Here is a 144,179-nt window from a genome sequence, read left to right on the forward strand (position 1 = left end):
AAGGAAGTAAGTAATAAAGCTCCATCACAATCAGAAACTGAGCAGTCTTGGTTTATAAGATAGATCTCTGAGTCCTTTCTAGCCCATTCACCTCTATTTCCACAGAAATCAGAACCTTCTTTTCTAGAACTTTTCAGTCTCCAGACACTGGGACAATACAATGGCAGTACCTGAGCAGAAGACTCCTACAATATCCCTGCCTGCTGTTGCGGTTCTGCTGCTCCCAGCCCTGGGAAGGGCACTTCCACAAGTGGGACTCATCTCCTGTGCAGTTCAGGTTATTCGGCCAAAAGCACCTTCATCCATGCCTAAAGTGCTTAGGATGGAAGGTCACTCCACAACCCAGATGAAATTAAACCTCTATCTCCCACCCTGCTGGAAACTCAACTCAAAGTGGATCAAAGACTTGGCACCTAGAACAGAGACCCTGTGACTACTAGAATAAAAAGTAAGGCCCACATCTTTACCATTTCAGCCTAGGATATGATCTCCTTAACAATACTCCTAAAGCACAAGAAATGATATTGAGAATCAGTAAGTGGGATGGATTCAAACTAAAAAGTTTCTTCTCAGCAAAAGAAACAATCAATAACTTGGAGAGTCTACAGAGTGGGAGAAAATCTTTACACATGCACTTCAGATAGAGGACTAATCTTTCAGGATACATAAAGAACTCAAAAACTTAACACCAAATAAACAAATAACCCAATCAGTAATTGGGCTAAAGATCTGAATAGACACTTCACAGAAGAAGAAATACAATTGATCAACAAATCTATGAAAAAATGTACAACATCTAGCAATTAGGGAAATGCAAATCAAAACTAAGATTTCATCTCATCCAGTCAAAATAGCAATTATCAAGAATACAACTAACAATAAATGTTGGTGAGGATGTGGGGGAAGACGTCCATTCATACATTTTTGGTGGGAATGCAAGTTGTTATATCCATTATGGAAAGAAGTATGAGATTGCTCAGAAAACTTGAAATGAACCCCATTTTGATCCAGCTATCCCACTCCTTGGTTTATACCCAAAGGACTTAAATCAGCATACAAGAATGACATAGCCACATCAAAGTTTATAGCATATCAACTCACAATAGCTAAACTATGAAACCAACTTAGGTGCCCTTCAACAGATAAGTGGATAAAGAAAATGTGGAGATATATAGCTATATCTATCTATCTATCTATCTATCTATCTATATATATATATAAAACAGGAGTATTACTTAGTCTTAAAGAAGAATGAAATTCTGGCATTTGCAGGTAAATGGATGGAGTGGAGAATATCATGCTAACTAAAATAAGCCAATCTCAAAAAACTAAAGGCCGAATGTTTTCTCTGATATGCAGATGCAAATTCATAGTAAGGTGGGAGGGACTAGGGAAGAATAGAGTTATTTTAGATAGGTAAGGGGAGGTGAACGGAGGGGAGGGGATATGAAGTAGGAAGGATAGTATAATGAATATAATGAAATAGATCTTATTACTGTATGTAATGTACATATATGACGTTATTACCATATGTAATGTACATATATGAAATAGACCTTATTACCGTATGTAATATACATATATGACTGCATGGACTGATGTGATTCTACAACATGTTCAATCGGAAAAATGAGAAATTGTATTCTATTTATGTATATCGAAGTGAATAAATGTATTCTACTGTCATAGGTAACTAGAACAAAATTTTAAAATTTTTTAAAAAGAACTACAGCAGAATACTACATGGTATTTCAAGATCTGCTATAAATCTACCATATTAAAACAGTGTAGTATTGACCTAAGGATAGACATATGGGTCACTGAAACCTAACAGGAGCCTGGAATCAAACTCACATATTGCCTCCCCTTCCTGAGTGAACAATAAGAATGACCAATGGACACATGAAAGGTACCCCAAACCATTAGTAACTAGTGTAAGACAAGTTAGATCTAGAGTGAATTAAACTTGTTCAGTAGAATTTCTAAAAGAGTAAATGGCAAGTGTTAGGATTTGTAGTCATGGGAATGATAGTACTAACTTTGAAAACCTCTAGCAGTTACTAAAAAAAAAAATATATATGTATATATACATATATATATAATTTACCCTAACATCATGATGTGACAATTTCTATAGTACTCCAAAGCAATGTAAAATTATGTGCTCAGGGAGAAATAGACATGAATGTTCTGAATGTTTTATTTATAATAAGAAAACTAGGATGTCACCCATCTGTTCTGTAACAGGTGAATGGATAAACATATTGAGATCTACCCATATGAGGAAAGTTAATCTGCAATAAAAGGAATAAATATCTTAAATAAATTTTGTTGAGTATATTTAAAGTATGTAACATGATGTTAGGGTAAATTATATATATATGTATATATACATATTATATATGTATATGTATATGTATACACATATATATATGATATGTATACACAAACATATATATAATATGTATACACAAACATATATATTTACTACGGTGTGAAACAAAATATCATAACCAACAAACCACATTCCTGAATTTTGCTTTTCATTTTTTGCTCTTTGGCAAGACCAGCTAAAATCTATGCTCTTAGCATGAATCCCCCAAGCAGCACAATTTTATTATCTACAGTCCTCACCACTGCATGTTATAACTCTAGACTTGTTCATATTATGTATGTGGTCATTTGCATACTCTACGTACATTTCAACATTCTCCCATCTCCCAGCCCTCTAGCAACTATATTGGTCCTTATCTATGCATATTTGATTTTTGTAGATTCCACACTTAGAGAGATCATGCAATATTTTTCTTTCCATATCTGGCTTATTTCATTTACTATAATGTCCTTGAGGCTCATCCATGTTGTGACAACTAGCAATACTTGATTCACCTTTTTTAGAGCTTGAATAATATAAGACAGAAAATAAAATATTGACACATGCAACGGACAGATAAATCTCTAAAACATGTTGAGAAACAGACATTAGGGGTACCTATTGTTTAGTTCTACTTATATGAAATTTTACATAGTAGTTAGTCTATAATAAACAGAAATCTAGTAAGTATTATGTTAGATGTTGGAGGCTAAAGAGAGGGGAATTAGTTGTAAAATGGCATGAAGAAGACCTTTTGATAATAGAAATGTTCTAGACTTTCTTTGTAGCATTACAATGTGTCCAATTCTACTTAAAGTGTATGCTTACGATCAACTCAATGTATTGTTTTGTAATTGTAGCTAATAAATTGATTGTCAAAATTAATAAATTATATGCACATAAAGTAATGCCACTTACAATTGCATCAAAATCCTCAAACATTGTAGGAATAAATCAAAGGAAAACATGCATGACAATCACTACTGGGGGAAATAAAGAGAATGAAAAACAGGAGACATAAACTCCTGAATTGGAAGATTCAGAGTATAAGTTGTTATAAACTAACCCAGACTGATGTAGGGAAGTAGTTAACATTGTTGAACAGAACCCCAAGTAAAAAGTTACATTTTTGGAGGAAAAATTATCAAACTTATTCTAAAGAGCACTTGAAAAGATCAAGAATATCCAAAACATTTCTAATGAACAGGAACAAAAGTAGACGACTTATGAGATAATTGTTTAATTATTATAAAGTTACAGTGACTAAGTTGGTCAATGGTTGGGCACAAGGACGAAGGTACATAATGTTATCACATAGAAACAGACGTTGGAATCTGACCCACAGGTGTATGAACATCTAATTTATGACTGTGGCTTTCACGCCATTTCATGTAAGGGAAAAATAGCCTTTTCAATTAATGGAGTTAATTCTAAGTTATGTGGAAGAGACTTAATTCAACCACAATCAATTCTAATATGGACTGCCAACTATAAATATGAAAAGCAGAATAATAAAGTTTTGAAAATAAAGCATATTTTCATGATTTCATATTGTTGAATATTTTCCAAAGAGTTTATATAGATGTCTGACTGTGGTGGATTAAAGCAATGTCAGATAATAATAAGGATCACAGCATCTATTTATCAAAAGACATCATTAAGGAGTGCAAAATCCCATATGCTGCAGAAAAAATTGTATACAGATGTCTGACAACTAATGAATGACTTTAGGTTGTGTTTTACATATAAGATCCCTGTAAATTTATAAGGAAAGATACCTCAATAGAAAATTTGATCAAAGTGTACAAAATGTTGTTATGTAGGATGGATAATTCCAGAGATGGACTGCACATCATGACTTTAGTTAATAACATTACACTGTGGACTGATATTTGCTTACAGAGTAGATTTTACGAGTTGTTGCGATACAGAAACACAGATGCACACCCACAAGCTAACAATGAGGTGATAGATGTAGGTTGCTTAATTGTAGCAGTCATTTCTTTATGTACAGATGTATAAAAACATCAGATTGTATTCCTTAAATATGTACAAAAGAACAACAAAAGAAACCAAACCAAAATAAAACAAAACTCTTCATGAAACTAATGTGTATTCTGAAAACATTGGAGAGTGTTTCATATATAGCAATTAAATTAAAATACTAATATAACTGTCCGAATTCCATCTTTCTAAATTGATATTCTATTAGTTACTACATAAGTGTATTAAATTCTACTTCTATGATTGTGAATTAAGAAAGAAAAATGGGCAAAAGATATCAGGCATTTCACAAGAAAACAATCAATATTACCATTAAATAAATCAAATTTAGTGCCTTAGCCATTAGGGATACACAAATTAAAATAGGAAACAGTACATTATACCACCAGCTAGTTTAAAATGAAAAAAAAAAAAAAAAAAAAAACCACTGGCAATATTAAGTGTTGGTGTGCAGTAACTAGAGTTCTCAGGTTTACTGAGAGCTCTTATTTGGTAGTATTTACTACAGTTTAATATAATCAGATGTTGTGACCCACAAATAGTACTATGTACACAACAGATCTGTATCCTCATGTTCATCAGAAAACCTGTAAAGAATGTCCACAACAGCATCACTTGTAATAGCTTCTAACTGGGAACAGCTGAGGGGAGAATGGACAGATATACTGTGGCATGTTACATCATGGAATATTATATAGTGATGATAATCAATGAAGTACAACTTTCAATAATATAGATATTTTTCACACTTACACAATGTTGAACAAACAAAATAAGGAACAAAGCATCACATATTATATGATTATAGACGCAGGCCAAATAATGTGTGATTTTGGAAGTCAGGGAACTGGTTAACCTCCTGAAAGGAGACATAAAGTTATCTTCTTGTTGTTAATATTCTATTTCTGGATTTCTGTGTTGTTTACATGTATTCATTTCATGAAAATTCCTAGAGCTTGAGACTTGAGCTCTTCCACATTTCAAACTTCAATAAAAATTTAAAATAAAGTTTCGAAGTCTGGCCACCTAATTTCAAAGATCAAGTCCTTTGTTCTTATGCTAGATCATCTCAGTAATATAAATTTCATAAGACTTACTGGCCACACTACTGTTTAAGGATAAAAATTATAAAATTTGAATCTAGGAGAAGTTAACAGAGTTCTAAGAGCACTGGAATATTATAGTTATTATAATACTATTATAATATAATATATATAATTATATTATATATGATATACATATGGAATAAGTTGAATATACATAATTCTATTATATATAATATATAAGTATATATACCAGCTTATTATTAGCATTTGCCCAAAATAGAACAATTAATAAGGATTTGAAAGTTATGATTTCTATTAAGAAATGTGTAATGTGGAGACTTCTGTTATACTATTATAGAGATGCTGTAGGTGTGTATATACAGTTTTATATCTAAAAACAATTCAATTCTAAAAACCATTATGTCCCTTTACATTTCTGTTTTAGGAAGCAGTCCCTGCTCACTTTTGATTAGATTAGCTACCTTCCTACTGTGTTCCTACAAAGCCTTTACTTTCTTAATTACCATATATTTCATAGTTCCTCAGTGTGTGACTGGTTTAGTCGTCCACCTCCCCCACTGTGCTGTGTCACTGAGAGGTACATTCATTCTGTAGCACTGATGCCTATTAAAGTAAGACAGAGAATGATCACCTCCAGCAGTGCAGTGCACTAGGTACTCTAGGGAACCCTCCAGTATGCAAAGAAAATACTCCACAGAACACAACCAGGTCATGAGACCAGCCTGGCCTCGATGAGATATAAGCCTGTGGGAAGAAACTGGGTGGCACTAGGATGAATTTTGAGGGGAACCCCTTCTGAGGATGCTGTGCCCTTGGATCTGTATTGAGGGGTGATGTCGGAGCTCTAATGGATACACCCAGTAAATCTGTGCCACAGAAAGGATCAACTGTGATCTGGCAGGCTGCTGTGGTCACCTGGACTACTGGCAGTAAAGGCTCTTGTGTCATGTTCCAGGGTTTGAAGAATTTTTGATGCTCTGGCAGCATAATACCAGGGTTGAAATTAGACAAGAAGGTGGGGCGACCTCATCTCAACCAAGTGTTTTAATATGTGAACATGTGTTTGATAATTCAATCCTGTAAAATGTTCTGAGGAAAAATTAAGCTTGTTTGAATTAGTATAATTTCTTCTCAACCTGATGAGAAAATTAATTCCCTGATCTTGCTGAGGCAGAGACCAAAATGGAATCAGAACATCAATTTTACATTTCATTTTGAGAATCTACCTCCTAAAAGCTAGCACAGCTTGCAAACAGGAAACCACAATGAGCATACAGTCAAAACCCAAGGAACTGGACATTCCTAGGACAAGGGAGTAAGGAGTAAGGGAGTGGAGGAGCAGAACCTCTTGCTCTTGCTGGGAGGGGTGGAATTTTCCAAAGAGGGGACAGAGGCTTCGGAAACAGAGCCATGGAAATAGAGAAGAGACTGAGAAGTGAGGAACACTGTTGAAGCAGGCAGGACCAACACCTGCAACCAGAAGAGCAGGATTTCCAGGGAGGTGGCTAGATCACTCCCATTTCAGGAGCTCAGACACTGGCAACCTGAACTCATGTAGATTTCATGTAGGGCCTGAGAGAACCACAAGGGGGAAAATTCACCATGAACTGTCACGAGCACAGGGTTCTTCTAAGCAGCCGATACTTGGTGTGTGAGGGAATAAGTGTGTGTGCTCACAGGTAAGGGAAAATTGGACCAGGAGAGGCTCATCCTGAAGTCTCTAAACTGAATCCCTGTTCTGCCAACAGTGCTAACATCAATTCATCTATGACCTTCTACATCTGGTAGAGATTTTTTTTTTTTTTTTATCTGCACAATGGGATCAGAAGACCATCAATCCAAGTGGTAGGAAGAGAAAAACACCTGCAGAAAGACAAGTTCTGCTAAGAACCCAGCGCTGGGGAGAAACATTATAGTGAGGCAAAAAACGTCTGAGCTGTGGGTTTGTGAGGAAGAAAGAGAATCTCAATGACCGACTCAGACTGCAGGTGCAGGGTTTCTGTGGTTATAATTACAGTTCATGTTGTGGGGGTGCTTTTCTTTATAGGCACCAAGGTTTACATCTGTCCTCATCATGTACACAAGCACGCATACCATCACCCACCATGACTGTCCTCACCATCAATCCAGCAGCCTGGCTCAGTGATTTCCTATGGACTCTTTGTCTAAGCAGTTGACTTCCAGTGGGCAGGCATGCTTCTGCTCACACTTTTTACCTTCAAAATTCCTTCACCCATTACCTTCCTTCTGTATCTTTCTGTTTCCCTTTGTCAGTCTTTCCCCCCCTTCTCCCCTCAATCTTTCTCTCTCTGCTTCTCTCTCCGTGTATTTCTCTTTCTCGGTTTCTTGCCTCCCACTTTTCTCTTTCTGTACTTCATCTCTCTAAGGCCTTTTCTATCTCCTCCTTACCTTCCCTCCCCTCCCTCTTTTGTCTCTGTCCCTCTGTATTGTAGACACAAACACACCAGTTCACTAGCTGAAAAGGGCAGAAAACACCAATATGGAGGGTAAGTATATGTAGAGTACAGAAGGAACAGATAAGAGACCCAGCCTGAGGCCATCCTTCAGCCTCTAACGGTTATGGGAAACCTGGGAAGTGAGATTTTAGGTATCATTGTGGAAGTCTAAAATGTAGTTTCTGGTCCCTCTGGGAATAGATTTTATATCTTATCGCCACATCCCACTGGCTGTATTTGAATAACTGACATCCCACAGAAGAAAAATCAGCATTCACTGTCACTTGGGATCATATTAGGTCTAAACGAAATGATCTATAAAGAGGCATTGTCTTTAGGGATCCTAGGGACCATTTCCCAGAACCTTGGAACTAGTCCAGCATCTTCCTGGTCTTAAAAAGGGGGGCTACGCTTACCTTGAGCACCTGCTATGACAGTTAGGAGGAGAAAAGCAAGTCCCTGGAGAAGGCAGTGTCCCTGCATGGTCCTTCTGCTCCTTGTGTCCTCTGGTCACAGCGTTGGTCTCCCCAGACAATCTGGGGAGCCCTCCCAGCCCTTCCTGTGGTTCCAACAGCAGGAAGGGGATTATATAGTGCCATTCACTGACATGGCCATTTCCTGGGAGCCAATAGAAACTCTGTTTAACATCTTCCCTGCCCTCAGAGACTGTAGGTAAAGGAAACTATCTGAAGTGAAACGTCAATTAGCTGCTGAATCTCAATTATCTCCTTATATAAAGTAAGAAACTTTTTGATATTGGATTTTGTCTGTTTTCAAGGTTAATACAGAAAAGCAATGTTTTACCTCAGGGGTTTGGGTGAACGGCAGGTTCCACCCAGTTGTTGAGATTAGTCAGGTGCAAGGCTTTGGGTCAGTTCCATTACCCAGTAGAACCAAGAAAAGATGACCTTTGTTGAATGACACCTAGGATTCCAATGTCACAGGACCAGCATGCAGTAACTGCAAAGAATCAAGATGTCCCAAACAGTATGATGAAAAAGGAAGCAGTTGTGAGTGAATTTAGAAAGATGAAAAGACTGGGCAATGAACCAAAGTGAGTTGGACATCGCATGGATATGAGTGCTGACCTAAAGGCCAAACCTTTGTCCCCTTTCATTTCTAGGTCGTAAGTGAAGCCTGTCCAAAACTCCACTGATGACAGTCTAAATTTACAAGGACTGTCTTCCTCTCCTTTGGTCGTACCTCAGACAATTTTACTGATTTCACATGGAAATAAATTGTACTTCCCTGGGACATGGTGGGATCACAGATTAGTAATGAGTTACAAGGTCACTTCCCATTTTACAATTCAGCTCTCCTCCCCTTGACACTCCAGTCCTTATGGGATTGATTGGGTGCCCACCTGCTCCTGGGTCCTCCTTTTTCAGCATTTCTTTCTATACCTTCTCTTCTTTCCTTCATTCTCATATAAAGTGGTTAGTTCACTTTCACATTCTCTTCTGACCTCTGAACAATCTCTAAACAGTGTGGCATACCTCCTGATGTGTTGTCTCCTTGCTGGATCAGTTTGATGATATTAGATACAGGATATTAAACATCCCACTTCAGAGAGTAGCTTTGTCTATTTCTCTCTCTTGCTTATATATCATCAGGCTTCATGAATTTGTTGCTCTTCCATTATTTGCATGCGTATATGTGGTGGTTTTGTTTTCCTCTCAAACTTTTTATTTATATCATGAAATGTCCTTCTTTATTTTTATCATATCCTTTGTCTTGGAACCTACTTTTCTTATATGAATACAGTTATACCAATTTTATTACAAGTAATATTTTCAGGTTAGATCTCTTTCCATCCTTTCATTTTGCATTTTTTGGTGATTATATTTACCACTAACCTTAGAAGACATAAAGATCTCTCATGTTCATGGATAGTCAGAATTAACATTCTCAAATGGCCAAACTACCAATACCACTATACAGATTTAATGCAATTCCTATTAAATTCCACTGACATTCTTCACATAAATGGAAAAAGCAGTCATGAAATTTATTTCATGACTAGAATAGCCAAAGCAATTGTTAGCAAGAAAAACAAAGCAGGAGGCATCACACAAGACCAGACCTTAAATTACACTATAGTAACAAAAGCATATATTGGCACCAAAACAGACATATAGACCAAGGGTACAGAATAGAAGACAAACAGACAAACCCACATATACATAGAGTTATATCATACTAGACACATGTGCCAAAACATACTTGCAGAAAAGTTGGCTTCTTCAACAAATGGAGCTGGGAAAATTGGAAATCCAAATGTAGCAAAATTAAATTGAATCCCTATCTCTCACCCTGCACAAAAACCAACTCAATGTGAATCAAGGATTTAGGCACTGGACTAGAGACCCTGTGCCTAATAGAAGAAAAACCCAAATCTCTACCACGTCAGCCAAAAAACTGAATTTCTCCATAAGACTCCTAAAGTGCAAGAAGTAAAATCAAGAATCAATAAATGGGATGGATTCAAACTAGAGAACTTTTTCATAGCAAAGGAAACCATCAAAAACTGGAAGAGAGAGCTCACAGAATGGGAGAAAATCTTTGCCACCTGCACCTTAGATAGAGCATTACTCTCCAAGATAGATAAATAACTCAAAACCACTCTAGGATTTCAAATCACAACCACTCTAGGATTTCATCTCATTCCAGACAGAATGGCAATTATTCAAGAATACAAGTAACCCAATGACATTCTTCATAGAAGAGAAAAATTAATCTTGAAATTCATTTAGAAAAACAAGAGACCCAGAATAACCAAAGCAATCCTTAGTAAGAAAAGTGAAGCAGGAGGCATCACAATACAGACCTCAAACTGTACTACAGAGCTATAGTATAAGAAACAGCATGGTATAGGCACCAAAACAGACACATAGAAAGATGGTACAGAATGGAAGATACATGGACAACACCACAGAAACACAGTTATCTCATAATAGACCAAGGTGCCAAAAACATTCACTGGATTGAAAATAGCCTACTCAACAAATGGTGCAGAGAAAAATGGAAAACCACATGTAACATACTGAAATTAAACCTTTATCTTTCACCCTGCAAAAACTCATCTCAAAGTGGTAAAAGACTTAGGTACTAGAACAGAGACCCTGAGGCTACTAGAAGAAAAAGTAGGCCCAAATCTTCCTCAAGTCGGCCTGAGAACTGACTTCTTTAAAAAGACCCCTAGAGTCCAAGAAGTTAAATCAAGAATCAATCAATGGGATGGATTCAAGCTAAACAGCTTCTTCTCAGCAAAAGAAACAATCAATAATGTGAAGAGAGAGCCTACAGAGTGGGAGAAAATCTTTACCACATGCACTAATAGGATATGAAAAGAACTCAAAAAACTTAACATCAAAGAAACAAATAACCCAATCAGTAAATGGGCTAAAGAACTGAAGAAGCATTTCACAGAAGTAACAATACAACAATCAACAAATATATGAAAAAATTGTCAACATCTCCAGCATTTGAGAAATGCAAATCAAAACTACTCCAAGATTTCAGCTCACTCCAATCAGAATGGCAGTTATCAAGAATCCACGCAACAATAAACGTTGGCAAAGATGTTGGGGAAATGGTCCACTCACACATTGCTGGTGGGAATGCAAAATGGTGCAACAATTGTGGAAAGCAGTTTAGGGATTCTTCAGAAAACTTAGAAAGGAACCACCATTTGACCCAGTTACCCCACTCCTCGTTTTATACCCAAAGGACATAAAATTAGCATACTATAGTGACACAGCTACACAATGTTTATAGCAGCTCAACTCACAATAGCTAAACTATGGAACCCACCTAGGTGCCCTTCAGAAGATGAATAGATAAAGAAAAGGTGATATATATGCACAAGTGAATATTTCTCAGTCCTGAAGAAGAATGAAATTATGGCATTTGCCAGTAAATGCATGGAGCTGGATATAATTATGCTAAGCAAAATAAGCCAATCCCCTGAAACCAAAAGCTGAATGTTTTCTCTGTTATGTGGATGCTGACTCAAATAAGGGAGGATAGGGAAGAATAGAAGAACTTTGGATTAGACAAAGAGGAATAAGGGATGAAGGGGAAATGGGAATAGGAAAGATAGTAGCATTAGTTGGATATTATTTCTTATGTGTATATATCATTACATGACCAATGTAATTCTATATCATGTGGAACCAGAAGAATGAGAATTTATACTCCTTATAGGTGTAATATGTCACAATACATTATATGATCATGTATACCTAATAAGAACAAATGAAAATATATAATAAAAAGTCTGAAGGACACAGCTTTAAAGAAAAAATGAAATTTTGGCATTTGCTGGTAAATGGATGGAGTTAGAGGATATTATGCTAAGTGAAATAAGCCAAACCCCCAAAAACCAAAGGCTGGATGTTTTATCTGATATGTGGAAGCTAATTCACAATGGTGTGGGGTGTACACAAGAATATAGTTAGTTTAGATTAGGCAGAGGGTTGTGAAGGAAGGGAAGGGGTAAAGGGGAAGGAATGACAGTAGAGTGAAACAGACATTATTACTTCATGTACATGTCTGACTGCATGACTGATATAATCCTGCAATATGTATAATCAGAAAAATGAAAGATTACACCCTATTTTTGTATGATCTATCAAAATATATAAATGCATTCTACTCTTCTGTACAACTAATTAGAAAAAACAAAAAAATGTAAAAAAAGATTTGAGGAAACTTTGCAGAAGGTATTTGTGTGTTCCTTATCTTACTCTTTTTCTCTATGGTTAAACTATATAGGTAATAATAAACCTCTAGCCTTTGTCAGTAAAAAATATTCTTCTGAATAACCCTTAAAGGACCTGAAAGATGTATGGTTATTGAGAAGAATCATATTTCACCACAGAATATTTCTATTTGGAAGTCAGTCCTCCACACCGTCTGCTCTCACAATCATGTCACTCAATGAGCAACTGAGTACCAGTCAGCCCTGACCTCCCTTACCTAAGCACACCACAGAGGCTGTGTCTCCATGGGCACAGGCAGGAACACCCAGGGCGTCACAGGACAATTCCACAAGAAGGACTCAGACCCCGAGCAGTGAAATCGGTCTCTCCAGATCTCATCATGTCTTCCACAAAGTATGCTCCTTTTGGGGTGGAGAGGGCGACCCCACAACCCAGCTGACGGCAAACAACATTGGCATTGGCCATATTCCAGTGGGAGGCACAGAGTGTTCTCCAGCCTCCAGACGTCTTCATCTCCACTTGACCCTCACACTGAGAGCTGCCATTTTTCGTGAGCCTGACCTCTGTGTACTCTGGAAGGAGAAACACGATTTCACATTTTGTTGCCACAGAAGAGTGTGCAGAAAGGTTAAAATATTACTGTAAGTCTCACCTGAGCAGACAATTTGCACAGCCCCACTGTGTTGGCAGCTGCCTCCAGGACAGGCCCTTCTGGGGCAGAACCAGAGCCCAGGCTCATGTCCCTCACACTGGAACTCTTCAGCCCAGACCTGCTCACTGTCCTCTCTGAAGGGCAGTTTGCCCAGGACAGATGCTGCCTTGCCACATCCTAGCTCTGCACAGATGACCTGGGCTGTGGGGAAGGTGAAGTTCCCATCAGATACTGGAATCCACTCTCCTCCAGAATTCACTTCTACTCGCCCAGAGCAGGGTCCATGTCCTCCAACCAGATGCACAAATCCTAAAGGGAAAAAAAGAAATCGAACAAAACAAAACAAAACAAATACAACGAGTATCTTGGGTTGGAGTTGAGAGCTACATGTCACAGGCAATGCTGTGAAATCTTTTCTTTCTCTGGGTTTGGGGTTGGGGAGTGGGTTCAACATTTGGTGTCAGAAAGGGAATTCCATGAATAAGTGACTGAAGTCAAATTTAGAAGGAGGAATTTATAAGGTCTGTAATGAATGAATGACTTAAGAAATGAATGTATATACAAACACACACCCACACATATACATATACACACATGCATATGTATGTGTCTAAGAAATGAATGTATACTGTGTGTAAATGTACATATGTGTATATATATTCTTCCAGTTTGGACACATTATCCTTTGTATTAAAAAGGTATCCATGTCTTTGTCTACAAATATGTCTGTGTCAGTCTACCTCCTTTTTTGATAGGATCTGTATTTATCCATTGTATGTGAACAGAAGTGGAAAAATTAGGCTTAATTTTTCACCATTTTATTCCCCCAAACTTTCAGCTCACAGATAATAATTTCAACTAAGTTAACATTTGTTAAAGAATGAGAAACTCAATATATAAAAAAACTAATACTTTATATTTATTTCTTATTGAGGGATATAAAAAGAGCCCATGATATAGTGTGAGACTGAGTTGGAAATTAGGTTATTTTAACTAAATAATCACAGTTCCTTACATCAAACTTCCCATTACAAGATATAAGACAATTTAGAAGAAAGATCAGATGTTATCAAGAGATTTGAGCATGCTTATTTGCCTTTATGTTTTGTTTTGAGAGATTATTCTGTCAGTAATGAAGAGTTTAAAAAGCCATTAGACATCTATTGAAGCTGATCAGGAAGCCATTTCAGGTATGGGTTCAGACCTGTGGCCAGGCATCTGGTTATGGATATGGAATTGTAATATGATAGCAAGTTTATGTAATACAGGAGTTTAGCATGGACCCATTCCAAGAGAATGTAATGTTCATTAATTTTTTCCAAGAAGACCATGAAAATGAAATGAACATAAAAAGCATTAGTCTACCTTATTAAAATTGCTACTTTAAAGCCAGGTGCGGTGGCTCACGCCTGTAATTCCAGTGTCTCTGGAGGCTGAAGCAGAAAGATCTCGAGTTCAAAACCAGCCTCAGCAATAGCAAGGCACTAAGCAATGCAGTGAGACACTGTCTCTAAATAAAATACAAAACAGTCTGTTGATGTGACTCAGTGGTTGAGTGTCTCTGAATTCCATTCCTCAAAACTGCCACCACCACAAAAGTTGCTATTTAAAGCATTATCATTAGAATATTCCTGTTTTTCTCTGAAGCTGGTAATAACAAGAAGTGTGGATTCCCAAAGTGTTACTACAAGGACATTTCAATTTATATCATTATAAAAGAGGAGTGATGACAAGATACCTCACTTGGAAAGTCACAATGAAAATGCAAAATATTTTAAACTGAGTAAATAATCTTTAGGAAGTTATGACTGTAAAGAGTGTGAGAGTGACAGGGGCATCATAAAACTCAGCCATCAATATTGCTGCCCATGGACAGGAACAATAATGATCAGTCGCCAGAACAGAAACCCTGACTTAGGCTGTGCCTGTGGGTGCAGCCAGGTCTCCTTCCCTGTGGAATCAGGTTTCCCCTCAGTTCTAGCTCCACACTAGGGTCAACACCAGCACCGCCTGTGAGGGCCACCAGTTGTGCCTCATTGATCATAGCTCTGGCTTCATTAGAGACACAAGCTTGTCTGCACTGGCACTATTTCCTTTTTTCCCATTGTTTATAGTACATTTCTAGCTCTCAAGAGCTAGAATGTCTCAGTGTAGATAAAACAACAGTACATTCAAATCCTGAGAGAATCCACTGGAATATCTGATTACAGTCATACCCTGAAGTTAAAATATCATGAGGGTATGTTTGTCTTAGGCACTGAATTCTATTGCAATATCAAACCTTTGCAAGAAACTTGTGTAATTTCCACTGAAGAAAATCTGAAGCATTTTGGGTGAAGAAATAGATCATGCAGTGCAAGTTTCATCTTCACTCTTCTACTCTTCACAGACCAAAGAAGCCTAATCCAGCAATAGGCTGAGAGGTCCCAGAGTCACATTCACACAGTACATGTACTCTGAGCATCAACTGAGTCTTTCATTTTGCTGAACAGAGTATCCAAGAGTGTTGTTGCAAACTCAGCAACACTTTTATTTATCTTAAAAATACATTGAGGATTTAGTATGTTCTAGGCATTGCATTATGAAATCACATACATCCAAATCCCTTGAAACACTTTTTTTTTAAAGACATGATTAGAAATAGAGCCAGCTATCATCCACACAGAGATGGTCTTCACTTGCTATCTCAGGGGTTTGAATTACTCTGTTGGATTTAATGAAATATAAACAAAACAAAGTGTATCTTCAGATGGTAGGTATGCATTGTTCTATAAACCCAGATCACCTGATTCCAGACGGTGTACGGAAAACCGCTGCATCTTAGCCTGGATTGCTTCAAGCGGCTCGCGCAGCTTCTTGCTCTTTCGGCCTGACCAACGGGACAAAAGACACGTACTCTTCAGAAGTTCATGAAGCAGCTTCCCGTTTATTCAGATAACACACCCTCAATATATAAACAGTCTCATGCATAAGCAATTGTAACCAGATATGTCCATCCAATCCTGTTTAAGGTCAAGCGATCACCTCGCTCAAGCATACATGTAAAGTATATCTGTCCACACACTAGGCAGCTGAACTGATTATCATACAGCCAATTGAAAACGTTTTCTCTGCCTTTCTCCAGGCATATTAGGATGCCGTTTGCTCTCGGCCAGTCACCATCTTTAGATGCACAAGGCGTAACCGTGGGTCCTGGGTCTCTCCCGCCACAAGATGGATATTACTATGGTTTATACAGTCTTTCAGCTAAATAGGCATTTCTTATATGGTAGTGATTTTAAAATCATAACTATTTCTATTTCAAAGCATATTCTGCTTTTGATGCCAGTGGTCTAAAGGAAAGTGGAGAAAAACAAGATTCCCCTTCCTCATCTGCATTACCAAAGGATAGGGGGGAAATAATACCACCATTTTAAAATCCATCCTTCTTTATACCTGTCTTAATTAAAAAGAATATATTCTCAGTTAAAGTAAGGTGCCATATTGAACATATACTCAGTCTGCTCAAGCTACAGTCACAAAATCTCAGAGGTTTGAGTGTTGTGGTTGATTTATCTGGGCCTCTAGTGTGTAGACACATGATTATCTATTTCTTGAGAGTAGCTTTTCTTAAATCATGGGAAATGGAATATATCAAGGCTTGGGCATTATTTAAGAGGCCTAAAGTGGTAAAATTGACCTGAAATATCTGTTTTTCATGTCACTTGAAAGAATTGGCATGCCTCTCTCCCTCAGTTGTAACAGCATTTGTATTGGATGCTTTTTCTTTGAGTTTTGGAGCATATTATGAAGAAAATCTACTACCTGAGGCTTTTTTGAGACATAAAAATTTAATATACTATTCAATGTTGGGGCTCTTGGGATTCTTATAACAAATGGTTCTGCCCCATTTGTCTCTCTCACCTGTGAGGTTTTCATCTTGAGGTTAGATTTCTTTGTGTACGAGCTACGCAAGTTCAACTCAGTCCTCTGAATAATGACAGTAAAACTGAATTTTAAAAATGGTGGTGTATGTATATATGATGGATAAAACGATATGTTCAGTCTTCAGTCTGAATTAAATTACACAAACACAAAATTATAAAGGAAAACATAACAAAGCAAAACCACAAATTACAGAAACCAATTGAAGAGGTTTGATGCATGAAGTTAGCAGAAAAAATGAGCTTCTAGAGGGGAAAGTGTGGGGAACAGGGACCTCATGCTTCCAAGACATTCCCACCCCCACAGTCCTTCCCAATCCCTGTTTTCTCTCTCTTTTTCTTTTGCTCTTCAGCAAGACTTTTCTACACAGTTGAGGGTGTGGGCCCTGGTGTGCTGCTAGATTCACAAGAGGGTAAATTGAGGGCAAAATTTTAACTGACTGTACCTGTGTTATCACTCCCCCACTATGAGCAGGGAGAGGGGAATAGCATGAATGAGTGCGTCAAGTACCCAGTGATGATCATGAGGACTGGCTTCCCAAAGGAAGAGATGCTTATATTTTAACAGTGTTAGAAGATTAGGGACAGGTTTTTAAAAAAACAAATCTAGATCTGTACTTCTATGGTGTAAAATTTTGTACAGGTCTAATGTGTAGATATCAGAGTCATGACACACTGAGAAAAAATATATGCTTTTAGAAAATATCAGAGTAGATTATAGAGAAGACCCATCCTAGGGCTTTTCTATTAACATAAACTTTTCAGTATGTCCTCTAACATGGTCCAACTTTTTCAAATTGACTAAAGTCCTTCAATCATATGGTAGAACATAAATCCCTACATTGGTTTAGAATTTGGTAAGAAATTATTATTACTGATGATTAATTTTTAAAAAGAGAATTTCCCTACCTCACAGCTGTGGAGGATAGAAGTGGGGACTGAGAGTATCAGCAGGGGTTGCCTCCTTCCCTCAAGACTGTAGGAGGGGACTCTTCCTCACCCTTACTTCTACTGGCCAATGACAGTCCTCGGTGTGCCTTGGCTCAGAGATTCATTGCTTTAGTTGAGCTTCTGTGTTCCCCTGTCCCTCTTCCCTGTGTCTGTCTCTGTCTCTACCCTCTTCTGAGGACACCAGTCAGGTTAAGAGGGTTAAGAGGATCAGTGAGAAACTTTAGAAAATGATTGAATAATTCAATGCAAAACAGCAGAATGAAAATGTCCCTCTTTCTTTCTGCTATAGGCAATTGGCTCTTCTTCAAATATGTGATGTTTTAGTGAATATTTTTGAATTTCCTTCTCTGAGATGTCACACTTAGAGGACAGAGGCACATCCCAGTCTGATCAACTACTCTTGTAGCAGTAAGATTGATAGGAAGAGGCACACTTGCCTTAGTCCATTGAGACTAAGCAGTTATTGACAATAATCACATGAAAGAAAAAGAAAAAAAGCATGGGATCTTTATATTCCCCAAAAAGGTTGTCTATTTTTGCAGTTATGACAATTACTGGGTATTAGATAAGGTATGGTAAGGCATTTCAAGAATGGGAGAGAAAAATCTTTACCACATTCACTTCAGATAGAGCATTAATCTCCAGGATATATAAAGAACTGAAAAACTGAAAACCAAAAAAACCAGATAACCCAGTCAATAAAAGACTAAGGAATTGAACACACTCACAAAAAAAGAAAAACCATTAATCAACAAATATGTGAAAAAATGGTCCTCATCTGTAGCAATTAGAGAAATGCAAATAAAAAGTACTCTAAGATATCATCTCACTTCAGTCAGAATGACAATTATCAAGAATAGAAGTGATGATAAATGTTGTCAAGGATGTGGGGGAAAAAGGTCCACTCATACATTGCTGGTGGGACTGCAAATTGGTGCAACCATTATGGAAAGCAGTATGCAGATACCTCAGAAAACTTGGAATGGAACTACCATTTGACCCAGCTATCCCACTCCTTGTTTAATACCCAAAGGATTTAAAATCAGTTACTACTGTGTTGCAGTCACATTGACATTTATAGCAGCTCAATTTACAATGGCCAAACTATGGAACCAACCTAGATGCCCTTCAACAGATGAATGGATAATGAAAATGTGGTATAGACACACAATGGAATATTACTCAGCCTTAAAGAAGAAGGAAAACATGGCATATGGAGATAAATGGATGGAGCTGGAGATTACCATGGTAAGCAAAATAAGGCAATCCCAAAAAACCAAACACTGAATGTTTTGTCTGATATGCAGATACTAATTCATAGAAAGGGGAGCCAGGGAAAAATAGAGGTACTTTGAATTGTGAGGGTCCGTTCCAACTAATCTCCGGAGAGTCAAAGTGAACACGCGGTAATGCAAATCACACATTAAGGTTTTATTAAAGCAAGCTCGAGCCTGGACCGCAACCAGCCCCTCAGACCGATACAATGGCTGGGGGGAAGCGGCCCCGAGTGTCGAGAAAGCACTCTATTTAAGAGCTTTTTCAGCATTCGTATACACAAGGACCTGTACATTATTAGTTAAAATTCACACAGCTAAATATTTGTCCTCTTTTGGTTTGGTCCCTCCACCTTATTTGAATCTTTTTTGGTCCCGCCAAAACTGAATGGTCCTGGAGGGAGCAGGGAGGAGGGAAGGAGTGAATTATGAGGGAGAGGGGTCAGGGCTAGGTTCCCCTGTCCTTGATAGATGGGGTCTCCGGACAGCTGCACATTCCTCAGATAGATATCTCTGAACAGCCTTGATAAGCCCGGGGCCCAGCGCATCCCATTTGACCTGTATTGGCGCTGGAAGGCGCCGCTGTGGCTGCCGGCATCCTCAGTGCTTGCACGCCCTTTCCTAGGGGCTCAGTTCACAAAATAGCTTGTTTATACAAGAGGGTTGCACAGATGGCACCCCGTTCTCAACAGAATTAGGCAGAGATGAGTGATGGGAGAGGAGGGGAAGGGGAGTAGGAAGGATAGAAGAATGAATCAGACATTATTACCCTATATACATATATGATTACATGGCCAATGTGATTCTACATCAGGTACAGCCAGAATAATGAGAAGTTATGCTCCATTTATGTTTGATATGTCAAAGTGCATTCTACTGTCATGTATAACTAATTAGAACAAATAAAAAAAAAAAAAAAAACACACACACACACACCAAGACTGGTATTCTAAGTGAGATGGGTAGTTTTAATAATGTAATAATTCCTTAGGAATTATCAAGTGGGGTAAATAGATTTGGAGTTCACCATAAGCAATCAATATGTTTGCTGGAAATATTATCAATATATTTATCTGTGTCTTGTGCCTTCTATATTTTTATAGAAGATCATAAAGTAACATTTCTCCACATGAGGGCTGTGGCAGAGCCCAACTGACTTGAGCTTCTCCCCGACTTGTGCCTGAGTCATGTGAGGAGAGGGGGTGAATTTTCAGAGTGAAGACTGGGGTGACACTGAAGGTTACTCTCTAGCTCCTTGTCCTTTTAAAGGAAATTGATCTTCTTAATCTGACCTGAAAAGTGTCTAGTCGTTTTTAAGCAGGAGGAAGAGCAGAGGAACAACAATTTTACCAAGGGTCACTGAGTGCAGAATTAATATACTCAACCAAAGGACCAACACAGCAAAAATTAAAAGTACTAATACCTTAAAGTTTGACATCTACATTTTGCACATTAGGGAGCAGATTCTCCTTTGTGTCATAAATCAGAATAGATAGAGACGTTCTTGCTTCAGTCCAAAAGAAGGAATTACCCAGGCCCACACTAACCAAACAAAATAGTTCTTCCCTGTGGCCTAAGGGATTTGGGAGATTGCAAGTAAAAAGAACTGAGCGTGCCAAGTGTGTGTTCAGCACATGATAGCACATGGACTCTTTTGGTGACTTTTAAGGTAGAGACAGACAGAAGGGCAGTTTGCAGGCAAGGTCTGGATATTGGTTGATTTCTGTGTAAGTAAATAAAGTACTATGTTATTTATCCTAAATCCACTCTCGGTCTCAATTTCCTTACTTACAACTTTCTGACTGAATTCTCCAACATCTTAAAGACCTCTTCATAGTGGCCATTTTCATGGCTAAGTGTAAAGATCCATAATGATAAAAGCTGTTAGAAGTGTTAAATGTGTTAACAGGTGTTAGAAAATCATAATAGTGAGGATGCTCAAGTGCTGTGTCCTTATGTTGTGACCTAGAGACACAATTTGGGTGGAGTAAGTGAGTCACCTGAGGTTAGAGATATGGTGACATCCAGACCTGTCCTCTGTGTCCTCATTCACGCCTCTCAGTGACAGCTCCTCAGCCCAGTTGATGACAGAATCTCTCCTCTCCCTTGAGCCCACGTGTCCCATTCTCCTTGGTGCCTCACCTCTACTCTTCTCTCAAAGAGGGAAATTCCACCTTCCAAAATGGGTCCATTTGCAAAACCAATTCAGTGTAGTCCCATTAGGATTTGTAGTGGCCTGGTCTTAGGAAAATACTCTTTCTATGCTGTACTGGCACCTGGCAGATCCCCAATTTGCCACATTCCAGATTTTAACCTGGGCTCTTACAGTTTGGGGAAGTGGCTTCTTAACTCCTCTCACTATTAGAACTTCTAGGCTCAAATTTATCCAGCTAAACAAAAGGGGTAGAATTACCAGGTTGATTTTCAACAGCTTTCATCAAGATCACACTTGCATTTCTTCCACTAAGACCTAGATTGCTTCCTCCATCTTGCCTGTAGCTGGAAATCATCTGCATTCAGCCAACTCATAGGGACTTTTACCCTCAGTCTTGTTTCTGTATCTACCTGTCTACTCATGCATCACTCCACAATCCTACAATTCTCTTTAGGCCACAGAACTGTGTCACCTGAGTAGATGGGAATGTCTGCGTCAGATGTGATATTTGGCTAGCCAGAGGGTCACACAGATCCCAGTATTTTTCTCGAAGACCAAATTTTCCCTGTAGTCTTGGGTTTCCCAGTTGCCTTTGAAAACCAAAGGTGGCAGCATGACCTTTCCTTCAAAGCACAGCAGGGGACAAGGACAGTGGTCAACAGAGACCCAGACATGGGCAAATAACACTTGATGGAAAAAGGATAAAAATGTGCAGAGTGGTCTTCAGAGAAGACACCATCTAAACTTTCTACCCAGGTCTGATATAGGAGAGAGGTATTTGAAGGTAATATTGAGAGACTGCTTCTGTGTTTTCTTATTCACAATACTAATATATTTCCAGAATTTGTCATGTTCCAAAAATGATTTTGGGTGTTGAGTATATTTCAAGGAAATAATGTCCTCATCTTTGTGGAGCTTTACATCTACTGGGGAGGGGTAAAACACATTTGAAATCATTTGAAAAGTTTGAAAAGTTTATGAGAGACCTGGATGGAAAAAGAAAGAAAAATTTCATCTGAAGAAACCTAAGGACTCACATGAATCATTCTCACTAAATTAAAAATTGCAGGATGACAATTACCAAGAATACAAGTAACACTACATGTTGCCGAGAACATGGGGCAAAAGAAATTTTCATACAGTGTTGGTGGGATTGCCAATTGGTGCAAGCCCTCTGAAAAGCAGTATGGAGATTCTTCAAAAATTTGGAATGGAGCTACCTTTTGACCCAGTTATCCCACTCCTCAGCACACATCCACAGGATTTTAAATCAGCATACTACAGAGACACAACCACACCAATGTTTACAGCAGCAGAGTTCACAGCAGCAAAGCTATGAAACCAACCTAGACATCCATCAACAAATGAATAAAGAAATTCTCTATATATACACATACAATTGAATAGTACTCAGTTATAAAGAAGAATGACTTTATGACATTTGTCAGTAAGTGACATTTGTCAGTAATTTGGAGACTTTCATGCTAACTGAAATAGGCCAATACCCCTCCCCCAAATAAACAATGGTTTCATGGATACATGGAAGCTAAACCACAAATAAAGGGAGGGATGTGAAGAATAGAAGTTGAGTAGATTATACAAAGGGGAACAAAAGGAAAGGAGGGGGCATAGGAATAGGAATGACAGTCAAATAAATCTAACATATTTGTCATATGTACACAATTGAAAATACCTAAGTGAATCCCACAATCAAGAATGGGGTCCTTATTAGAATAAGATATATTTCATGCTTGTATAATTCCATCAAAATGGATTCTACTGCCACTGTATAATTAAAAAGAACCAATAAAAATATATAAAACTTACAATCAGATATATCCTTGTCTGATCTTTTGCTGCATAGATACAATAGATACATTGCTTCTTTGGTCAAGTTTCAAGTTTCTTAAAAAATGTCATCCATTGGACCTATTCGTCCCCCATTCTGACCTTCTCAATATCTAACTCTTAGTCACTCTTGCAACTCATTTTTGTGTGTGTATGTGCAGCAAAGGTGTACAGAATTCACACAAATGCACACAGATTTCTACACCATAAACACAGGGTCTTATGTGCTGCTCAGGTGATCCTTACGTGCTATTAGTCAAACTTTGTTGCTTCCCCCAGGTACTGTAAGCTTCCTCAATCTTCTTCAAAAAATTCCATTTCCTCTTGTTTCCATTGTTATCAAATGTACCTTGCAATGCACTTCTCTTGTATCATTGAATCCATGAGATATAAACCACACAATCTTCTTCCCTAATTTATGTCACCTGTAACATTTTTCCTTTTTTCATTTCAATTAAATTTATTTTAACTGGTACTTAAAAAAACATAAAGATTGTACATATTGGGGCAATCCAAGATGGCAGACTAGAGGGTGACTGCATCTCCTGTCGCTCCAGAACCCAGGATTCAAGAAGGGGAGGCATTGAGTGAATGGACTAACATAGAGCCAGGGGGTGAGTATACCCCACTGGGTGAAGCTCTGCCTGGGTGGCAGGCCTGGACAGGGGCAGCTTCTTAGAGCAGGGCAGGGCAGCTAGTGTCTTCCCTAGGCAGCCCTGCTCCCTCTGGCGGTGAGCTCCTTCCATGGCCAGCTTCTCGGAGCAGGCTGCCCAGTGAGATCCTTTTTGCACAGGGCAAGCTCCAAGTCCCGGACCCAGCAGCGAGCTCTGGCCTGCAGGCAGCTTCTGGGACCAGGGCGGGGTAGCCAGAGACTTCTCCAAGATGCCCTGCTCCCTCCAGCGGCAGGCTCCTTCCACAGCCAGCTTCTAAGAGCAGGCCACCCAGTGAGAGCCTTTCCGCACAGTCAGCTCCAAGCCCTGGACCCTGGAGTGGGCTAGGGGTAGCTTTCTTCAGAAGCACTACATTATCAAGTTCCTCAAAGACTTCAGGCTACTGAAGGCTGGGAGGTGATATACTGGAAATCTACAGGGACACTATAAGCCAATAGAGGAAAACTGCAATATCTCAGAGTCCCACTGATATCTGACCAATATGAGAAAACAAGGGAAGAAAATGTCCCAAACAAACATAGATACTATATCAATAAAAGCCAATGACAGCACAGCAGGAGAAATGTCAGAAAGGGAGTTCAGAATGTACATAATTAAAACAATCAGGGAAGCAAACGAGGAGATGAAAGACCAAATGCAGGCATTGAAGGAGGAGATGAAAGAGCAAATGCAGGCATTAAATGATTACACCGCTCAACAGTTAAAAGAGCAAATATGGGAAGCAAGAGATCATTTCAATAAAGAGTTAGAGATACTGAAAAAAAAGCAAACAGAAATCCTTGAAATGAAGGAAACAATAAACCAAGTTAAAAACTCCATAGAAAGCATAACCAATAGGACAGGACACCTGGAAGACAGAACCTCAGACATTGAAGACAAAATATTTAATCTTGAAAACAAACTTGACCAAACAGAGAAGATGGTAAGAAATCATGAACAGAATCTACAAGAATTATGAGATATCATGGAAAGGTCAAATAAAAGAATTATTGGGATTGAGGAAGGCTTAGAGAAACAAACCAAAGGAATGAACAATCTATTCAATGAAATAATATCAGAAAATTTCTCAAATCTGAAGATTGAAATGGAAAACCAAGTACAAGAGGCTTATAGGACTCCAAATATACAAAATTACAACAGACCCATACCAAGGCACATTATTATGAAAATACCTAACATACAACATAAAGAGAGAATTTTAAAGGCCGCAAGAGAAAAGGATCAAATTACATTCAGGGTCAAACCAATAATAATATCAGCAGATTTTTCAATCCAGACCCTAAAATCTAGAAGGGCCTGTACAAACATTTACCAAGCCCTGCAAGAAAATGGATGCCAATCAAGAATCTTATACCCAGCAAAAATTACTTTCAGATTTGATGACAAAATAAGATCCTTCCATGATAAACAAAAGCTAAAGGCATTTACAAAAAGAAAGCCGGCATTACAGAACATTCTCAGCAAAATATTCCATGAGGAAGAGATGAAAAACAACTATGCAAATCAGAAACAGGAGGAACTATCCTAATGGAACAGACAAATAAAGGAGAAACCAAATCATGTCAAAAAACAAAAATAAGTCAAATGACTGGGAATACAAATCATATCACAATAATAACCCTGAATGTTAATGGCCTGAACTCATCAATCAAAAGACATAGACTGGCACATTGGATTAAAAAGAAAAATCCAACAATATGCTACCTGTAGGAGACTCATCTCATAGAAAGAGATACCCATAGACTACTGGTGAATGGATGGGAAAAAATATACCATGCTCATGGACTCAGCAAAAAAGCTGGAGTATCCATCCTCATTTCAGATAATGTGGACTTCAAGTCAAAACTAGTCAGAAGGGATAAAGAAAGACATTACATACTGCTTAAGGGAAACATAAATCAGCAAGACATAATGATCATAAATATCTATGCCCTGAACATTGGATGATCCATGTATGTCAAATAAATCCTTCTCAATTCCAGAAATCAAATAGACCATAACAGAATAATACTAGGTGATTTTAACACACCTCTCTCACCACTGGATAGATCTTCCAAACAAAAATTGAATAAAGAAAACATAGATCTCAATAACACAATCAACAATTTAGACTTAACGGACACATATAAAATATACCATCCAACAAAGAATGAATACACTTTCTTCTCAGCAACACATGAATTCCTTCTCTAAAACAGACCATATTTTATGCCACAAAGCTACTGTTAGCAAATACAAGAAGATAGAGATACTACCGTGTATTCTATCAGATCATAATGGATTGAAATTAGAAATAGATGACAGAATAAACAACAGAAACTTCTCCAATAACTGGAGATTAAATAATACACTATTATATGATGAAAGGATAACAAGACATCAGGAGGGAAACTAAAAAAATTCTTAGAAGTAATCGAGAACAAAGACACATCATCAAAATCTCTGGGACACTATGAAAGCAGTACTTTGAGGAAGATTTATTTCATGGGGTGCATTCAACAAAGAAGTAGAAATCAACAAATAAACGACTTAACACTACAGCTCAAAGCCCTAGAAAAAGAAGAGCAGACAAACACCAAAAGTAGTAGAAGACAGGAAATAGTTAAAATCAGAACTGAAATCAACAAAATAGAAACAAAAGAAACAATTGGAAAAATTAACAAAATAAATAGTTGGTTCTTTGAAAAAATAAACTTGATAAACCCTTCACCACACTAACAAAGGGAAAGAGGGAAAAAACTCAAATTACTACAATTTGTGTTGAACAAGAAATATCACAACAGTCATGAGTGAAATACAAAACATAATTAGAAGCTATTATGAAAATCTGTACTCCAACAAAACAGAAAACCTCGAGACTTCACCAAGTTTCCAGAGACATATGAATTACCTAAACTGAACAAGGAGGATATACACAACTTAAATAGATCTATTTCAAACAATGAAATAGAAGAGGTCATTAAAAGCCTACCAACAAAGAAATGTGCGGGACCAGATGGGTTCTCAGCCGAGTTCTACAAATCCTTTAAAGAACAGCTCATTCCAATTCTCCTCCAAGTATTCCATGAAATAGAAGAGGAGGGAACCCTCCCAAACTCATTCTATGAAACCCGTATCACCCTGATACCTAAGCCTGATGGAGACACATTGAGGAAAGAAAATTTCAGACCAATATCCTTAATGAACATCGACGCAAAAATTCTCAACAGAATTTTAGCAAATCGCATACAAAAATATATTTAAAAAGATAGTGCACCATGATCAAGGATCAAGTGGGTTTTATCCCAGGGATGCAAGGTTGGTTCAACATCTGGAATTCAATAAATGTCATTCACCATATCAACAGACTTAAAGTTAAGAATCATATGATTATTTCAATAGATGCAGAAAAAGCAGTCGTAAAAATACAGCATACCTTCATGCTCAAAACACTAGAAAAAAATGGGGTAGTGGGAACATTCCTTAACATTGCAAAGGCCATCTATGCTAAGCCCATAGCCAAAATCATTCAAAATTGTGAAAAACTGAAAGCATTCCCCCTAAAAACTGGAACAAGGCAGGGATGCCCTCTTTCACTACTTTTATTCAATATCGTCCTTGAAACTCTAACCAGAGCAATTAGACAAACCAAAGAAATTAAAGAGATACGAATAGGAAAAGAAGAACTCAAACTATCCCTGTTCACTGATGACATGATTATATATTTAGAGGAACCTGGAAATTTCACCAGATAACTTTTAGAACTCATAAGTGAATTCAGTAAAGTAGCAGATTACAAGATCAATGCTCATAAATCCAATGCATTTTTATACATAAGTGATGAATCTTCAGAAAGAGAAATTAGGAAAACTACCCCATTCACAATCCCATCAAAAAAAATAAAATACTTGGGAATCAATCTCACAAAAGAGGTGAAAGACCTCTACAATGAGAACTACAGAACACTAAAGAAAGAAATTACAGAAAACCTTAGAAGATGGAAAGATCTCCCATGTTCTTGGATAGACAGAATTAATATTGTCAAAATGGCCATACTAGCAAAAGTGCTATACAGATTCAATGCAATTCCAATTAAAATCCCAATGATGTTTCACACAGAAGTAGAGAAAGCAATTATGAAATTCATCTGGAAGAATAAGAAACCCAGAATAGCTAAAGCAATCCTCAGTAGAAAGAGCGAAGCAGGGGGTATCGCAATACCAGATCTTCAACTCTATTACAAAGCAATAGTAATAAAAATGGCATGGTATTGCTACCAAAATAGACAGGTAGATCAATGGTATAGAATAGAGGACACGGACACAAACCCAAATAAATACAATTTTCTCATATTAGACAAAGAGGCCAAATATATGCAATGGAGAAAAGATAGCCTCTTCAACGAATGGTGCTGGGAAAACTGGAAATCCATATGCAACAGAATGAAATTAAACCCCTATCTCTCACCCTGCACAAAAATCAACTCAAAATGGATCAAGGATCTCGGAATCAGATCAGAGACCCTGCATCTTATAGAAGAAAATATAGGTCCAAATCTTCAACTTTTTGGCTTAGGATCAGACTTCCTTAACAGGACTCCTGTAGCACAAGAAATAAAAGCAAGAATCAACAACTGGAATAGATTCAAACTAAAAACTTTGCTTTCTTTCAGCAAAGGAAACTATCAGTAATGTGAAGAGAGAGCCTACAGAGTGGGAGAATATCTTTGCCACTCATACTTCAGATAGAGTGCTATTTTCCAGAGCATATACAGAACTCAAAAAACTCTACACTAAGAATACAAATAATCCAGTCAACAAATGGGCTAAGGCAATGAGCAGACACTTCACTGAAGAAGATCTACAAGCAATCAACATATATATGAAAAAATGTTCAACATCTCTAGTAATAAGAGAAATGCAAATCAAAACTACCCTAAGATTTCATCTCACCCCAATTAGAATGGTGATTATCATGAACACAAGCAACAATAGGTGTTGGCGAGGATGTGAGGAAAAAGGTACACTCATACACTGCTGGTGGGACTGCAAATTAGTGCAGCCACTCTGGAAAGCAGTATGGAGATTCCTCAGAAAGCTTGGATTGAAACAACCATTTGACCCAGCTATCCCACTCTTTGGCCTATACCCAAAGGACTTAAAATCAGCCATACTACAGAGATACAGCCCACATCAATGTTCATTGCTGCTCAATTCACCATAGCCAGATTGTGGAACCAACCTAGATGTCCTTCAATTGATGAATGGATAAAGAAACTGTGGCATATATATACAATGGAATATTACTGTGCCATAAAGAATGATAAAATTGTGGCATTTGGAGGCAAATGGATGAAATTGGAGAATATCATGCTAAGTGAGATAAGCCAATCTCAAAAAACCAAAGGACGAATGATCTTGCTGATAAGCAGATGATGACATATAATGGGGGGTGGGAGGTGTAGCATTAGGTTTAGGGTTAGGGTTAAGGAGGGTGGCAAGAATGGAGGAAGGAAGGACTGTATACAAGGAAAAGAGGGGTGGGAGCGGTTGGGGGAAGGATAAAGAAAACCGAATGAATCAAACAGCATTACCCTATGTACTTTTATGATTACACAAATGGTATGCCTTGACACCATGTACAAACAGAGAAACAACATGTATCCCATTTGTTTACAATAATAAAATATAATTGTACATTTTAATGGGGTAAATTAATGCATTGATGCATATATACATTGTGTTATCTTTTTCTCCTCAAATACTTTTCATTTATTTTTGGCAAAAACTTCCTATATGTTTTCTTCTGTCTTTTTAAATGTAGTTCATTTTGGTTTTCTATAGTGACCCTACTGTGCAATTTTGCATCAGAACTTCTTGCTCCTATAGAAGTAAAACCTATTTTTAATTGATTAGTCTGTCACGATTGAGTCCTATCTATTATACTCTCCAATCATGGTAACTACAATTCCACTCTCAACTTCTGAAAGTTCTTTCAGATTGGACATATGAGTGAGATTATAATGTGCTTGTCTTTCTTTGTCTGACTTCTTCTACTTAACCTAATAATCTCCAGGTCCATGCATGCTGTAGAAAATGAAAGGATTTGTTGATGCATGAAAGTTTTCATCTCTCATCTTTGAGAGCTGTATTATAATATGTAGAGATAAGAACCTGAGGCTTCCAGTTACAACTGCCCAACTAACTTTTTACCCTCAAGCAGAGACTTAGCTGTCTCCATATTCTGCTGCCTGGCTTCAAGGAGGAATGAGGTGGGTAGTCCTGTGGCCACCAGTGCTGCAGTGCTATGTCACACCCTGAAGACACAGCCTGCCAAGGCAACACAGGACTGAGGAGGGACGAAGCCCCTCAGTTCTCTGAGCTGCCTACTGCTGAGGTGGACTTTAAGATCCAAATCTCCTGCAACCAGCCACAGGTGATGCAGGCTCCTCTTGAGTCTGTCCCACCAGCACACAGGTCTTGCTTTATTATTTCTGTTCTACATTTGAGGCCTCTAATTCCTACTCAGTGCTGTTCATGATCATGGTGGACCTGGAACTGAGCTCTAAGGCAAAGTCCTGTGCCTGCTCTGTGCCCCTGATCCTTAGAGAGTCTTGATTTCCCCTCTTCTGCTAGAGATTGGAGGAGTGGTGGTACAAAAAGTATCTTTGCTGCCCAACTAAACACAGTTCCATGGTGTCAGTATGAGGTCACTGGCATAGGAATAGAGTTGTTGGGCTCTGTCAAGCACCAGGTTTCCCTGTGGCACACCTCATCCTGAGTTTCAAGTCTAAGTTCTGGGCTTAATTCACTTTCCCTTGTCCAAGAAAGATGCATCTCTCTTCATGCTGGGCTGCTTGAGGTTGGGGAAAGGGCAACTCTTATCTTCCTTCCTCCTTCAATGTGTCTTTTCTTCATCACAGTACAAGCAGGCACTCACAGGTTCATTGTCTCTTAACAGACCAGCCTGGTGTGTGAATACTGTTAATGTTGTGTATTTGTGGGGGAATAACGAATAATCACCTTGATCTGAGTCTTAAACTACATAATCTCTTACCATAATAAATATGCATTAATATTTTATGGCTTCCAAATTGATCTGCCAGCACAGTTCATCTCCCTAGCATGATTTTATACAGATGTTGCTTTGAAAATGAAATGTGTCTGGAAGAATAAGAAACTTCAAATAGCCAAAACAATCCTGAGCAGGAATCGTGATGCAGGAGGTAGCACAATACCAGACCTTAAACTATACTACAGAGCAATAGTAACAAAAATAGCATGGTATTGTCACCAAGATAGACAGTCAGACCAATTGTACAGAATAGAGAACACAGAGACAAACACACATAAATACAGTTATCTCATACTAGACAAAGGAGCCAAAAACTTATAATGGAGAAAATATAGCCTCAAGAAATGGTGCTGGGAAAACTGGAAATCCATATGTAGTAAAGTGAAATTAAACCTCTCTCACCCTGCACAAAACTCAACTCAAAAATGGATCAAGAACTTAGAAATTAGACCAGAGACTCTGCACCAAATACAAGCAAAAGTAGACCTGAATTGTCATCAAGTAGGCTTAGGACAGACTTCCTTAACAAGACTTCCAAAGCTCAAGAAATCAAAGTAAGAATCAATGAATGGAATGGATTCAAACAAAAAGCTTTTTCTCCGCAAAGGATACAATCAATAATGTGAAAAGAGAGCCTACAGAGTGGGAGAAAATCTTTTCCACATGCACTTCAGATACAGCACTAATCTCCAAAATTTATAAAGAATTTAAAAAACTTTACACCAAGAATACAAAGAACCTAATCTATAAATGGGCCAAGGAACTTGATCGACACTTTACAGAAGATATATGGGTGATTAATAAATACATGAAAATGTGCTCAACACCTCTAGTACTTAGATAAATGCAAATTAAAACAACTGTAAGATTTCATCTTACTCCAATTAGAATGACTATTATTAAGAACACAAGCAATAATAGGTGTTGACATGGATATGGGAAAAAGGTATACTTGTACATTGCTGGTGGAGTTGCAAATTGGTGCAGTCACTCTGGAAACCAAGCAGTATGGAGATTCCTCAGAAAACTTGGAATGAAACCACCTTTTGACCTAGTTTATAACCAAAATACTGAAAATTATCATACTGTAGTAACGCAGCCACATCAATGTTTATAGTAGCTCGATTCACAATAGCTAGATTGTGGAACCAACCTAGACACCCTTTAACAGATGAGTGGATAAAGAAACTGTGGTATATATACACAATGGAATATTACTCAACCATAAGGAAGAATCAAATTATGGCATTTGCAGGTAAATGGATGGAATTGGAGAATATCATGCTAAGTGAAATAAGCCAAGCCCCAAAAACCAAAGACTGAATGTTTTCCCTGAAAAGTGGATGATGATACATAATGGGGGTGAGGGGATAGGGAGTAAGAGAAGAATGGAGGAACTTTAGATTATGCAGAGGGAAATGAGAGGGAGGAGGGCGCAGGGGTATGAAAGATTGTGGAATGAGACAGAAATCATTTCCCTATGTACATGTATGATTACATGAATGGTATGAATCTACATCGTGTACAACCATAGAAATTAAAAGTTGTAAGCCATTTGTATACAATGCATCAAAATGCGTCTATAAAAATAATAATAAAAAAAGATGTAGTTCACTATGAAGAATTCAGCGTTCTCTAAGTTTATGTCATCAAGAAGTTTATTTTTTTGGAAAGTGTCAAACAAAAAAAATCATGGAGCAGTTTTTCATGCCATATGTCTTTCAAATTAAATCCATACCAAAAAAATACACAAATGCCATAAAATTTTCAATATATCTAGCCTACGTCCACAAATAAAATTTGTTATTTCCTTAAAAAAACTGAAATGCCAGAAAAAAATTTTTAAGAATAAAATCTGTAAGGATACAATATAAGTTTGTAACACTAGTTACATATGGGAATTAATAATGAAGGAATTTTATTATTAATTTTTTCTGTGTTTTATTTACCTTCAGTAAACCTGATTTCCTTTTAGATAAAAACATAACAGAAGTTTTTAATTTAAAAAAGGATACTTGATGACATCTATCTTTTCTAATTCATGTGTAAATTTTCAGAAGGAGCTTATGAATGACAATGCTGATAGACTTGTTAAAAATTTAAATACCTCTACCATAAAATCCAAGTTCAAATGATGGGGAAAAAAGAAAAAGAAATGTAGAGAGAATCTATTGTATTAATGATGGAAGGAAAACCTGTGATTCAGAGCATTTCATTCACAGTTCTCTGGCCATTCCTGCCAAAGAACTAAGAATTCTGATGTCTGAACCTGGAAAGGAGATTTGCAACTTTGCAGAAATCCTTAAATTCCCCTGTGATATGTTTAATTCCACGCCCTGTGCACATACAGTTACTAAACCAGTGCAAAAGTATATGGCTATGCACATAAAAACACTCAATTCAACTGAAAAAGGCAAGTGTCATTCTTGTCTGTTTTTGAAAAGGGTTGCAAAAGGAGTGAAGTAATTCAAATTTCCTATAAATACTGTAAATTCTTGTCTGTCTTTTGAAAATGGTTGCAAAAGGAGTGAGGTAATTCAAATGTCCTATAAATACTAAATTATAGAAACAAATTTATAAAGATCGATTTTATGTGGAATGAGCTTACGAAAAAACTGTCTTGTCCAATGAGATTACTGAGAAAGAAAAGGACAGTGTTTGAGACATACAAGAAGGAAACAAATTAATCCCATCATCTGCTGCTACTTTGAGCACTCAGGTTCTATGAAAGGACCTTTCAGCTTTCTCTGGCTCATCCATCTCCTGTTACCCCAGGGATCAGGCATTCAGTTCTTTCAAACTTTTCATTCTTCAACCCAGGGGGGAATGCAGTATCCATACCTGAGCAGATGACACCTGCATCCAAGTAGTGATTACAGTCGTGCTGTCCCCAGTCCAGAGAAGGGCACTTCCACACTTGGTCCTCCTCTCCTGTGCAGTTCAGCGCATCCAGCCAGATGGGTCCTGACCCCTCTCCAAACTGTGCACAGCAAACGGCATTAAGGGCCACTCCACAGCCCAACTGTCTGCACACCACATGGACCTCCTTCAGGTCCCACCTGTGATGACACACAGTTCCCCAGGAATGCTGGTGAAGGATCTCCACTCTGCCTGCACAGCGACTGCCCCCGTCCACCAGGCGGAGCTGTGGGGTCTCTGAGGAGAGAAAATCGTGTCAGTGGTTATATTTATACAGAGTGAGTTTTCTTATCCCATGGTTCTCCCTCCCCCAGTTAAGCATCCACTTTCAGAGTGCAGAACTTTTTGGGTAAGATGTGGAGTCACTATACTAGGGCAGTAACTCAGTCTCTAATCCTCCCAAAACAAGTAGGAATAATTGTATTTTAATAAACCATAAAATGGAATTAAACTCAACATAAGTTAGTGAGTAATCTGAGATAGGAGTTATTATGTAGGTCCTACTAGAGTTAATCCCGTTGCTGGTAGAGATCTGCATGGGAGGTGACAAAACATTTCTAGAAAGGTCAGGTTTTCTACCTTGAGTAGTTAAAAGTGTCTTTTTCTGAATGATTTCTAAAAGTCTAATGTAGTGGGCCAGCATCTGTGTTGATTTTGTGTAAAGCACACACACACTTGAGTGCCAATGACCTGAGATTTGGAAGGATCAGCACACAGGGGATAGAGTAAGGAACTGGGATGAGACCATCAGAAGACTAAGGTGACAGCCATGAATCCAGGAGAAATCATAATCATATGTCATTAAGACTGAAAAATGAATGAACCATGGTTTACCTCAAAACATTTCACTAGTGACTCTAGGCTTCAGAGTTCAGATTGGATATATCATGTCAAAACTTGACCCACTTTAGGTAGATTGAGTAACCTCCCCAAAAGGGTGATGGTCAACTACACTAGGAATCATAGAATGTTACTTCCCCCTGCCAAACAAACTGAATCTGTGCTTAGGCTTCCTTTAAGGAGTTTAAATTATTCAAAGATAGGAGTTTTTGGTGAAGAGGTAAATAGCAAAAAGGAAGTATCTTTGTTATGACCGTATGAGTGAAAAGAAGGAAAAAAGGGAAACTATATTCAGACAAGAGAAAGAGGAACTTTGAAAACTAATTAAGAAGTCATGAGGAATCTAAATGACAGGGAGAAGCAGAAAGGCAACTCAGAGAAAAGTATAAGGCAGTTTAAAATGTGAATTCCAGCTCTCCTGGTGAGGGAGGCAACCTGCAAACATAAGGGAGGCTGGAGAGCTCAGACTACCCACGTGGTGTCAGCAGACAGCAGTCTTACCTGTGGGAGAAACACATGGTTCTTACAAGCAATAGCTCAAGTTCAGGGAAATGTTCTGAGGGGGACTCCTCCTGCACAAGGGAGCTTTAGGGAACAAATTCACCACAGTGTTCAGCAAGCTCTGAGCTCTCTTAAGAAGTGACCATTGTTAGGGACTAAACTGCCCTGGGGTTTAGATAATATAGAAAAATCACAATTTGAGATTCCTGGGTCGCCCACCAGAGTTCTTGGGTGGATGAAATTAGTCTCAGACAGGGAGAGTGTCTGTCACTAACAAGATGAGAGGTTTGAGTGGCAGGGAATGATCTGGAGGTCTCATTGCTAAGTGGTCCCAGCCTTTGTGAAGAAGAGCAATTCCAGTCGCATGTGATTGCACAATGGGACCAGGTCTGAGAGTTCAGAGACAAGGTCTGGCAATTCACAGAATTCCCATGTTACTTCTCCTGGGTGGAACTCAGTGGTTTGATTGTTTACACCATTTTCCACGACATTCCAGGGATTCATCATGACTGGGACATTTGGATTGCCTCCATGAACAACAGCTAGAGGCCTTTGGAGCAAGTGTATGTCTACCAGTAGTTTGTTCCGCAAACGCTAAAGGAAGAGTTGGTGAGGTCTTGACTTTTGTTGTGCCTCCAGGTTTACAAAGGAACTCCTCCAGTGTGATTGTGACCTATCTTATAAACATCTCCTTAATCTCCTTGGCAGGAAATAAGTGGGGGAATGGTGCAGTCAACTTATTGCTCCCAATCCCAGCCCATTTTGTGGAAAGAGAGAGGAACTACAATTGGTTTCTTTTGCTGCCTACTAACCTTCATATACCTGGTTATTCAAACGTTGGATGACCTGGAAAGAGTGATCTCCAAAGAAAATACTTCAGCAGGGAGTAATTTTCATGACATTTAAAAAATTTTATATCTTATATTTTTTATTCAATTATTTTAAAAATTTTAAATGGATTTTTTTCTTTTCCTTTCTTTTCTTTTTTCTTTCTCATCTCCCCCCTCCCCACACCTTCATTTTTATGGTGTTGGAGATTGAACCCACGGCCTCAAGAATGCCAGGGGAGCACTCCACCAGTGGGCCACTCACGACCCCCCATTTTTCTTTTGTTTCTTCCTCCCTTCGCATTTTCCACCTGCAATATTCACTTTTGAATTAATTTTTGTTTCATTTATTTTTGACATTTTATTTCATTCTATATTTTCTCTTCCCCTTATTTATTGTTACTGTTATTTTAGTTGTTGTTGAGTGTAATTGATTTCTACAGCTGGTTTATTTTTATGTTGTTACTGCTGCTGGTGATCAAGCCAAGATCCTGCAACATGTTGGGTGTGTGCTTTGACAATTTGTTACATGTTCAGCAAGTTGAGAGAAGCTGCACCTTACTGTAACCATGACCTGGCCCTGCTCAAGCCTCCGTGGATCTTTCAACTTAATAAAATGGGAAAAGTCCACAACTGATAATCCAAGTAGGCATAATTCCTGCTCCTGGACATTCTCCACTTTAGGAACACCAGAGAGAAATTATTTATTTGTGCAAAAAGTATCTTGGACTTCAGCACAGGTTGCTGCCATAACTCCTCAGACCAAACATTGAAGGAAATATTAGAAGAGTAAGCAAAGAGCAGTTGCCCTATATACTGTATCTGCCACAACTTGTCTCAACTACCAGAAGAACCCCATTCATGTAAAACCTACAGAAAAAGAACGCCCCTAATGTTCTGATGCATGGAGTATCAAAACCCACAATTACCAGCCAAGGAAGTCACAGAGAAATGACCTACAAAGTCCTAGGAATTACTGTCAACACTAAACAGGACACCTACATCCCAGGGCATATCATGAAGAGAAGAGTGCATACTAAGAAGACCTCCATATTTTTGGCATTTTAATGAACCATAATATAATGAAAATGGAAGTCAACAGCAAAAGAAACTACATAAAATACCTACATATTGAACAATACACTTTTGAATGAACAATAGGACATTGAAAATATCAGAGACTGAATTTAAAAAGTTCCTAGAATCAAGTAAAAATGGAAATACAAAAATCAGAACTTGTGGGATACAGTGAAAGCAGTATGAAAAGATAGTTTTTAACTCTAAATGAGTATATTAAAAAATAGATCTTAAATAAATAACCTAATATTCCACATCAAGGTCCTAGAAAAACAAGACCAAATGAAATCTATATTGGATACAAGGAAAGAAATAATAAAGACCAGAACTGAAATATACAAGTAAAACTAAAAAGGAACAATACAAAGAATCAATGAAATAGTTTGTTCTTTCAAAAGATAAATAAAATTGGAATAGCCTTAGAAAAATTAGCCAAAAGAGTGAAAAAACTCAAGCATATATAATTAGAGATGGAAAATGTGATATTGAAACAGACAGCACTGACATTCAGAAGATTCCTAGAAAATATTTTGAAAAGCAGTGTTCCAAATAATTGTGAAATGTACAAAAGTAGGCAAATTCCTAGACACATACATCCTTACCAAAATTGAGTCATTATGACATAGAAAATCTAAACAGATCAATAAAAAGCAATGAGATTAAAGGAAAATTTACTTTCCATCAATTCCTTGAGAACAGAATTAAAATTGGGAAGATTGCTACTCAGTGAGGTTGATAAGTAAGGGCATTCACCAACTAAACAGTAAAAGAAACCCTAGAGACACAAAGTCTAAAACTTTGAACATAATATAAGAAATAATATATCAGAGAAGCACCAGCTTGACTGGCAGTGGCTGTCGCCATGGCTGCTGAGGGGAGTGTGAAACACAGGCAGAGAGAAGAAACCATGGTGGTTTAAAAAAATTTAAAAAAATTGTCCTGGGGAAAACTGTGGAATAAAGAAGGAGGCTAATCTTAAAGAACCCAGAGTCAGTGGGGGAAGTGGTTGAGTGAAAACCAAGTGAAATCACCCCAACCATGGGCATGTAGTTTGGTGGGAACTGCAGTCACTGGCACGTGGGAACCATTTGTAAGTACTCTGAAGCAGTGAGCAGGGATAAAAGATCAGAACTCAAAAGGAAGATTGCCAGAGAACCCAGAGGTTACTATTATGATACCCAGAGTGTTCCTGAACCAGAGTGACTGAAATAGGTGGGAAGAAAATTATGCCTGGAACATACAGGCTCCAGAAATGAATCAATTAAAAAATACTTTAAAATATCACCAACAGATTAGATTTCACAGAAAATGGAACTTCAGACTTGGAAGACAGCACTTTAGGCTTTGAAGATGGAGTATATGAACTTAAATATTTGGTGTGCAATAAATAAAAAAGACTATCATCTGATTATACAAGAAATGTGGGAGAGAATTAAGAGAACAAACCTGAAAGTCACTGAGATAGAGGAGGTACAGGCTAGAGCCATTCTGAATATTTTCAATGAGGGAATCACAGAAAAATTTCCCATAACACATATGAAGTAGACATCCACATATAGAAGACGTATAGGACCCAAATAGACAAGCTCAGAACAGAACCTCTCCAAGATAATAATCATAATCATAATGATTTTGATCATAATCAAAATGTCTAAACATGGCAATGAAGGAAAGAATATTAAATGCTGCAAGAGAAAAGTCAGATCACATTTAGAAGCAAACCAACAAGACTCACTTCTGAATTCTCAACTGAAACCCTAAAATAGAGGAGGGGCAGGAATGAGATATTTCAAACTCTAAAAGAAAACATTTGCCAGCCATGATTGCTATTTTTAGCAAAGATCAATTTCAAAATCAATTGGGAAATAAAAACTTTTCATGACAAGAATAAACTAGAATTCATGACCAATAAGGCAACACTAAAAATATTTCCCAAAGGGAAACTGCATACAGAGGAACCCCAAAACAAATCTAAAAGCTCCCCAAAGATTCTCAACAAAAGCAACCAAATAAATGAAAATCAAGACAGATTTAAATAAGGTAAACAATTCAAAATGGCAGGAAACCACAAACACATATTCATAATAACACTGAATGTAAATGGATTCTATTCCCCCAATTAAAATATAGAAATTAGATGAATGGATTTAAAAACATGGTCCACATATATGCTGTTTACAAGAGACTCATCATAGGCAAAGACACCCACAAGCTGAGGTAAAATGATGGAACATATTTCTTATAAATGGAGTTCAAAACCAAGCAGCAATAATTATTGCATTGGGATAAGAGGGATTCTAAAAGAATGTGGAAAGGAGGGAAATGGAAAGGGGAAGCTGGCCTCTTTCCTCATCCTCTGTCTTTAATTGATGCTTTAAACAGCATGACTCTGAGGGCAAGGAATGTACTAATATAAGGTCAGAGGAAATTCACCTGTGCAGTGGGCATGCAACCTATCCTATACACTTCCCCTGATGGTAGGCATGGTGTGGCCCTCCATTGTATCCCAGCTCACCTCCACAGAGGAATGGGTAAGTAATAAAATACCCAAATCTCTCCTTTAAATCCTTTGAGTTTTTTCTTTGGGATTGGTAAAAAATAAAAGTATGCTTAGAGCCTTTACAGCCCTGGGGTTGAAGAATTATTACTCTCTTTATTTTGTACACATGAATATAGATGTAAAGAGAGTGTTATGTTTGGAACTTAAATGTCCCCCAGAGACCCATATGCTGAAGGCTAGTTCACCAGCCATTGGCACTTTTGGGAGGTAGAGGACTTTTAGCAGGTAGAGCCCAGTGGAAATAAGTCAGTCATTGAGGGTGTGTACTTGGAGGGGATTTGGGACCATGGACCTTTCCTTTGCTTCCTGACAACCATGTGGTGAGCAGTTTCCTGTACTGCAGGCTCTTGTGTACTGCCTTGCCACAAGCCCCAAGGCAACAAGGACAAGCAACCATGGGGTGAAACCTCTATATCCATGATTCATAAAAACTTCTCCTCTTTTAAAGTTGATTATTTCAGATATTTTATCACCACAATGGAAACATAACACGGAAGGTTAGGTAGCATCCATGAATTGAACTTTAAGCAAATGATAAAACAGAGGATAGAAGTTAGAATTTCTGCTTTCATGAAGAATGAAGGAAACTTCAAAGAAGGCCATTGCACTTACTAGGTAAAACTAAAAAAATTTGAAAATTGTAAAAGAGTCTTTAAAGACAGACATTCGTGGATACAACATGGTCTAAATATAGTAAAAAATCCAAAGACTACAGATCATTTCAGCATATTCCCAAGACTTTATAGCATTTTTCACTTTAAAATAATTTCTCAGAATCTGATCTTAGCAGCAGGGACTACCATTGGGCTAGAGCAGCCAGGCAAATTCTGGCAATTACATGGAGCTAGACTGATGAAATTACAGACTTAGAGCCACTGTCACATTACAGGTTTTCTCCTGAAATGTTTGCCCAGTATGGAAGCTGTGAAGAACAGGAGGCCAAAACAACTACATCAAACACCTTGGAAAGCAGACTGGATATTCCCTTATTCTCTTGAATGCTGAGCAACCAGACCATTACAACTTTCCACTGAAGTCCCTGAGACCCTGTGTCACAGGCACAGAGACAAATTAGAGGCTGAATGATCTCTGCAACCTATAACCAAGATGTACTCCAGCTCAGCTCCAGGTTGCATTTGGGTGTTTTGGTAATCAGCATTGTCTTCATTTTCTAGTAGATGAATCTTTTTAGGTACAGAAAATATGCCTGGAGTAACTCATTATTTCATATAAAATTTCTAGAATTCAGTAAAAATTTTCATGGTATGTAACTAGGGGGAGGGAAGAAGGGAAGGAAAGGGGAAATACTGGGAAATGATATTGGACATATTAAATTTTTAAATTTTATTCATGTACATATATGTAATGACAAATCCCACCATTATACACAATTATAATGAACCAATAAAAATATGGAAAAAAATTACATGGTATGTAAATACATGGTATGTAAAGAGGAGGAAACACATGACAAATTAATGAAATGAAAAAAATAAGATCAGAAAGTGCAGAAGCTTCCATGATAAGGATGTTACTGTCATGAATATATAAAAAGAATAAATAAAAAATGATGTTAGAATTGGCAGATGAAGACTTTAACTATGATCAATGTATTTAGGAAAAAAAGGAAAGGGGAGAATAAGTAGGAAAAAGAAGAACAATTTTAGCAGAGAATTGTAAATATATAAAAAAATCAAAGGAACTTTTGCCAATTGAAAATAAAATATCTATAATAATTAAATGAAAAGGTTTTTAAAAAGTTAAGGCAGAAAAAAGAATTAGAGATTTTTGAACCAAAGACTATAGAAAATTCCAGAACTAAAATGCAGAATGAAAGATATTGGTATAAAGAAATAGAGCATAAAAGCTAATTGTGACATGCTGACATTGTCTAACATACAGAATCAGAGTCCGAGAGAGAAGAGAAGAGGCAAAGGAGAGGCAAAAGGGAGAGAAGGAGGAAGAAAGAAAAGTTGGAGGAAAGGAGGAGAGGGGAAAGAGGAGAAGGGGGGACATAGGAAGAGGAGGAAAGAAAGCAGAGCTGCTGAAGAAATGTTTGAGGGTGTTCAGGGAAGTTAAAATACTTTGCTGAGTCTCACCTGAGCAGACAACTTCAACAGTCCCACTGGGGGGGCAACTGCCTCCAGGACAGGGCACCCTGGGGCAGGACCAGAGCTCAGGCTCCTGGCCTGCACACTGGAACTCTTCAGCCCAGATCTGTCCATTAGCTGTGTTTGACATATTGCCTTGGAAGGACACTGCTTTGCCACATCCCAGCTCTGCACAGATGACCTGGGCTGTGGGGAATGTGAAGTTCACATCAGACACAGGAGTCCATCCTTCTCCAGAATTTACTTCCACAAGACCTGAGCAGGGTCCATCTACTCCAACCAAGCGCACAAATCCTAAGGGAGAAAAATATGAGCACAATGAGTGTTCTTGATTGTGCCTTGAATCTTGATGTGCCATGTCACAGGCAAAGGTATGAAAGACTCCCCCCCCCCCCCAGTTTGGGGTATGTGGATGGTTTGACAGCTGGTGTTAGAATGGAACTTCCATGAGTTGCTGGAATCAAATTTTGGAGCAATTTGCAGGGTCAGTTTATACTGACTGAATCTAATGAATGGAAAGTTAAATGAATTATCTTTCATTGAAACATTCTTTCATGTATTAAAAGGCTATATATCTATGAATCTATCATTTATCTAACTATCATCCATCCATTTATGTATCTATCCACCTGCCAGTGTGTCTGTTATCCTATATATCATTCTACTCACGTACATTCCTCCTTTACAAGATCTGTATTTATTCACTAAATATTAACTCAATCACCTCAAAGAACTATGCTTATTTGTTTCACCATTTAATCCTTAGATACTTTCAGCTCCTGGATAGTAATTCCAACTAAATTAATATTTGTTTATGACCACAAAGATTTCAGTACTTATCAGAATCTTACTATTTTTAGTTACTTACTTTTAAACATGAGAAACACACAGTAAGTAATGCAAGACTGAGGGAAAACCCAATTTTATAACTAAAATAATCAATGTTTTTCCCATTGTAGAAGTCCGAAAGAATATTTCAGGGCTTAATCAAAAGTGATAATTATTCAAGTACGTTTTCTGGCTTTTTTGTTTTTGTTTTAAGGATTATTTAGTTACTGATGAGTAGAATTTGAAGAAACTATGAGACATCTATAGAAGATGGTCCAAAAGGGAATTCAATTATGGGTTCAGAACCTTGGGGATTCATTTGACTACAGATATGGACCCACTATTGAATAATATTTGTTATGAAGAAGTGCAACAAAACCTTTTTAAAGAGAAAAACATGATTATTATTGTTTTCTTTTCAAAGCAAGCCATAAAATGGGATAAACAGGAAAAGCATTAAACAACATTCTTAAAATTATTTCTTCAGACATTCTAATTAGTTGTGTTCCTATTTCTTACTGATACTGATGTATTACAATGAGTTCTGGATACATGAAGTGTTTCTGCAAGGTTATTTCAATCTAGATGAAGTTAGGATGCCTAGTTATTTGATAAAAAATCATAAACTGAAATGTCTAATCTTCAGAGCATTATAGCTTTTAAGAGCATGAGAAATGCAGTGGTATGAAAACCAGTCATAAATATTGTTGTCCAGGGTCAGGTACAATAATGATTACTCTCCCTATCTTGGGTCAGAACAGAAATGCTGAAAGTCTGTGGTCTCTGCCTGGGGACACTGCCATGTCTTCTCCCCTGTGCACTCTGGTTTCCACTCAGTTCCACCTCCATATTAGAGGTTACTACCAGCATCAACAGTGAGGGCCACATTTGTGCATGGCTGAATATGGTGTCAGGCTTGATTTGATATTCAAATTTGTCTTTGATATTTCCTTTTCCTTTTCATTGTTAAAAGTTCATTACTAGTTCCCAAGAAGACTTGTGGAATAGACGATTGAGGTGAAGTAGTACTACCACTTTGCTAAAGTCTACCTGAGACAACCCACTGGGATAAGCCATTATGGTTCTTTTTAGATAGACTGTTGATGGTATCTGTATCTTAGATGCTGTTTTCTAGTATACCATACAATTCTTCAATGAATTTTTACATAATTTGCATTGATAAAAATTGGAGTCATTTCAGATAAAGAAATATCATTCATAGCAGCACTCAGCTTCAGAGTTCTACTCTTCACAGATCAACTAGACCTAATCTTCCTATAGTCTTATTAGTCATGAAAAGAGTAAAATTAATTCATTGAACATTCTCAGGGCTTTGGCTGACTATCAGGCACTGCTGTAGGAAGAGATCTTAGAGCGACCCCAGCAGCAGCATGTGAAAACTGACTACTTTTTTTCTCATTATTGAACATTTATTATATTCTAGGCATTATATTATGAAATTACATTCATCCAGATGTTTCGAATAATGTATGACTTAGAAATCTTAGCCTGTTATCAACTATCCACAGATAGGTGATCCTCACTTGTAGTTCTCAGGCATTGATGGACTCTTGCAAATAATGAGGTATAAACAACTCACAGTCAGGGTGTGGCTCAGATGTAAGTTTGCTCTGCTCTATGAACCAAGATCACCTGATTCCAAAAAATGGCTATCACTATGGTCTACCTAGACCTCTAATTAAAAAGATGTTTCTTTTATTATAGTGGTTTAAACACAATATTTGTTTTTAATCTCAAAAGTACACATTCTTTTTGTAATATTTCAGTGGTTGATACCTGGAGATTAAAATTTTCCAATTATCTTTTCCATTTCCAGATGGCTGAGGTAAAAATACCACTGATTTAATGGGCTACCCTCCTCACACCTATCTTTTTTATGCAAGAATATGTAAGATAGTCCCAAAAAACCAAAGTTCAAATTTTCTCTCTGATATGTGGATGCTAACAAGCAATAAGAGGTGGGGGAGGGAAGAATATGTTTATTTGATTAGACAAAGGGGAATAAAGGGAAAGGAGGGGGAATGGGATTAGGAAAGACTGTGGAATGAATCAGATATAACTATACTCAAGTATGAATACATGACCAGTGAAACTCCATATCATGTACAACCACAAGTATAGGATCCTAATCAGAATAAGTTATACTTTATGTAAAATAATATGTCAAAATACACTCTACTGTCATGTATATCCAAAAAGAACAAATTTAAAGAGTGAATGTATTCATGAATAGAAATTAGGTGTCATGCTGTATGTATTGCTCAGTCTACAGAATACACCATTGTGAATAAATAGACATTTGAATACTATGGTTGGTTCAATTAGACCTCTACAATACGAATACAAAAGGATCAAATGTATGTTCAGAGTAACCCTTCTTTATCACTGGGAATGGGATATGCCATAGCTTGAGCATGGTTTAAAGGCCTGCAGTGGTCAGCCTTTATCTGCAATGGCTGTTTTCCATGGTTTACTGAAACAATTGGTATGCATCTTCTCCCTCTGATTATAAACTGCATTTATATTGAAAGTTGCTTCTTTGAGTTGTGAGACATAGAGTAAATCTACTGCCTGAGGTTTTTTATTGAGACACGGACATTAAGCTTAATATCCAGTGCTGGTTCTCTTAGTGATAATTTTCATAACAAATGATAGGCACCCAACAAAGTGGTTTGATACACACAACTGTAGAGATCAAAGATAAGATGAGTTTCTAAAGAGAAAGCATGAGGAATGGGGACTGATGCTTCCAGAACATTCCTCCCATGTTTCCTTCCCAATTCCTGATTCTTTCCATTTACCTTTGTTCTTTAGACATGCCCTTCCCACAAAGCTGACACTGTGGACCACAGCATGTGTTTTTGATCCACAAGAATATGGTAAACACAGGGCAGTGACTCCTACTGACCACTCCTGTGTTATGGGAGAGAGTACTTACTAGTCCTACCAGGGAGAGTGGATTAGAATAAATGAGTACACCATCAGCATACAGGGTTGATCAAGAGCAATGGTGCACCAAAGGAAGAGATGTTTATCAGTAAATTGAATGCATCTGTGAAATTCATGAGAATAAATCTAACAGGAAATATATAGGACCTTTAAAAAAGCAACCAAACTTTTTTTGAAGGTTTTAAAGAGCTTACTTTTTAAGTGAAAGAATTATTAATTTTTATATTGTTTTCTTTAATGAATGCAAATATCTGATAGACTACAGTTCAACCTCTAAGTTATTTCTATTTTGACTTTATTTTCCATGGTAGAAGAAAAGGGCACAACAAATTCCTCACCTCATGGCTGGGAAGAGAGTGTTAAGTGGAGGCCAGGATTCTACAATCTCTATCAAGAGCAGCCCCCTAATGACTTAGTGGCTTCCTACTAGCCCTTAACTCCTAAGGGCTCTGTCACCTCCCAACAGAGCATGTTGGAGATGAAGCCTTTACCATAAAGTCCTTTTGGGATACTTTAAGGATCCAAATTAGCAGCCACCACATTTTTTGAAGGGTCTACAGAGTAGCAAATTTACCAATGATCATTGTGTTTAGAATTAACATATTTAATGTACTTGTATGAAAATACTGTAGAACCAAGATAGCAAAAATTAAAAGAAAAAAAATCCACAGATTTTGAAATCTATCTGGCACCATAGAGAATTATACTCTGTTTTGTATCTTAAATTAGGAAAAAAAAAAAGAGAACTTATCAGGTTCAGACCATGCACAATATGACTCTTAGTGGCCTAGGGGACCTGGAGTATTGGGCCTATAAGTGACAGAAGATATGTGTTTGGCACAGGACAGCAAAAGATGTCTTTGGTGGTTACTTTTGTAGTGACAGAAAGATGGTTGGTTCACAGTCAGGTTGTGGGGCTGTTTTATTTCTAAGCAAAGAAAGTACTATGTACCTTTGATTTTGTAGCATAAAACCACTCCCAGTTTTACTTTTGCTTCAAAGAACCATCTTTTAGTGTCTTACATCTCCAATATTCTAAAAGTCTTCTGATAACAGCTTCTTTCAGTGCTAAGATTAAAGATCATTAAATTGTAAATAATATTGAGGATTATAAAGCACTATTTCCTTATTTCTTGGTAGAGATGGAGGATCCTGTGTAGGGTAAGTGATTTCTACAAAGTTACAAACTGAGAGAATATGGTTGGAATCCTGACCTATCCTCTTATGTCCTTGTTTTTTCTTCCCAATGACAGCTCCATATACCAGTTTACTGCACATTTCCTCCTCCCTTGGCTCAATGTTAGCTATATGTCACATGTCAATCTTACTGGTGCATCTCTTGTACTCTCTTCTTCAACTAGTGTCCTCCGATTCTTATACTTAACCCACTTGCAAGAAAGACACCAACCTGAGTCATAAGAGAATCTGATGGACCAGACTAGAAAATTGCTCCTCTGTACCTATGACTGAGCCTGGGAGATCTTTAATTCTCCACATTTGGCTCTGTACCTCTTTTAGCCACAGGAAATGTCTTTCCTTACCCCTTCTCATGACTGAGCATTAGGACTCAATTTTACCCAGGTAAACTGGAAAGCCAGGATGACAAGGTTGTTTTTCAACATGTTTTATCAAGGTGATACCATTATTATTTTTTCCATGTGCAAGGTTGCCTTCTTATGCAAGTTTGACTCATCTGCATTGAATCAACTCTCTGGGTCCATGACAATATCGTCACCTCTATCTGTCTCTTCATTCATCAATCCAGGCTTCTACTTTCTCTTGGGGCAGAGCACTGTGTTGCTTGAAGTATTGGGGATGTCTCCATTAGATATGGTATTTGGTCACTTAGAAATCCACAAATATTGAACTATGGTTCTTAAAGACCAAGCTTGCTCTTTAGCTTTCAAAGCAGAGGTGGCTGCATGACCTTTCCATCAAGTAAAAGGAAGGGGCATAAATTGTGGTCACTAAATGCTGGGAAATGGCCATAGTAACCTCTGATTAGGACATGATGAAAATGAGGGAGAAAAGGAGGCTTCAAAGAGGTATGAGTAAACTTTCTGCTCAGGTCTGATATTTATGTAGGAGATGGATATTTAGAGGCAATATTAAAAGTCCACCTCATGGTTTATTCAAAAAGCAAAGAACTTTTTAGAGTTTTCCATGTTGCAAGAATGTTGGTAGTTGTTGAGAATGTAAATCACAAAAAAATGATGCTGTTAGCTTTGGTATGGCTTACTTCTGGTGGGAAGAACACAAACAAACAGTTTTCAGTCATTTGAGAAGTTTATGAAGGACCTATGAGATTGACATATGATATATAGTTGAGATTGACATGTGATATACAGCTAACATTGAGCCAAGGGAGGAGGAAATGTGGAGTATCCTGGACAAAGAAAGAGAAATTGCAGCATAAAGAGGACTACTGATGCATATGAACCAATCTAACCTAAGCCAAAAAGATTTTAGTCGTATGCATTTCCATTTCATCTCTTTCTATATAAATGCACTTTGACCTTAGGCAAGAGTTTTAATGACATTTCTTTACGGGACCCTTTATTCCAACAATCTAACCTGCTTAATACCTCAAACTTGAGTAACTCTTACAACTCATTCTTCTCTTTTCCTACAACTAGCCAGCAGAATTCACACAAATGTACACTGGAATTTCTACAAATTAAAACGGGTCTTCAGTACTGCTCAGTATTGCTCTTATCAGCTTTCATTGCCAAACTCTGGTAATAAGCATCTTATACCTCCAAAATTCTACTTGTATTCACCCTCCCATCCTTATCAAATAGTCCCAAATGCATTTCTATCACCGAATTCAGCAGGTAGAAACTATGTCATCTTTTACCAAAATACATGCACAATGACATTTTATTGAACCCCACATTAACTTGCCAACATATGACTGAGTTTCCGAGAATCCACAACTCAGAGCTTTTCATATGTAGTTCTCTCATCCGTCTCACCAAAAGCTATGTATTCTTTTCTCCGAATTTGCAAAAGACTTTGTAATAACCTATACTTTCCTCTGTGATTTGTTTAATGATCCTCTGTGCCTAATACCTACTAGCCTAGTACAGAACAGTGTCTCAGGCTACACATATGGAAACACTTCAAAGGAGAAAAGTTAAACCTCATTCTAATCCTGCCTTCTGACAGGCTCACTGTCTCTAAGGAGATATATATGTTGTATTGCAGATGTTTTGAATTATAAGCAATTTTAAAAAAGAAATTAAAAGTTTAATTTTAATTAAATTGATATTAAAATAAATTTTATTTTCAAGGCAGACAATTAGAGAAAAAAAAAACTAGTTGAAACTCATGCAAAGGAAGTAAGTAAAGCTCATCACAATCAGAAACTGAGCAGTCTTGGTTTATAAGATAGATCTCTGAGTCCTTTCTAGCCCATTCACCTCTATTTCCACAGAAATCAGAACCTTCTTTTCTAGAACTTTTCAGTCTCCAGACACTGGACAATACAATGGCAGTACCTGAGCAGAAGACTCCTACAATATCCTGCCTGCTGTTGCGGTTCTGCTGCTCCCAGCCCTGGGAAGGGCACTTCCACAAGTGGGACTCATCTCCTGTGCAGTTCAGGTTATTCGGCCAAAAGCACCTTCATCCATGCCTAAAGTGCTTAGGATGGAAGGTCACTCCACAACCCAGATGAAATTAAACCTCTATCTCCCACCCTGCTGGAAACTCAACTCAAAGTGGATCAAAGACTTGGCACTAGAACAGAGACCCTGTGACTACTAGAATAAAAAGTAGGCCCACATCTTTACCATTTCAGCCTAGGATATGATCTCCTTAACAATACTCCTAAAGCACAAGAAATGATATTGAGAATCAGTAAGTGGGATGGATTCAAACTAAAAAGTTTCTTCTCAGCAAAAGAAACAATCAATAACTTGGAGAGTCTACAGAGTGGGAGAAAATCTTTACCACATGCACTTCAGATAGAGGACTAATCTTCAGGATACATAAAGAACTCAAAAAACTTAACACCAAATAAACAAATAACCCAATCAGTAATTGGGCTAAAGATCTGAATAGACACTTCACAGAAGAAGAAATACAATTGATCAACAAATCTATGAAAAAATGTACAACATCTAGCAATTAGGGAAATGCAAATCAAAACTAAGATTTCATCTCATCCAGTCAAAATAGCAATTATCAAGAATACAACTAACAATAAATGTTGGTGAGGATGTGGGGGAAGACGTCCATTCATACATTTTTGGTGGGAATGCAAGTTGTTATATCCATTATGGAAAGAAGTATGAGATTGCTCAGAAAACTTGGAAATGAACCACCATTTGATCCAGCTATCCCACTCCTTGGTTTATACCCAAAGGACTTAAAATCAGCATACAAGAATGACATAGCCACATCAAAGTTTATAGCATATCAACTCACAATAGCTAAACTATGAAACCAACTTAGGTGCCCTTCAACAGATAAGTGGATAAAGAAAATGTGGAGATATATATCTATATCTATCTATCTATCTATCTATCTATCTATATATATATATAAAACAGGAGTATTACTTAGTCTTAAAGAAGAATGAAATTCTGGCATTTGCAGGTAAATGGATGGAGTTGGAGAATATCATGCTAACTAAAATAAGCCAATCTCAAAAAACTAAAGGCCGAATGTTTTCTCTGATATGCAGATGCAAATTCATAGTAAGGTGGGAGGGACTAGGGAAGAATAGAGTTATTTTAGATTAGGTAAAGGGGAGTGAACGGAGGGGAGGGGATATGAAGTAGGAAGGATAGTATAATGAATATAATGAAATAGATCTTATTACTGTATGTAATGTACATATATGACGTTATTACCATATGTAATGTACATATATGAAATAGACCTTATTACCGTATGTAATATACATATATGACTGCATGACTGATGTGATTCTACAACATGTTCAATCGGAAAAATGAGAAATTGTATTCTATTTATGTATATCGAAGTGAATAAATGTATTCTACTGTCATAGGTAACTAGAACAAAATTTTAAAATTTTTAAAAAGAACTACAGCAGAATACTACATGGTATTTCAAGATCTGCTATAAATCTACCATATTAAAACAGTGTAGTATTGACCTAAGGATAGACATATGGGTCACTGAAACCTAACAGGAGCCTGGAATCAAACTCACATATTTGCCTCCCTTCCTGAGTGAACAATAAGAATGACCAATGGACACATGAAAGGTACCCCAAACCATTAGTAACTAGTGTAAGACAAGTTAGATCTAGAGTGAATTAAACTTGTTCAGTAGAATTTCTAAAAGAGTAAATGGCAAGTGTTAGGATTTGTAGTCATGGGAATGATAGTACTAACTTTGAAAACCTCTAGCAGTTACTTAAAAAAAAAAATATATATATATATATATATATATAAAATCTAACATCATGATGTGACAATTTCTATAGTACTCCAAAGCAATGTAAAATTATGTGCTCAGGGAGAAATAGACATGAATGTTCTGAATGTTTTTATTTATAATAAGAAAACTAGGATGTCACCCATCTGTTCTGTAACAGGTGAATGGATAAACATATTGAGATCTACCCATATGAGGAAAAGTTAATCTGCAATAAAAGGAATAAAATATCTTAAAATAAATTTTGTTGAGTATATTTAAAGTATGTAACATGATGTTAGGGTAAATTATATATATATGTATATATACATATATATATGTATATGTATATGTATACACATATATATATGATATGTATACACAAACATATATATAATATGTATACACAAACATATATATTTACTACGGTGAAACAAAATATCATAACCAACAAACCACATTCCTGAATTTTGCTTTTCATTTTTTTGCTCTTTGGCAAGACCAGCTAAAATCTATGCTCTTAGCATGAATCCCCCAAGCAGCACAATTTTATTATCTACAGTCCTCACACTGCATGTTATAACTCTAGACTTGTTCATATTATGTATGTGGTCATTTGCATACTCTTACGTACATTTCAACATTCTCCCATCTTCCCACCTCTAGCAACTATATTGGTCCTTATCTATGCATATTTGATTTTTTGTAGATTCCACACTTAGAGAGATCATGCAATATTTTTCTTTCCATATCTGGCTTATTTCATTTACTATAATGTCCTTGAGGCTCATCCATGTTGTGACAACTAGCAATACTTGATTCACCCTTTTTTTAGAGCTGAATAATATAAGAAGAAATAAAATATTGACACATGCAACGACAGATAAATCTTAAAACATGTTGAGAAACAGACATTAGGGGTACCTATTGTTTAGTTCTACTTATATGAAATTTTACAATAGTAAGTTAGTCTATAATAACAGAAATCTAGTAAGTATTATGTTAGATGTTGGAGCTAACAGAGAGGGGAATTAGTTGTAAAATGGCATGAAGAAGACTTTTGATAATAGAAATGTTCTATGACTTTCTTGTAGCATTTACAATGTGTCAATTCTACTTAAAGTGTATGCTTACGATCAACTCAATGTATTGTTTTGTAATTGTAGCTAATAAATTGATTTGTCAAATTAATAAATTATATGCACATAAAGTAATGCCACTTACAATTGCATCAAAATCCTCAAACATGTAGGAATAAATCAAAGGAAAACATGCATGACAATCACTACTGAGGGAAATAAAGAGAATGAAAAACAGGAGACATAAACTCCTGAATTGGAAGATTCAGAGTTACTAAGTTGTTAAAACTAACCCCAGACTGATGTAGGGAAGTAGTTAACATTGTTGAACAGAACCCCAGTAAAAAGTTACATTTTTGGAGGAAAAATTATCAAACTTATTCTAAAGAGCACTTGAAAAGATCAAGAATATCCAAACATTTCTAATGAACAGGAACAAAAGTAGACGACTTATGAGATAATTGTTTAATTATTATAAAGTTACAGTGACTAAGTTGCAATGGTTTGGGCACAAGGAGAGGTACATAATGTTATCACATAGAACACAGAACGTTGGAATCTGACCCACAGGTGTATGAACATCTAATTTATGACTGTGGCTTCACTGCATTTCATGTAAGGGAAAAATAGCCTTTTAAATTAATGGGTTAATTCTAAGTTATGTGGAAGAGACTTAATTCATACCACAATCAATTCTAATATGGATGCAACTATAAATATGAAAAGCAGAATAATAAAGTTTTGAAAATAAAGCATATTTTCATGATTTCATATTGTTGAATATTTTCCAAAGAGTTTATATAGATGTCTGACTGTGGTGGATTAAAGCAATGTCAGATAATAATAAGGATCACAGCATCTATTTATCAAAAGACATCATTAAGGAGTGCAAAATCCCATATGCTGGCAGAAAAAATTGTAATACAGATGTCTGACAACTAATGAATGACTTTAGGTTGTGTTTTACATATAAAGATCCCTGTAAATTTATAAGGAAAGATACCTCAATAGAAAATTTGATCAAAGTGTACAAAATTGTTGTTATGTAGGATGGATAATTCCAGAGATGGACTGCACATCATGACTTTAGTTAATAACATTACACTGTGGACTGATATTTGCTTACAGAGTAGATTTTACGAGTTGTTGCGATACAGAAACACAGATGCACACCCACAAGCTAACAATGAGGTGATAGATGTAGGTTGCTTAATTGTAGCAGTCATTTCTTTATGTACAGATGTATAAAAACATCAGATTGTATTCCTTAAATATGTACAAAAGAACAACAAAAGAAACCAAACCAAAATAAAACAAAACTCTTCATGAAACTAATGTGTATTCTGAAAACATTGGAGAGTGTTTCATATATAGCAATTAAATTAAAATACTAATATAACTGTCCGAATTCCATCTTTCTAAATTGATATTCTATTAGTTACTACATAAGTGTATTAAATTCTACTTCTATGATTGTGAATTAAGAAAAGAAAAATGGGCAAAAGATATCAGGCATTTCACAAGAAAAAATCAATATTACCATTAAATAAATCAAATTTAGTGCCTTAGCCATTAGGGATACACAAATTAAAATAGGAAACAGTACATTATACCACCAGCTAGTTAAAATGAAAAAAAAAAAAAAAAAAAAAAAAACCACTGGCAATATTAAGTGTTGGTGTGCAGTAACTAGAGTTCTCAGGTTTACTGAGAGCTCTTATTTGGTAGTATTTACTACAGTTTAATATAATCAGATGTTGTGACCCACAAATAGTACTATGTACACAACAGATCTGTATCCTCATGTTCATCAGAAAACCTGTAAAGAATGTCCACAACAGCATCACTTGTAATAGCTTCTAACTGGGAACAGCTGAGGGGAGAATGGACAGATATACTGTGGCATTGTTACATCATGGAATATTATATAGTGATGATAATCAATGAAGTACAACTTTCAATAATATAGATATTTTCACACTTACACAATGTTGAACAAACAAAATAAGGAACAAAGCATCACATATTATATGATTATAGACGCAGGCCAAATAATGTGTGATTTTGGAAGTCAGGGAACTGGTTAACCTCCTGAAAGGAGACATAAAGTTATCTTCTTGTTGTTAATATTCTATTTCTGGATTTCTGTGTTGTTTACATGTATTCATTTCATGAAAATTCCTAGAGCTTGAGACTTTGAGCTCTTCCACATTTCAAACTTCAATAAAAATTTAAAATAAAGTTTCGAAGTCTGGCCACCTAATTTCAAAGATCAAGTCCTTTGTTCTTATGCTAGATCATCTCAGTAATATAAATTTCATAAGACTTTACTGGCCACACTACTGTTTAAGGATAAAAATTATAAAATTTGAATCTAGGAGAAGTTAACAGAGTTCTAAGAGCACTGGAATATTATAGTTATTATAATAATATTATAATATAATATATATAATTATATTATATATGATATACATATGGAATAAGTTGAATATACATAATTCTATTATATATAATATATAAGTATATATACCAGCTTATTTATTAGCATTTGCCCAAAATAGAACAATTAATAAGGATTTGAAAGTTATGATTTCTATTAAGAAATGTGTAATGTGGAGACTTCTGTTATACTATTATAGAGATGCTGTAGGTGTGTATATACAGTTTTATATCTAAAAACAATTTCAATTCTAAAAACCATTATGTCCCTTTACATTTCTGTTTTAGGAAGCAGTCCCTGCTCACTTTTGATTAGATTAGCTACCTTCCTACTGTGTTCCTACAAAGCCTTTACTTTCTTAATTACCATATATTTCATAGTTCATCAGTGTGACTGGTTTAGTCGTCCACCTCCCCCACTGTGCTGTGTCACTGAGAGGTACATTCATTCTGTAGCACTGGTGCCTATTAAAGTAAGACAGAGAATGATCACCTCCAGCAGTGCAGTGCACTAGGTACTCTAGGGAACCCTCCAGTATGCAAAGAAAATACTCCACAGAACAACAGGTCATGAGACCAGCCTGGCCTCGATGAGATATAAGCCTGTGGGAGAAACTGGGTGGCACTAGGATGAATTTTGAGGGAAGCCCTTCTGAGGATGCTGTGCCTTGGATCTGTATTGAGGGGTGATGTCGGAGCTCTAATGGATACACCCAGTAAATCTGTGCCACAGAAAGGATCAACTGTGATCTGGCAGGCTGCTGTGGTCACCTGGACTACTGGCAGTAAAGGCTCTTGTGTCATGTTCCAGGGTTGAAGAATTTTTGATGCTCTGGCAGCATAATACCAGGGTTGAAATTAGACAAGAAGGTGGGGCGACCTCATCTCAACCAAGTGTTTTAATATGTGAACATGTGTTTTGATAATTCAATCCTGTAAAATGTTCTGAGGAAAAATTAAGCTTGTTTGAATTAGTATAATTTCTTCTCAACCTGATGAGAAATTAATTCCCTGATCTTGCTGAGGCAGAGACCAAAATGGAATCAGAACATCAATTTTACATTTCATTTTGAGAATCTACCTCCTAAAAGCTAGCACAGCTTTGCAAACAGGAAACCACAATGAGCATACAGTCAAAACCCAAGGAACTGGACATTCCTAGACAAGGGAGTAAGGAGTAAGGGAGTGAGGAGCAGAACCTCTTGCTCTTGCTGGGAGGGGTGGAATTTTCCAAAGAGGGACAGAGGCTTCGGAACAGAGCCATGGAAATAGAGAAGAGACTGAGAAGTGAGGAACACTGTTGAAGCAGGCAGGACCAACACCTGCAACCAGAAGAGCAGGATTTCCAGGGAGGTGGCTAGATCACTCCCATTTCAGGAGCTCAGACACTGGCAACCTGAACTCATGTAGATTTCATGTAGGGCCTGAGAGAACCACAAGGGGAAAATTCACCATGAACTGTCACGAGCACAGGGTTCTTCTAAGCAGCCGATACTTGGTGTGTGAGGGAATAAGTGTGTGTGCTCACAGGTAAGGGAAAATTGGACCAGGAGAGGCTCATCCTGAAGTCTCTAAACTGAATCCCTGTTCTGCCAACAGTGCTAACATCAATTCATCTATGACCTTCTACATCTGGTAGAGATTTTTTTTTTTTTTTTTTTTATCTGCACAATGGGATCAGAAGACCATCAATCCAAGTGGTAGGAAGAGAAAAACACCTGCAGAAAGACAAAGTTCTGCTAAGAACCCAGCGCTGGGGAAACATTATAGTGAGGCAAAAAACGTCTGAGCTGTGGGTTTGTGAGGAAGAAAGAGAATCTCAATGACCGACTCAGACTGCAGGTGCAGGGTTTCTGTGGTATAATTACAGTTCATGTTGTGGGGGTGCTTTCTTTATAGGCACCAAGGTTTACATCTGTCCTCATCATGTACACAAGCACGCATACCATCACCACCATGACTGTCCTCACCATCAATCCAGCAGCCTGGCTCAGTGATTTCCATGGACTCTTGTCTAAGCAGTTGACTTCCAGTGGGCAGGCATGCTTCTGCTCACACTTTTACCTTCAAAATTCCTTCACCCATTACCTTCTTTCTGTATCTTTCTGTTTCCCTTTGTCAGTCTTTCCCCCCCTTCTCCCTCATCTTTCTCTCTCTGCTTCTCTCTCCGTGTATTTCTCTTTCTCTGTTTCTTGCTCCCACTTTTCTCTTTCTGTACTTCATTCTCTCTAAGGCCTTTCTATCTCCTCCTTACCTTCCTCCCTCCCTCTTTGTCTCTGTCCCTCTGTATTGTAGACACAAACACACCAGTTCACTAGCTGAAAGGGCAGAAACACCAATATGGAGGGTAAGTATAATGTAGAGTACAGAAGGAACAGATAAGAGACCCAGCCTGAGGCCATCCTTCAGCCTCTAACGGTTATGGGAAACCTGGGAAGTGAGATTTTAGGTATCATTGTGGAAGTCTAAAATGTAGTTTCTGGTCCCTCTGGGAATAGATTTTATATCTTCGCCACATCCCACTGCTGTATTTGAATAACTGACATCCCACAGAAGAAAAATCAGCATTCACTGTCACTTGGGATCATATCAGGTCTAAACGAAATGATCTATAAAGAGGCATTGTCTTTAGGGATCCTAGGGACCATTTCCCAGAACCTTGGAACTAGTCCAGCATCTTCCTGGTCTTAAAAAGGGGGGCTACGCTTACCTTGAGCACCTGCTATGACAGTTAGGAGGAGAAAAGCAAGTCCCTGGAGAAGGCAGTGTCCCTGCATGGTCCTTCTGCTCCTTGTGTCCTCTAGTCACAGCGTTGGTCTCCCCAGACAATCTGGGGAGCCCTCCCAGCCCTTCCTGTGGTTCCAACAGCAGGAAGGGGATTATATAGTGCCATTCACTGACATGGCCATTTCCTGGGAGCCAATAGAAACTCTGTTTAACATCTTCCCTGCCCTCAGAGACTGTAGGTAAAGGAAACTATCTGAAGTGAAACGTCAATTAGCTGCTGAATCTCAATTATCTCCTTATATAAAGTAAGAAACTTTTTGATATTGGATTTGTCTGTTTTCAAGGTTAATACAGAAAAGCAATGTTTTACCTCAGGGGTTTGGGTGAACGGCAGGTTCCACCCAGTTGTTGAGATTAGTCAGGTGCAAGGCTTTGGGTCAGTTCCATTACCCAGTAGAACCAAGAAAAGATGACCTTTGTTGAATGACACCTAGGATTCCAATGTCACAGGACCAGCATGCAGTAACTGCAAAGAATCAAGATGTCCCAAACAGTATGATGAAAAAGGAAGCAGAGTTGTGAGTGAATTTAGAAAGATGAAAAGACTGGGCAATGAACCAAAGTGAGTTGGACATCGCATGGATATGAGTGCTGACCTAAAGGCCAAACCTTTGTCCCCTTTCATTTCTAGGTCGTAAGTGAAGCCTGTCCAAAACTCCACTGATGACAGTCTAAATTTACAAGGACTGTCTTCCTCTCCTTTGGTCGTACCTCAGACAATTTTACTGATTTCACATGGAAATAAATTGTACTTCCCTGGGACATGGTGGGATCACAGATTAGTAATGAGTTACAAGGTCACTTCCCATTTTACAATTCAGCTCTCCTCCCCTTGACACTCCAGTCCTTATGGGATTGATTGGGTGCCCACCTGCTCCTGGGTCCTCCTTTTTCAGCATTTCTTTCTATACCTTCTCTTCTTTCCTTCATTCTCATATAAAGTGGTTAGTTCACTTTCACATTCTCTTCTGACCTCTGAACAATCTCTAAACAGTGTGGCATACCTCCTGATGTGTTGTCTCCTTGCTGGATCAGTTACTGATACAGGGATATTAAAACATCCCACTTCAGAGAGTAGCTTTGTCTATTTCTCTCTTTGCTTATATATCATCCAGGCTTCATGGAATTTGTTGCTCTTCCATTATTTGCATGCGTATATGTGGTGGTTTTGTTTTCCTCTCAAACTTTTTATTTATATCATGAAATGTCCTTCTTTATTTATTATCATATCCTTTGTCTTGGAACCTACTTTTTCTTATATGAATACAGTTATACCAATTTTATTACAAGTAATATTTTCAGGTTAGATCTCTTTCCATCCTTTCATTTTGCATTTTTTTGGTGATTATATTTACCACTCATTTTTAATAGAAAACATAGTTGTGTACTGCTTTTATAGATTTTTACAAATTTTAGGTATTTGCAGAACTGGAGATGAACCACATACCCTTCATCCAATTCCACCCAAAAGTTACACGTTGCAAAATAATGTATGGTATCAAAACAAGGAACTTGCCACTGTCACCAGCAATGCGTGGAAGATCTGACTTTTTGCATCCACTCTTACATTTAGTAGTTAGTATTTTTCATTTTATCCATTCTAATAGGTCATAGTGATATTGTGTCATGGTTTTAAATTGTTTCTTTAATGACTAGTTTTGCTGAACATTTTTCACATGCTTATTTGACATTAATGTATCCTCTCTATTGAATTGTTTGTTGATATCTATTGCCAATTTTCTAATTGGATTTTTTGTGTTGAGTTTTGAGAAATTTTTATATATTCTAATTATAACTTGTTTATCAGATTTTTGTTTTGCAAATATTTCTCTCCATGTGAGGCTTGCCTTTCCATCTTCTCTACATGGAATTTTATTGAAAAAGAGTTTTTAATTATGATTAAGTCTAATTTATCAGTTTTTACTTTTATTGACCATGATTTTGGTATCATCTAATAGTTCTTTGCCCAGCCCTAGATCCAAAGATTTTCTCTTAAATTACATTTTAACAGTTTGGTGGATTTACACTTTATTCTTAAACACAGGGTGCATTTTTGTACAGGGAGTGAAACTCAGGGTAAGGTTCAGGTTTTTCTTTGCTGATGAATGCCTAATTGCATCACCACCACTTGTTGAAAGGCTACCTTTTCTCCACTGAATTGCTTTTGTACCTTTGTAAAAACTCAGTTGACTGTGTAAGTCTGTTTCTCTGTTCTCTGTTCTGTTCCGTCAAAGTACACATCAGGCCCTTCACTTACTCGAGCTGTAAATGATAATGCATGCAATAAATCCCCCAAAGTTTTTATTTTCTCTCCATTTTTAGATATTCTTATTCATTTTATTTTTGCATAAATCTTAAAGTAAGCATGTTTTTATATACAAAACTTTTTGACAGACTTTAGACAGAAATTGACTTAAATCTAATGATTTTCTAGTCTGTGAATAAGGTATGTCTCTCAATTTGTCTTTTTAAATTGATTTGGTACCTTTTTAAATTTCTGCATACAAATCTTGGATATATCTTTTCAAATGTATACATAAATATGTGTTTTTCGGTTATTGCAAATGACATTTTATTATGCTTCTAATTTTTATTTTTGTTTAATGCTAGTATGTAGAAATTCTATTTATTTGTTCACTGTGGGAAAACACGTAAAATTATTATCTAAACATGATTTTTAACTGTACAGTCAGTCTTTAAGCTTAATCCGTGTGGTAGCTCATGCAAGATTTCCTTCCTCATAGGGCTACATGGTATTCCACTGCAATATAGACAACATTATGCAGTGTTCCTTAGAAATGGTTTTTTTCTTTGTTTCTATTTACATTATTTTTATTTTTTTTTTTTTTAATTTTTTTTTTTTTTTTTTTTTTTTTTTTTTTTTTTGGTGCCAGTGATCAAACCCAGGGATGCTTAATCACAGAGTAACACCCACAAGTTCTTTTATTATGTTTTATATTGAGATAGGGTCTCACCAAGTTTCTAAGGGCCCTGCTAATTTGCTGAGGCTGGCTTTGTACTCGGGATCCTCCCGTTTCAGTCTTGGGAGCCTCTGGGATTACACACATGCACCACAACACCCAGCTCCTACTTAAAGCCCAAGGAAACAGTAGGAATATTAGTCAACTTTTTATCACTGTGACCTAATACATGAAAGAAATGATTTAAAGAAGGAAACATTTGTTACGGCTCACAGTTTCAGAGATTTCAGTATGGTTGGGTGGTGCCATTGCTTTGGGCTGTGGTGGAAAGTCATGGCAGAGGAAATTTGCTCAATTCATGGCTGCCAGGAAGGAGAGGAGAAGGAAGGGGGTGGAGAAGGGATTGGGACAAGATACAGCCCTTAAGGGCACACTCCCAAGGACCCATATCCTTCAACTAGGACCCAGTTCCTACAGTTCTTCCAACTCTGAATAATTTATTCAAATAATGAATCTATCAACAGATCTCTCCACTGATGAGGTTAAAATCCCCATGATTTAATCACTTCCACAGAGATTCACCTCTGAGCAGTGCTACCTTGGGGATAAAGCCTTCAATACATGAGCCTTCGGGGGACTTTTCAGATCCAAACCATCATATCTGTCCCTGATCCCAAAGGCTCGTGGACATCTCACAATGCAAAATACATTTAATCTTCAAGAGTTTACATAGTCTTAAAACTTGTTTCATTGTCAAACAGGTAGAGTTTGCTCCATTTTTCCCCCATGTGAGTAAGGATCATCTCTCTGGAACACACATTTCAGACAGGACTGAATCTGCCCTGAGGGACCTTTATTCCTTCAAAAAGAGATCAGGAGTCTCTTCAGGAGAAGTTTTGTTTCCTTCAATTGGTTTAAGACAGACAGAGAAACAGATCACTCAACAAGTACTGTGCTCTGAACTTTCTCTCTCCCTGCTCAGATGTGGGTGGCTTAGGAGTGGAAAGGGGCTGGATCTTGTGTCTCTGAACCTGAAAGTCTGTGGCAGCTATGACGCCTCCAGGTATTCCCGAGCATTCTCGTATTTAACATCTAGGGAAGCATGGAATGGGGTTGAGGTCCCTGCCGGGCTCTTACAAGGCAGCATTGGTCCTGAAGCTGTGACCTCATCATGCTGAGCACCAGCTTGTAACAGTAAGGAGCAGGACTCCCACATCCTCCCTGTACTCAACATATGTTTTTTCCCCCTGGGGTCCCTTCAAATCCTGGTTCTGGGATCTTCTTTGTGACAAGTATCCTTAAATGTTTAAGTAAACTTAAATGCTTCTAGCTTACACTTTATTTTCTTTTTAATCCTGGGACTTAGCCTCTTCTTTTTTCATGATTTTCTGGTGCTTTGTCAGTGCAGGAGGAAAATAACATGCCAAGGAGGACCTTAGAGAACACCACGATCCTGAGATGAGGAAAGCTTTTGGAAAGTGAAAGAAAAGGTGCCCAGAATGATGTGGATTACTGAATTCGCATCTCATCCTTTCTTCATTTCTGGAAAATGATACTTTTACTTCTCTAATCCCTAAGCCTCAGTGACTTTGGATTGCTAGTGCCAAGGAAACATGGCATAATGTATGACAACAGTAGGGGTGGGCACGTGGAACCAGGAACCAAGTTAGGATGGGCCAGGAGTGGATGTCCTTTTTTAGAGTTCTCAGTGCACAGAGAACATGAAGATCCTAAGGACTCTGCTGATCTGACACACCCCAGAGACCTCAAGGATTGGTCTATATGAAGGTGTTTCATGATGCTTCTTACTCAACCTTTGTCTCAATTTGACTGCATGTGATATTATCTGTCAGGTGGCATGTGAAGATTTCCATGATATAATTGAAACCTGGGAGGAGAAAGAACTGGTCAGATGGAGTCAGGTGGATGTCTCCTCATCTTTCCTAATATATTCTCCCCCTAAACCATCATCTAGGGTTATTCACACTGCCTCTGTGGCAATATCTGCACCCAGCATTTCTGAGTCCCATCTCAGAAATCTAGCTGCCTCTCTGTACTGAGAGGTGTGAAGATCAAATTGGTTTTAGAGCTGTTGTAGGCAATGGGGGCCAATTTCCTCGGGGGAGTGGGGATGAGGTAGGATATGGGTTTTATATAGAAGGAACATTAAAGGCAATAGAGCTTAGGGAATTTAGAACATCTATCCCATGAGAAGGAGGATCTGGTTCTTGTGGGACCATCCTTTATGGAATGGAATGACTGCTTTTCTAACTTAAATGTTTCTAGCTTACACTCTATATTTTCTTTTTCCTTTTGTGACATCTTTTGACCATCTTGTGACCTCAAAGAGTAGGAACCAGTCTATGTTCTCTGTGTTCATAGCTTCTCTGATGGTTTCAGATATGGAATTGTATGTAGTTAAGACATGTCATTAGAAGAAAAAAAAGAAATCAGAACTCTAGGGTGAGGCAATGGAGAAAGACCATTTTACTGAAAAATATTAGGCTTTATTAACATTTTGTTTGAAGGGAATTATGCTAACAAATTTTGAAGTTGGTACCTCTAACAAGTATCCAAAGTGTCTTTAATTACAGACCTTAGGATTGTCAGTACTTGAAGGGATCACAAGATTTGCACAGCAAAGTACTACTCCATGTATAAAGTGACTGAAATTGGATAACGTGGGACTTTCTCAAGGTCAAACAGAAGTCACTGTTAGATCTAGGATGACCCTATTCTGATCCCTAGGGACAAGTCCACAGTACCTCCTGCTTTCCATCAGGGACTCTTGTCTGGTTTTAGAGGACAGAAGGCTGATGGCCTAGAAAACAGCAACAAAAAGTGAAGCAGACATTATTACCTCATGTACATATATGACTGCATGACCGATATGATCCTACAATATGTATAATCAGTAAAATAAGAGATTATACTCCACTTATGTATGATCTGTCAAAATGTATAGATTAATTCTACTGTCATGTACTACTAATGAGAACAAATAAAAAAACTTAAAAACAATTATAAAAACAAAACAACAACAACAAAAAACGAGTGGCTTTTGGGCCTCTCAATTCTTTCCTAGCTTTATCTATGTGAAATTGATGAGATGGACATACCCAGGGCCACTTTCCTGGAAATGGGACCTAAGGGACAGCACAGTACCACCATGAGCTGTCTGATTGCTCTGCTGTCACTGTCTCGAAATGCTTAGTAGTTGTTATACAAGAGACTACATTTTAATTTTTCCCTGGGCCTTACAAGTTCTTTACCCAGAGGACAGTTTCTCATAGACAGGTAAAGGTAATGTTCAGTATTCAGATTTCACTATTTCCTGGAAGGATGGATTTGCCAAGCCTTTCTGCAAAGACAAAACTTGAATGGGCTCATAATTTTTATTCTCAATGAGGATCACTTCATCAAATCATTTCTCTTATTTCTAGGCATCTTTAGGGAAATGGGAAGAGATTGGAGCTTGTGACAGGTTCCCTTCTACAGTTACAGTCACACATGCATTTTACAATGCCGTGACCTTATCTTTCCAGTTACAACAAGAAGATAAGAAGATATTTTTGGATTAATTCAGGATGCAAAACAAAGTAGAAATACAGTAAAAAAGGACATAACACTGACACAGTATTTTGACACTTTATAGTTAGGATTTCTTGGCTAAGCATTCATTTTCACTTGGCAGGGTTTGGGTGAGAGAAAGAAATTACTCCATAATTATTTAAGACCCACAGCATGACTAATGCAAGATGAAAATGTGAGATTTCTTGTTTAAAAACTATTAATATGTTCAAAATGGATCTAGAACATTCATTGAAGCATGAGCCCTTCTGAACATGGAGGGGCCACATACCCTAGGAGATGTCCCTGATCCACAGCATTTCAGAGCTGATTGGCCCAATAAGTCAAGTCTGTGTGAAGGTGGTCTAGTCCCTTGGGAGGAGAAAAATCATGGTGCTGCACACGTTTAAGGACTTTCAGAAAAATCTGGAATTAATTCTCTGGGCATTTGGGAAGTCAGGATCTGGTCCCTAAGTGCGATCATGGAATAGATGGTAACAGAGCTGTACCTTCCTCCCACCAATTTCCTAAGAATTTTTTTCCAGAAAAAATGGCATATTGACATTTCCTGTCTCTAATTGGCTGATTATATAGAATGAAAAATCACTCTTTACAGTGTTCTTTAGTCTGCCAATAATTCCCTTGAGAGATATTTCCAAGATAAGGATCTGAGGTCAACAGTTTTTGTTTGCTAGGTGTTTAGTGTTGCACAGACATTATCCATATTTGGGTCTCCCTATAGTTTGGTTTTTACCTTGCCCATGATTCTGATGCCTCTAGAGTGCTCTGCTCTTTTTCTTGCTCATAACTGTAAGTTGACTCTAAATCTGCTAATTGTGGTTGCTTCTCACACTACTTGAAAAAATATCTGGGAGAGGAGAAAGTTGTCAAAAAATAGGAGCCTCTAAGTGAAGATAATGAGCTCAAGGAATCTGGAATATTACACAAAGAGTCAGCATATTTGTATTGAAAGAAGTTAAATTTGGTCCAAACTAGAGATACAGAAATGATCACAGTTCTATCCAGATAGAAGAATGCAGGCTTTGTTCCACTTTTAGGTGTCATCCATACTTCAATTTTTTTTTTTTTTTTTTTTTTTTTTTTTTTTTTTTTTTTGGTGCTGGGGATTGAACTGAGGGGCACTCGACCAATAGCCACATCCCCAACTCTATTTTGTATTTTATTTAGAGACAGGGTGTCACTGAGTTGCTTAGTGCCCTGCTAAATTGCTGAGGCTGGCTTTGAACTTTCCATCCTCCTAGCTCAGCTTCCCAAACTGCTAGGATTACAGGTGTGTGCCACCGTATACTTTGACCATTCTTGGCTGCTGTTGTGCAATTGAGAAATGTTTGTGATGTCAAACAAATTACTTTTACAGCAATCCTAACCTGACCATTTTAGTCCACAGATATATTTTCTTTTGTAGTGTGCAACCCTAGGTCAGTGACTTATGGTCAGACAGAGGGATACACTGGGTCTAGCTATAGAGCTGAGTATTTTTCCTCACAGTTAAAATGCCTGAATATTCCAGAAACTTCTGCGCTAATTACATATTCTTTCTTCCAAGTCTTTTTGGGGCCTCTCACAATGACTGGAATTTGGTTATAGGGAAATAAATGCATATGTGACAGAACTAAGTGAAAATTTAATAATTTCACTCCAAAACAATAGAAACAACAGCAAAAAAAAAAACTCCTCAGAGACTTAATTGGAATAAGAAGCTGCAGAAATCATTTGGAATAATTTTTAAATTCTTAACTTTGAAACATTGACCTAGACTCCAATTCATTTCCAAGACCAATTCTGTCTTTTCAGGTCTAATGCAATGTTTGGCACCTCATATGTCTAATGAGTAATGAAAACATATTTCATTTTTGCTTTGCTAGGAATGAAACCTCACCCATTGTATGCAAGCACTGTAACACTGAGCTACACCCTTAGACCAACAGTGATTTTATGATGCAAAAAAATTTAACTAATCTCATTACACAGATAGATTTTATCTGGGCCAACAAGTTTCCATTTCTTCTTGTCATTTCCTCTATGGTAAAAGATCATAAACTCTGTCTCTTGGGCTGAGGCTGTGGTTCAATGGTAGAGCACATGGAGGTTCAATTCTCAGCACCACATATAATTAAATGAATAAAATCAACAACCAAAAAACAACAAGAGCAACAGTAAACTCTGTCTCTTGGTGAGTAAAAATAGTGTTAGAGCCAGGTGTGGTAGAGCATGCCTATAATTCCAGCAACTAAGGTAGGAAGATTGCAAATTCAAAAGCAGTCTCAGCAATTTAGCAAGGCTCTTTCTCAAAATACAAACAAACAAACAAAAAAATAAATGGAAGGACTGGGAATGTGGCTCAGTGGTTAAGCACCCCCAGGGTCAATCTCTGATGTGGGGAAAAAAAAAGTTCTAGAAGTGGATTAGAACTGGGTTTAGTGAAGTTCTTTTGGGGTCTAGACTATTATTGTATTATTGTTTCCTCATTCATCGTGGTACCACTTGAAGGTAGATATTCTTCTCAACTCATATCCTGGAAGATACTGATGCATAGTATCTTGGAAAATATTTCTATTGTAAGAACTTATACGCTTTCTAAATTATTCTCTATCCCTATTTGAATTATATGGTTTAAAGAAATGAAGTAACCCCCTAGGTTCAACCTGTGGGTACAAGAAATTCAAATGATCAACTCTGAAATACTAAATATGCTTACTTTTATCCCCAGTTTCATTCCAACATGTGCTTATCAGCAGAAGAGAGGGAGAATGAGGTTGTTTTTTTCTAGCCTGCTGTGGTAGTTTCAATAGGATCACACACTGTATAGAGTAGGGACAGACTTGCTAATCTCTGAACTTCCCGGGAAAATCATTAGAGTTCACAAGTTTGCTGGGCATAAACATAACATCTGCAGATAACAAGTCCAAATTATCACATCCTTTCCACAAGAAATAAAGTGGTTGAAGCATTAGCTCTGTGTACACTCTGGAGTATTTCTAATGGTTCGTGGGTGTGGCCCAACTGTCATGAATCTACAGACCACAACCTGTTAGTGTGTTCTGACTGAATTCTCAGACTCTATTTCTATGTTCCTCCTGATGCTTCCTATTTTCTTTCTGCCTGATTTTACTTAATGTGTGACAATTCTGTTTTTTCTTTCTTCAAAACATTATTCATATTCATATTCATATTTTATGTAGAAGACATTGATAAATATTTACACTTAAAGGAAAAGTGCAATGTAACTATTAGCAAATGAACCTAATTTTAATTTCCCACCTCTCTTCTCCCATATTCCTTCCTACTAAGGGAATTTCTCTTTGCATTTCTTTCCATTTCCATCCTAATTGTGTCCATAACTTTGTGTAGATTTCCCCTCTCTTTTGACCTATCCCAGTTTCTTTCTTCTACAAGGTTTGAATTGGTTCCCACAAGACCTCTTGAAGTTGACCCTTCCAGGCTTGGGTATGGAGAATTAATGGGAGAGTAAGTCAATAAAATATTCCTCTATCAAAGTCAGAGTAGAAGAATTTTACCTACTTCTGGTCACAGTCTTGTTAAAGACTTTGCTAATGAGAATGTTGTACACCTAGGCTTACTGTTAGGAATATGAATCCAGTTACAACAATTGGATGCTGAATCACCACCTGTAGTACAGCACACATAGTGTTAACACTTTTAGCCACAACTTTCCCCCATTTCCTGAGTGCAAAAGAAGCTTCTCTTTTTTCTTGTTAGAACAAAATTTTCCTTCCTGTTATATACCACTATGGTCACAAATGCAAATGGTTGTAATGAGAAACAGAAACACATCCTGCACTTTGGTCATATCTGATTAACAGCAATGCAACAAGCCTTGCTGATCACTACCTGGTAGAAAGTTGTGGTGTGGTTTGTGTATTTTGGATCACTCTGAAAGATCTACAGCATGTTTAAAATCCCCTCAGGTAGCAGCCTCACCATTGATCAATCACAGAGATAAAGGGGTATTTAGTTGTAGACATTTAAATTTGATTTATTAATTAATATTATTTCATTTAATATTGCTCAAAAATGATGAGTACCTGTATTATGTTCTCTAAATACCATTCCTTAAATGGAATGATTTGTGCTTTATGCCATGGATCCCTATTCCTGCCAAAATAGTGAATCTTGTGACCTTGCATTTTCCCCAAATGATTTTATTCCTTGTCCTATAGCCACAGAACTCTGGTAGCAATCTAAGCTAACTGCTGTGATATCAGGGACATATCAATGTTTCTAAAATAAAAAAATTAAACAATGAAAAAATAAAAAGTCAAAAATTAGTGACTTGAAATAAATTTTACCAAGAAGGCAAAAGAAAAGATGAGAGAAATTATCACTGAAATGCTGAAGGACAGAGAGAGACAGCATCTACTTACATGAAATCCCAGAAGGAAGGAAACAAAGCTGGTGAAAAAGAAAGAATTTAAGAACAGATTAAATTTCACAGAAGGAAAAGAAAAGAGAGAGATGGAATCTCATTTTGAAAAACACTAGCACCATGCCATAATTAAAAACAATCACACCTGGCCAAGTTATACATACATCTCAATAGTACCAAATTAAAATTCCAAGTGAAGGGGAATGTGATCTGCCAAGAAGTATGAAGCAGATTGACTCTAAATAGAGAAAGTCCTTATAAGAAGGTAATAGAGAAAGCCTTAAAAAAATTTAAAAAACAGTAACTTTGAACTTAGAATTGCATATGTACAGCTAGAATGCCATTAGAAGTACATTATCAGTTAAATAAGATCACAGTCTTACAAAATACATGTGATACTGCTTTTAATATAAGAAGATAGTGTAGCTTAATCAACAATAAGTGTCAGGGAATTAAAATGTTTTTCAAAGCTTAACCTTTAGTTAAACATATGTCTAGATTGCTTTATGATTCTGTTTCATCAAGCTAGCAAGGAATAAGTGCTATTTTACATAAGAAAAGAAAAACAAAAAGAAAATAGAGAAACAATTCTAACTTATTTCATCTTGGTAGCTTTTGTGTTTCTAGGAATTTATCAATTTTCCCTAGATCATTCAATATTTTGGTTAATAATTGTTTATAGTACTCTCTAGTTTGTTCTTCTATTTCTAGGGCCTCATGTTGTAAAATTAGGTTGGTGATTCAAGATCGTGTTTGGTTTAATTTTCACATACTTAGAGTTGTAAGCTTCTCCCTTAACAATGCCCTCACTGATCCCATCCTTGTGACATGTTGTGTTTTCATTTTCTTTCACCTCTGAATATTTTGTAATTTCCATTCTGATTTCTCCTTTTACCCATTGATTTAAGTGTGTTGATCAATTTCTAGAGATCTGTGAATTTTCTAGTTGTTATCGATTTCTTACTGATTTCTTCCTATTTTTGTTCCAGAAGATAATGAGAGATCCCCTTTATCCATGGGGCCACATTCCAAGAGCCTCTGTGGATGACAAAATGGATAGTACCAAACTCTACATATGCTATATTTTCCTATATGTACATGCTTATGATTAAGTTTAATTTATAAATTAAGCAAAATGAAAGATTAACAGCTATAATTAAAATCAAATAAAATATTATAATAATATAGTTTAATATGGTACTTATAATCTGCACTGGAGAAAGGGATGATTCACAATCTGGTACACTGAAATGGAATGATTAAAAAATTTGTCCTGTGAGTCAGAATGGTCTTCTATTTAAAATAAATAAAAATTTTTAAAAATTCCATTTTATTTTTGAGACTTCTTATTCAAGATTATGGAGTATCTGTGTTATTTAGTTCTTTAATATCTTTATTTAAATTATATAGGTTTCCTTTTATACACACTACATATTAGATCTTTATCCAAGTCTTCATTCTGTGGGTACATATATATATGGTAATGTGTTTTTAACTTCCAATTGCACATGTTCTTTCCTGGTAAATATGGAAGTGATTGGTTTTAATTTACTAACTTTGCATCCTGTAACCTTGTTGTAATTACTTTTTATTTCCAGAAATTATTATTTCTGTTGTTGATTTCTTTGATATTTTTATACACAGATAATTTCTTCTGTAAATGAAAACAGTTTAAATTATTTTTCTTCCCTATCTGTATACTTTTTATTCCCTTTTCATGTCTTATTGCATCACCAAAGACTTCCAGGATGATGTTTAATAAGCATGTCATTTCCTCTATCTTAGTGAGAAAGCTTTGAGAATTTTACCATTAAGTATAATTTTGCTCTAGGTTTCTTTTGTAGACCTTCTCTATCAAGTTGAGAAATCCCCACTTTGTTTGTTTGCTGAGAGTTTATTTGTTTTCGAGAATGGGTATCAGAGTTTGACACACAACACCATAATCATGGGAATTTTTTCTTCTCTATCTCTTTGAACTGATGGATTGCTTTGATTATTTTAATTCTGAAGTAGACTTGTAAACATGGGATAAATCCCTCTTGGCCATGTTCTTTTAATACATTGTTACACTGCATTCATTAATATTTTGTTGAGGATTTTGCACCATTATTCTTGAGAAATTTTAGTCTGTAGTATTCATTTCCTGCAATATCTTTTTCTGGTTTTAGAGTAATGCTAGCTTAATAGAATTAGCTTAATAGAATTAGTTAGGATTTATTCCTCGCCTTTTATTTTCTGGATTAAAGAACTGTGAGGGAAAATGTTCTGTAGTTAAACCACCTGTTCAATGATATTTTATAATAGCCTTAGCAGACTAAGCCTTCTCTCTTCCCTCATACCTCGATCTAATTAGTTGGTGTTAAGGTCATTGTGGAAGTAAGTCCTTTTGTACTTTGCTTTACAGGGTGTATCTTTTCAGCATCCGTGTTGCTTTTTCCCACAGTAGTCAATGAAGTGTACCTGTGGTTGATCTTTGGTAGCTGTTTTATGCTATTTCCTCAGTGGTGAGCAGATCTCTGGTTAGTATTAGTTTTGGTTCCCAGAATACATCAAATCTATTACCATTGAACAATAAAGAAATAGACAAATAACCTGAGACTGGAGGGGCAGTCTGCCCTAGCTGAACCACAGATTGCATGACTCATTCATCGGATATTTAAAACAATGACAACAACAACAACAACACTCTCCACCAGTTTATCAATCATCCTGGATCCAGAGGCCATCTTGGGACTGCAGTGTGGTGGAGCCTCCAAAAACTGAACCCAGATCTGAGAGTTTGCAGCAGGTTAGTGTGGGCTTGTTGGATTCTAGCAATCCTGAGTAAAGTCAGAAACAGGTATTGTTTTGCCCAGGGGAACACAGGTTAGAAAGGCTGAAGAGAACCAGGCTCTCCCCAGTTCCAAAGGAGCTCCAGAGGATGAGACTGGTGAGGCTGGCTACAGTGGGTTGGAAGATCTGAAGAGGCTATGATGGCATTTTGCTCTCAGCTCCCCCAACCAGCTGGTCTGGCACCCAACAGTTTCCTGGTGCCCACTTGAGCAGGCAGTCCCTGGGTCCTGGCACCAGCCTGGTCCCTGACTTGGTCCCCAGTGCAGCACCTACCAGTCCCCTAGTCCCACCAGGTCTGGCATCAGTACAGCACCCAACAGGGTCTCCAACTCCCCAGTCCCCAGTCTCCCAACCCCTCCTTAGCTCCCAACCTGACCCATGGCTTGCAGCTTTGTGACTGGCCTGCAGGTCTCAGTGCCTGGTCTTGATCTACCCTACACAGAACAACTGGACCCCTGATGTGACTAAGACCCATAAGCTTCTTAGCTGCCGGACATGCTGGGTCCAGCACAGAGCTCCACCAAGGTGTACAGGTCCCAGTGCTCAGCACTCAGGATTAGCTGGGAGAGAAGTGCCTGAACACGAAGTCAAAGTGGTAACATGGGAGAGATTGAGTTGGGAGAGTAAAGCAGAGACCAGGAATTGTGGGGGTTCACAGGAGACATAAGGGCCTAAGAACAGGAACATATACTACATGAGCAGAAACCAAAGTATATTCCTGGGGTACAGTCTTCTAGTGTGGACCAATAGTTGCTGGGCTTTGGAGGTGCTGCTGTAAAATCTCCAGACCAATTGGCACACAACAAAGAGACCAGAGCATACCTAGCTTACACTCTGCCTCCAGAATCAGCCCTCCCACCCTACCAACCCCAACCAATCTGAGGGCAGAAGTAGCATCAAACTCCAGACCTAACTGCTGAGAAGGGAAGCTGAGAAACTTTTGAATTCCAGTGGAAACAATTGTTCAATTTTTCTTCAAGATCCTTTTTTTTTTCTTTTTTCTCTTACATTTCTATTTTTGAAATCAAGTATTTTTTATGCATCAGTTGATTGAGGACTGGGATGTCTGAATAGCTTATTATAGCTTTGTTGTGTATTATTTTATTTCTACTCTTTTCTTTTTAATTTAAAAAAATATTTATATATATATTTCTACCCTCACTTATCTGTTTCCCTGGATTATCTTTATCTCTTTTCTCCTGCTAACAACCATCCTCTATTAATTCCTCTATCACACTTCCTATAATTTTTGCTTCTCTCTTCTCTCCTGCTACCTCATAAACATAACATCCTATACCACTATTGTTCTTTCTTTGTCCACAATTATAAATTATAAGCCCTTTTGCAAATTTACTGTTTATATTGTCGACAATAATTGAACACATAATTTCTGTTTATTGTGACAAAACTGTAGATGTCATAATAGGAGCTATTTGGTTTAAGGTGGTATACTGTTTGCATTGGGTGCTGTTAATATTGGTCTCCCCCTTAAAGGCAAGATCCCGGAAGCCTTCAGTAATGCTATAAATCACATTGCTGGAAGGGCAGACACACAAACAACATGAAAAAACAAGGGAACAAATCAACCCAAACCAACCAAGATGCTCAAAAAAAAAAAAAAAAAAAAAATAGAATCCATTGAGGACCCAGTATAAGAAATGTCAGAGAAGGAGTTTAGAATGTACATAGTCAAACTGACCTATTACATAAAGGACAATATAAGGAGTGAAATCAGAGATAAATTTCAGGAGGTAAAAGATGACTTCAATAAAGTGAGATTCTGAAAATAAATCAAGCAGAAATCCTAAAAATGAAGGACTCATTAAGCCAAATTAAAAATTCAATTGCCAACAGATTAGATCACTTGGAAGACAGAATTTGAGGCAATGAAGACAAAATATATAATCTTGAAAACAAAGTTGACCACCAAGAAAAGATGTTAAGGAACCATGAACAGAATTTCCAAGAAATATGGGATAACAAGAAAAGACCAAACGTAAGATTTATCATGACAGATGAAGGTGCAGAGATACAAACCAAAGGAATATACAATCTATTAAATGAAACAATATCAGAAAAATTCCCAAACCTAAAGAATAAATGAAAAATCCAATACAAGAGGTTTACAGGACCCAAATGTACAAAATTACAACAGACCCACACCAAGACACATTATAATGAAAATGCCTAACATACAGAATAAGAATAGATTTTAAATGCTGCAAGAGAGAAATATCAGATTATGTATAGGGGGAAACCAGTTTTAATTTCAGCTGATTTCAACCTAGACCCTCAAGGCTATGAGGTCCTGGAACAATATTTACCAAGCTCTGAAATAAAATGGATGCCAAACAAAAATTCTATATCTAGCAAAATTAAGCTTTAGATTTGAATATGAGATAAAAGCTTTCCATGATAAACAAAAGAATTCACAACTAGAATGACTTGACTACATAACATTGTCAACAAAATATTCCATAAAGGTGAAAGGAAAACAAAAGGTAAATACAAGCAAAGGAGGAACTGCATTAAAGGAATAGTCAATCAAAGGAGAAACTAATTCAAATTAAAAACTAGAAATAAAACAAAATGACAGGGAATACAAATCATAGCTCAATAATAATGTTGAATGTTTATGTCCTAAACTCAGCAATCAAAAGACAGAGACTGGAAGATTGGATTAAAAGACAACACACAACAATATGTTTGCTCCAATAGATGCATCTCATAGGCAAAGACATCCACATACTGAAGGTGAAAGGATGGGAAAAAAACATATGACTCACATGGATCATGTAAACAAGTAGGGGTTTTTATCCTCATACCAGACAAAGTGAACTTCAAACCAAAGTTAATCAGAAGGGAAAAAGAAGGACATTTCATACTGCTAAGGGAATCATACATCCGCAAGTCGTAATATTTGTAAATATCTATACCCCAAACAATGGAGCACCTACAAACATCAAACAAACTCTTCTCAATTTCAAGAATCAAATAGACCATAACACAATAATACTGGGTGACTTTAACACACCTCTCTCACTACTAGATAGATACTCCAAACAAAAACTAAACAAATAAACTATAGAATTAAATAATATAATAAAAAATTTAGACTTAACAGACAAATATAGAATATTTCATTCATCAGTGAGTGAATACACTTTCTGCTGGGCAGCACAAGGATCCTGCACGAAAATAGACCAAATCTTAGGTCACAAAGCAACTCTTAGCGAATGCAAAAAAGCGGAGATAATATCCTGCATTCTAATGTCATAATGGAATGAAATTAGAAGTCAGTGATAAAATAAAAAGTAGAAGGTACTCTAACACCTGGAGATCAAATAATATGTTATTGAATGACTAATGGGTAGCTGAAGAAATCAGGGATGAAATAGAAAAAAAAATACATAGAGGCAAATGAGTTGACAATGCAAAATATCAAAATCTCTGGGACACTGTGAAGGCAGTCCTAAGGGGAAAGTTCATTGTATTGAGTTTATTCTCTAAAAGAATAGGAAATCAATGAATAAATGACTTAACATTATATCTCAAAGCCCTAGAAAAAGAGGAACAAATCAACACCAAAATCAGAAGAAGGCAGGAAATCAGAGCTGAAATCATTGAAATTGAAATAAAAGAAAGAGTTGAAAATTTGAGAAAACAAAAGTTAGTTCTTTGAAAATAATCAATAAAATTGATAAACCCTTAGCCATGCTAACAGAGAGAGAAAACTCAAATTATTAAATTCAAAATGAAAAAAGGCTTATCACAATGGATACTACTGAAATGCAGAAGGTAATCAAAAAACTATTTTGAAAATTTATACTCTTAATGAAATAGAAAATCTTGAAGACATCAGGAAATTTATAGATACATGTCACCTACCCAAACTGAATGAAAAGGACATACGTAATTTAAATGGATCAATTTTAAGCAATGAAATAGAAGATGCCATCAGAAACCCACCAACAAAGAAAAGCTCAGGACAAGATGGATTCTCAGTTGAGTTTTACAAGATCTTCAAAGAAGAATTAACACCAATATTGCTCAAATTATCCCAGGAAATTGCAGAGGAGGGAACTACTTCAAACTCATTCTATGAAGCTACTATCACTCTGATACCAAAACTGAAAAAGACATATCAAGGGGAAAAAAATCAAAAAACAAAACAACTTCGGACCAATATCCCTGATGAACATAGATGCAACAATTCTAAATAAAATTCTGGCAAATTACATACAAAAACATATTTAAAAAATAGTACACTGTGATCTCTGGGGTTCATCTCAGGAATTCAAGATTAGTTCAACATATGAAAATTAATAAACATAATTCATCACATTAAGACTTAAAGATAAGAATCATATGATCATCTCAATGGATGCAGAAAAAGCATTTGACAAAATATAGCACCTCTTCATGTTCAAAACACTAGAAAAATTAGGTATAGTAGGAACATACTCAACATTATAAAAGCCATATATGCTAAACCCAAGGCCAACATCATTCTAAATGGAGAAAAATTAAAAGCATTCCCTCTAAAAACTGGAACAAGACAAAGATGCCCATTTCATTACTTTTATTCAACATTGTCCTTAAAACTCTAACCTGAGCAATTAGACAGATGAAAGAAATTAGAGGGATGCAAATAGGAAAAGAAGAACTCAAACTATCACTATTTGTCAATGACATGATTCTATGTAGAGGATCCAAAAAATTCCACAGGAAAACTTTTAGAATTCATACATGAATTCAGCAAAGTTGCAGGATATAAAATAAATACCCATAAATCAAATGGGTTCCTATACATTCAGTAATTAATCTACTGAAAGAGATATTAGGAAAACTACCCCAATCACAATAGCCACAAAAAATATACAATACTTGGAAATCAATCTAACAAAAGAGGTGAAAGACCTCTACAATGCAAACTACAGAACACTAAAGAAATAAAATGAAGAAGACCTTAGAAGATGGAAATATCTCTCATGCTCTTGGATTGGCAGAATTAACATTGTCAAAATGGCCATACTACCAAAAGTGCTATACAGATATAATGCAATTCCTATTAGTAGCCCAAAGACATTCTTCATAGAAATAGAAAAAGCAATCATGAAATTCATTTGGAAAAATAAGAGACCCATAACAGCCAAAGCAATCCTTAGCAAGAAAAGTGAAGCCAGAGGTATAACAATACCAGACCTTAAACTATAGGTTAAAAAAAAAAAAAAAAAAAAAACAAAAAAAAAACAGCCAGGTATTGGCACCAAAACAGATATGTAGACCAATGGTACAGAATAGAAGACACAGAGCAGACTTATGTAAACACAATTATCTCATCCTAGACAACAGTGCCAAAATATTCACCGGAGAAAAGATAGCCTATTCAACAAATGGTGCAGGGAAAATTGGAAAGTTACATGTAACAAAATGAAATTAAACCTGTATCTCTAACCCTGCAAAAACTCAACTGAAAGTGAATCAAAGACTTAGGCATTAGAACAGAGACCCTGTGACTACTAGAAGAAAAAGTAGGCCCAAATCATCACCCATGTCGGCCTAGGCTCTGACTTTCTTAACAAGATCCCTAAAGTGCAAGAAGTGAAATCAAGAATCAATAAATGAGATGCATTCAAACTAAAAAGCTTTCTTTTCAGCAAGAAAAGTAATCAATAATATGAAGAAAGAGCCTACAGATTGGAAGAAAATCTTTATCACATGCACCTCAGATAGAGCCTTAATCTCTAGGTTATATAAAGAACTCAAAACACTTAACACCAAAAAAAAAAAAAAAAAAAGAAAAAGACAAATAAAGCAATCAATAAATGGGCTAAGGAATTGAACAGACACTTCACAGAAGAAGAAATACAATCAATCAACAGATACATGAAAACATATTCAAAATCTCTAGCAATTGGAATGTAAATTAAAACTACACTGAATTTGCATCTCACTCCAGTCAGAATGTCAATTATCAAGAATAAAAGAAACAAATGTTGGCAAGAATGTGGGGGAAAATGTACACTTACACATTGCAGGTGGTTCTGCAAATTGGTGCAGCCACTCTGGAAAGCAATATGGAGATTTCTCAGAAACCCTGGAGTGCAACCACCATTTGACCTAGTTATCCCACTCAGTTTATACCCAAATAACTTAAAATCAGCATATTACAGTGATACAGTCACATCAATATTTATAGCAGCTCAATTCACAATAGCTAAACTATGGAACAACATAATGCTCTCAAACAGATAATGGATAAGGAAAATGTGGTATATATACACAATGGAATATTACTTAGCCTTAAAGTAGAATGCAATTGTGGCATTTGCTGGTAAATGGATGGATTTGGCGAATATCATGGTAAGTGGAATAAGCCAATATCAAAGAATCAAAGGCCAAATATTTTCTCTGATGAGTGAATGATAATTCTCAATAAGGTGGGATGGGGGCTAGGGAAGAATATAGTTACTTTGGATTATTCAGAGAGGAGTGATGCGAATGGAGGGTATATGGGGTTAGAAAGGATAGTAGAATGAATGGGACATTTTTACCCTGTAACCATATGTGTTTACATAATTGGTGTAATTCTACACCATGCACAACCAGAAGAATGAGAAGTTATACTACATTTATGTATAATGTGTCAAAATACATTCTACTGTCATGTATAACTAATTAGAACAAATAAAAAAAGATGAAAAGAAAAGAAATACAATTGAAATTTTTTCAACAAAGCTACATAAGGCCAACAATAAGTGCATGAAAAGGTGCTCAGCATCATTAGTCATTATCTAAAAGCGAATCAAAATCATAATGTGCTTCCATTCACATCTAGAAAGGGAATGGAGGGAAGGGAGTGGGGATAAGCAAAGGAAAGACAGTGGAATTAACCTGCCATAATTTTCCCATTTGCACATATGAAAACAACACAGTGAATCCCTCCACTGTGTACATCCATAAGAATGGGACTCTAAGTAGAACAAGATGTACTCCATGCTAGTATAATTGTATCAAAATGGATCCTGCTGTCATGTATAATTAAAAAGAACCAATAAAAAGATAGTTATAATAAAAAAGATGAATAATAAGTGCTGATGAGGATATGGAGAACTCAAGAAATCACAACTCTCATACACTGCTGGTGGGAATGTAAAATGGTGCAGCCATCTGTCAGTTTAGTAGCTCCTCTAATGTTAAGCACAGAGTTACCCTTGACCAAAAATTTCATTCTTCACTACTTTCACTAGAGAACAAAAACATTTGTTTACACAAAAATATTCATAGCAGTGTTATTCATAATAGCCAAACAGGTAGAAACCACAAAAATGCCTACCAGGTATGTTACACAATGGAATATTGTATAACAAGGAAAAGAAATGAAGTATTGATGTGTGTTGCAACATTCAGGAACCTTGAAAACTTGGTACTATGTGAAATAAAGTAGGCACAAAAGGCTTGATTTTATATGAACCCATTCATATGAAAATTCCTGAACAACAAATCCATACAAATGGAAAGTGGATTAGTGGTTGCCATGGACTGAGGAGAAAGAGAAATGCAGAATGACTACTAATGTGTATGGATTTTTTAGGATGGGGGGTGATTGAAGATATATTCTGGAATTGGGTACTGATTACAAAAATTTTGAGAATATAGAAAGAAACTGCCAATTATATTTTTTAAAGTGTGAATTTTAGTTCATGTCATTTCAAAGAAATAAATGGAAACTTCCCATTGAATGATTGTTAAAAAATCAATTTATAGGGAGGTTTTCAAGATGGTGAACTAGAGGGTGATTGCATTTCATGTCGCTCCAGGACTCAGGATTCAAGAAGATGAGGTATTGAGAGAATCAGAACCAACTCAGAGCCCTGGGTGAGTCTCTCCCACTGGGGAAGTACCGCGTACAGGGCAGTAGTCCTGGAACACAGGGAACTTTGTGAAGTAGAGTTGCCCAATGAGACCAACCCCCTCTCTGCCCCCCCCCCCCCCCCCGGAGTGGTGAACTTGGACAACCAGGAGCATTGAAGAGTAGGGCTGCCCAGTGATATGCTTGGGTGGGGAGTGAAGCCCCAGAATCCTAGGTAGCTTCTCAGAGGAGCCACTGCCCAGCGAGATGCTTGGACTTAGAGTGAAAGTCCAAGAACCCTAAGCAGATTCTCGGATGTGGAGCCGCCCAGCAAAATACTTGGGCACAGGGTGAGGCTCGCTGGCCCAGAAGGTAGGTCTGACCCCCTGGGAATGTTGCAGAGGAGGGCTGCTGATCCCAGGGGTTAGTTCTGGATTGAGGGAAACTTCTAGGAGGAGAGCTGACCAGTAAGACATCTCCACCAAGTGAGTCTTTCCCGCCAGGCAAAGCTTTCCCACCAGGGCGGTAGAAACAGATTCACAGGTCCAGACCAGCCGTGCCTCAGATCACAGTCTAGTTCCCCTTTGGCTGATGATTGGTCAACAAGTGGAGGCACCTCTGCCCACCAGCAGGGAATATACCCCACCTGAAGGCCACCACCCCTAGAGGGGCAGGTTTCTTGTGGAGCACTGCATTATCAAGTTCCTCCAAGACTTCAGGCTACTAAAGCCTAGGTGTTGATACATTGGAATTCTAGAGGGACACTATAAGTCAATAGAGGAAATCTGCAAAATCTCAGCATTCCACTGATACCTGAACAATATGAGAAAAGAAGGGAAGAAAATGTCCCAAACAAAACTAGATGCTACATCAATACAATCCAATGACAGCATGGCAGAAAAAATGTCAGAAAGGGAGTTCAGAATGTACATAATTTAAATGATCAGGGAAGAAAATGATGAGATGAAAGAGCAAATGCAGTCATTGAATGGTCACACCAATCAACAGGTAAAAGAGCAAATACAGGAAGCAAAGGATCATTTCGATAAAGAGTTAGAGATACTGAAAAAAAAGCAAACAGAAATCCTTGAAATGAAGGAAACAATAAACCAAATTAAAAACTCCATAGAAAGCATAACTAATAGGACAGAACACTTGGAAGACAGAACCTCAGACACTGAAGACAAAATATTTATTCTTGAAAACAAAGCTGACCAAACAAAGAAGATGGTAAGAAATCATGAACAGAATCTACAAGAATTATGGAATATCATGAAAAGGCCAAATTTAAGAATTACTGGGATTGAGGAAGGCACAGAGAAACAAACCAAAGGAACGAACAATCTATTCAATGAAATAATATCAGAAAATTTCCCAAATCTGAAGAATGAAATGGAAAATCAAGTATAAGAGGCTTATAGGATTCCAAATACACAAAATTACAACAGACCCACACCAAGGCACATTATTATGAAAATACCTAACATACAAAATAAAGACAGAATTTTAAAGGCTATGAGAGAAAGGAATCAAATTACATTCAGGAGGAAACCAATAGGAATATCAGCAGATTTTTCAATCAAGACCCTAAAAGCTAGAAGGGCCTGGAACAACATTTTTCAAGCCCTGAAAGAAAATTGATGCCAACCAAGAATCTTATACCCAGCAAAACTCACCTTCAGATTTGATAAGGAAATAAAATCCTTCAATGGTAAACGAAAGCTAAAAGAATTCACAAAAAGAAATCCGGCATTACAGAACATTCTCAGCAAAATATTCCATGAGGAAGAGATGAAAAACAACGATGCAAATCAGCAACGGGAGGAACTAGCCTAAAGGAATAGCCAAATAAAGGAGAAACCAAATCATGTCAAAAAACAAAAATGAGTCAAATGACCGGGAATACAAATCATTTCTCAATAATAACCCTGAATGTTAATGGCCTGAACTCATCAATCAAAAGACATAGACTGGCAGATTGTATTAAAAAGAAAGATCCAACAATATGCTGCCTACAAGAGACTCGCCTCATACAAAGAGACGCCCATAGACGAAAGGTGAAAGGATTGGAAAAAACATAACCATGCACATGGACTCAAGAAAAAAAAGCCAGAGTATCCCTCCTCATATCAGATAATGTGGACTTCAAGCCAAAGTTAGTCAGAAGGGATAAGGAAGGACATATCATACTGTTTAAGGGAAACATAAATCAGCAAGACATAACAATCATAAATATCTATGCCCCAAACAGTGGCTCATCCATGTATGTTAAACAAATCCTTCTCAATTCCAGGAACCAAATAGACCACAACACAATAATACTAGGCAATTATAACATACCTCCCTCACCACTGGCCAGATCCTCTAATCAAAAATTGAACAAAGAAACCATAGATCTCAATAACACAATCAATTATTTAGACTTAACGGACATATATAGAATATACCATCCAACAAAGAGCAAATACACTTTCTTCTCACCAGCACATGGATCATTCTCTAAAATAGATCATATTTTACACCACAAAGCTAATATTAGCAAATACAAGAAGATAGAGATATTACCTTGTATTCTATTACATCATAATGGATTGAAATTAGAAATAAATGACAGAGTAAAAACCAGAAACTACTCCAACACCTGGAGATTCAATAATATGCTGTTGTATGATGAATGGATAACAGAAGACATCAGAAGGGAAATAAACGAATTCTTAGAGGTGAGCGAGAACAAAGATACATTATATCAAAATCTCTGGGACACTATGAAAGCAGTACTTAGAGGAAAATTTATTTCATGGAGTGCATTCAATAAAAGAAGAGAAAATCAACAAGTAAATGACCTAACACTACAGCTCAAAGCCCTAGAAAAAGAACAGAGTAACACCAAAAGTAGTAGAAGACAGGAAATAGTTAAAATCTGAGCTGAAATCAATAAAATTGAAATAAAAGAAACAATCAAAAAAATTCACAAAATAAAGAGTTGGTGCTTTGAAAAAGTAAAAAAATTGACAAACCCTTAGTCACCCTAACAAAGACAGGGAGAGAGAAAACTAAAATTACTAGAATCAGAATGAACAAGAAAACATCACAACAGACATGAGTGAAATACAAAACATAATTAGAAGCTATTTTGAAAATCTATACTCCAACAAAATAGAAAATCTCGAAGACATCAACAGGTTTCAAGAGACATATGAATTACCTAAACCGAACAAGTGTGGCGGGTGAGACCCGGGGCACAGGGTTATGCCACATGTATCCAAGATGATGACTGGCAGAGAGCCAAAGGGCGTGCTGAATGTGCCTTGAGAAAAACAGGAAGCATTTACCATTGGCTGTATGATAATTAGTTCAGCCGTCTAGCGCGTGGACAGATATATCTTACATGTATGCCTGAGCTCGTGATCGCTTGACCTTTAATAGGATTGGATGGACATATTTGATTACAATTGCTTATGCATGAGATTGCTTATATATTGAGGGGGTTATCTGAATAAAGTGGAAGCTGCTTAATGAACTTCTGAAGAGTACGTGTCGTTTGTCCCACTGGTCGGCAGCAAGCGGCAAGTGGCGGCCAGTACAGGGAGTGGTGAGCGCTCAGGTAAGTAATAAAGAAGAAAATTTTTCACTAGCACAGTCAACTAGCAGGTTTCCCTATTTGAGGAAACGGTTGCCTTAAGGTTTTAATGGAAGGTTCCCCTAGAGAGGGAATGCAATGAAAGGCTGTCCCAAGAGACAGTGACGTCCTGTAGTAAATGAATATGTGTAAGGTGTTTTTTGTATTTCCTTTTCTTGTACCATTTCTGTTTGTTGTTGTTGTGGCGATATGAACATTAGTTCATTTCTGTTTGACTTCCAAAAAACCAAAATTTCAAGAACGGTTAAGAGAAGGGGAAAAGATATTAGAAACTGTAAAAGAAGAACAATCAAGTCGAGCTCCTGAAAGAGAAAATAGATGTTCAGATTCAGAACAGGAATGTAACTCTAAAGAACAGGAGCTATTTGGGACAGAGCTAGAAAAGAAGTTCCCTCAGAGGCATTTAACACCTACCACGCCACGCCCTCTGGCGTATAATCCAGATCACCACTCTTTTCCAAGTAGTAGGGGCGAATGTACCTGCTGCACAGGGGCGGCCCCCAGACACTGGGCTGATGTAGAATCTCGATCAGTGTTCCCAATATTCCCGGTATTTGAAGATCAAAACAATCAGAGATATCATCAAATATTAGATATAAAATTAGTAAAAATGTTAAAAGAGGCAGTTATGTCCTATGGAGTACAAGCTGGATTTACCATTTCTTTATTAGAGAATATTGCAAGTCAAAATCTTACTCCAACTGATTGGGGTAATTTAGCAAAGGCATGTTTATCTGGGAGACAATATCTCATGTGGAAGGTGGCTAAACAGGAGCTATGTTCTGATACTGCCTGATGTAATGCAGCTGTGGGCAATCCTCAATGGAATCTAAACATGCTGACAGGCCAAGGACCATATGAAGGGCAAGGTAATCAGATTAATTTCCACCCCGGTGTATATCAACAAATTAACCCTCAACTTTTAATCTATCATTATATGGATGATATTTTGCTAGCTCATAAGGAAAAACCTATCTTAGAGCAATGTTATAATTCCTTACTAAAGTCACTGGAAAGATGGGGCTTACATATTGCCATTGATAAAGTACAAATGACAGACACCAAAAACTTCCTGGGATCTATCATAAATGTAACTATGGTTAAACCCATAAAAATTACCATTCACGTGGACAAACTTAGAACTTTAAATGATTTTCAAAAACTTTTGGGTAATATTAATTATATTAGACCTTACCTTCATTTACCCACCTCAAGTTTGGGCCCCCTGTTTGATATTCTTAAAGGTGATTCTGATCCTCTTTCTAAGCGAGTGCTTACCCTAAGGCTCAAACAGCTCTCAAGCTTGTTGAAACAGCTATGGAAAAGGCTCATCTTGATTGTATTGACCTAGTTAAGCCTTTATCATTCATTGTCTTGGCCACAAATAAGTTACCCACAGGAGTGTTTTGGTAAAAGTGTCCTATTCTATGGGTTCACATGAATTATGCCCCAAACAAGGTCTTAGCCTTGTTTACTGAATCTGTGGCAGAATTAATCCTTAAGGTATTAAAAGTATCCCTTTCCACCTTTGGATCACATCCCTCAACAATCACTACTCCATGTACTACTGATCAGATACAATATCTTATTAATAATTCAAATTCATGGGCTATAGTCTTTACTAGTACTTCTGCTGTGTTTGACAATCATTTGCCATCTGATCCTCTTCACCAATTTTGGAGTCAATATCCTATAATTTTCCCTAAGGTCACCCAAAAAGAACTTATTATAGGAGCTACCCTTATATTTACTGATGGATCAAAAAATGGTACGAGTGCTATTACTATAGATAATGTTACAGAAACATTGTTGTTTAATACTCTATCTGGACAACAAACAGAGCTATTAGTAGCTATAGAAATATTCAAAATCCACCATGAGCCTTTTAACCTATTCTTTGATAGCAAATACGTTGTTAATGCTGTTCAAAATTTAGAATTAACTGGTATGATTTCCCTCACCTCCACTATTACTAAATATTTACAATGCTTACAAAAACTTCTCTGGGACAGAAAAGATCCTTTTTTTATTGGGCATGTTTGGGCTCATACTGGCCTTCAAGGTTCTCTAAGTTTACACAATGATTTAACAGATATGGCCACCAGAGACCCACACATCTTTAATACGCTTGAAAATGCAAAAACTTTTCATTCCAAATTTCATGTAAATGCTTCCACTCTACGCACATGCTATAAAAATACTAAGGCAACAGCTACGGACATAGTCAAGTCTTGTGCTAAATGTGCTACACTTATTCCTAACCCCTCATTAGGAGTAAATCCAAAAGGGCTTCAGCCCAATCATATTTGGCAAATGGATGTAACTCATTATTCAGAATTTAGAAAACTACAATTCATTCATGTGTCTATTGATACCTTTTCAGGATTTATTATGGCCTCTGCTCTTACTGGAGAAAAAACCAAAGATGTAATAACACACTGTTTACACTCTTTCTCCATCCTGGGGGTTCTCAAACAAATTAAAACAGATAATGGTCCTGGATATACATCCCAGGCCTTTAAACAATTTTGTTCCACCTTTGGTATTCAACACGTCACCGGAATTCCCTATAATCCTACTGGACAAAGCATTGTTGAGCGTGCCCATTTAACGCTTGAAAACATGCTTTATAAACAAAAAGGGGAAATAGGGGCATCATACAGATCCCCAAAAGACAAATTATCTATTGCCTTGTTCATCTTAAATTTTTAAAATCTTGATTCTGGTGGCTGATCGGCTGCTGACCATCATTCAGAGCCTAATAAAAAACATCTACCTCAAGTGCTCTGGAAGGACATTCTATGGGACAATGGAAAGGCCTGGATCTGGTATTAATCTGGGCCCGAGGGTCTGTTTGTGTTTTCCCGCAGGACACAAAATTGCCAATTTGGGTGCGGAAGAGATTGGTTTGGGTTTTTGTCCGGGGGAGGTCTATTGTGTGTTGTATCTGTTTGGTGCATATAGTGTTTAAACAAAATGCATATACATCGACGCAGAGAAACAGCCATTATTTGCCAAGCTCTCGTGGCAATTGATGCTGGCTCATCCCCCCAAGTCTGGTTAAATATGTTGGACCGGTAGTCAAAGACAGGTAAGATTCATGGGGAGCTCATAGCAACCTAAGACAGGAAATGAGGGCTAGAGTCTCATTGTCCGATGACGGGTAAGGATGTTGCTCTGCCATGGACAACCTAAGACAGTCATGGTCTCTTTTATAAACAGAAAGGGAGAAATGTGGCGGGCGAGACCTGGGGCCCAGGGTTATGCCACATGCATCCAAGATGGCAACTGGCAGAAAGCCAAAGGGCGTGCTGAATGTGCATTGAGAAAAACAGGAAGCATTTACCATTGGCTGTATGATAATTAGTTCAGCCGCTTAGCCTGTGGACAGATATATCTTACATGTATGCTTGAGCTCGTGATCGCTTGACCTTTAATAGGATTGGATGGACATATCTGATTACAATTGCTTATGCATAAGACTGCTTATATATTGAGGGTGTTATCTGAAGAAAGCGGAGGCTGCTTCATGAACTTCTGAAAAGTACGTGTCCTTTTTCCTGCTGGTTGTCAGCAAGCAGCAAACAAGGAGGACATACACAATTGAAATAGATCAATTTCAAGTAATGAAATAGAAGAAGTCATCAAAAGCCTACCAACAAAGAAAAGTCCAGGACCAAATGAGTTGTAAGTCGAGTTCTACAAAACCTTTAAAGAAGAGCTCATTCCAATACTTCTCAAAGTATTCCATGAAACAGAACAGAAGGGAACCCTCCCAAACTCATTCTATGAAGCCAACATCACTCTGATAACGAAACCAGACAGAGTCACATTGAGGAAAGAAAATTTCAGACCAATATCCTCAATGAACATCAACGCAAAAATTCTCAACAAAATTTTAGCAAATCGCATGCAAAATTATATTAAAAGGATAGTGCACCATGATCAAATGGGTTTTATCCCAGGGATGCAAGGTTGGTTCAACATCCAGAAATCAATAAATGTCATTCACCATATCAACAGACTTAACGTCAAGAATCACATGATTATTTCAATAGATGCAGAAAAAGCATTTGATAAACTACAGCATCCCTTCATGCTCAAAATACTAGAAAAATAGGGATAGTGGGAACAATCCTTAACATTGTAAAGGCCATCTATGCTAAGCCCATGGCTAATATCATTCTAAATGGTGAAAAACTGAAAGCATTTCCCCTAAAAATTGGAACAAGACAGGGATGCCCTCTTTCACCACTTCTATTCAACATTTTCCTTGAAACTCTAGCCAGAGAAAAACTAAAGAAAATAAAGGGATATTGACAGGAAAAGGAGAACTCAAACTATCCCTATTTGCTGATGACTTGATTCTATATTTAGAAGAACTGGGAAATTCCCCAGAAAACTTTTAGAGCTCATAAGTGAATTCAGTAATGTAGCAGGATATAAGATCAATGCTCATAAGTCTAATGTATTTTTATACATAAGTGTTGAATCTTTGCAAAGAGAAGTTAGGAAAACTACCCCATTCACAATAGCCTTGAAAAAAATAAAGTACTTAGGAATCAATCTAACGAAATGTGAAAGATCTCTACAACGAGAACTACAGAACACTAAAGAAAGAAATTAAGAAAACCCTTAGAAGATGGAAAGATCTCCCGTGTTCTTGGATAGGCAGAATTGATATTGTCAAAATGGCCATACTACCAAAAGTTCTATACAGATTCAATGCAATTCCAATTAAAATCCCAATGATGTAGCTTACAGATAGAGCAAGCAATCATGAAATTCATCTGGAAGAATAAGAAACCCAGAATAGCTAACGCAATCTCTGGCAGAAAGAGTGAAGCAGGGGGTATCGCAATACCAGAACTGCAAATATATACAAAGTAATAGTATCAAAAACGGCATGGTATTGGTACCAAAATAGACAGGTAAATCAATGGTACAGAATAGAGGACATGGACACAAACCCAAATAAAGACAATTTTCTCATACTAGAGAAAGGTGCCAAAAATATGCAATGGAGAAAAGATAGTCTTTTCAAAAATAGTGCTGGGAAAACTGGAAATCCATATGCAGCAGAATGAAACTAAACCCCTATCTCTCACCCTGCACAAAACTGAACTCAAAATGGATCAAGGACCTTGGAATCAGACCTGAGACCATTCATCTTATAGAAGAAAAATTAGGTCCAAATCTTCAACATGTTGGCTTAGGACCAGACTTCCTTAACAGGACTCCCATAGCACAAGAAATAAGAGCAAGAATCAATAACTGGGATAGATTCAAACTAAAAAGCTTTCTCTCAGCAAAGGAAACTATCAGTAATGTGAAGAGAGAACCTACAGAGTGGGAGAATATCTTTGCCACTCATACTTCAGATAGAGTGCTAATTTCCAGAATATATACAGAACTCACAAAACTCTACACCAAGAATACAAATAATCCAATCAACAAATGGGCTAAGGAAATGAACAGGCACTTCACAGAAGAAGATCTACAAGCAGTCAACAGATATATGAAAAAATGTTCAACATCTCTAGTAATAAAAGAAATGCAAATCAAAACAAGATGTAGAAAAATAAAATCAAAGGATAAATGATAAACTAGAAATATAAAGATATTTATAGATAAAGGGTTAATATCTTTAGTAAAAATGGCCCTTCCAAATGGAGGAAAATGGTGACTTGAATACAATAGAAAAATAACCAAAAGGTATTATTATACATTTGCAAAATTGGTACAAGATGAACCTTACAATTTGAGAAGAGGCTTCTCCTGTAATAAGAGAAATACAATCAAGCTACACTACAATATGGTTTGTCATCTATCAGATTGCAAAATGCTAAGGTTTATAACACAGTCAGTTTATAAGGCTGAAGGAAATAGATGTTCAAACCTTGCTGGTGGAGGGTGAGTGTGTACAAAATGGCACAATTCTTGTGAGAGAAATCTAATAACAATATACATTCTTATCATTTGCTGCACCAGTCTCACTTGCAAAAATTCTCTGAAGATAAACCCCCAACAACACAAAAGCATATGTGCACAAGATTATTCATTTTATCATCTCCAATTTCAAAATGTTGTAAATACCATATTATTGCATAGGAAATGTATTATAAAAGATGGCACATCCTTACTATGGTGCACTAAGGAGATGTTGCAATGTTTCTCATTGTATAGAACAAGTGCTTTCTATAGAATGAATTCCAGAATATATCACCAGGTAAAAGAATGCAAAGTGCAAAAATTATATATGGGGTATTGTTTGTGTAATAAAGAAGAAATAAAATAATACATGATGTAGATTTGCAAATATTTGTAAAGGAAATTCAAAAATTAATTTGCAACTCAGCAAGACCCTGTTTCTATATAACAGTATTAAAAAGGGTTGGGGATGTAGCTGATTGGTTAAATGCCCCTGGGTTCAATCCCTGGTACAGAAAAAAATAAAGAAGAAGTATTAGTTATTATTAGTTATAATAGAATTAGAGTAACAAGACGTTACCTGGTAAGAAGTAAAGAGAACTCTATAAAGTACAAATTGGCAGATAAAATGAGCAGCTATAACCCCAGGTCCAGACAATGTTTGGACTTATGTCTGAGAGTGGGAGAGGATGTGGGTTGAAAATGGGGTGGAAGGCAAGGGAGAAGAAGTAACACCCTTTGAGTATTTCTTACAAAATACTGCCATGGGAGCTGTTATTGTTATACACATTGAAAGGAAAAAATCCTAATCAACAAAGATTGGAAACTTTATTTTTATTTAAACTGAAACAAACTGAACTGTGAATTAAATGGCTAACACATCTACACAAAATTTAAAAAAACTAAGATCTAATTCAACTAATTTGAACATAGTATTTTGAGCATTTATCTTAATCTAAAACAAAAAGAACTGCAAGAAATTCTTGATCTTTCCTTAATAGCTTTATTGTTATTTTTATAGAACAGTAATTTTTGAATCTACCTTATGCATATTGTAGAACTGAGACGTGGTATGAGAGTATTGGCGTTGCAAGAATATCATTGTTGGAGAAAGGAAATTCCAATTTCAATATGAACAACAAGGAAGAATCTTGAGGTATTGGACTGGAATTAGAGGTGTCTCTAAGAAAAAATGATTTTAAAATAATTTATAATCTTTTTCTCTCTCTTCAAAATGAATTTAAAGCAATCCTATCCCAGTAGGAAAGAGCTCACTCAGGACTCAGACCTTGGCTAATAAATCTTTCTCTCCATCAAAAGGACCCAGGGAACTATGATATAAAATGAGCTTGGACAATTGTGCTAGAATGTAAAGTAGGACTAGGAAAAAAAAAAAAAAAAGAGCGGACAGCTCAATGACACAACAGCCAGTTAGATGGTGATTCCACTGTTCATTTGAGGATATTCTTTTCTGTTGGCCTGTCTTTAGTCCTACTTTGGGTGTCTGATCTTGTCTTATTTTCAGATTATTATGACTATGGTCTTTAAATTTTATGTCTATTTTATATTTTCTACCAAATGCTATCCACAGATCCTAGACTGTATTGTCATCTTAGTTTTGACTCATACATGCTCTGTATGTGGGGTGGCTGTATTTTTGCCATGGAAGTCTACAGACTACATGTTTATTGACGGTGACGGTTTTGTCATATCAGGGAACAGCAGATTTTTTCCTTTCTCTTCCATTAACCTTGAGGTCACGACTGGTGATGTTTCAGAAGTGGACAAAGGCACACTATAAGCTTTTCTTGTGTATAATTTTAGTCTTCACTGCTTCCATGTAAGCATGAGATCATTACCTGTATACAAAAAAGTCAAATGAAAAGTAATGTATAGTATTAAACATTCCTATTGTTTGTATCTAAATAGGGAAATGGAGTGTGTTTGTCTTTATGATGTGTCCAACATCAGTCTTCCTTACTGTGAGTGGTGCATAGAGCTGACTGAGATTAATGGTATAGACCCAGAAGACACAATGACACTGAGGTTGATGTAAAATTATTTTCTAAAATTTCCCACTTTTGAACAAGAGAATCTTCAGGATCTCAATCAAATGGTTTCTCTTTTTTTATTCAGTGCTATCCCAAGTCTGATCCTGATTTAACAAACGGGTCTCATTTTTCTTTTAGTTTTGTTTCCTTTCCAGAGGAACTAGGTCTTTTCTGACCTGGATAATTTATTCTATACCATTAGTTCAGAAAATTCCTCAAAATTTGACCAGAAAGTTATTACCACTTGGAAAGATCCAGGTAAACCTCTGTAGTGGGATGTATTAAAAGATGAAAAATGATGTGTTTTTGAAAATCCATGATCATCAATGAGTGATTTTGGCTGTTAAAATTTATTCTTGTTAGATTTACATGACAGTTGAGTATATTTGGACATATAATACATACATAGAGTATAACTTCCCATTCTTGTGATTGTACATGATGTGGAGTTTCACTAATGGTGTGTTCATATATGAACATAGGAAATTTATGTCCAAATCATACTACCATCTTTACTATTCCCATCTCCTCTCCCTTTCCTTCATTCCCCTTTGTCTAATCCATTGACCATCTTATTCATGTATGAGCATGTATATCAGATAACTACTTTTAAGACATGTGCCTGTTAAAAAGGAAAGTAAAACACACACAAATATGTTTTTTTGAATGACAAGTGTATCTATTAAAAATCATTTATTTTAAGCATTGCAAAAATAATATGTAAATGTTTCCCAGTAGGACTCTGCCATATTGCATCTGATTATTACACTAATTCAGTTTAACTTATTAAATTGATAAATGATATGAGAAAGATAAAATTAGGGGAGATAATGGAGAAAAAGATAAGGTGTGGAGACTAAAGAGGGTCATTGCAGAGAGAGGAAACATGTACAACACAGATGTGAAAGAGTAGTGTGTTCATTAAATGCAGAACCGGTATTGCTTATTCCTAAAATGACAGTAAGAAAGTAGTTAATGAGGTTGAACAAAGAGATTTTCAAATGTGGAAACTCAGTACAGTGAGATAAGGGCTTTGAGCTTTCTATACCTACATGTTTCCAACATTTTGAAGTAAGGTAGGGCCATCGTGTTTCTGAGTTCATCTTCCTGTGAGTCAGTGCTTAGTTCAGGACACCATTTCAGAGTTTTATGATATTCAGAGAAAAAGGATATTCTCTGCACCAAAAGGAAGGTAAGAGAGCAGTCTGTGGGAGGTGATAACTCAGATCTCTGAAATGAGATCTGACCAGGGGGAAAGGGATGTTTTTGAAGATGAACTTTCTAAGGTCATGAGGAGTGAACGCATACACCTTCTTAAGAGAAATATACTAGTCTGCAAAGCTCAGTGTATTTATTATGAATGATCCCTTCATCACAGATTATATGTAACAGGTTTTCAGGGACAAACAAGACAGAAATTTCATTTAATTGTGGAATAATATCATAGAGGAGTTTTCTCTACAGATCAGTTTCCTTAAAAATGGTTCTAGATGGTTTTAGGCTCAGTGTCATCATGCCCAAGGTCTTCTTGTCTCAGGGAGGATGGCTCCTCTTCCTCGTTAGAGCTGGCAGCTTTTCTAAGAGACTAAAAAGAGCTGCCTGAAACAGTAGGGAGAACCTGTGTCAGTGGTTCAAAAAGACTGTACAGAGTTCTTTCACAGAAGGAAAGATTAGTACAGGAGGGATCAAGATGTGGGGCAGAAGCAGGCTGCACATTATAGCTCCTCTGTGTTCAGAATCAAAACAGCTGGAGAACAGCTACTCAGCATGACCTGTGAAAGAAGGAATGCACTGCGATTCAATCCTGGACAGAGACTTGGTGAAACTCAGGGATTCCAGTCACTGGGACAGAGTGAGAATCAGAGCAGACTCTGCTCCCATGCCAGAAGCGTATCTGACAAAACTCTTACAGAAACAGCAGCAGAAGAGAAAACCAGTCTGAATTTATCCTTATAGGCTCTGCATAGAGGGCAGCTGTGTGAGAAGTACTTTGCTCTCCTCAACTTCTAAGTGGAGAGGTGTTGTGGGTAGCATCTAGTTGGTACACTTAAGCCTTTGGGGAACATGAATTCCAGCATCTTCTCATCCCCTGGAGATCATAGTGAGGGGTAATGCTGCTGAAGTGGGTCATCTGAATGATACATTCAATGAGATAGATGGCTGCAGCTGAAGGGTCATGAGACCCACCTGCCCACAGAGGGAACAAAACTGGGCCCACTCCTCTTCCCTCTGGGAGGCTTTGCTCCTTGCAATCTGAAAACTCCTATGGTTCACAGAAAGCCCCCACCCATGCAGCGGAGGGACCTGCCCTCCTGCAGGAGATTTTTTGAATCTTTCCTTTTTTGCAATAGGAGGGCTCCCATTGGTGCCCAGGCTTGCTGTGGAGTTTCCAGAGCTGCCAAGAGGGGACCTGAGTGAAGATTTGGTGAATAGTCCCAATACCTAGTGTCTCTCCCTGTGCTTCATGAAAACCTGAGAGCACACAAAGCTGCCACCCAGGAGAGGAAGATATCCAGCCACCATCAGAGAGCAGAGAGAGTTGCCCAGGTTCCAGGCACAGGAGGGCACAGTAAGGGCTGGGTGGATAGACTCCATCCCTGAGTCTGTGAAGGTGGTAATTTAAAAACGAGGCTGATTGAGATGTGGGAAAAGTAAATTTAGTGCTCCCTACCCTCATCACAGTGGCAGTTGGTTAAGTTGCCACCTCTATGCCCAGAGTCTTTCAGGATATGCCCCTGAGGCGTGAATATTTGCCAAGGCCTTATACTGGCTGCTTTCAGAACTAGAAGTCCTTGGAGGATGTCTTTTCGTCTTAGATACCTCAGCAAAGAGGGCTTTTATCCTTTTCCCTACGTGTATTTAATTTCATTTGGATTATCTTTTATGTATTTTATTTCCCGTCATTTGTTATTTCATACATTTACTAATTTTATATATATTCTTAACTCACTAACTAGATTTTTCTTCTTTTTCTCTTTCTCATTTTTAGTCCCCTCTCTTCGTTTTCACATTTTTCTTCTCTCCCTTCTCTCACAAACCCTTTTACTTTTGCCTCCATTTCCCTTTCCTTTTAAATTCTACATAGTTTAATATTTATTTTACTGTATTTACCAGTTTTTCTATCTATTGTATATTATCATTTCCTCTTTCTTGTCTTTGAATAATAGAGTTGTAGAGAATAGTTCAACAGGCTTTTGTTATATTTTAGTGTATGATCTGCTGCCACGCTCTCATTGTAACCCCTGATTGTTCCCTCAGAGCAGTGCAGGAAATTGAACTTAATACTTTGAACACATTGAGTAGGTGCTTTGAAGCGGAGAGATTCTCCCAGCCTGGGACACGTACAAAAGAGAAAGCAGCTTACTAAAACCCCATCACATAAGAAGAGTGGAGATATCCTTCCCCAAATGCACAAATCTCAACATAGAAGCACAAATAACGTAAGAAACAAAGGCAGTAAGATGCTCCCAAAAGTTCATAAGTTACCAATAAAGGAACCCATACATATTAAAGTGAAATACATGTTGGAGAAAGAATTGAAAATATTGATTGTTAACATGAACTAAGAAACGAACTAATGTAGCCAACAGACTACATGAAAGAACATTCAAGTAAAAAGACAGAGATTATGAAAAGACAAAACAAAACAAAACTAAATAGAAATGTTGGACATGAAAAGCTCAATAAGTCACATAATACCCTTAATGGAAAGTCTAGAAAATAAGCTAGAGCAAACAGAAAAACAAATAGCAGGGTTTAAAGAGAGGATTGATGAACTAGAACATTCACACAGAAATGGAGAAAAAAATTAATAAAGTATCGACAGAATATAAAAGAACTGTGATATAGCATTGAAAGAGCCAGTTTAAACTGATAGGTTCTGAGGAAGGAGTGTAGAAACAGGCTAATGCCATAGAAAACTTATTCAGTGAAATAATAGCCCCAAATTTCCCTAATCTTGACAAGGAGATGGATATGTGGGCACTGGAGGTAATTAGAAGTCCAAATAGATATGACCCAAAAAAGCTCTCTTTGTCATATGATAGTTATAGTGCCCAAAATTCAGAATGCAGAAAGTATTTTTAAAAGTTGTAAGAGAGAGAGAGAGAAGTGCTGCGAAGTCACTTATAAAGGAAAGCTCATTAGAATTACAGCAGACTTCTTAGAAAAGATCTAAAGGCCAAGAGGTCACAGAATGATGTATTTCAAGACTTGAAAGACAAAACAAAACAAAACAAAACAATGCCCCCCACTAATCTAGATTATTATATCCATAAAAACTATCCATCAGCATTGACAGAGAAATGAGACTGTCCAAGATATGTGTTAATTAAAAGAACTCATGGCCAATAAACCACTATTGCAGAAGATATGTAAGAGACTCCTATGCACAGAAGGTGAAGATGAAAGCAACCAACAGATCACGGGAAATAATAAATTTCATTAGAGATCAGATAAGGAAATAAGAATTTCAAATAGTAGAAATAAAAAAAGACAGGTATTAGTACATATATTTCAGTAACAACTGACTGTAAATAACTACATTTTTTAACTGAAGCACATAGAAACGCAGCTTGATTAAAAATCAAGCCCAAATTGTATGGTGTCTGTACACCCCATTTGCAAAGACATTCACAGATTGAAAGTTAAAAGATGGAAAATGATATTCCATGCAAATGGAATTCAAAAACCAGCAGGATAAGTTATACTCATATCAGGAATGCAGACTTCAAACAAAATTACTCAAAATAGAGAAAGAAGGTTCTGAATATGGGTAAAGGGAAAAATTTAATAAAATGATATAATGAATGTAAATGTTTATGACCTGAATGTCTGTGCATCCAATTTTATAAACCAAACAAACTCAACAAGAAGGGTGTTACAGGGCTTGATATAATAATAGTGGGTGACTTCAATACCACATTCTTACTAATGGGTCAACCGAATCCCTGTCCCTCCCTACAAAAACAAGACACACGAGAGTTATACTACACACTGAATTAAATAAAGTTTACAGATGTACAGAGCAACCCATCCAACAACAACGGAATACACTTTCTTTTCAGCAGGTATGAAACTTTCTCCAAAAGATATCCTATATTAAGCCAAAATGCAAGTCTTAGAACATACATAAAAACTAAAATAATATCTTTCATCTTATCAGGAATAGTGGAATGAGAATGGAAGTTGATAGCAAGAGAAACCACAGAAAATATAGAAATGCACTTTTGAATGATTAATGGCTCATTGAAGAAATCAGGAGGGAGATTTAAAAATTCCTAGAATAAAAAGTGGAAACACAATATACCAGAATCTGTGGGACGGAGCAAAGGCAGTTATAAGAGGGAGTATTCAGTTCAGTGAGTGGTTTCTTTAAAAAAGTCAGAGATGTTACATAAATTATCTAATGATGTATCTCAAGGACTTAAAAAAACAGAAATAAACAAAACAAGTGGGGGGTTGTTTGTTTTTTCTAAAAATCCCCAAACAAGTGGAAGAAAAGAAATAATAAAGATCTGAATTGAAATGCATGAAATAGAGATTCAAAGATCAACACATAGGCTCAAAGATCAACACATAGGATTGATGAAACAGGAACTTGTTTTACTGAAATATCAAAAACTTTTTATAAACTCTTATTCTAAACTAACAAGAAGAAAGTGATAAAAGACCAAAATTAGCAAATTTAGATGTTGAAATAGAGATATTGTAATAGATAACATTAAAATCCAGAGGATCATTAGGGACTATTTTGGAAACTTTCATTCTAATAAATGAGAAACTCTAGCAATAACAAACTTCTGGACATACATACCTGCCAAAATTGAATCAAGAAGATATAAAAGTTCTAAACAGACTAATAACAAACAATGAGATTGAAGAGATAGTAAAAATCCTCCCATCAAATAAAAGTACAGTACTGGATGAATTCACATCTGAAATTTACCAGACCTAGATAAAGGAAAAAAGGGAATCACCATTGTTAGAGGGAGACCACTGGGTAGAGAGAGGGGATCTGTGGGAGAGGCTGGGAGGGGTAATCAGAAGTATTCATGAGACCAATTGGGTACTCTTCCAGATGCCAAGAGGGCAGCTCAATTAAATACCAGTTTCCTGTTCCCCATGAAACACATATTCATTCATAAGCAGAAAGCCTAGTCCAAGAGGGTGATCCCATGTCAGTTGAAACAATGAGGAAAAAATGATCTCTTCCTTCTAGTGATGAAGTTTTAAGTGACTGAAGAAGATTGAATGTGAACCAGGAGAACCCCAGCTGTCTGCATCTCTGAGACGTGGAGGACAGGTAACCGTCATGTCTCTGCTGAGTCTTAAGGATGATGAGAACCCTGAAGAGAAGGGCTCCCAGGAGGATGCGGAGGATCCAAGGTAAGGAGAAGATTCCAGGATGGGATCTGAGACAGAACTGGTGCCTGAGGAGGTAAAGGGCCGTGAGAAGCTCAGGAGAACCCAGTTTTCCTGGTCATTTACTGAGAATTCAGGACCATGAAATCACTATCAGATATAATAGATTTGCCTGAACCCCAAGATGTTACCATCCCAACACCACCCAGAGTCTTATTTTAAGGGATTTCTATAAAGTAAGCACTTACAGGACTTTGGGGCATTATACTGCTACAACTTAATAAAGTTTCATCTTTTGGAGACCAAGATAGGTATTTCTAAGGGTCAGAAGGACACTGCTAGAGGGAGGTATCAGTTTTCTGGCAGCAAATTCCATCTACCCACTGGGGTCTAGAACCTTCCCTGAGAGGAACCAAGAAGTCTAGAGTCCCAAAGTCCCCACAGTCAAGCTGTCTGAAGATCACAGGCAAAGTCATGGCTTCATGGGGCTGTGGCAGACACTGCCACAGCTGTTGTTGTAGAAAACCTCCAGCACACTCCTGGCCCTTGCTCACCATTCTGATGGCCAGGAACTCTGAAAGCAAGAGGAGCAAAATGGGGCAGAGTGAGCATTAACTCTTACTGCTGTGTTTTCCTTTATTCCTAAGTAGTGGGAGTTGTTGACTCTGCTGAGGAAGTGCCCCCGAGGTGAAAGAGTGGAAGTTTTGTCCCTTTTAACTGTTTTGCTAGATTGTGTTTGTCTTTTTATTTCTATGACAATGAAAGGGCCAGGAACACTGAGCTGAAGGCTCTACAGCAAGGAGGATGCATGCATTCCTTCCTGACCAAACATCTGACAGTCTGGAATAGAACTGTGGATAGTGGATGGCAGAAGAGTGGAGCCCCAAATGTGCCACTTCCTGACCCATGGAGCCTAAGAACACATTGCCTCACATGTCACAGGGGCTTTGCAGACAGTACAAAGATAAAGATCTTTTCAGGTGAGATATTCATGGAATGTCCTGGATTAATCATGTGATTCCAATCTAATCATATCTTTAGACCTGTATCCTCAGAGGAAGATAAATGTTTCTGGCCCTAGTCAGAGGGTAATTTGACCACAGAAAAGTTGTCAGAGTTGCAACATGGTAGGTTGCAAGAATAAGAAAGGGACCCTAAGTCAGAGAATAGAGGCATCTCCTAGAAGGTGGATAAGGCAAGGAAACAAGTTTTCCCAGAGCCTCAGCAGGATGCACTTCGCTTTTAGTCCAGTGCAACCCAGGTGAGACTTCTAACGAACGCTATTTTAAGGTAATGAATGTGTGTTGATTCTAGTCATTAAGCCTATGTTAATTTGTTACAGCAGCATCAGGAAACACATCCAGTGGGTCTCACAGTTTTCCACCATGGTTAACAAAGAAAAACCTTTTTCAAATGGAAACTAAAGAGAATGACTGTTTCAGGGACAGTGTTGAAAAGGAAGGAGCAGAAGAAGTTCACCTGCTTCAGGAGAAAATGAAAGCACCTTGCCTTCTCCTTTGTTGGTAGTTCAGGTACTGGGTAAGGAGCCTCCTCCCACTTGTCCTGGCAGCTACTCCCCAACCCCATTTTAGGGCTCAGTCACCTTCCTTTGAATGATGCCCTGCCCTCCCAGCCTGTGCACCGTGTGCACCACAGACCTGAGCAGATGACACCAGCATTCTCCTTGTGCCTGCAGTTGTGCTGCCCCCAGCCCTGGGAAGGGCACTGCCACACGTGGGCCTCCTCTCCTGTGCAGTTCAGCTCATCCAGCCAGATGGGCCCTGACCCCTCTCCAAAGTGAGCAGAGAAGGTGGCCTCCAGGGCCACTCCACAGCCCAGCTGTCTGCACACCACGTGGGCGTCACTCAGGTCCCAGCTGTCATCACAGATGGAGCCTCAGGAGCCCTGCTGCAGGATCTCCACTCTCCCTGCACAGCGACCACCACCATCCACCAGGCGGAGCTCTCTGCTGTCTGGGGAGAGACAGGGTCATGTCAGTGAGCGTTTACACAGGGAAGGAGAAGGGACTTGTGCTGGGGCCTCGCTCACCTGAGCAGGTGGCAGTGTGTCCCTCTGAGGCTGCAGAGCCTGCTGGGTCAGACCAGGAGTCGTTGCACTGGGGCAGCAGCTGTGTCTGGTTTCCTACAGAAGGGGTTAGAGAGCAGGAAACTCAATTGAACTAAATAATAATGTAGGGATGGCAACTGAGATAAAAATCTCTGACATAGAAGGAACAATTACCCGTTTTCAGTCCTAATCTTTGGTATTAACATTTCTGCTTCTGACTATGCCAGAGTTTTCTGTCTTAATCCAACCACTAGGAGTGACTTTAGGAAAGTGGTAATTTATCAATACTGTTGGAAAGTACTGTAGAGCTCCCAGGCCAGGAAGAATTTTTGGAACCATTTTCAAAGAGAAATAAAAGACAAAGATGAACCTTTTCTCCTGAGGCAATTGTCCACTTAAAAGTAGTAACTGAGACTCTGAAAACACCAGGAGAGATTTTCCAGATTCACAGGTATTATCCAAAGTTACCTGGTGGGGAGGAACCCATTTAAACAAAGAACATTAAGCATAGAAGCAAGTGTGAACTAAAATGGATCATTTAACATACGGATGGGTGTCCAAATTCTAATCATTTAAATTATTGTTTATAAGAAGATCTACACTTACATAAGATGCCTGGAAGAGAAAAACAAAGTTATTTTTGAGAAATTTGTATTATTTTTCAAATACAGTGTCTGTCAACCAGAAGTACCCATATCAAAAGCATTTCCATAGAAGATGAAGTGGAAAAAGAAAAAAAATGAAATATTTTCCCATAAGAATTATTTGTGTTCCCTTATGGAACATTTAAATAACCATACTTAAAGTGCTCACATTATTAGTGACAATGTACATCTTGGCAGAGAAATGATATAAAATTCAATAAGAAATTGAGAGTTGAAAAAAATGTTAAACATAAAATCTCAAAGGATCAGTCTCTGAACACAGTATACCATTAGGAGGCAGACATAGAAAAGTGGAAGACTATAGGAAAACAAAGATTAAAACACAAAAAGACAAAATAATAACATATAATTAATGCATAAACAGTAATGATTATCAGCCAGGCATGGTAGTGTCCACTTGTAATCCCGGTGTCTCAGGGATTGCAAGTTCAAGACAGTCTCAGAAATTTAGTGAGGCCTGAAGCAACAGAGTGAAATCCTATCTCAAAATAAAAAAATAAAACAAAAAAGGGGCTGGGATGTTTCTCTGTGGCTAAGTGCACCTGTGTTCAATTTCTAGTACTAAAATAATTATCATTCTTAAGGATACTTCCTCAGGGTTTTCAAGATGGCAGAATAGAGGAGTTTGCTTTTCTGGCTGCTCCATGGCATGAAATCAAGAAAGCAGAGAGGTTTTGCTTTTCAGGAAGTGAGGTACTGGAAACCTTCAGGGACACAGTAAGTCCATAGGGTAGAAAGTTTATTGCCTCAGCTCCATACTGTTAGAAGGATAGACACATAACAACCAGAAAAAGCAAGGCAACAAATCACCCCAAACAAACCAAGATACTCCAGTAACAGAATCCACGGTAGAAGAATTGTCAGACAAGGAGTTTAGAGTGTTCATAGTTAAACTGATCTATGAAGTAAAGAATGGCATAAGGAGGGAAACCAGAGAGAAAATACAGGAAGTGAAAGATCACTTCAGTAAAGAGATAGAGATTCTGGATTAAAAAACGAAACAAAACATTAAAAAAAAAAAAAAAAAAAAAAAAAGAGATCCTTGAAATGAAGTAATCAATAAATCAAATTAATTAAAAATTCAACTGAAAGCATAACCAGAAGGCTAAACTTAGAATAGAGAGTATCAGGCAATGGAGATAAAATGTATAATCATGAAAACAAAGTTGAACATGGAGAAAAGATGTAAAGAGACCATGAGCATAGCTGCCAAGAACTATGGGACAACACGAAAAGACCAAATATAAGATTTATTAGGATAGATGAAGGCTCAGAGAAGTAAACCAAAGGGATACATAATCATTTCAATGAAATATTACCAGAAAATTTCCAAAACTTGAGAATGAAATGGTAAATCAAATACAGGAAGGTTATAGGACTCAAATACAAAATTACAACAGACCCACACCAAGTCACATTATAGTGAAAATGCCTAGCATACAGAATAAGGATAGAATTTTAAAGGCTGCCAGAGAAAAACAATGATGACATTTAAAGGGAATCCAATCTGTGTATCAGCTGATTTCTCAACCTGTACCTCAAATCTAGGAAGTCTTAGATTAATATATACCAAGCTCTGAAAGAAAATGGATGCCAGCCACAAATACTATACCCAGTATAATTAAGCTTTAGCACTGATGAAATAAAAACCTTCCATGATAAACAAAAGTTAAAAGAATTCTCAACTAGAAATCCTGCACTATAGAACATTGTCAACAAAACATTCCATGAACATAGGGTATGGATATATGGATATTTCATAGGGTATGGAGAGTTTCATTCCACTCTCTTTCCTTCCCCTTCTCATTCCCCTCCCCTCTACACAATCCAACGCTCCTCCATTGTTCCCTTACCCCCTTGCCTTCACCCCGCATTATGTGTCAGCATCCACTTGGTACAGAAAACATTCGGGTTTTGGTTTTTTGGAATTGACTTATTTCACTTAGCATGATATTCTCCAACTCCATCCATTTACCTGCAAATACCATAATTTTATTCTCGCTTATGGTTGAATAATATTCCATTGTTAATATATACCAGAGTTTCTTTATTCATTCATCTATTGAAGGGCTTCTAGGTTGTTTCCACAATCTAGTTATTGTGAATTGAACAGCTATAAACATTGATGGGGCTGAATTTCTGTTGCTTTTCTTGTGCCGGCCTAGCTTGGATTGGGGGGTAAGTAGCGTGGAATCAAGACTCAGACTCTGGGAGTAGGGTGGAAGCAGGCATGTGGTGAGCAGTCTGCAAACTCATTTATTGTGGTAGTACACAAGAGTTTTAAAGTTCATTTGACCTATCATCATTTGCCATTGTTGTACCTTTGTCCTATCCAAAGTGACATCCTTTTCTTAGGTCTTTCAAGCCCTGCCTTTGGTTCCCTTGGTAATGCTGACGTCAAATTGTGGAAGTTGTGTACTTTCTTATGTGGCCAAAGTGGAACTCTCCTTCCCACAGGTTTTCTCGTCGGGCCTGTATGTGTGAAGGTTTTCCTTACACACTTGAGGCGTTCACTACTGCCATCCAAGAACTAGGATTTCTCCCAACATTTCCCCCATTTTTATTAATTTGGACTAGGGATTCCTTCAGGAGGACTTGATTGACCTGAACCCTTGTAAGTCTCTTGTTGAAAATGGACCACAAACATTTAAGAACTGCAAGTAATACAAGAAAGAGTATACAGACTAATCCTAATGTGGTCAGATTTGCAGGATTCAGCATATTTTTTAGCTTTGACCATATTTGCTGTATTGTAGTTGTACTAAATTGATTAATTTTTCTCATGTTTGTGTTTTCTTGTTCAATGAGGTGTGTTACATTGAGAAATTTTTGTGACCATTCGGCCTTTCGCTGTTGTGCAAGTAAACTTCTTGCACGTGTAAGGTTATGAACAGTAACATCTGTTATACAAACAGATGAAGGTTGAGTGATAATGGCACACCAAAATTTTTCGCTATCATTAAATAATCTATTTGTTGTTGTTGTATGTCTATTTGGGCTTGTAAATTTTGCATGCCATCAAAGGTATATGTGGCTAATGACGTATGGCCATAGAACAAATCAGAGGATGAGTGTGTAGTTTGTTGAAGGGCAGTAGCGGTGGCTCTGGACTGGATTAAGGCAGCCCCGGAAGCGGTGGTGGCAGCAGTAGAGTCAATCAAGGCAGCAGCTATGGTGGCAGAGATTCCGAAGTTTCATTTTCTGCGGGATCCAGTTGATGGTCATGATGAGAGTTGTTCTGTTAACGTAATAGGGAACATTAGATCTGTGTCAGTAACCACCGTATACAGAAAGGAGGGAGTATGAACCATGATATGAAGTGGGATATTAATATCCAGATGGTTAGCAAGAGCGCAGCTTAATTGTGCGCAGCTAATTATGCTACCTGTGAGGTTGGTTGGATTGAAGTTTGAAACTTGAATAACATAAAATGGTGGTTGTACAAACACTTTATCTTGCTGTTGGTAATGGCCTTTATCTCCATGTATAGTGGCATTCAGGAATTCCAGGGGAGAAAGATCTGTGCAAGTGTGCTTGTTGCATAGGTTTTTTTGTGCTACAGGGATTACTAGCATTATAGGACTCAAAGTGAAAGGCCATGGCTTCAGATGAATCATTGAATGATGGATCAGTGAAGACCACAGGAATGGCTACATCATGATCGGTCAGTGTTCCATTAGTCCCAGTTAAGTAGGGTCCGTGGCATAGAACACGAAGTGCAGGGTAATTAAGTGTGTTAGGTCTGGGGCAATCATAAAGGATACTTTGGGGATTGGAGGGGTTCATTGTGTCTTTGGGGGCATCTGGATAAAGATCTGTTGCATCAATGTTGTCTAGTAATCTGTTGCATCAATGTTGTCCCTGAAAGTAAATGGGATTAACCAATGTAGGACCGCCAAGGCCTGATTTGTTGGTCTTTTGATTATTTGAGTCGTGCACTTTGCATCTTTTTAGGGATTCTACGGCATTCATGAGACAAAGGATGTGACTAGACCAGCAATACTGTAGAAAGTTGTCTCCATTACTTGAATCATTGAACTGGACATAATCATCTTTATAAAGTGATGTATTTGTGAAAGTTGTATTTATAAGCAAGAAACTTAGAGAATTCTTTATATCAATGCTGATGTTAATGGGTGACTTTGTTGGGGTACTTGACACAGTAGAAAACCTAGGAAATGAAGGAGCCTGATTATGGACAATATGAAGTACGGGGGGTTGATGAACAAGTGTCCAAAGGTAAGGGGGAGAACTTACCTGTGAGGTACTTACCTGAGAGTTAGCAGTTATAATATCACACATGAGTAAGAATAGAGTGCTTTGGCTATGGTCCCCGGATGGTGACATCTCCATGGCTTGGGTGGCTAATGCCTTTATGTCACCCCATGTTATCTTGTGGGCTCTCCGATGTGGGGTCCACTGGCATAGTCTCTTGTCTGATAGGCTCAATCTTTTGAATTTGGCTATCGGTGGCTAGCTTGACATTTCTGTCTGGTATCCAAATGGGGTTAGGGGTGGACTCTGGGAAAACACAAGCAAACCCTCTTCCTTGGGTGATAAGAGAATGTGGTCCTTGCCATATGCGTGTAAGTGGGTCTTTCCAGCATACCAGGGGTAAGGGGGTCAGAGAAGGAAAGGAGCCACAATATTTATATGCAGGGCTAATTTCGTTATCAAATGTGAGAAAATTAAGTGTAAATAGAATGTGTGTGAGTGTGAGGTTAGGGTCCAGGCATGCATGAATGTCCTTTTGTTTTTACAACATTTCCTTTAATGTATGATTAGTCCTTTCAATTATTCCTTGCCCTAATGGGTTATATGGAATGCCAGTTGTGTGGGAGACACCCCATGATGTTAAGAACTGTTGGAAGCCAGAAGAGGTATAGGCAAGCCCATTATCAGTTTTTATGGCCCAAGGGAGTCCCATCATTAACATAGCCATTTTCATAGGGTTTATTGCATTTGAGGTTTTCCCCCCAGATTGTGCAATAGCAAACATAAGCTTGGAATAGCTGTCCACAATGACATGTGCATATTTTAATTTGCCAAAGGAAGGAATATGCCAGAGTTTGTTAGGGGATAGGCCTCTGGGGTTAACTCCTTGCTATTGAAAGGGACCAAGTGGTGCCATAGGGGCACAATGTTTACAAGCTTGCACCATGTGTTTACATTATGCTACAGTGAGTTCAGGAAATAGTAACTTTAAGTTACTAGCTGCCAAGTGAAACTTAGTAAGAAGTATATGTGCTTGCTCCAATGCATTCAATGAGAGGGAGTAGCGAGAAATAAGTTTTTCTGCTTGATCATTACCTTGTGCAATGATTCATGGCAAGTTTGTGGGGAGATCTTACATGGGAAATAAACCACAGGTATTGTCTGTTTTCCATGAGATCCTTTAAAGCTTTCAGGGCTTGGTCAATAAGTCTATTGGTTGGTCTGAATACAGAAAAGGGGAGTGACTTTGCCTCTTGAACAGAATATTTGCTGTCTGAAAAAATGTTAACAGGTGTGTGGGGGTCAGGAGAAACACTTGTATTATAGCCCTTAATTCTCCTAATTGCATGGGTTTCCACATGAATGATATTCGGTTTGTCTAAAATTTTTATAACAACTCCAAATTTATGTTTATTTGCATCAGTGAATGTACAAGGAGGGTGGGGTGTTGGTTGTGTGCAAGGAAACACATTTTTTGCAGGTGTAATCTCTAAAGATTGCAATGTCTGTAGTAGCTTGTTAGGAGGATGGTGATTGTCAAAGTGTCCTGGAAATCCAGAGAGTAAGATTTGAAATTGGGTATTATTTTGTGTGAGGGGTAGGATTTCAGCCTGAGTTAATGGAAGTAGTAAAGTGTCAGGTTCTGTGTTAAAGACCTTATTACAGTAATATCTTATTTTGAGTCCTGAAAGGATAATACTTTCTAGTTTACTGGTTATCTGGTGGCATTGACTCCAAGCAAGATGTACCCAGAATAGGCGGCCATCCTGTTGCCAAATGACACCAAGTGGCACCCCTGGAGACAACAAGATAATCTCTAGCAGGGGGTGGCTCTCATCATAACGTGTTTTTAGGTCAGCAAGATTGTTATTGATGTGATTGTCTGCAGTGCTTGTGGAGTTAGGGTAATTTTCTTTGAAGGACAGGAAGCTTGTTGGAGTAAGTCGAATAAGGGGGTTAAATCCTTTGGAGGGATGGCCAGAAAAGTTTTGAATCAATTAATCTGCCCACAGAGTTGTTGTAACTCACTTAGGGTATGTTTAGGTTTGACCATTAATGTGGGCCTAAGATGTCTAATTTCGGATGAATTCTAGTATCCTAAGAACTCAAAAGGTGGCCAGTGTTGCACATTATCGGTGGCCACATGTATTCCTAAGATTGCAAAGTTGGCCAGAAGTTGCTTAAGGCAAGTTAGTAATTTGGAGGCATCGCTGTGTGCGAGTAAAATATCATTCATGTAATGCATTATTAAACATTGCTTTATGAGGGGCCTAGTTGTGTGGGAGATAAAGCACTGACACATGGGGGGACTAATTTTCATTCCTTGGGGTAGCACTGTCCATTGAAATCTCTGTGTGGGAATCATAGTGTTTGGCTCCAAGACCATAAAGGCAAACTATGGTCTATCTTGTTGTGCAATAGGAATTGAGACAAAGCAGTCTTTTATGTCAACAGTGATTATATGATAATGTTTTGGAAAATGAAGAGGGTGAGGGAGTCCTGATTGAAAGCATCCCATCTTTTTCATGTGTTTATTAATGAGTCTTAGGTCTTGTAGAAGCCTATGTTTACCATTTCTTTTTGGAATGATGAAAACAGGAGTGTTATGTGAACTAGTAGAAGGTTCAATGTGCCCAAGAGTCAACCTATGTATTATCTTCTGTATCCCATTGTATTGGAAGAGGTTTAGGCCTTTGAAGTAATGGAATAGTGGCCGTTAGAATTGGGGGGGGGGGAGACTGTCCAACAGAAAGACCTATTTGTCATGTACCATGATCTCATCATAAAAGGCCTTATCGTCTATTGTCAAAACAGTAGCCGTAATTCCTAATATATCTCATCCCCATAAAGTGTTGGGGACATGAGCAATTAGGGGGGCGAAAGCACCCTTTTCGCCATCTGGGTCCTGCCAGATTACAGAGGAGGACACCTGACAGGTGGGTTGAAGACCACCTATACCCTGAATGTGTGGGCCAGCTATTACTGTTTTCCACTGCATCTTTGAAGCAGTGGTGGAGTCTATAATAGTTATATGTACCCCAGTGTCTACCAAGCCTTTAATAGGGACTCCAACCAGGTGGGTAGTCATTTTAGGTTTGGTGTCTAAAATTGGCAATGTCCAGCGTACCTGAGGAGCAGTGTTCGTCCCTCTTACTTGCGGGGCTAAGGGTTGCCCCCTTGGCAGTTTACAATTGTCTCTTTTGCAATCTTTTGCCCAGTGACATTCTTTTCTACACTTAGGACGAGGAGTTTTAGGTTTCGGAAGTGCATTGTCTTGGAGACAGTATTTCCTAATATTTCCTCTTTTATTGCATCCCCAGTATATGGGTCCAGGTTTGTCATATGAGGTATTTTCCACTTACTCAAATGCCAATTAATTAATGGTGGCAGTGAGAGTAAGTATAGGGCTGGTGGTGGGTGTGACTTCCTTTGTGGTCAAAATCCATTTAGAGATTGCTTCACTCCTAAGAGGGGCGATGGCACTTTTAGTTTCAGCATTAGTCCCTTCCCATGCCAATTGTTTTATCAATGAGTCTTGAACCAGTCCGGGAGGCACTCGTTTTCCAATAGCCTCAGTGACTCATGATAAAAAGTCTGGGAACCATTTTTCAGGGGATTGTACTAGATTTTGAAAGAGCTCTTCGGCTCTCAGGGGCGAAAAATTTTTGAGGGCTTTCACTGCCAACTCCTTGACCTGGTCAAAAACATATGATGACCAATTTATGATTGTGATTGTGGGCTAACATAAGCACCAAGTCCTGTAAGCATGTCCAATGTTAAGGGGATATTGTGTGCCAATTATTATGTGCTGTTTGTTCTGCTTCCTCCTTGTAGGAGGCTTTCATTGCAAAAATTGTGGGTGAGTTAAGCAAGCTCTAAGGAGATTCAACCAGCCAAAGGGTGTTTGAAGATTGGTGGACCATTGATTGTGAACCTCCGCAAAGTAAAGGGAATCGGGACCAGATTCTTGGGAGGACTTCCTAAGAAGTGCCAAATCCGGGAGTAGAGTAAGGTTCCAAGGCCTGATGTCCCCATTGGGCCCAAGATTGCCTGGATATGCTGCAAATAGTTTTCTTGTGGAGAGAGGGGCCCCTTTTATACTGTCAGGTTTTTTTGGAGATAGCTCCGGAGGGAACTGGCGATGACAATTACTTCCAAGGGTGTAGAGGAGGAGGAGCAGTCAGTGGATGTCCATTACAATTATTGGTTTCCTTCCCCTCATCCTCGGAAGTTACAATGCTTGAAGCAGAGACTTGGAGGGTCGTTTTTTGTCATGGAGAGAATCACTGTGATTTTAAATAGTGTCTTCTGCTGAGGAGCCCTGAAGGCTGACAATGATCACTAGGAGGATTGGGATGAAGGACACCAGTGGGACATGACTGTCAGGAACTTCTCTTTTCCTAGCAAGGTAAAGAACTCTCATCCAAATTTGGGGGTCCCAAATGTTCTCAGGGTTGATCCATGGACCAATGATTACCGTTTCTTCCCAATATCAGTTGACATCTTTTGGTTTCACTTTAAGCCCACACTGTGAGAGAAAAGCCTTTAAGATGGTGAGTCGTGGTGCTCACTGCATGAGGGGGAAATTTCTTATCGTTATGGAGTGTAGTTATATAGAAGGATGGAGTTGAATTGGGGACCAGAGTCAGAGGATCTCTCAAGGATAAACAGAAGGACTGCAAGGTAACCTGCAATGAGTATCCCTAGGCCTAAGATCAGGGACCAATGGGAGGACAAAGGGATCCTGTTTTCAGACATACAGAGAGATGTTTAGGATCCAATGTCCTGTGCTTAGTAGGGGACTTCCGTGAGTTGTTAGGTCATGGCTATATGCCCAACAGTGTCTCCGGTAGAAAATTTCCACAGAGGAAGATCAGTCCCTCATGGGAATTTGCTGGGTGAACCAAATTACAAATGGAGCTGCTGCTGAAAAGATGCCTGATACACGCTAATAAGTGGAGGATGATACATAAAGGGGGGGAGGGAAGGGTGAATGTTAGGGTTAGAGTTAGGGTTAGGGAGGGGGCAAGTATGGAGGAAGAAAGTACTGTATAGAGGGTAAAGAGGGGTGGGAGGGGTGGGGGGAAGGGAAAAAATAACAGAATGAATCAAACAACATTACCCTATGTAAATTTATGATTACACAAATGGTATGCCTTTACGCCATGTACAAACAGAGAAACAATATGTATCCCATTTGTTTACAATTAAAAAAAAAAAAAAAAGATACCTGATACAAGCAGCGGAGTGTGCCTATTCTAGGGGATCAGTACAATGAAGACGGACAAGGAAGAAAGGGGGAAGAGGAGTCCTGTGCTCATCCTCACAGGACTGTCAGCGCACAAAACATAAAGGGGCCCTTACCAATTCAGGGGGGATTCTCCAATTCCGACGTGCGTGAGTAGTCGGGGCACACTGGGGGCCAAAATGTTGCTTTTCTTGTGCCAGCCTTGCTCGGATGGGGGTAAGGGGTGCAGAATCAAGACTTAGACTCTGGGAGTTGGGGTGGAAGCAGGCATGTGGTGAGCAGCCTGCAAAATCGTTTATTATGGAAGTACACAAGACTTTTATAGTTCCCTTGACCAATCATCATTCACCATGGTTTTACCTTTGTCCTATCCGAAATGACATCCTTTTCTTAGGTCTTTCAAGCACTGCTTTTTGGTTCCCTTGGTAACGCTGACATCTATTTGGGAAAGTTGTGTACTTTCCAAGGAGGCTGAAGTTGAATGCTCCTTCCCACCGGTTTTCCTGTTGGGCCAGTATGTGCGAACGTTTTCCTTACACACTTGAGTCTTTCACTGCTGCCAGCCAAGAATTACGATTTCTACCAACAGATTTCTGTATCGTGCTGATTTTAAGTCCTTTGGGTATAAGCCGAGGAGTGAGATAACTGGGTCAAATGGTGGTTCCATTGCAAGTTTTTTGAGCAATCTCCATACTGCTTTCCAGAGTGGCCACACATCAACAATGTATGAGTGTGTCTTTTCCCCCACATTCTTGCCAACACCTATTACTGCTTGTATTCTTGATAATAACGATTCAAATTGGAGTGAAATGAAACCTTAGGATGGTTTTGGTGTGCATTTCTCTGTAAATGGTGTAAATCTCCAGCATGTACAATCATAGAAATGAAAAGTTGTACCCTGTTTGTGTACAATGAATCAATATGCATTCTATAAAAATAAAAATTAAAAAAAAAATTAAAAGAAGCCAGAAAAGGAGGGACGCAAAGCAGATGAATGAAGGAGGAAGAAGAAACTCAAATAAAAATTTGGTGTTCCAGAAATAAAGGTTAATTGTTGACAAAGTTAATTCAGTCATACAATCAGAGTGAAGAAAGTTTAGCCAGGATGATTGTCTGAATGGGCCCCAAAATAAAGTCAAAATTCTGAACCTAGGAAAATTATCTAAAAGACACTATCTTGAGTGATAATCCAAGTCTTTTGTTAATTCTTTAACAAGAACTTTCCAAATTAGACTGATAACTAAGGGATGATGTAAGAAAATATCAATATGGAAATATGGGAATTATTTTTGTAGTTTGTCAGACTACATTCATGCCCCAAACTATTTATTTCTCAGTGATGACAGCTGATCGGAGAACTGATTTCATGCCTGTTATCACTTTTAAATATTACTCATTCTAAAAAGCTATTGATAATATGTTTTTATCAATAAACAGCATCTCATATATCTGGGGATATCAATAGTTAAAAATCTTTTAAAAATAAAGCCTTATAAAAAGCAAAAAAAAAAAAAATTCATGAGGATGAAATGTAAAATAAAGTGAAAACCAGCAAAGGGAGGAACTACACTAAAGGAATATCAACCAAAGGAAAACCAAATTCAAATTAAAAACCAGAAATAAACTCAAATGACTGGGAATACAAATCATATCTCAACAATAACCTTGAATATTGATGGCCTAAACTCATCAATCAAAAGACATAGACTGGAAGACTGGATTAAAAAATAAGACCCAATAGTCAGCCGTCTCCAAAAGCTTCATCTTATAGTCAAAGACATCCATGGACTGAAGGGGAAAGGATGGGAAAAGAACACATCACTCACCTAGATCATGTAAAGAAGCAGGGGTTTCCATCCTTTATCAGATAAAGTGGACTTCAAACTAAAGTTAATCAGAAGGGACTAAGATAGTCATTACATACTGATTAATGGAAATATACATCAACAAGATATAACAATCATAAATATTTATGTCCCAATCAGTGGAGCACCTACATACATGACAAGAACCCCTTCTCAAAGTAAAGAATCAACTAGACCAAAACACAATAATATTGGGTGACTTTAACACACAACTCTCATCAGTAAATAGAGCATATAAACAAAAACTTAATAAAGAAGTTATAGAACTAATGAATAAAATTAATAATTTAGACTTAATGGACATATAAAGACTACTTCATCCATCAAGGACTGAATACACTTTCTTCTTGGCAGCACATGGATCCTTCTGTAAATTAGACCATATCTTAGGACACAAAGCAACTCTTAGCAAATACAACAATAATAGAGATAATACCTTGCAGTCTAACAGATCATAATGGAATGAAATTAGAAATTGATGATAATATAAAAAAATGAAATCTACTCTAACACCTAGACTAAATAATATGCTATTGAATGAGCAATGGATAGAAGAAGAAATCTGGAGGGTTTTCAAGATGGCGGACTAGAGGGTGGCTGCATTTCATGTTGCTCCTGGACTCAGGATTCAAAAGAGGAGATATTGAGAGACTTGGGACCAACTCAAAGCAGCCGGGTGAGTCTCTCCTGTTGGGGAGGTGTCCCGGATGGGGCGGTAGTCCCAGAATGCAGGGAACTTTGTGAAGTAGAGCTGTCCGGCGAGACACCCCTCCCCCCGCTGGAGCAGTGAACTCGGACAACTGGGAGCATTGTAGAGGAGGCGGCTCAGCACAGCACTTGGACTCGGAGCAACCACTGGGTCTCCAGTGGCTGCCCAGGGGAGGAGCGGCGAGGAGAGCTGTGTGGACTCAGAACACCGGGGCCTGCCCTGAGGAGGAGGAGGAGGAGTGTGGCCACTTGGATTCGAAGTGACTGTACCAGAGCTACAGGCAGTTGCCAGAGGAGGAGCTGCGCATGGAGCTGTTTGGACTCAGAGCGACTGCTTCTGAATACCGGGGCCTAGCCTGAGGAGGAGGAGGAGGAGGAGGAACGTGGCCACTTGAATTCAGAGTGGCTATACCAGAGCTACAGGCGGTTGCCAGAGGAGAAGCTGTGCAGCGAGCTGTTTGGACTTAGAGCGACCACTCCTGAACACTGGGGGGCTGCCTGGAGGAGAAGCACAGTGGGTCGCATGGTCTCAAGTGGCCGCACCAGAGCTCCGGGCAGCCGCCCAGAGGAGGCGTGCAGAGGGTCACTTGGATTCAGAGCCACTCAGAGCAACCGCTCCGGAACACCCGGGAGTTACCTGGAGGAGGAGGAGGAATGGGGTGGGTCACTTCGACTTGGAGTGATTGCCCAGGGCTACGGGTGGTTGGTGGGAGGAGAAGGAACGCAGTGAGTTGCTTGGACTCCTAGTGACCGCACAGGAATACTGGGCGGTCTGGAGGAAGAGGCGTGTGGCGGGTCTATGGCACTCAGAGCGATTGTACGGGGCCCCGGGTGGCTGCTCAGAGGAGGGGCTGCATAGCCAGGAAATTAGGTGCAGAGCAGAGTCCCAGGATCTAGGAGGCTTCTTGGTGGAAGAGCCGCACAGAGACAGGCTTAGGGGCGGAGCGAAGGTTCCAGGCCTGCGGGCAGATTCTCTGAGGAGGGGCAGCCTAAGGAGATTCATCTGCGAAGGGTGAGGCTCCCAGGCCCAGGAGGTAGGGCTGGGCCCCTGGAAACTTTAAGAGGAAGGTAGAACAGGCAGTAGCTGCAAATTGAGGGGAACTTCCAGGAGGGGAACTGAACAGCGAGACCTCCCCACCTGGTGAGTTTTCCCTGCTGGGTGAGGTTTCCTCACAAGGACGGTAAAACCAGAGACTCAGGCCCAAACAGGCCTTGCCTCAGCCCACAGCCTAGGTCCCATTTGGATGACCATTGGTCAACAAGTGGAGGCACCTCTGCCCACTAGCAGGGATTATACCCCACTTGAAGGCCACCACTCCTAGAGAGGCAGCTTCCTTGTGGAGCACTGCATTATCAACTTCCTCCAAGACTTCAGCCTACTGAAGGCTAAGGGGGGATATATATAGAAATCTTCAGGGACATTGTAAGTCAATAGAGGAAATCTGCAATATCTCAGCAGTCCACTGATACCTGAACAATATGAGAAAACAAGAAAAGAAAATGCCACAAGCAAATCTAGATGGTACATAAATAAAACCCAATGACAGCATGGCAGAAGAAATGACAGAAAAGGAGTTCAGAATGTACATAATTAAAATGATCAGGGAAGCAAACGATGAGATGAAAGAGCAAATGCACGCACTGAATGATGAGATGAAAGAGCAAATGCAGGCATTGAATGATCGCACCAATCGACAGTTAAAAGAGCAAATACAGGAAGCAAAAGATCATTTCAATAAAGAGTTAGAGATATTGAAAAAAAACCAAACAGAAATCCTTGACATGAAGGAAACAATACACCAAATTAAGAACTCCATAGAAAGCATATCCAGTAGAACACCTGGAAGACAGAACCTCAGACATTGAAGACAAAATATTCAACCTTGAAAATGAAGTTGAACAAACAGAGAAGATGGTAAGAAATCATGAACAGAATCTACAAGAACTATGGGATATCATGAAAAGGCCAAATTTAAGAATTATTGGGATTGAGGAAGGCCTAGAGAAACAAACCAAAGGACAAACAAACCAAAGGAATGAACAATCTATTCAATGAAATAATATTTGTTATTTGGGAAATAATAATTTCCCAAATCTGAAGAATGAAATGGAAAATCAAGTTCAAGAGGCTTATAGGACTCCAAATACACAAAATTACAACAGACCCACACCAAGACACATTATAATGAAAATGCCTAACATACAAAATAAAGACAGAATTTTAAAGGCTGTGAGAGAAAAGAACCAAATTACATTCAGGGGGAAACCAATATGGATATCAGAAGATTTTTCAATCCAGACCCTAAAAGCTAGAAGGGCCTGGAACAACATTTTTCAAGCCCTGAAAGAAAATGGATGCCAACCAAGAATCTTATACCCAGCAAAACTTACCTTCAAATTTGACGATGAAATAAAATCCTTCCATGATAAACAAAAGTAAAAGAATTTACAAAAAGAAAACCAGCATTACAGAATATTCTCAGCAAAATATTCCATGAGGAAGAGATGAAAAACAAAGAAGCAAATCAGCAAAGGGAGAAATTATCCTAAAGGAATTGTCAAATAAAGGAGGAACCAAGTTGTGTCAAATAAATAAATAAATAAAATTTAAAAAATGAACCAAATGACCGGGAAATCAAATCATATCTCAATAATAACCCTGAATGTTAATGGTCTGAACTCATCAATCAAAAGACATAGACTGGCAGATTGGATTAAAAAGAAAGATCCAACAATATGTTGCCTACAAGAGACTCACCTTATAGAAAAAGATACCCATAGACTAATAGTGAAAGGATGGGGAAAAACATACCATGCACATGGACTCAGCAACAAAGCTGGAGTATCCATCCTCATTTCAGATAATGTGGACTTCAAGCCAAACTTAGTAAGAAGGGATAAAGAAGGTCATTTCATACTGCTTAAGGGAAGCATAAATCAGCAAGATATAACAATCATAAACATCTATGCCCCAAACAGTGGCTCATCCATGTATGTCAAACAAATCCTTCTCAATTTAAGAAACCAAATAGACCATAACACAATAATACTAGGTGATTTTAACACGCCTCTCTCACCACTGGACAGATCTTCCAGACAAAAATTGAACAAAGAAACTATAGATCTCAATAATTCAATCACTAATTTAGACTTAACAGACATTTATAGAATATACCATCCAACCAAAAGCGAATATACTTTCTTCTCAGCAGCACATGGATCCTTCTCTAAAATAGACCATATATTATGCCACAAAGCTAATGTTAGCAAATACAAGAAGATAGAGACACTACCTTGTATTCTATCAGATCATAATGGATTGAAGTTAGAAATAAATGAAAGAGTAAAACGCAGAAACTATTCCAACATCTGGAGATTAAACAATATGCTATTATATGATGAATGGATAACAGAAGATATTAGGAAGGAAATTAAAAAATTCTTAGAGGTAAATGAGAACAAAGAAACATCATATCAAAATCTCGGGGACACTATGAAAGCAGTACTTAGAGGGAAATTTATTTCATGGAGCGCATTAATAAAAGAAGGAAAACTCAACAAATAAACGACCTAACACTACAATCAAAGCCCTCGAAAAAGAAGAACAGACCAGCACCAAAAGTAGTAGAAGACAGGAAATAGTTGAACTCAGAGCTGAAATCAATGAAATTGAAACAAAAGAAACAATACAAAAAATTGACAAAATATATAATTGGTTCTTCGAAAAAATAAACAAAATTGATAAACCTTTAGCCACACTAACAAAGAGAAGACGAGAGAAAACCCAAATCACTAAAATTCGGAATGAACAAGGAAATATCACAACAGACACGACTGAAATACAAAATATAATTAGAAGGTATTTTGAAAATCTATACTCCAACAAAATAGAAAATTTCGAAGACATCAACAGGTTTCTAGAGACATGAATTGCGTAAACTGAACAAGGAGGACATATACAATTTAAATAGACCAATTTCAAGTACTGAAATAGAAGAGGTCATCAAAAGACTACCAACAAAGAAAAGTCCGGGACCAGATGGGTTCTCAGCCGAGTTCTACAAAACCTTTAAAGAAGAGCTCATTCCAATACTTCTCAAAGTATTCCATAAAATAGAAGAGGAGGGAACCCTCCCAAACTCATTCTATGAAGCCAATATCACCCTGATACCTAAACCAGACAGAGACTCATCAAGGAAAGAAAATTTCAGACCAATATCCTTAATGATCATCGACGCAAAAATTCTCAACAAAATTTTACCAAATCGCATACAAAAATATATTAAAAAGATAGTGCACCATGATCAACTAGGTTTTATGCCAGGGGTGCAAGGATGGTTCAACATCAGGAAATCAATAAATGTCATTCATCATATCAATAGACTTAAAGTCAAGAATCACATGATTATTTCAATAGATGCAGAAAAAGCATTTGATAAAATACAGCACCCCTGCATGCTCAAAACACTAGAAAAAATAGGGATAGTGGGAACACTCCTTAACATTGTAAAGGCCATTTATGCTAAGCCCACGGCTAATATCATTCTAAATGCTGAAAAACTGAAGCATTCCCCCTAAAAACTGGAACAAGGCAGGGATGCCCTCTTTCACCACTTCTATTCAACATCGTTCTTGAGACTCTAGCAAGAGCAATTAGACAAACCAAAGAAATTAAAGGGATACGAATTGGAAAAGAAGAACTCAAACTATCCCTGTTCGCTGATGACATGATTATATATTTAGAGGAACCTGGAAATTCCACCAGAAAACTCTTAGAACTCATAAGTGAATTCAGTAAAGTAGCAGGTTGCAAGATCAATGCTCATAAATCCAACGCATTTTTATACATAAGTGATGAATCTTCAGAAAGAAAAATTAGAAAAACTACCCCATTCACAATACCTCGAAGAAAATAAAATACGTGGGAATCAATCTCACAAAAGAGGTGAAAGACCTCTACAATGAGAACTATACAATACTAAAGAAAGAAATTAAAGAACACCTTAGAAGATGGAAAGATCTTCCATGTTCTTGGATAGGAAGAATTAATATTGTCAAAATGGCCATACTACCTAAAGTGCTATACAAATTCAATGCAATTCCAATTAAAATCCCAATGATGTACCTTACAGAAATAGAGCAAGCAATTATGAAATTCATCTGGAAGAATAAGAAACCCAGAAGAGCTAAAGCAATCTTTAGCAGGAAGAGTGAAACAGGGGGTATTGCAATACCAGATCTTCAACTATACTACAAAGCAATAGTAACAAAAACGGCATGGTATTGGTACCAAAATAGAAAGGTAGATCAATGGTACAGAATAGAGAACACAGACACAAACCCAAATAAATACAATTTTCTCATTACTGGACAAAGGGGCCAAAAATATGCAATGGAGAAAAGATAGCCTCTTCAACAAATGTTGCTGGGAGAATTGGAAATCCATATGCAACAGAATGAAACTAAACCCATATCTCTCACCATGCACGAAACTAAACTCAAAATGGATTAAGGACCTCGGAATCAGACCAGAGACCCTGCATCTTATAGAAGAAAAAGTAGGTCCAGATCTTCAACATTTCGGCTTAGGACCAGACTTCCTTAACAGGACTCCCATAGCACAAGAAATAAATGCAAGAATCAATAACTGGGATAGATTCAAACTAAAAAGCTTTCTCTCAGCAAAGGGAACTATCAGCAATGCAAAGAGAGAACCTACAGAGTGGGAGAATATCTTTGCCAATCACACTTCAGATAGAGTGCTAATCTCCTGAATCTATAAAGAACTCAAAAAACTCTACACCAAGAATACAAATAATCCAGTTGACAAATGGGCTAAGGAAATGAATAGACACTTCACAGAAGAAGATCTACAAGCAATCAACAAACATATGGAAAAATGTTCAACATCTCTAGTAATAAGAGAAATGCAAATCAAAACCACCCTAAGATTCCATCTCACCCCAATTAGAATGGCGATTATCAAGAATACAAGCAACAACAGGTGTTAGCGAGGATGTGGGGAGAAAGGTACACTCTTACATTGCTGGTGGTGTTGCAAATTAGTGCAGCCACTCTAGAAAACAGTGTGGAGATTCCTTATAAAACTTGGAATGGAACCACCATTTGACCCAGCTATCCCACTCCTTGGCCTATACCCAAAGGACTTAAAATCAGCATACTACAGAGACACAGCCACATCAATGCTCATAGCTGCTCAATTCACAATAGCCAGACTGTGGAACCAACCTAGATGTCCTTCAATTGATGAATGGATAAAGAAACTGTGGTATATATATACAATGGAATATTACTCAGCCATAAAGAATGATAAAATTATGGCACTTGCAGGCAAATGGATGAAATTGGAGAATATCATGCTAAGTGAGATAAGCCAATCTCAAAAAGGCAAAGGACGAATGATATCACTAATAAGTGGATGATGACTCATAATGGGGGGATGGAAGTGTTAGTGTTAGGGTTAGAGTTAGGGTTAGGGAGGGGGGCAAGTATGGAGGAATGAAGCATTGTATAGAGGGAAAAGAGGGGTGGAAGGGGTAGGGGGAAGGGAAAAAATAACAGAATGAATCAAACAACATTACCCTATGTAAATTTATGATTACACAAATGGTATGCCTTTACGCCATGTACAGAGAAACAACATGTATCCCATTTGTTCACAATAAAAAAATAAATAAAAATAAATAAATAAAAAAAGGAAGAAATCTGGGTTGAAAAGAAAATACATAGATGCAATTGAGAATTGTGATACAACTTATCAAATCTCTGGGGACACTATGAAGGAGGTTCAAAGAGGAAAATTCATTGCACTGAGAGCATTCTTTAAAAGAAAAAAAAATCAACAAATAAATAACCTGACATTACATTTCGAAGCCCTAGATAAAGAAAAACATATTAACTCAAAAAGCAATAAAAGACAGGACATAAGTAAAATAAGAGCCAAAACCAATGAATTTGAAACAAACAAAAAATTAAAAAATAGATGAAACAAAAAGTTGGTTCTTTGAAAAACATTAAGAAACTCTTAGCCAAACTATGAAACAGAGAGGAGAAAAGTCCCAAGTCACAAAAATTCATGATGAAAAAGGAAATATCACCATGGACACTATTGATATACAGAAGATAATCAGAAAATACATTGAAAATCTGTACTCAATAAAATTGATTATCATGATGACATATACAATTTTCTAGAGACATATGACTTACCCAAACTGAATCAGTAAGATAGAAAATATAAACAGATCAATTTTAAGTTATGAAATAGAAGACATCATCAAAAACCTACCGACCAAGAAAATTGTAGGACTAGACAGAATCTCAACTGAGTTCTACCAGACCTTCAAAGAAGAAGGTCCTCAGATTATTCCATGAAATAGAAAGAGAGGGACCCCTTCCAAACTCACTCTATGAAGGTAGTATCACCCTGATACCAAAACCAAAGACACATAACTCAAAGAAAACTACAGACCAACATCCCTGATGAATATGATGCATCAATTCTCAATACAATTCTGGCAAATCACATAAAAGCATATTAAAAAGATAGTGTACCATGATGAAGTGGGGTTCCACCCAGGGATGCAAGGTTAGTTCAACATACGGAAAACAGCAAATGTAATTCATCACATCAGTAGTCTTAAAGACAATAACCACATGATCATCTCAATAGAAGCAGAAAAAACATTTGATAAAATTCAGCACCCATTCATGTTCAAAACACTAGAAACCTGGGAGTAGTAGGATATTACCTCGACATGGTATAAGCTGTATACACTAAACCCAAGACCAACATCATTCTAAATGGAGGAAAATTGAAAGCATTCCCTTTAAAAGCAGGAAGAAGATAGGGATGCCCTCTTTCACCACTTCTATCAACATAGTCCTTAAAACTCTAGCCAGAGCAACTAGACAAAAGTGAAAATTAAAGAAAAATGAATAGGAAAAGAGCTCAAACTATCCATATTTGCTGATGACATGATTCTATATTTAGAAGACCCAAAAACTCCACCAAAACTTCTTGAACTCATAAATGAATTGAGAAAAGTAGCAGAATATAAAATTAATGCTCACAAATCAATTGTGTTCCAATACACCAATGATGAATCAGTTGAAAGAGAAATCAGACAAACTTTCCCATTCACAATTAAAAATAAACTTGGAAATCAATCTAGCAAAAGAAGTGAAAGTCCTCTATAATGAAAAATACAGAACACTAAAGAAAGAAATTAAAGAAAATCTTAGAAAGTGGAAAGATCTCCCATGTTCTTGAATAGGCAGAATTAATATTGTCAAAATGGCCATACTGATATACAGATTTAAAGCAATTCCCTTTAAAATTCCAATGACATTCTTCATAGAACTAGGAAAAACAGTCATGGAATTCATTTGTAATAATAAGAGCCCCCAAATAGCCAAAACAACCCTTAGTCAAAAAGTAGTGCAGGAACCACCACAATATCAGACCTTAAACTATACTACAGAGCTATAGTAACAAAAACTGCATGGTATAGGCACAAAAATAGAATTGAAGACCAATGGAATGGAACAGAAGACTCAGAGATATACCCACACAAATTATAGTTATCTCAGACTAGACAAAGTCTCCATAAACATATATTGGAGAAAAGATAGCCTCTTTAATAAATGGTGCAGCTAAAATTGGAAATCCATATGTAGAAGATTGAAATTGAACCCCTACATTTGACTCTGCACAAATCTCAACTCAAAGTGGATTAAGGACCTTGACATTTGACCAGAGATTCTGAGAATACTAAAAGAAAAAGTAGTCCCAAATCTCCAACATATTGGCTCAGAATGGACTTCCTCAAAAAGACTCTGAAAGCACAAGAAGTAAAATCAAGAATCCATATATGGAATGGCATCAGACTAAAAATGTTCTTCACAACAAAGGAAACAATCAAGCACATGAACAGAGACCCTACAGAATTGGAGAAAATCTTTACCACCTGTACCTCAAATAGAGCTTTAATCTTCAGGATATACAAAGAACTCAAAAAAATTAACACCAAAAAGAGAAATAACCCAATCAATAAATGGGAAAAGGAAATGTATAGACATTTCACAGAAGAAGAAATGTGAATTTTCCAAAATTATATGAAAAATGTGCATCATCAGTAGTAATTGGAGAAGTGCAAATTAAAACTACCCTGAGATTTCATCTCACTCCAGTTACAATGGCAATTATCAAGAATACAAGCAACAGTAAATGTTGGTAAGTTTGTGGTACACTCATACATTACTGGTGGGACTGCAAATTGGTACAACCATTATGGAAAGCAGTATGGAGATTCCTTATAAAACTTGGAATGGAACCACCATTTGACCCAGCTATCCCACTCCTCAGTTTATACTCAAAGGAATTAAAATCAGTATACTACAGTGATGGGACCACATCAATGTTTATAGCAGCTCATTTCACAAGAGCCAAGATATGGAACTAACCTAGGTGCCTTTCAACAGATGAATGGATAAAGAAAATGCAGTATATACACACAATGGAATATTACTCAGCCTTAAAGAAGAATGGAATTATGACCTTTGCTGGTAAATGGATGGAACTGGAGAATATCATGCTAAACAAAATAAGCCAGTCCTCCCAAAATCAAAGGTCTGATGTTCTCTCTGATATGTGGTTGCTAACCCATAACAAGGGAGGGTAGAGAGGGGAAGTATAGAAGTTTGGTGGATTAGACAAAGGGGAATGAAGGAAAGAGGGGGAGAGGAATAGGAAATAGGAATAGACATAACTTCCCTGTGCTCATACATGAATACAAATCAGTGTAACTTACATCATGTTCAACCACAAGAGTGGGATCAAATTTGGAATGGGTTGTACTTCATGAATGTACAATATGTCAAAATACACCCCACTGTCATGTATATCTAAAAACAGAAAATAAAATTTCATCATGTTGCAGTGTCCCAATAATAAAATTTCTGAAATAGAATCAAGAAAACAATCATACTTTGTAAGCTGTGAAAAAATTAGGAATAAATTGACCAAAAATGGCAAAGATTTTTATAATAAAGCCTATAAAACATTGATGTAAGGAATTGAAAAGGACTTACACAAAAGCAAAGTGGAATGTCATGTCATGTTTGTGGATTGGAAAAATCAATATTGTTAAAATATCCATGCTAGAATCAATATTGTTAAAATGTCCATGCTACCCAAAGCAATCTACAGATTCAGTGCCATCCCTGTCAAAATGACAATGGAATTCTTTGCAGATCTAGAGAAAATAATTTTTAAAGGCTCATAGAGTAAAATCTCTAATAGGCAATGCCATCCTGAGCCTATAAAACAGAGCAGGACTCGTGATACTACCTCACTTCAAACAGTTCTACAAAGGTGTAGCATATAAACAGAAATATTGAGCAATGGAATAGACTATAGATCCTAGAAGTAAACACCCTGCCATGGTCAACTGATTTAGGAGAAAGGGACCAAGAACATTCATGGGAGAAGGAATTCTCTTCCATACATTGTGCTGAGAAAATTGGATATCTACATGCAGAAGAAACATTTTGTAATTTACTTAAGAAGGTCAAAAAGATGCTAATGTCAAAATCAAGACATTAGAAGACAGTAAGATCTGCAAAGCAGCATTCCTTATAAAAAGAGACACAAAAATCCTCAGCAAAACACAATGTTATACTTAAAAATCCATAAAGAGAATAATTAATTAGGATTAAATATCATTTATCCTAGGAATGCAATGTTGATTATCATTTTTTAAAAAAATTAATGAATGTAATTTACCATACTAGTAGAATAAATAAGAAAAATGTATGATTGTCTCAATACATGCAGATGATACATTTGGCAAAATTCAATATCTCTTTATAACAAAAATTGTCAGAAAAATAGGAATACCATGGAATACTGTTAAGCAATAACTATGTCCTCTCTTAAAAATTCTGTTTAGCATTGTGTAGGAGGTCCCAGGTAAAGCAAGACAAAAAAGTAAAAGGCACATAGCTTGAAAAATAAGAAAACTGTGTTTTCTTTCAGAAAATGTTTGTGTATATAAAATAACAATTTATGAAAACTGCTGCTAGAATAAAACTGTAACATGCAAGGTCTATATAAAAATTAAGTTCTATTGTAGCAATCAATTCAGGAAGTACACAAAATTTTGAAAAAGAACCATGGTAGAGCACATGTTATCTCAAGGTTTATCATGAAGTTATCATACTGATCCAGTGTGTATTGGCCAAAAGATAGACATATAGGTTGCTGGAACCCAACAAGAACCTAGAAACTGACTCACATATTATGTCTCTCTTCTTGAGTAAACATGTAAGAATGACTAATGAATACTTGAAAGGTACCCAAACTATGAATTAATAACTAGGGGAAAGCAAATAAGATCCACAATAACTAAATTTGTTCACTAGAATTGCTTAAAAATTAATAACAAGTGTTGAAAAGGACTTTTAGCAATGGTAATGGTAGCATCATCCTTGGAAACCCCTGGCAGTATGTTAAAAACATAAAACGTACACTGACAATATGATACAACAACTTTAATAGCACGCTAAAGCAATAAAAAGGATGTGTTCAGAAAGAGACATGCATATTCTTAATGGTTTTATTCATAATAATAAAACTAGAGTGCTACACTCAGTTATTCCTTAACAGGTAAATGAATAGACAAATTGTGATATATACATGCAATAAAAAGAATAAATTATTTAAAAATATATTTTATTGTATGTAAGGTAAACCATTTAAAATATATTTCACTGTACTTAAGGTATGCAGTATGATATATGATATGTGATCTACCTATATGCAAAAATAATAAAAAGTTTACTTTGTAAAGGTTATGATGAATGTATCCATGTAGATTTGTCTCTGTTTTCTATTCTGTTCTTATTGTCTTCAGGTTTATTTTTACTCCAGTGCCATGCTCTTTTTGTTATTATAGCTCTGTAGTGTAATTTCAAATTAGGTATTGTGATGCTTTCAGCATTGGTAAAATTGCTCAGGATTGCTTAGAATATTCTGGGTTTTTTTTTATTCTTCCATATGAATTTAGTACTTTTTATAGTTCTATAAAGAATATCAATTGGTATTTTTCTGGGGTTTGTATTTAATCTGCAAATTGCTTTTGATTACATGTTAATTTAGCGAGTATTAATTCTACCTGTCCAAGAACATGGATGTCTTTCCATCTTCTAAGATCTTCCTCAAGTTCTCTCTTCAATGTTCTATAACTTTTATTTTACAGTTCTTCTATATCCTTGATTAGATTTGTTTTCAGACATATTTTTTTTTCTGACAGAAAATCATCGGTGATATCATGGAGATGACAGTGAGGGGAATTAACTGTATGATGGCAGGAAGGAAATATTCTGTGACTTGATTTTTAGTAGTAATATATATTAATTATAAGTAGACTGCATGCCTAAGATTGGTTTATTATACAGTTTTTTAAATACCCAATAAAATTGATTCTTGGATTAATAAATTACACACAGGCAATGTGATAAACATTTATGGTAGCAGTGGCACCTTCAGATGCCTAGGATTAAATAGAGGAAAATGTGAGCTGATTTTAGTTCTTTTGGATAAATAATGAGGGCCAGATAGTTGGGTCATAGGGGTTCCTAACCTTGTTTTTTGAGGGATCTCAATACTGCTTTCTGGAGTAGTGTACTAATTCTCAGTCCCACCAATGTATGAGGTACCCTTTCCCCACATCCTTGCTAACTTTTATTATTATTTGTTTTTCTTGATGACTGCCATTTTGACTGGAGTGAGTGAGATGAGATCTCAGTGTAGTTTAATTTAATATCCTCTGTTGCTAAGGATGTTGAACTTTTTGAAATATATTTGTTGGCTATTTATATTTCCTCACTTGAGAACTAATGTCAGAATATGATAGTGATACAGGCACATCTATGATTATAGCAATGCAGTTCACAGTAGCCAGTTATGGAACCAGCCCAGGTGTCTGTCAACAGATGAATGGATGAAGAAAATATGGTCCATATACACAAAGGAGTTTTAGTCAGCCATAAAGAAAAACTGAAATCATGGCATATGCTGGTAAATGGATGGAAATGGGGAACATTACCCTAAGTGAAATAAATCTGATTCAGAAACTCAAGGGTTGAATGTCTTCTCTCATACGCGGCAGCCAGACCAAAATAAGGGGGGAAAAAGGAGGTATTCTATGGAAATATAAGGGAGATCAGTGGAGAAAAGGAAGGAAATTGATGGGGAAGGAAAGAGGACAGGAAAGGAGGGCAACAGTGGAATGAAGTTGACCAAATTATGCTATGTACACATGTGAATGAACAACAGTAAATCTAACCTTTATATGTATCTATACAGCATTAATTTAGAAAGCTATAAGTAAATAGAAGACCAGTAGAGGAAGGGGACAGTGGAAGGGAGAAAGGGAGAGAAAGGGGAAGTACTAGGGACCAAAGTGGAGCAAATTATACTCCATGCTTCTATGATTTTGTCAAAATGAATCCCAATACTATAACATATGTGCATTACACAATATTATGTATATTGTACAATATTATGTAAAACTGTAATGAACTCTTGGAAACATTTACAAAAAACAAAGTATATGCAAGAAAACAAATATTGAGAGAAAGGAAAGATGACTGCATACAACAGGAGACAAATTGGCAGATTGTAAAATAGAGAATTACAAAGTGGTGATAATTATCCCCAGATTGACCTGGGGGAGTATTTAATTGACTATTGACCACAGACACAATAAAAATCAATTTGGGGGAATATTATTCAGCTTAGTTCATAGTGTATTTGAAAATGCCAAGAATTTTCAAGCTAATCTAAGGAACAAGAACAACATTAGATGACTCATACTATGAGAGGGCTATTTCATTATTATAAAGTTAAAGTGACTAAAGCACTATGGTTTTGATATAAGGAGAGGAAGGTAATAGAATCACACAGTATATGACCCTGGAGCCTGACCCACAGGTCCATGGACATCTAAATTTTGACTGTCATCACTGCATTTCATTGAGGGAAAAGTTGTCTTTCAAATGAATGGGTCTGGGTCAATTCTAAGTCATACGGAAAAAATTACAAGTCTGAATTCATACCACAAGCAAATGTTAATTTTGTATGGATTACAACCATAAGTGTGAAAAATGAGAACAATATTTTTTTCTTTTCTTTTCTTTCTTTTTTTTTTTTAGCAGGGATTGAACCCAGGGCCCTTTACCACTGAGCCAACATCCCCAACCCATTTTTATTTTTTTTTATTTTGAGATAGGGGTCTTGCTAAGTTGCTTATGATTGACTTAGTTGCTGAGGCTTGCTTTGAACACTCAATCTTTCTGCTTCAAACTCCTCAGTCACTGGGATTACAGTCGTGTGCCACCACAATCTGGTTGAAAACAAAGTTTTGAGAACAAATTATAATAAAACATTTTCATAACTTCTTAGTAGTGAAGCTTTCCTAAAGAGGTGATATAAATGTTTAACCATAGTGGGAGAATGCAATGTCATTTCCATATTATGGTTAACAACTTCTGTTTATCAAAAGACATCATTAAAGCAGGGCAAAACTCAACTGTGTGGCAGAAAAAGAAAAACCCTGGCAATACATATGTCTGACAATAAATGCATACCTAAAACATAAAGATTCCAACAAATCTATAAGGAAAAGACACTATAATAGAAAATTAAGTCCAACTGTTCAAAGTTGGTATTATATATGATGAATAAGTTTAGAGACCTAATGTATAGCATGAAGATTATAATTAATAATACTGTATTGTGAAATTTGCTAAGAAAGTAACTCTAATTTTCTTAGCACACACACACACACACACACACACATATAAAACACAGATGTGAACCCACAAGTTACGTAAAGAGATAAGTTAACAATGTATGTTGCTTAATTGCAGCAATCATTTCACTATGTACATGTATATAAAATATCACACTGGATTACTTAAATGCCTACAATAAAAAAAACCAACCAAACCAAAAAAACACTGTTCATGAAAATAATTGTATTCTGATGACCAAAGGGATGTATTCCACATGTCAATTAAATTAAAATAGTCAAAATGTTTTTTCAAAATCCATCTTTCTAAATTGATATTGTGTGCATGCATTCTATTGGTTACTACATAGTGTATATTAAAATCTATGATTATGAATTAAAAAAATAAAAATAGGCAAAAGAGATTGGGAAATTCACAAAAGAAAACCCATATGACCAGTAACTGTATAAAATGGGTGCAACATAGTCATTAAAGACACAGACATTAAAACTAGTGAGCAGTGCAACTACACATTATCAGAAGACTAAAATGAAAAGTTACGGGTTGCAGTACATGGAGTTTTCAGATGTTATTGGAAGTCTATTTGTTCAACTTTTGTTTGACAGTATGTACTAAGCTTAATATAATCATATCTTGTGAACCACAAATGCCACTGTATATGCCACTAACAGGGTATTCTGTAACACATTCTGAGGGGAGCCCTCCTAAGGCTGTCACACCTGGACCTGTATTAGGGGCAACCTGGGAGCTATCATAGACTCCATCACAGCAAGGGCCATAGAAAAGGGTCACATGTGATTTGGGCATCACTGGGGGTGATGTGTACCACTGGCTTTGGAAGGTTATTGTAACATGTGCCAAGATCAGGAATTTTAAATGTTCTTTGGCATCCTAATACCAAGGCTGAAATTTCCTAAGTAGATGGGCAAACTCTTATGAAGCAAGTATATGAGAGCATGTTCTTTGATAATATGATCCAACAAAATGTTCTCTCTGAGCATAGATCATACTTGAATGAGGTGTGAGTTTTTCTCATCCTCATGAGAAACTCATTCACTGCTCTTGTATTCCTGGAGAGATGAAAGTTGAATCAGAACAATAATTTTATATTTCATTTTGAGAGTCTGCCTCCACCCTTACAAGCCCCCAAAACCTGCAAACAGGAAACCTTCATTGGCATATGGCCCAAATATGGATGTCCCTAGACATATAGGGAAGGAGCAGCAGAACTTCTTGCTCTTGTTGGGAGGGGCAGAGTTTCCTGTAGGATAAGAGCAAAGACTTCTGACTGTAAGGGCTGATGTAGGGAAGAAAAAAACAAAATACAGAAGAGATACAGATGAGGAGCATCACTGAAGCACCCAGGACCAATGCCCCACACTGAGAAAAAGTGGCTCTCATATTTGACTAGACCATTCTCATTTCAGGGTCCAAACGCTGGTGAAGATTTGTCACAAGCACTGGGTTCTTCCGGATAGTGGATTCTTTAGAGTGTCACAGAACAAGTTTAAGTACCCACAGGGAAAGGAAAATTTCACCCAACACAATCTAAAATCTCTAAGGCTGGATTCCTGTTTCTGTGTTCAATGCTAACATTAATACATCTGTGAACTCTTACATCTGGCATTAATTTTCTTGCCACACAATAGGATTGGAGCGCCATCAACCCAAAAGGCAGGAAGGGAAACAGACATGGGTGAGAAAGCAAAGTTCTGCAAAGAACTCAGATCTTGGGAAGGACTGCAGTGAGGCAGCAAATGCTTGAGCTGTGGGTTTGTGGGGAAGAGAAAAGAAACTCCAACCCGTTTGACACAGGTTCAGACTCCAGCTGGAGGGTTACTGGTGTTTTGTATTTCATGTGAGGAGAGCTTCCTTTACAGACATCAAAGCTTACACTGCTGCCCCAATTATATACATCTGTATCATTGGACAATTATCACCATCACCATCAAACCAGAAGCATGGCTTGGAGTGATTTCTATGGACTACTACCTAAATAATTGACTCCACTAGGCAAACATATTCCTGATAACACATTAACCTTCAAACTCTCCACTCTCCTTCACCCTTTTCTCTCTTGGTTTCTCTCTTGCCCTCTCCCATCTCTCTCTCTCTCTCTCTCTCTCTCTCTCTCTCTCTCTCTCTCTCTCTCTCTCTCTCTCTCTCCATTCTGCTGGGAGTCACAATATCAGGCACAGGAGGAACAGTTCACAGACCCAGCCTAAATGTCACCCCTTAGGTACAAACTGTTAGGGAAAACATGGGACATGATGAGACATTTTTGTACTTTTAGGTGTTATTGGGGACGGCTGAACCACAGATTCTGGTCAACCTGAGAACAAACTTTACATCTTTCACAATCTCATTGCTAAACTGGAAAAATGGAGACCTACACTTTTAGCATCCCACGGATCATTCTGAAGTGCCTCTGAACTAATCCAGTATTTCACTGGTCTTAAGAGGTGCACCTACCTTGGACCCTGGACAAGAGTGAGGAGGAGAGAAGCAAGTCCCTGCAGAAGGTGGTGGCCCTGCCTGGTTCTTCTGCTCCTTACACTGTCAAGTCACAGTTTCAGCTTTCAAAGACAATCTAGGGAGCGCTCCTAGCTCTTAATGGGGCTCTTACAGCAGGAAGGGATTATACAGTCCCATCCCTGATGTGGCCATCTTCCAGGAGCCAGTAGACACCCTGCTTAATAACTTCCCTGCCCTCAAAGACTGTATGAAAAGAAAACTTTCTGAAGTTAAAACAGCAATTAGCTGCTGAATCTTAATTGTCTCCTTATATGAAATACACAGCTTTCTGGCGTCAGGTTTTTTTCTGTCTTCAAGGCTGATACAGAAAAGCTATGTAAAAATTACATGGGGCTTTCTCTTCTTCACCCCATGTGTCCAGTTCAATGGCAAGCTCAACTCAGCTGCTGGGATTCATCAGGTGCTCAGTTTTGGATCAGTTCCATTACTCCATGGAACCAAGAAAGATGACCTTGGTTTAGTGAGACCTAGAACTCCAGTGTCACATAACCAGCATTGTGCTGCAAAGCATCAGGATATCACCAACACTAGGAAGAAAAAAGCAAGTGAATTGGAAATGGAATTAGAAAGAATAAAAAAACGATGGGAGGAATAAAAAATATTTTATCTTACTCCTCAGTTATACTCAAAGGACTTAAAATCAGCATACTACAGTAACACAGCCACATCAATGTTTATAGCAGCTCAGTTCACAATTGCTAGATTGTGGAACTAACTAGATGCCCTTCAACAGATGAATGGATAAAGAACTGTGGTATAATATATAATGGAATATTATTTAGCCATAAAGAAGAATAATATTATGGTATTTGCAGATAAATGGATGGAAATGGAGACTATTATACTAAGTGAAATAAGCCAATCCCCAAAAACCAAAGCCTGAATGTTTTCCTGATAAGTGGATGATGATACATAACATGGGTGTGGGGTGAGAGAAGAATGGAGGAACTTTAGATTACATAGAGGGAAATGAGAAGGAGGGGGCATGGGTATGAAAGATGGTGGAATGAGACAGACATCCTTTCCCTATGTGCAGGTATGATTACACCAAATGGTGTGACTACATCGTACACAACTATAGAAATGAAAAGTTGTATCTCATTTGAATACATTGAATCAAACGCAGTCTGTAAAAATAAATTAAATAATAAATAAATAAATAAATAATAATAAATAATAAATAAATAAAAGGTGATTTGGTCACCAAAAGAATGTGTGTTGACCTCATAGGCTTAGCTTTCCTTCCCTTTCATTTGTGGGTCATAAGTGAAGCCTCATAGGGGTCTGCCCCTCTCTTAATGACACTGTAATTTATGAAGCCTGTATTTTCTCTCCTTTTTTCACACCTCAGAGAGGTTTATCCCCATTGGTGCCATGACCAGTACAAACACTCTACCTAGGAATAAACGGTACTCCCTGAAACATGGTGGATTATAGATTACAAATTAATTACAAAATTTTTCCTCATTTTGCAATGAAGCAACCTGATATTCAAGTCTTCTCAGGCTAAGCGTGGGTTCTCTCCTCTTCCGGGTTCTCCTTTCAGCATTTGTTCCTATGCCTCCTGTTCTTCCCTTCATTGTCCTGCAAATCAGTCAGTCTACTTTTCCATTCTTGTCTAGCCTCCACTCAATCTCTAAATAGGATGACTTTCATTACAGCACTTAGAAATGGAATCAGTTGTACATCAATTGCTTGTCCTCACTCTTGCTATCAACAAAACAAGTACTCCCCATTTTTTTCCACTTCAAATATTTATTTCATATTTGCTGCAGGGAAACAAAACTTCAGGATTACAGAAATCACAAGTCAGAGGTTCTCAGGTTGAACTAAGATAAAACTGTAACGGCTTCGTATTGCACACCATATCACAAGCATTGAATTAATGTTAATTGTTGTAGCCAATAAATATTTATAACCCATCTATTACACACTACTATTTCCTGTTTGCTTGATATTAGGGATAGAATTTTAAACAAGTCAGAGATTGTCTTGGACCTCCTGTTGAGCTATGTAGGCTGACATTATGCAAATGATAACTCTGGGAAAACACAAGCAAACCCTCTTCCTTGGGTGATAAGAGAATGTGTCCTTGCCATATGCATGTAAGTGGGTCTTTCCAGCATACCAGGGGTAAGGGGGTCAGAGAAGGAAAGGAGCCACAATATTATATGCAGGGCTAATTTCGTTATCAAATGTGAGAAAATTAAGTGTAAATAGAATGTGTGTGTGAGTTAGGTCCAGGCATGCATGAATGTCCTTTGTTTTTACAACATTTCCTTTAATGTATGATTAGTCCTTTCAATTATTCCTTGCCCTAATGGGTTATATGGAATGCCAGTTGTGTGGGAGACACCCCATGATGTTAAGAACTGTTGGAAGCCAGAAGAGGTATAGGCAAGCCCATTATCAGTTTTTATGGCCCAAGGGAGTCCCATCATTAACATAGCCATTTTCATAGGGTTTATTGCATTTGAGGTTTTCCCCCCAGATTGTGCAATAGCAAACATAAGCTTGGAATAGCTGTCCACAATGACATGTGCATATTTTAATTTGCCAAAGGAAGGAATATGCCAGAGTTTGTTAGGGGATAGGCCTCTGGGGTTAACTCCTTGCTATTGAAAGGGACCAAGTGGTGCCATAGGGGCACAATGTTTACAAGCTTGCACCATGTGTTTACATTATGCTACAGTGAGTTCAGGAAATAGTAACTTTAAGTTACTAGCTGCCAAGTGAAACTTAGTAAGAAGTATATGTGCTTGCTCCAATGCATTCAATGAGAGGGAGTAGCGAGAAATAAGTTTTTCTGCTTGATCATTACCTTGTGCAATGATTCATGGCAAGTTTGTGGGGGATCTTACATGGGAAATAAACCACAGGTATTGTCTGTTTTCCATGAGATCCTTTAAAGCTTTCAGGGCTTGGTCAATAAGTCTATTGGTTGGTCTGAATACAGAAAAGGGGAGTGACTTTGCCTCTTGAACAGAATATTTGCTGTCTGAAAAAATGTTAACAGGTGTGTGGGGGTCAGGAGAAACACTTGTATTATAGCCCTTAATTCTCCTAATTGCATGGGTTTCCACATGAATGATATTCGGTTTGTCTATAATTTTTATAACAACTCCAAATTTATGTTTATTTGCATCAGTGAATGCACAAGGAGGGTGGGGTGTTGGTTGTGTGCAAGGAAACACATTTTTTGCAGGTGTAATCTCTAAAGATTGCAATGTCTGTAGTAGCTTGTTAGGAGGATGGTGATTGTTAAAGTGTCCTGGAAATCCAGAGAGTAAGATTTGAAATTGGGTATTATTTTGTGTGAGGGGTAGGATTTCAGCCTGAGTTAATGGAAGTAGTAAAGTGTCAGGTTCTGTGTTAAAGACCTTATTACAGTAATATCTTATTTTGAGTCCTGAAAGGATAATACTTTCTAGTTTACTGGTTATCTGGTGGCATTGACTCCAAGCAAGATGTACCCAGAATAGGCGGCCATCCTGTTGCCAAATGACACCAAGTGGCACCCCTGGAGACAACAAGATAATCTCTAGCAGGGGGTGGCTCTCATCATAATGTGTTTTTAGGTCAGCAAGATCGTTATTGATGTGATTGTCTGCAGTGCTTGTGGAGTTAGGGTAATTTTCTTTGAAGGACAGGAAGCTTGTTGGAGTAAGTCGAATAAGGGGGTTAAATCCTTTGGAGGGATGGCCAGAAAAGTTTTGAGTCAATTAATCTGCCCACAGAGTTGTTGTAACTCACTTAGGGTATGTTTAGGTTTGACCATTAATGTGGGCCTAAGATGTCTAATTTCGGATGAATTCTAGTATCCTAAGAACTCAAAAGGTGGCCAGTGTTCCACATTATCGGTGGCCACATGTATTCCTAAGATTGCAAAGTTGGCCAGAAGTTGCTTAAAGCAAGTTAGTAATTTGGAGGCATCGCTGTGTGAGAGTAAAATATCATGCATGTAATGCATTATTAAACATTGCTTTATGAGGGGCCTAGGTGTGTGGGAGATAAAGCACTGACACATGGGGGGACTAATTTTCATTCCTTGGGGTAGCACTGTCCATTGAAATCTCTGTGTGGGAATCATAGTGTTTGGTTCCAAGACCATAAAGGCAAACTATGGTCTATCTTGTTGTGCAATAGGAATTGAGACAAAGCAGTCTTTTATGTCAACAGTGATTATATGATAATGTTTTGGAAAATGAAGAGGGTGAGGGAGTCCTGATTGAAAGCATCCCATCTTTTTCATGTGTTTATTAATGAGTCTTAGGTCTTGTAGAAGCCTATGTTTACCATTTCTTTTTGGAATGATGAAAACAGGAGTGTTATGTGAACTAGTAGAAGGTTCAATGTGCCCAAGAGTCAACCTATGTATTATCTTCTGTATCCCATTGTATTGGAAGAGGTTTAGGCCTTTGAAGTAATGGAATAGTGGCCGTTAGAATTGGGGGGGGGGGACTGTCCAACAGAAAGACCTATTTGTCATGTACCATGATCTCATCATAAAAGGCCTTATCTATTGTCAAAACAGTAGCCGTAATTCCTAATATATCTCATCCCCATAAAGTGTTGGGGACATGAGCAATTAGGGGGGCGAAAGCACCCTTTTCGCCATCTGGGTCTGCCAGATTACAGAGGAGGACACCTGACAGGTGGGTTGAAGACCACCTATACCCTGAATGTGTGGGCCAAGCTATTACTGTTTTCCACTGCATCTTTGAAGCAGTGGTGGAGTCTATAATAGTTATATGTACCCCAGTGTCTACCAAGCCTTTAATAGGGACTCCAACCAGGTGGGTAGTCATTTTAGGTTTGGTGTCTAAAATTGGCAATGTCCAGCGTACCTGAGGAGCAGTGTTCGTCCCTCTTACTTGCGGGGCTAAGGGTTGCCCCCTTGGCAGTTTACAATTGTCTCTTTTGCAATCTTTTGCCCAGTGACATTCTTTTCTACACTTAGGACGAGGAGTTTTAGGTTTCGGAAGTGCATTGTCTTGGAGACAGTATTTCCTAATATTTCCTCTTTTATTGCATCCCCAGTATATGGGTCCAGGTTTGTCATATGAGGTATTTTCCACTTGCTCAAATGCCAATTAATTAATGGTGGCAGTGAGAGTAAGTATAGGGCTGGTGGTGGGTGTTACTTCCTTTGTGGCCAAAATCCATTTAGAGATTGCTTCACTCCTAAGAGGGACGATGGCATTTTTAGTTTCAGCATTAGCCCCTTCCCATGCCAATTGTTTTATCAATGAGTCTTGAACCAGTCCGGGAGGCACTCGTTTTCCAATAGCCTCAGTGACTCATGATAAAAAGTCTGGGAACCATTTTTCAGGGGATTGTACTAGATTTTGAAAGAGCTCTTCGGCTCTCAGGGGCGAAAAATTTTTGAGGGCTTTCACTGCCAACTCCTTGACCTGGTCAAAAACATATGATGACCAATTTATGATTGTGATTGTGGGCTAACATAAGCACCAAGCCCTGTAAGCATGTCCAATGTTAAGGGGATATTGTGTGCCAATTATTATGTGCTGTTTGTTCTGCTTCCTCCTTGTAGGAGGCTTTCATTGCAAAAATTGTGGGTGAGTTAAGCAAGCTCTAAGGAGATTCAACCAGCCAAAGGGTGTTTGAAGATTGGTGGACCATTGATTGTGAACCTCCACAAAGTAAGGGGAATTGGGACCAGATTCTTGGGAGGACTTCCTAAGAAGTGCCAAATCCGGGAGTAGAGTAGGGTTCCAAGGCCTGATGTCCCCATTGGGCCCAAGATTGCCTGGATATGCTGCAAATAGTTTTCTTGTGGAGAGAGGGGCCCCTTTTATACTGTCAGGTTTTTTTGGAGATAGCTCCGGAGGGAACTGGCGATGACAATTACTTCCAAGGGTGTAGAGGAGGAGGAGCAGTCAGTGGATGTCCATTACAATTATTGGTTTCCTTCCCCTCATCCTCGGAAGTTACAATGCTTGAAGCAGAGACTTGGAGGGTCGTTTTTTGTCATGGGAGAGAATCACTGTGATTTTAAATAGTGTCTTCTGCTGAGGAGCCCTGAAGGCTGACAATGATCACTAGGAGGATTGGGATGAAGGACACCAGTGGGAAATGACTGTCAGGAACTTCTCTTTTCCTAGCAAGGTAAAGAACTCTCATCCAAATTTGGGGGTCCCAAATGTTCTCAGGGTTGATCCATGGACCAATGATTACCGTTTCTTCCCAATATCAGTTGACATCTTTTGGTTTCACTTTAAGCCCACACTGTGAGAGAAAAGCCTTTAAGATGGTGAGTCGTGGTGCTCACTGCATGAGGGGGAAATTTCTTATTGTTATGGAGTGTAGTTATATAGAAGGATGGAGTTGAATTGGGGACCAGAGTCAGAGGATCTCTCAAGGATAAACAGAAGGACTGCAAGGTAACCTGCAATGAGTATCCCTAGGCCTAAGATCAGGGACCAATGGGAGGACAAAGGGATCCTGTTTTCAGACATACAGAGAGATGTTTAGGATCCAATGTCCTGTGCTTAGTAGGGGACTTCCGTGAGTTGTTAGGTCATGGCTATATGCCCAACAGTGTCTCCATAGAAAATTTCCACAGAGGAAGATCAGTCCCTCATGGAATTTGCTGGGTGAACCAAGATTACAAGGGAGCTGCTGCTGAAAAGATGCCTGATACACGCTAATAAGTGGAGGATGATACATAAAGGGGGGGAGGGAAGGGTGAATGTTAGGGTTAGAGTAGGTTAGGGTTAGGGAGGGGGCAAGTATGGAGGAAAGAAAGTACTGTATAGAGGTAAAGAGGGGTGGGAGGGGGTGGGGGGAGGGAAAAAATAACAGAATGAATCAAACAACCATTACCCTATGTAAATTTATGATTACACAAATGGTAGTGCCTTTACGCCATGTACAAACAGAGAAACAATATGTATCCCATTTGTTTACAATTAAAAAAAAAAAAAAAAGATACCTGATACAAGCAGCGGAGTGTGCCTATTCTAGGGGATCATACAATTGAAGACGGACAAGGAAGAAAGGGGGAAGAGGAAGTCCTGTGCTCATCCTCACAGACTGTCAGCGCACAAAACATAAAGGGGGCCCTTACCAATTCAGGGGGGGGATTCTCCAATTCCGACGTGCGTGAGTAGCGGTGCCCACTGGGGCCAAAATGTGCTTTTCTTGTGCCAGCCTTGCTCGGATGGGGGTAAGGGGTGCAGAATCAAGACTTAGACTCTGGGAGTGGGTGGAAGCAGGATGTGGTGAGCAGCCTGCAAAATCGTTTTATTATGAAGTACACAAGACTTTTATAGTTCCCTTGACCAATCATCATTCACCATGGTTTTACCTTTGTCCTATCCGAAATGACATCCTTTTCTTAGGTCTTTCAAGCACTGCTTTTTGGTTCCCTTGGTAACGCTGACATCTATTTGGAAAGTTGTGGTACTTTCCAAGGAGGCTGAAGTTGAATGCTCCTTCCCCACCGGTTTTCCTGTTGGGCCAGTATGTGCGAACGTTTTCCTTACACACTTGAGTCTTTCACTGCTGCCAGCCAAGAACTAGGATTCTACCAACAGATTTCTGTATCGTGCTGATTTTAAGGTCCTTTGGGTATAAGCCGAGGAGTGAGATAACTGGGTCAAATTGTGGTTCCATTGCAAGTTTTTTGAGCAATCTCCATACTGCTTTCCAGAGTGGCCACACATCAACAATGTATGAGTGTGTCTTTTCCCCCACATTCTTGCCAACACCTATTACTGCTTGTATTCTTGATAATAACGATTCAAATTGGAGTGAAATGAAACCTTAGGATGGTTTTGGTGTGCATTTCTCTGTAAATGGTGTAAATCTCCAGCATGTACAATCATAGAAATGAAAAGTTGTACCCTGTTTGTGTACAATGAATCAATATGCATTCTATAAAAATAAAAATTAAAAAAAAATTAAAAGAAGCCAGAAAAGGAGGGACGCAAAGCAGATGAATGAAGGAGGAAGAAGAAACTCAAATAAAAATTTGGTGTTCCAGAAATAAAGGCTAATTGTTGACAAAGTTAATTCAGTCATACAATCAGAGTGAAGAAACTTTAGCCAGGATGATTGTCTGAATGGGCCCCAAAATAAAGTCAAAATTCTGAACCTAGGAAAATTATCTAAAAGACACTATCTTGAGTGATAATCCAAGTCTTTTGTTAATTCTTTAACAAGAACTTTCCAAATTAGACTGATAACTAAGGGATGATGTAAGAAAATATCAATATGGAAATATGGGATTATTTTTGTAGTTTGTCAGACTACATTCATGCCCCAAACTATTTATTTCTCAGTGATGACAGCTGATCGGAGAACTGATTTCATGCCTGTTATCACTTTTAAATATTACTCATTCTAAAAAGCTATTGATAATATGTTTTTATAAATAAACAGCATCTCATATATCTGGGGATATCAATAGTTAAAAATCTTTTAAAAATAAAGCCTTATAAAAAGCAAAAAAAAAAAAATTCATGAGGATGAAATGTAAAATAAAGTGAAAACCAGCAAAGGGAGGAACTACACTAAAGGAATATCAACCAAAGGAAAACCAAATTCAAATTAAAAACCAGAAATAAACTCAAATGACTGGGAATACAAATCATATCTCAACAATAACCTTGAATATTGGTGGCCTAAACTCATCAATCAAAAGACATAGACTGGAAGACTGGATTAAAAAACAAGACCCAATAGTCAGCCGTCTCCAAAAGCTTCATCTTATAGTCAAAGACATCCATGGACTGAAGGGGAAAGGATGGGAAAAAACACATCACTCACCTAGATCATGTAAAGAAGCAGGGGTTTCCATCCTTTATCAGATAAAGTGGACTTCAAACTAAAGTTAATCAGAAGGGACTAAGATAGTCATTACATACTGCTTAATGGAAATATACATCAACAAGATATAACAATCATAAATATTTATGCCCCAATCAGTGGAGCACCTACATACATGACAAGAACCCCTTCTCAAAGTAAAGAATCAACTAGACCAAAACACAATAATATTGGGTGACTTTAACACACAACTCTCATCAGTAAATAGATCATATAAACAAAAACTTAATAAAGAAGTTATAGAACTAATGAATAAAATTAATAATTTAGACTTAATGGACATATAAAGACTACTTCATCCATCAGGACTGAATACACTTTCTTCTTGGCAGCACATGGATCCTTCTGTAAATTAGACCATATCTTAGGACACAAAGCAACTCTTAGCAAATACAAAAATAGAGATAATACCTTCAGTCTAACAGATCATAATGGAATGAAATTAGAAATTGATGATAATATAAAAAAATGAAATCTACTCTAACACCTAGACTAAATAATATGCTATTGAATGAGCAATGGATAGAAGAAGAAATCTGGAGGGTTTTCAAGATGGCGGACTAGAGGGTGGCTGCATTTCATGTTGCTCCGGACTCAGGATTCAAAAGAGGAGATATTGAGAGACTTGGGACCAACTCAAAGCAGCCGGGTGAGTCTCTCCTGTTGGGGAGGGTCCCGGATGGGGCGGTAGTCCCAGAATGCAGGGAACTTTGTGAAGTAGAGCTGTCCGGCGAGACACCCCTCCCCCCGCTGGAGCAGTGAACTCGGACAACTGGGAGCATTGTAGAGGAGGCGGCTCAGCACAGCACTTGGACTCGGAGCAACCACTGGGTCTCCAGTGGCTGCCCAGGGGAGGAGCGGCGAGGAGAGCTGTGTGGACTCAGAACACCGGGGCCTGCCCTGAGGAGGAGGAGGAGGAGTGTGGCCACTTGGATTCGCAGTGACTGTACCAGAGCTACAGGCAGTTGCCAGAGGAGGAGCTGCGCATGGAGCTGTTTGGACTCAGAGTGACTGCTTCTGAATACCGGGGCCTACCCTGAGGAGGAGGAGGAGGAGGAACGTGGCCACTTGAATTCAGAGTGGCTATACCAGAGCTACAGGCGGTTGCCAGAGGAGAAGCTGTGCGGCGAGCTGTTTGGACTTAGAGCGACCACTCCTGAACACTGGGGGGCTGCCTGGAGGAGAAGCACGGTGGGTCGCATAGTCTCAAGTGGACGCACCAGAGCTCCGGGCAGCCGCCCAGAGGAGGCGTGCAGAGGGTCACTTGGATTCAGAGCCACTCAGAGCAACCGCTCCTGAACACCCGGGAGTTACCTGGAGGAGGAGGAGGAATGGGGTGGGTCACTTCGACTTGGAGTGATTGCCCAGGGCTACTGGTGGTTGGTGGGAGGAGAAGGAACGCAGTGAGTTGCTTGGACTCCTAGTGACCGCACAGGAATACTGGGCGGCTGTCAGGAGGAAGAGGCGTGTGGCGGGTCTATGGCACTCAGAGCGATTGTACGGGGCCCCGGGTGGCTGCTCAGAGGAGGGGCTGCATAGCCAGGAAATTAGGTGCAGAGCAGAGTCCCAGGATCTAGGAGGCTTCTTGGTGGAAGAGCCGCACAGAGACAGGCTTAGGGGCGGAGTGAAGGTTCCAGGCCTGCGGGCAGATTCTCTGAGGAGGGGAAGCCTAAGGAGATTCATCTGCGAAGGGTGAGGCTCCCAGGCCCAGGAGGTAGGGCTGGGCCCCTGGGAACTTTGCAGAGGAAGGTAGAACAGGCAGTAGCTGCAAATTGAGGGGAACTTCCAGGAGGGGAACTGAACAGCGAGACCTCCCCACCGGGTGAGTTTTCCCTGCTGGGTGAGGTTTCCTCACAAGGACGGTAAAACCAGAGACTCAGGCCCACACAGGCCTTGCCTCAGCCCACAGCCTAGGTCCCCTTTGGATGACCATTGGTCAACAAGTGGAGGCACCTCTGCCCACTAGCAGGGATTATACCCCACTGAAGGCCACCACTCCTAGAGAGGAGCTTCCTTGTGGAGCACTGCATTATCAACTTCCTCCAAGACTTCAGCCTACTGAAGGCTAAGGGGGGATATATAGAAATCTTCAGGGACATTGTAAGTCAATAGAGGAAATCTGCAATATCTCAGCAGTCCACTGATACCTGAACAATATGAGAAAACAAGAAAAGAAAATGCCACAAACAAATCTAGATGGTACATAAATCAAAACCCAATGACAGCATGGCAGAAGAAATGACAGAAAAGGAGTTCAGAATGTACATAATTAAAATGATCAGGGAAGCAAACGATGAGATGAAAGAGCAAATGCACGCACTGAATGATGAGATGAAAGAGCAAATGCAGGCATTGAATGATCGCACCAATCGACAGTTAAAAGAGCAAATACAGGAAGCAAAAGATCATTTCAATAAAGAGTTAGAGATATTGAAAAAAAACCAAACAGAAATCCTTGACATGAAGGAAACAATACACCAAATTAAGAACTCCATAGAAAGCATATCCAGTAGAACACCTGGAAGACAGAACCTCAGACATTGAAGACAAAATATTCAACCTTCAAAATAAAGTTGAACAAACAGAGAAGATGGTAAGAAATCATGAACAGAATCTACAAGAACTATGGGATATCATGAAAAGGCCAAATTTAAGAATTATTGGGATTGAGGAAGGCCTAGAGAAACAAACCAAAGGAATGAACAATCTATTCAATGAAATAATATCAGAAAATTTCCCAATTCTGAAGAATGAAATGGAAAATCAAGTTCAAGAGGCTTATAGGACTCCAAATACACAAAATTACAACAGACCCACACCAAGACACATTATAATGAAAATGCCTAACATACAAAATAAAGACAGAATTTTAAAGGCTGTGAGAGAAAAGAACCAAATTACATTCAGGGGGAAACCAATATGGATATCAGAAGATTTTTCAATCCAGACCCTAAAAGCTAGAAGGGCCTGGAACAACACATTTTTCCAGCCCTGAAAGAAAATGGATGCCAACCAAGAATCTTATACCCAGCAAAACTTACCTTCAAATTTGACGATGAAATAAAATCCTTCCATGATAAACAAAAGTAAAAGAATTTACAAAAAGAAAACCAGCATTACAGAATATTCTCAGCAAAATATTCCATGAGGAAGAGATGAAAAACAAAGAAGCAAATCAGCAAAGGGAGAAATTATCTAAAGGAATTGTCAAATAAAGGAGGAACCAAGTTGTGTCAAATAAATAAATAAAAATTTAAAAAATGAACCAAATGACCGGGAATCAAATCATATCTCAATAATAACCCTGAATGTTAATGGTCTGAACTCATCAATCAAAAGACATAGACTGGCAGATTGGATTAAAAAGAAAGATCCAACAATATGTTGCCTACAAGAGACTCACCTTATAGAAAGATACCCATAACTAATGTGAAAGGATGGGGAAAAACATACCATGCACATGGACTCAGCAAAAAGCTGGAGTATCCATCCTCATTTCATATATGTGGACTTCAAGCCAAAGTAGAAGGGATAAAGAAGGTCATTTCATACTGCTTAAGGAAGCATAAATCAGCAAGATATAACAATCATAAACATCTATGCCCCAAACAGTGGCTCATCCATGTATGTCAAACAAATCCTTCTCAATTTCAAAAACCAAATAGACCATAACACAATAATACTAGGTGATTTTAACACGCCTCCTTCACACTGGACAGATTTCCAGACAAAAATTGAACAAGAAGAAAACTATAGATCTCAATAATTCAATCACTAATTTAGACTTAACAGACATTTATAGAATATACCATCCAACCAAAAGCGAATATACTTTCTTCTCAGCAGCACATGGATCCTTCTCTAAAATAGACCATATATTATGCCACAAAGCTAATGTTAGCAAATACAAGAAGATAGAGACACTACCTTGTATTCTATCAGATCATAATGGATTGAAGTTAGAAATAAATGAAAGAGTAAAACGCAGAAACTATTCCAAAATCTGGAGATTAAACAATATGCTATTATATGATGAATGGATAACAGAAGATATTAGGAGGAAATTAAAAAATTCTTAGAGGTAAATGAGAACAAAGAAACATCATATCAAAATCTCGGGGACACTATGAAGCAGTACTTAGAGGGAAATTTATTTCATGGAGCGCATTAATAAAAGAAGGAAAACTCCAACAAATAACGACCTAACACTACAATCAAAGCCCTCGAAAAAGAAGAACAGACCAGCACCAAAAGTAGTAGAAGACAGGAAATAGTTGAACTCAGAGCTGAAATCAATGAAATTGAAACAAAAGAAACAATACAAAAAATTGACAAAATATATAATTGGTTCTTCGAAAAAATAAACAAAATTGATAAACCTTTAGCCACACTAACAAAGAGAAGACGAGAGAAAACCCAAATCACTAAAATTCGGAATGAACAAGGAAATATCACAACAGACACGACTGAAATACAAAATATAATTAGAAGGTATTTTGAAAATCTATACTCCAACAAAAATAGAAAATTTCGAAGACATCAACAGGTTTCTAGAGACATGAATTGCGGTAAACTGAACAAGGAGGACATATACAATTTAAATAGACCAATTTCAAGTACTGAAATAGAAGAGGTCATCAAAAGACTACCAACAAAGAAAAGTCCGGGACCAGATGGGTTCTCAGCCGAGTTCTACAAAACCCTTTAAAGAAGAGCTCATTCCAATACTTCTCAAAGTATTCCATAAAATAGAAGAGGAGGGAACCCTCCCAAACTCATTCTATGAAGCCAATATCACCTGATACCTAAACCAGACAGAGACTCATCAAGGAAAGAAAATTTCAGACCAATATCCTTAATGATCATCGACGCAAAAATTCTCAACAAAATTTTACCCAAATCGCATACAAAAATATATTAAAAAGATAGTGCACCATGATCAACTAGGTTTTATGCCAGGGGTGCAAGGATGGTTCAACATCAGGAAATCAATAAATGTCATTCTCATATCAATAGACTTAAAGTCAAGAATCACATATTATTTCAATAGATGCAGAAAAAAGCATTTGATAAAATACAGCACCCCTGCATGCTCAAAACACTAGAAAAAATAGGGATAGTGGGAACACTCCTTAACATTGTAAAGGCCATTTATGCTAAGCCCACGGCTAATATCATTCTAAATGCTGAAAAACTGAAGCATTCCCCCTAAAAACTGGAACAAGGCAGGGATTGCCCTCTTTCACCACTTCTATTCAACATCGTTTCTTGAGACTCTAGCAGAGCAATTAGACAAACCAAAGAAATTAAAGGGATACGAATTGGAAAAAGAAGAACTCAAACTATCCCTGTTCGCTGATGACATGATTATATATTTAGAGGAACCTGGAAATTCCACCAGAAAACTCTTAGAAACTCATAAGTGAATTCAGTAAAGTAGCAGGTTGCAAGATCAATGCTCATAAATCCAACGCATTTTTATACATAAGTGATTGAATCTTCAGAAAGAAAAATTAGAAAAACTACCCCATTCACAATACCTCGAAGAAAAATAAAATACGTGGGAATCAATCTCACAAAAGAGGTGAAAGACCTCTACAATGAGAACTATACAATACTAAAGAAAGAAATTAAAGAACACCTTAGAAGATGGAAAGATCTTCCATGTTCTTGGATAGGAAGAATTAATATTGTCAAAATGGCCATACTACCTAAAGTGCTATACAAATTCAATGCAATTCCAATTAAAATCCCAATGATGTACCTTACAGAAATAGAGCAAGCAATTATGAAATTCATCTGGAAGAATAAGAAACCCAGAAGAGCTAAAGCAATCTTTAGCAGGAAGAGTGAAACAGGGGGTATTGCAATACCAGATCTTCAACTATACTACAAAGCAATAGTAACAAAACCGGCATGGTATTGGTACCAAATAGAAAGGTAGATCAATGGTACAGAATAGAGAACACAGACACAAACCCAAATAAATACAATTTTCTCATTACTGGACAAAGGGGCCAAAAATATGCAATGGAGAAAAGATAGCCTCTTCAACAATGTTGCTGGGAGAAATTGGAAATCCATATGCAACAGAATGAAACTAAACCCATATCTCTCACCATGCACGAAACTA

At 37.8% G+C, this 144,179-nt stretch overlaps 2 protein-coding genes across 2 annotated transcripts in view; both read right to left on the reverse strand.

The window, feature by feature from the left end:
- The window catches only part of LOC306662939 (antigen WC1.1-like), a 114,062-nt gene extending 105,606 nt beyond the window's left edge, over window positions 1-8,456 (reverse strand). Inside the window, exon 1 of the mRNA XM_079143196.1 lies at window positions 8,318-8,456. Coding sequence (XP_078999322.1) covers window positions 8,318-8,384 — 67 coding nt within the window. The 5' untranslated portion in view covers window positions 8,385-8,456. The remainder of the gene's footprint in view (window positions 1-8,317) is intronic.
- Window positions 8,457-12,937: 4,481 nt separating this feature from the next.
- Window positions 12,938-101,658, reverse strand: LOC306661053 (antigen WC1.1-like; the record flags this gene model as incomplete). The annotated part of the gene is made up of 8 exons (XM_079139881.1): window positions 12,938-13,197; window positions 13,278-13,586; window positions 33,994-34,308; window positions 41,976-42,281; window positions 97,450-97,626; window positions 98,711-98,891; window positions 99,102-99,194; window positions 101,638-101,658. The coding sequence occupies 8 exons, from the start codon at window positions 101,656-101,658 to the stop codon at window positions 12,938-12,940; spliced, it is 1,662 nt and encodes a 553-aa protein (XP_078996007.1).
- Between the last annotated feature and the right edge of the window lie 42,521 nt (window positions 101,659-144,179).

The sequence above is a fragment of the Sciurus vulgaris genome, assembly GCF_902686455.1.
Source record: "Sciurus vulgaris genome assembly, chromosome: 5".
NCBI classification, from domain to species: domain Eukaryota; kingdom Metazoa; phylum Chordata; class Mammalia; order Rodentia; family Sciuridae; genus Sciurus; species Sciurus vulgaris.